Source organism: Mustela nigripes, chromosome 12 (assembly GCF_022355385.1).
Source record: "Mustela nigripes isolate SB6536 chromosome 12, MUSNIG.SB6536, whole genome shotgun sequence".
In the NCBI taxonomy this organism is placed as follows: domain Eukaryota; kingdom Metazoa; phylum Chordata; class Mammalia; order Carnivora; family Mustelidae; genus Mustela; species Mustela nigripes.
In genome coordinates, this window is record NC_081568.1 from 131550109 (window position 1) to 131694287 (window position 144179).

General features: G+C 37.2%; 2 protein-coding genes across 2 annotated transcripts; both read left to right on the plus strand.

The window, feature by feature from the left end:
• The first annotated feature begins 12315 nt into the window (after positions 1-12315).
• On the plus strand, positions 12316-17669 carry TSLP (thymic stromal lymphopoietin). The gene is given in 6 exon segments (XM_059416392.1): positions 12316-12381; positions 13133-13217; positions 13220-13365; positions 14312-14356; positions 15001-15135; positions 16999-17669. Coding segments are annotated over 6 exon segments (594 nt in total). The 3' UTR covers positions 17116-17669.
• A 9106-nt stretch (positions 17670-26775) lies between these two features.
• Positions 26776-72064, plus strand: WDR36 (WD repeat domain 36). The gene is made up of 23 exons (XM_059418350.1): positions 26776-27080; positions 29014-29041; positions 31027-31127; positions 32593-32710; positions 34943-35075; positions 36531-36585; positions 37962-38094; positions 38410-38585; positions 39007-39127; positions 39619-39684; positions 42506-42592; positions 43737-43882; positions 49572-49686; positions 50154-50319; positions 50549-50657; positions 52799-52878; positions 59672-59779; positions 61414-61511; positions 61881-62026; positions 65190-65309; positions 65492-65573; positions 66985-67172; positions 68331-72064. The coding sequence occupies exons 1-23, from the start codon at positions 26919-26921 to the stop codon at positions 68478-68480; spliced, it is 2688 nt and encodes an 895-aa protein (XP_059274333.1). The 5' UTR covers positions 26776-26918; the 3' UTR covers positions 68481-72064.
• The last annotated feature ends 72115 nt before the right edge of the window (positions 72065-144179 follow it).

The window sequence follows — 144179 nt, forward strand, 5'->3', positions numbered from 1 at the left end:
CAAATCCAGAAATGATGAATAAAAGAATTAGTAGAGAGAACACTAGTTAATATAACATATTCCATATGTTTAATAAGATAGAGAAAAGACTGAACTTGTCAAATACAAGCATGAAAGATATTTTAGAAATCCCAAATAAAATTTCCAAAAATGCAAATACAAATCTGAAATTAAAAATACAGTGGATGACATTAACAACATATTGAACTCAGCAGGAGAAAAAAAATTACTTGACGTATCATGCTTAGCGAAATAAGTCAAGCAGAGAAACACAACTATCATATGATCTCCCTGATATGAGGAAGTGGTGATGCAACATGGGGGCTTAAGTGGATAGGAGAAGAATAAATGAAACAAGATGGGATTGGGAGGGAGACAAACCATAAGTGACTCTTAATCTCACAATACAAACTGAGGGTTGCTGGGGGGAGGGGGTTTGGGAGAAGGGGGTGGGATTATGGACATTGGGGAGGGTATGTGCTTTGGTGAGTGCTGTGAAGTGTGTAAACCTGGTGATTCACAGACTTGTACCCCTGGGGATAAAAATATATGTTTATAAAAAATAAAAAATTAATAAAAAATTTTTTTAAAAATTACTTGACGATATAACAACAGAGATAATTCAAAATGAAACACAAATAAAATATTGGAAAAAATGTTTAAGGAATCAGTGAGCCTCAGGACAACTTCAAGTGGCCCAATGTATATGTAATTGGTGTTAGCAAAGAGTGGGAGTGAGAAAAAATATTTGAAGAAATAATGGCCAATTTCCAAATTTGATGAAAACTATCACAGATGCAAATCCAACAAATCCTAAACACAGGAAACATGACGAAAACTATAGTTTGGCACATTATAATCAAATAGCTTACCACCAATGACAAAAATTTTATTTTTTGATGCTATTATAAATCAGATATGCTTTCTTAATTTCTCTTTCATTGTTAGTGTATGTTGGGCACAGCAAAGATGGCGCTGGCCTGCCTTCTCTTCCGGCTAGAAAAGGCGCCACCGTGGCAGTATTGGCGCCAACGTGGCGGTTTCGGTTCCGCATATCTCTGATATTTCCTCCTCTCGCCCAACACACCCTACCCAGTTACTGACTACGTAACCAAACCCCATAGGCTCTCTCCCCGCTGACCTCATTTCCCATCCCCTACCCAATATAAGCTGCAACCCCGCTCAATAAAGTGAGATCCTGCTTCGACAGATCCCCCGAGCCTGGTGTCGTCCGTTGGTCCGTCCGGGTTCGCGACACTCGCCATCCCGCTCAGCCCCGGGAAGGGGCCTCCGGCTGGTCCGGTCGCCTCCACCCCTCCGAGGGAACTCCAACAAGTGTACAGAACTGTACATTATTTTTACATATTAATTTTTTGCACATTAATTTTATATCCTGCAACTTTGCTAAATTTATTAGTTCTAACGGTTTGTTTGGTTTTTTTTTTTTTTGATAGAGTCTTTTGGATTTTATATATAACATCATGTCATCTGTAAATAGGACAATTTTACTTCTGCCTTTCTAATTTGGATGCCTTTTTTTTCTTTCTCTTGCCTAACTGAGCTGGATAGGAACTCCAGTACTAATTTGAATATATGTGGTGAGAGTGGTCATCCGTGCCTCATTCTCCTGACCTCAGAGGAAAAACTTTCAATTTTCAACACTGAATACATTAGCTGTGGACTTCTCATATATGGCCTTTATTATGTTGAGTTACTTTCGCTCTATGCCCATTTTTTGAGAGTTTTTATAATGAAAGGATATTAAATTTTGTTGAATGCTCTTTCTGGATCTATTGAGATGATCATATGATTTTCACTCTTCATTTTGTTAATGAAGACATTATCAAAATTACATTGATTGATTTGAGATGATGAACCAAACTTGCATCCCTGGAATAAATTCCACTTGATTATGGTTCACAATCCTTTTAATGTAACTGATGAACTCAGTTTGTTAATATTTTATTGAAGATTTTTACATCCATGTTCATCAGGGATACTGGCCTGTAGTTTTCCTTTTTGTTGTCTCTTTGGTGTTGGTATCGGGGTAATGCTAGCCTTAATAAAATGAGCTTGGAAAGTAGTCCCTTCTTTTCTATTGTTTGGAAGACTTGGAGAAAGACTGGTATTATTTATTCTTTAAAAGTTTGGTTGAATTCACCAGTGAAGCCATCTGATCTTTGTTAGAAGGTTGTTAATTACTGATTCAATCTCCTTACTAGTAATTGGTCTGTTCAGATTTCTATTTCCTCATGACTCAGTCTTGGTAGGTTGTATATTTCTCGGAATTCATCTATTTCTTTTAAGTGGTCAAATTTGTCAGTGTCTAATTGTTCGTGGTAGTTTCTTATGATCCTTTGTATTTGTATGAAGTCAATTGTAATGTCCACTGTCTCGTTTAGAATTTTATTTATTTGGGTCTTCTTTTTTTCTTGGCCAGTCTGACTAAAGATCTATTTTGTTTATATTTTCAATAAACCAACCCTAAGTTTTATTGATCTTATCTATTTTTTTTAATAACTACTTATTTCCACTTTGATGTTTGTGATGTCCTTTCTCCTGCTAACTTTGTACTTAGTTTGTTCTTTTTCTCATTCTGTAATGTACATAGTAATATTTTTTTTAATTTTTTATTTTTATAAACATATATTTTTATCCCCAGGGGTACAAGTCTGTGAATCACCAGGTTTACACACTTCACAGCACTCACCAAAGCACATACCCTCCCCAATGTCCATAATCCCACCCCCTTCTCCCAACCCCCTCCCCCAGCAACCCTCAGTTTGTTTTGTGAGATTAAGAGTCACTTATGGTTTGTCTCCCTCCCAATCCCATCTTGTTTCATTGATTCTTCTCCTACCCACTTAAGCCCCCATGTTGCATCACCACTTCCTCATATCAAGGAGATCATATGATAGTTGTCTTTCTCTGCTTGACTTATTTCGCTAAGCATGATACGCTCTAGTTCCATCCATGTTGTCGCAAATGGCAAGATTTCATTTCTTTTGATGGCTGCATAGTATTCCATTGTGTATATATACCACATCTTCTTGATCCATTCATCTGTTGATGGACATCTAGGTTCTTTCCATAGTTTGGCTATTGTGGACATTGCTGCTATAAACATTCGGGTGCACGTGCCCCTTTGGATCACTACGTTTGTATCTTTAGGGTAAATACCCAATAGTGCAATTGCTGGGTCATAGGGCAGTTCTATTTTCAACATTTTGAGGAACCTCCATGCTGTTTTCCAGAGTGGCTGCACCAGCTTGCATTCCCACCAACAGTGTAGGAGGGTTCCCCTTTCTCCGCATCCTCGCCAGCATCTGTCATTTCCTGACTTGTTGATTTTAGCCATTCTGACTGGTGTGAGGTGATATCGCATTGTGGTTTTGATTTGTATTTCCCTGATGCCGAGTGATATGGAGCACTTTTTCAGGTGTCTGTTGGCCATCTGGATGTCTTCTTTGCAGAAATGTCTGTTCATGTCCTCTGCCCATTTCTTGATTGGATTATTTGTTCTTTGGGTGTTGAGTTTGCTAAGTTCTTTATAGATTCTGGACACTAGTCCTTTATCTGATATGTTGTTTGCAAATATCTTCTCCCATTCTGTCAGTTGTCTTTTGATTTTGTTAACTGTTTCCTTTGCTGTGCAAAAGCTTTTGATCTTGACAGCAGATTTACTTTTAAAGATAATGCAAACTATTAGAAATTAGAGGAAATCTTCAAAATAATGAAAGGGAAAACTTTAAAGAAAGTCCTTTACTAAAGAGGGAACTATGAATATACAACATAACGAAGGACATAGGAAATAATAACTACATGGGTGAATATATAAGGTAAGTTTTTCTTATTTTAAAAACTCTTTTAAAGAGGGATGCCTAGGTGGCTCAGTCAGTTAAGTGGCTACCTTCAGCTCAGGTCATGATTGGATCAAATCCCACATTCAGTTCCTTGCTAAGCAGGGAGACTGCTTCTCCCTCTGCCTCTGTCTGCCACTCTGCTGGCTTGTGCTCTCTCCCTCTCTGACAAATAAATAAATAAAATCTTTAAAAAAAATAACTCTTTGAAAGATAATTGCTTTTTAAACATATGTTTAGGGGCACCTGGGTGGCTCAGTCATTAAGCATCTGCCTTCGGCTCAGGTCATAATCCTGGGGGCCTGGGATTGAGCCCCACATTGGGCTCCCTGCTCTGCAGGAAGCCTGCTTTTCCCTCTCCCGTTCTCCCTGCTTGTGTTCCCTCTCTCACTGTCTCTGTCAAGTAAATCAATAAAATCTTAAAAAAAAAAAAAAGAAAACCTTGTGATTTAAAAAATAATAATTTTAAAAACATATGATTAATGTGAAATTTTAAAAGAATATGTAGAATTAAAAATATGAGCAATTGGGTAAAAGTCAAGAGGGAGGGAATAGAAATATACTTTAATAACATGCCAACACTACACATGAAATGGCATATTACTTGAAGCTACACTGTGATAATCTAAAGATATGTGTTATAAATTCTAAAGCCACACACACGAAAGAATAAAGGCCAATAAGCAAATAAGGCAATAAAATTGAGTAAAAAACTTAGATTAATTCAAAAGAAAGCAGAAAAAAAGAAAAAGGAAACAAGGAAAATTTTAAAATAATAATGTAATTACATACATATTATTGTATATATACATATCATTTTCACTGCAGGAATTTTTTTTCTGCAACTTGTATGTTATGTATGTATGTTATGTAATGAATGGTAGTGTCCCCATAAATTCAAAAGTTGAAGCCTTAATCCACAATGTGAAGATAACTGGAGATGGAGCATGTGAGAGATAAGCAGGTCCTGAGTGTGGAGCTCTCACGATGGCATTAGTGGCCTAATCCTAATTAGGGTCCTAATAAGCATCCTAGGTAGAGACATGAAAGGGATGATCTCTCTCTCCACCACAGGAGAAGAGACTTGTGTGAACGCCAGGAAGAAAGCTCTAACCAAAAACCGAAGCAGCCAGCATCTTAGTCAGTGACTCCCCAGCTTTTAGAATTGTGAGAAATAAACGTTAACAACAGTTTAAGTCATCTGGTTTATAATATTCTGTTACAGCAGCCCAAGCAGAGGAAAACTCACTTAGCCTCACTCTGCAACTGAAAAATAATGACTCACGAGATTGTTACTCCAAGCCTTTTGGAAAAGGAGATAAAAATGCCCGTGGCTGTTCCTTACGTAATTGCTCTGGAACAGGGTTTCTCAGGTGCATGTGATACTGAGACACCTAGTGGTGGGCAGTTTATCTAAAGATGAAAGGAGACTCGCAAGCTCAGTGTTTTACATTTTAACTTATAAAATGCACAGTTGGGCCTCTCCCCAAAGGGCTTTTGATACATTAACTTCCCTTTACATCACCCCTGTGAAGAATAAAGAGAAAACAGAGGGGGTGCCTGGGTGGCTCAGATGGTTAAGCATCTGTCTCTGCTCAGGTCATGATCTCAGGGTACTGGGGGCTCCCTGCTCAGTGGGGAGTCTGCTTCTCCCTTTCCCTCAGTCCCCTCCCTTCCCTTCCCCTTACCTCCACCCTTCCCCACTCCCTCTCTTTCTCTAATGAATAAACAAAATCTTTAAGAAGAGAAAGAGAGAGAGAAACAAGAATGTGTAAGCAAAGACAAGACCATGTGCCCTCATCTCCTGATTCCTGTTACTAGTTGACTACTCATTAACCCACTACATTTAAATTTTAATTATTAATAATTAAATAATAGTGTGGTAATAATTTTAATTAACTCTCATGTTTTTAAAAAATAATTTATTTACAAAATAAAATATCACAAGACATTATCTGAATCTTTGAATTTACTTCTGTGCAACTAATCAATGGTTGCTTTATAAACATTAACCAGAACTGAATTACAAGAAGATGTAATGAGACCATGTTCTAGGTCCTAAACAGAATGTGGATATAAGCACCATATCTAAATTCAAATTCACAGGTCCGAAATTATCAAAATTATTCAAAAACTATTGTCCTCTAAAAAAAATCCCTCAAAAAATTAAGTCACCAATAGAAAGGCTCTGGTTTTGTAAAAATTCAAGTATACATGGGTAAAGTAATTCAGCTCATTGTATCAGAGAAGTTTGGGGGTTTAGAGGGAAAGCAAGTATTCTTCATTTAATTAAATTACAGTGAAGTTATACATTGGCACACTCTTCTAACAGGAATAACACTAACACTGTAATTCTATAAATCTCTTCTTTCAAACAGGTGAGAGAAGCCTATATTCTCTGAAATATAGAGTTACTAAGATTCATTCCCGGCTTTGTATAATAAAAGAGTATGGAATACTTACTGTAGATCTCTGTTTTTAAATTCCATCACTTCTTTTCAAATGCATTTTTGAAATGAAGTCTGTAAACTTTTTGTATAAAAGGCCAGATAACAAATATTTTAAGCTTTGCAGCCCAGTTGGTTTCTGTCTCAATTATGCAACTCTGTCTTTGCCGCAGAAAAGGAGCCAGAGACAAGGCTGTGAAAAAAAAAGGGCATGTCTGTATCCCAATAAGTTTGAGTCACAAAAACTGGCAAGTGAACACGATTCAGCCTACAGGCTGTAGTTTGCTGACCCCCTGCTCTAAGTTCCCAATATCTGTTCTAGGTGGTAGCCCCACTTAGGGACAAACCCCAGATCAAGCTCTTGGACCCCATATTTCTTTGCTGTCCACTTATCCTCCTCAACCTTCCACAGTCTTCTCCTTCTTTCTATATCTTCCCCTCTTCACCCCCACCCTGAATCTGGAATTCTCAAGCAGCCCTTTCTCAGAAATTCTGACTGGCTCTACGGGAAGAAAGTAAACCTTAATGAGGCAGTACCATAAAACGGTTATTAAAGACTTACTACAATTAGGAGAGGAAATACTTAGGGTGATTGTTCAAACCAGTTACGTTATTGATAACAGTGGGATTCATGATAGGGGAAATACTTGGAGGCCCTCAGACATACCAGATGAGAAATAAGCTAGTGGCTACCACCTGACTCACATAACATCACTTTTCTTGAAAGCGTATCATATGTAAACAATGAGGGCTCAGCTACGAAATAAGTTACACAACAGAGTCAAGTAAGTGTGTGTACAGCTTACTTACAAATCTCAGCTGACAACGTTTACTAGGAAGAGATGTCATTTGAAAAAAAAAAAAAAAAGGAAAATTACAGAATTTCTAATAACTCACCTTTCACACTTAAAGTAAGAGTAGGGAAACTTATTTCTAAAAATTAAATTTAATTATACAAGAACCATATTTCCTGTGTAAAAGTTATAGAACTAGTATGATGCCACAAGGCAGACACAAAAGGCGATGAAGCTGATTACTTCAAGTGATAACACGCTGGTGACCCCTGTAGGTAACTCTATCAGTCAGGGAGTCTAAAGGAAACCAATGGCACATTCAAACTTGGCAACTGTAGAAGAATTTAACAAAACTATTTATGAAGGGTATAAGTAGGAAAATCAACAATAATCACATAATTTACTGTTTAAATTGTGTCACCTTTAAGGGTAAAAAGAAGCCTTATTAATAAATTACGCCAGGACAATGGGTATAGACTAGGTCTGGCCCAGCCAAACTGCAACACTCAGAATAGAGCTGTACCCTTAGGCTAACAAGAAGAAGGGGCCATTATCACCCTTAGACCTAAAAACACAAAGAAAGGGAATTTTACCAAAACCTGAAAGGAAGCAATATGAAAAGATCCACCAGTAGGAGCCAGGGCCCTCAGGAGAAGAAAACATTCAGTTTAAGAGAAGCCAACCTGGGGGCGCCTGGGTGGCTCAGTGGGTTAAAGCCTCTGCCTTCAGCTCAGATCCCAGGACCCTGGGATCAAGCCCCACATCAGGCTCTCTGATCCGCAGGGAGCCTGCTTCCTCCTCTCTCTCTCTCTGCCTGCCTCTCTGCCTACTTGTGATCTCTGTCAAATAAATAAATAAAATCTTTAAAAAAAAAGAGAGAGAGAAGCCAGCCTGGAGGGAGTGGGTGAATTAAAATCCCAAATTCACTGTTCTCCTGCTCCCTGATTGCTTGCCAAAATCTCCCATTGGCTGAATCCAACCAGAGGCTGGAGGTCAAGGGAGCCTATTGATGCCATTCTTATGGGCCAGCTTCCCTTGAGTATAAAGCAGGTTAGGGAAGGGTGGAGAGTATATCTGCAGGTACTCAGTATAGTAAATATCTTTGCAAAGGTATTAAAATTGAAGCTATCCTTCACCTCTGACCTCCTTTCCAACTCTTTTGACACATTCTAAGAAAGCTCAGCTGTTACTATTTTCTGAATGATCTTCTTCCTGTTCATTGCCTATTAGATTGTAGAAGAATAAAGTAAGCAAGATATTTTACCTCCAAATGGCTGAGGGTAAAACTGTTTCTTTACACATGAAGGAGTGCAGGCCTTAGGTTTTCATCTATTTGGGCTCTTTTACTCCCTAATTTAAAAATATGTGAGAACATTTCTCAGCCATAGGCTGATTATGTAGGTATCTTCAACCATGGAATAAAATAAAATAAAATATATTTATTTATTTATTTATTTATTTATTTATTTATTTTTGCATTTGTCATTAAGAAACTCCCTCACTCCACTTTCTGGTCTAGAAACGTCCCCAAAGGATCTTAGAGGAAGTATGGAGTTTGGTAAAAATACAATCAGTGGTTCAAACCAGCAACAAGGCCACTTGAGTACAAAAGCGAATACAAAATTAATGGGCAAAATGGACATGTACCACAGTCATCACAAACCATACACTGACCACTTCACGTTACACAAACAGTACACCTGACTATGACCAATGAAGGGAGAATATAAGGAAAGAAATAAAGTTTGCTTCTGCAAAGTGTGGCCCATCCTTTCTGCATAAGTGAGAACCAAGAGGTGGAGTGATTATATGACCAGCATCCTGAAAAATCTATTGTAATCACTTTTCTTCCAGGCCTAGCTACTGGAGAAAGTGCATTTTCATACTTCCTAAAATATTAACAAGCAAATGTTGGTATCATCCACTTTTCTTACTCTATAGTAGAAGATATCTCCCCTTTCATCAGTAACCCATGTGACATCCTTCCCATTTTTTAAGTATTCTTTAAAAAAGTAGAAAATTTTAATGAAAAAATAGCACCTCTTTTTCACTTACAACTTGGATCTATATCTTCAAACAGACTGAAATTTGCATGAGGACTAGGCTACCTTAAATATTCAGGATAGTTAAAAGAAGAGAAGGAAAGTAAATTTTAAAGGAGGTAGGGAAAGAATGAGTAAGAGAATGAAAAAGAAAGAAAACCATTATTAAAAACAATAACAAAAATGCTAAAAAAAAAAAAAAAGAAAAGAAAAGAAAGGAATGAAAGATCTTTCTAGTGAAGGTAAGAGAAAAGAGCCGTGTTGTAGGTCATTTTCTGGCCCAGTTCATGCATGAGAGTATTGCCTAAGCTTTCTGAGTAACCAGAGTGCTACAAATGATATCGCTTCTGTTTCCTACTATCAGAAAGACACCGTTCTTAACCTAACCTAGTATTTCCATAACTACACATATAGATGCTGTTCACACCTTCAGCATTTGATTTGAACAAATGGAAAGAGAAAAAAAATGGAAATCTATTCAGTCCACCAGGAATTTTCAGAGATTCCCTTATAGGAGTGGTAGCCCCAGGCAAGCCATAGGTGGATTCTAGTAGGAGGGCAGCAAAAAGCTACCAGGATTTTAAAGAAAAGAAAAAGAAAAGCTCTCTCTAGAGAAATTCTTTCATATGAAATAATTTGCTTCCTAACAACGATCTTCAAAGGTTAACATCTTTTAATTTATTGAGGATTTATTGACTATTACTACATGCAGTACATAAGACTGTCCAATGGTGGTTATTATGACAACCACAGGCATAAGAAAAATCGGCTTCCTTAGCAAGCTGGTAGAACCCTCCCCATTCTCTCCTTTGCAGTGGTTGCTTGGAAAATCAGAACCACTTCTGAGCTTGTCCTAATCCCCCAGTTTTATTTTTTTACTTTTGTTTTTATTATTTTTATATATTTTTATTTTTATTATTTTTGTTTTTATTTTTATTATTTTATTTTTTTAAAAAAATTAAAGTATAGCTGACTCACAATGTTACATTAGTTTCAGGTATATAACATAGTGATTTGACAAGTCTATTCCTTATGCTATGCTCACCACAAACGTACCTACCATCTAGCACCATACAATGCTAATTCAATACCATTGACTATATCCCCTGTATTGTACCTTTTATTCTCATTATTTATTCATCCATAACTGTATGCCTGTATCTCCTACTCTTCTTCACCTTTAATTCTCTAGTTCTTAATAATGTTTTTCTATGGGTTTTTATACCTGATTCACACTTCCTTTAATTCCTTGGTTTCTTTCTTTGGCTTTATCTTGACTGTTTCTTACCTTCTGGTACCAATATGGTACCAGATACTGGTAACAATTACCAGTACTGCAAGTCACTTCAAATGTTTTTGGAAAAAGTAAATTGATGTTGAACAAATCAATTATCATGAAACATTTCTTGCTTCTAAAGATCTCATAGTCTAATAAAAAGATAAAGTTGAAAAATATTATTGAAATATTACACCATGAATGGAGATCATAAAAGAAAAGCCCAAAATAAGTATGTCTTAAAGGGGAATGACACCACATCCAGTAGGACAACACTTTTCTAGCGAAAGGAGTACTGAATGACGGGAGAATATCAACACCTGAGGGTGTGAGGCTGGGAAGAAGAAAGCTTAGGGCACATTTAGAGCATATTAAAGTCAGATACTATTTAGCAGAAACCTAAGAGAATGAAGGAGATAAGGCTGGAAAGACAGCTGGGAGCCAAGTGATTGTATATGTCAAGGCAACTGGGAGTCTATCAAGCCGAAAAATGATATGATCAAAGTGATCTCAGAGGTCACATGGTTACAAATAAGGAAATTAGGGGCCCTGGGGATAAGTGTTTAGCAGTATGTTTAACAGGTAGAGATGACTTCCAGGATGCGAGAGGAGGAGGCACCCTGTCTGCATAATCTCTACCAAGACCCACACAGACGCAAAGTTGTAAAAGAAGAAGCAAAAGAAGGGAGGGAACTTCGTCACACCCTAGAAAACGCAAGCTGAACCTCTCAGAGGGCTGCAGTCTTCTGTCCCTACTCCCATAGGCATATCCGAACCCAGTGAAGAAATCTGTCTGGAGCTCCCGCTTGCTGACAAGAAACACCTCTGATGTCACAGCAGATGAATCAAGCTTTGGCAGCATCCTACAACACCCTGAAAAGTTGATGATGGGGAGAGGGACAGCGAGATTTCTTTCCCAAAGTATGCTGCCATGACAAAAAACAAAAACAAAAAAAACCCTAAACTTTAAGGATTCCAGAAAAGCCCATTTGGAAGTCATCGGTGAATCAGCGCCTTCCTGTGACTCGGGTTAGCGCCACAGTTTTTAATCCCCAGGCTTTAACAAGACAACTGGGTCCAGCTGTACTGGTCCAGCTGTTGGAACCTTTTATGAAAAAAAAGTTCACTTCTGGCCCGAGTCCCAACCCCACCCCCACCGCCTGAGTCTGCGCTTTTCCCGCCTCCCTCGCCACCCCCTGCAGTTGTTCCCAGGCACCGCGTGGCCTGTGACCTTTGCTAGGACTCACGTGGGGCGCTCTGCTTCAGCGGCTTCGGTGATGATTCCTAGGAACTTCCCAAGGACGAGGACTCTGCAGGCTCTGACACGCAAGGGGTGGGGGTGAGGGGAGGAAGAGGGGAGCTGGTTGTCTGGAGAGCCCCGAGCGGCGCGGGCCAAGCTCGGGCGGAGCGGGGTTCATCCCCCAGAAGCCCAGTCAGTGTCGGCCTTCCGTCCATTCAACTCCTGTCGCGGTTGCCACAGCCCAGAAGGCAGCTTAGACATCATCACTGACTCTCTCCCTGACTCACTTCGCTGCGCTTCAACACCCTTTTCTGGATGAACAAGGGTTTGCAAGCCACAAATCCGCGCAGGCCACCTCGTTGTTCCTCCTGTCCCTACAACCCGCGCGGGCGCTCAGGCCCGTGGCAACCGAAGTAGTGGAGACTGTGCAGCGTGGGGCTAAGCGCCTGGGACGCACGGGCGCACGAGTCCTGCGCGCCTCCGGAAGCGCCGCGCGCTGGACAGCAGCCTCCCAGGGCGCGCACCGTGGCGCACCACGCGGCGCAACGCGGCTCCGCTTCTTGTGTGGCGCCCTCGCCCTTACGCCGGCCTTTAGAGCTGAGAAAAAGGATTGGCGTTAGGCTTTGTGGTTTTCAGTTTCTTGACACCTATAAAACATGCTAGAGAAGACCGCAGCCCCTGAGGTCCCCCAATCAGCCAAGAGTAAGCGCTTCTTTCCTGAAGTGCTTTGAAAAGTGAGTGCTTTGAGGGCGAACCCCATCAGATCTTGTTCCATTCATTTCAGCTTCGTTATCACCCCCATGCCTGAGGTTCTGGTCACTCACTGTTGCATTTTAATGCCTTCGCTCGGATGTGCAGCCCAAGCCTGAGGCTGTATCCACTTTCCAAAGCATCCCATTAAGTAAGCACGTGTGTTTTCTCAGTTGCCACAGAGGGAAAGAACTAGTTGAAAGTGGCCAAAAGAAATGCTCAGGGTGTACGGCATGTGTAAGCATCAGTACTTAGTCCTTAGAGTGGTTGCCCTTTGGGGGTATTTATTTTCCCATCAGAAGGGGGCTTAGCCATGGAAATGGCTCCTTAGGAGAAAGATACAGGTATCTGTTTCTTAAAGCACTTCCAGGTACACATCAAGGGTTTAGGGCAAACATAAAAGGAAGAAGGTGAGGGAAATTCCTGATGATTTTACCAATGTGAAAACTCCATAGATTTGGCTAGTTCTAGTTTTTCTTTCATGTAATCAATTCAGAATTCTATAAAGGAAGAGAATGACATCAAGGAAAATCATTGGCCTAGAAGAAAAGAGCCCGTAGGCGTTTAGGTGTTATATATGTGGAGCCAGAAAGCTCTGGAGCATCAGGGAGACTCCAACTTCAGGCAACAGCATGGGTGAATATGGGCTTCATGTGCACTGGGAACGAGAGGCAAAGAGTGGTGTCTGGGCACATAACTCTAAGGCAGGCCTTGCAGATATAGAGCCGATTTACTGTGGATGGAAAGAGTTTAGTGAGACACCAGGGTGGAAATGGGTGTCCAAGTACATTGCCTGATGCTTTATTATTGGTCTTTCAGTTTTTTTCAGGAAGATCTTCATCTTGCAACTAGTAGGGCTGGTGCTATCCTACAATTTCACTGACTGTGACTTTGAAAAGATTAGAAAGAAATATCAGGAAGTCATTTATCAAGCCCTGGAGAAATATATGAATGGGGTAAGTGAAGAAACATTTTTTTAAAAAACAAATGTGTTTTCATCAAAGAATAGTCATACCCATATACAAGCTACAGTTTAATTTTTAAGGAAAGAAAAATAATTTGGAAAAAATCATGGCCCAGCATTTTGTCAAAAATTTTTATAAGTGATATTTAAATATATTGGCTTCTCAAACAACTACCTAAAAATTGGCACACATTAAGTGTGCAGATACTGATAAGGAGCACACATATCTATCAAGGTGTCTATTCTCTGTCAAAGTCCTGCTCCATCAGTGCAATAGAAAGACAGTGGGAAAGAGCTTGAGAGAGAAAGGAGAGTAAAAAAGAGAGAATTCTTGTGAACTAAGGCCTAACTAGAGATAATAGTCCTGGGAAAGGTGCATTTCGGTTCTTTCTAATGTGCTAGAAGCCTTAGAATGCCATTATGGGATAAGGTGCTCTTCACAGTTTTAATATATAGTAGTAATCATTTTCCTGATTATTCTAATTTCTGGCTAGAGCATGCATGTGTGAAATGCATGAATGGCTACAAGGCAGATGAGGGCATTCAAAAAGATGGTATTGTTGCTCACTTGTGTAGTCCTATATGCAAGTGTGCCCAGTTTGATTGTGGTGGGAGGATCTCTCTTTAGGACCAGGATTCTTTGATATCTAGTTTCAAACAGTAGCAGGCACTATCTGAACTCAGAGGGTTTCACTACCTTGTCAATGACAAGGACAGGTGCATAGGAAACAAGTGCCTAAGTGGTAACTGCTTTCAGAGCATCCTTAACACCTGGGAGCAGGCAGCGGGGACCGCGGGGGGGGGGGGGGGGGTTATTTTTAGAGAACGGGCGGGGGGGGGGGGGGGCGGGGGGGGGGGGGGGGGGGGGGTGGCGCTTATGATTTCCCCTTTGAACTAACTCTTTACCCTTCTTGTCATTTTTTTTTTCTTTCTTCCAGATCAAAAGCACCGAATTTAACAATCCCATCTACTGTGAAGACCCGGTGAGTGAGTGGTCAGTACTGCTGACTTTCTCCAGAGAGACACCAGGCATTCTCCGGAGAGGGTGTCCTCGCTGTGCGTAGAACCGCAGGCGGTGGCAAGGCTCCCAGGCGTCGCAGACCACGTAGGGAGGCGGGGCTGCCGGAAACCCCTGGGCGGGTGCCCAGCTTGGGATACTATTTCTGTTCCAATTTAGGGCAAGGAAGTCTCTCCCCGGAGCGAGCGGGATTCCGGGAGAGTCCCCCCAACCCCACCTCCCCACCCCGCGCCCCTGGGAGGAAAGGCAAATCGGGAACCCGGACCAGGCAATCACGTCAGAGCCCCTCCCGAGGTGCACAGCCTCGGTTCTGGGCGCCGCCTCTTGGCAGTCGCCTGGGCCGGGAGACCCAGGCGGAGCGAGAACCTCAAAACGCCCTCTTCCTCCTCCCTCCATGGGTTCTTTCTCCCTCTCTTCCACCGAGACCCCTTCCTCCCGCTCGAAACGAGTTTGTTGTGGCTCCCGCTCCCCATCCTGCATCTCCCCCGCCGCATCTTCCATTCATTTCTTACCGACTGTGGGGTTTTTTTTTTTTTTTTCTGTTTGTTTGTTTGTTTGTTTTTCCTGGTGTTTTTGTCTTTACTCGTAAATCTTGCTGCCCGTGAGCAGCCGGATTGCCTTACTAAAATCGAGCGCATTACCTTCTATCCCACCCACGGCTGCACGTCTCTCGCCAAGGAAATCTTTGCGATAGGAACTAATGCTACGCTCACTCTCCAGTGCCCAGGCTACTCCGGAATGCAAGTAAGCCAATACATTGGACTTTCGCTTTAGAATTAACCTTAGTTAAAGTGGGCCTTGGTTGCAGAAGTCGTTAGGATTTTTATTCGGGACCTATCTTTCCAAGAGCAAAAGAGCCGGGTAAAAGCTGTAGATTTAGCCCCACGTTCACGCGGGGACCCCAAACCCATCTACTTCTAAGGTTCTGGTTGGGAAGAATTGTAGTTCTAACTTTAGGCAGTATTCCGTCCTGCCTGCCCGTGCATGAGAGGGTGATTATCCACCCAAGGACCCAACCTAGACCTCACAATCCGGATGCATGGGCTCCTAAGGAGATTATCACTTAATAATGTGTGCTTCTCTCTTAAAATGTTAAATTATACCTTTAATTTCTACCCACGTTTGCTTAATTGTTTGTATGGCTGTCTCCTTACATAATGGATTTTTGTATATGCAGTTATATGCATTTGGATGGATGTGTAACTTTAAATAGAAACAGTAGTACAGAGTTAGGGGCAGGAAATCTGGAGAAGCTCTTGCCTGATTTTGAATCCTAGCCCCAAAACTTCTAACTTAACTTCTAGGCTCAGTGTGAGTTTCATCTGCAAAATGAGGGTCTTATTAGCAAATTCCATATAGAGTGTTTATGAGAAATAAATCAGTCAATAGATGTTGAAGTACTTAGAGTAATGCCTGGCACAGGACAAATCTTCAGTAAATACTTATTTCAGCAGGCAAGTAAAATAGGGCATTTTTCTCCTTGATGACAAATTTAAAAAAGAGAAAAGAGAGACAAGTGCGAGTATGTGTGACTACTGCCTGCCTATTAACTGGTGACCTTTCTCAGTCTGCACGCTAAGTGTGTAGCTGCCTTGTCACTACTTTAGAGTTTGAAGATTAAGCCATATGGTCCATCCAGACTGGGCATGAGTTAAACACTCAATACCAGACAGCCATGTGAAAAACCTGTTTGGCTCTATACTTTCTATCAAACAGACTGGCACATCTACAGATGGCCATAACTATATTTATCCATATGAAGAACATAGAAGACAATCTAGATCAAGTTCTGGACAGCTTGTGAAAAAGGGAAAGTCTGACTAATTTATTTCAGCCCCCTCCCAAGCCTAAAAGGAGAGCCTAAGTCTAATAATATTTATGATTCAACAGATTTTAGATTATAAGATTTTTGCTTAGTAACCTGATAAATTTGCTTGATCTCAATACTGTGTGTCTAGAAGGCCCAGTCTGCCACTACCCAAGAGTAATTCAGGTGAAGGAACACACAGGAAGATTATCACAATCTTTTTTTTTTTTTAAAGTTAAACTCCTCTTTAGTCTGTGCACATGTAGGTAGTAGGTGGTGGGAGGGACAGAAAGGAGGAGAACTTTGGATCCAAATAATAGGTCTACTGGATTATATCCATAAAGAGGCGTACACTGTGTTCTTGAGGTACTTATGGCCTTGTCAGAGAGATCATGAAACCATCAACCGAATTATTTATTTAGTCATTCAATAAATATTCAACATTTCCTACGTAAAAGACATTGTGCTCAACACTACAGGGAATACGCATGATGCAATAATAAAAACAGCACGTAAGTGTGAGCCAAGTTAAATGAAACAACCCTCCGAAGCACCAGAAGAGTTTCCAAAAGAAAAGTCTGAGCAGAGGCCTTGTAACGGAGGTGGTGCTTGGCCTTGAACCAAGAGTAGGCGGGTGGAGAGATGGGAGGGCATTCCTCTGGAGAAAGCCCACAGGAGAAGCCAGTTAGTAGGTGTTTTGGCAACACACTTGAGACATGGATTTGCGTAAAGAAAACCCTGCCATTCGATGGTTGTTAAAGATAGTGACAGTCCTGACCATTGATTCTCTTATTCCACAGACATATAATACCCAGGCAAAGAAGAAAAGAAAGAAAAGAGAAGTCACAACGTATAAATGCCGGGAACAAGTTGCATACTTAATGGGACTGTGGCGTCGTTTCAGTCGCATTTCTTAGAAACAAAATACACCTTCCTTAAGGCTGTATTTCATAGCAACAAAATAAATCATCATTATTAGGTAGATGTAATGTTAACTCTAACTGTGACATTTAGAAGACCACTGATAGTTATTTTTTAATTATGGTAGGGTTTCTTAACTTATTTTTGTAAGCTGTTGTTTGATGTGGGCAGGGGAAATACTGTCCCTCAAATGGAGAGGGATGTAGCAGAGATGCCTGAGCCACTGGCTGTGTGAGGTGATTTTTGGCTGCACCTACATAAGCCTTACTTCCAGGGAAGTATCTAAACACAACGTAGAAAGGGAAAGGAGAAAGTTAAGGCAAGAGAAGCTTGAACTCAACAGCATGGAAACATCTGTTTAAAAGGCAAGAATTTCTTCTACATGTACTGATAATTCTTATGTTCTCATACCAAAAACATACAAAAGAAGAAAATAAAAGCAAAAAGAGGTGCACAAAAAGTTGTACATCTAATGAAGCAATTTGAAAGAATTTCCAAGCAAAATTTGTAGAAGTATTGTAAATCAAGTTTTAAAAATTATCTGACAAGTTTTATATATATACATATATATATATATATATATATATATGCAAGTAGTTTCTGAAGAAGTGTCTTTGCTAAAGCTAAAATATATATATTTTAACATTTATGGAATATATTTTTTATTTATTTGTAAGCACTTTTAAAAATATACATATTGCTTTGTAATTGACACTATATATTTCTTAATAAAAAATTCTCAAATTATCTTCTTATGAATGGTCTTTTTGGTATAGTTAGTAGACAGTTTCACACACAACTTTCTGAGGGGTATCACTTTTTTCAGGTCTTTTTTGAGGTCTAGTCTTAATTTCTATTAATTTACAATGTTTTTTACTGAAGTATAATTAACATGTAACATTATATTAGTTTCAGGTATTCAACATAGTGATTCAGTATTCGTATATATTGCAAAGTGATTGTCACACCCTGATTAGTATCTGTCATGAAACTAATTTTTTTGTGATGAAAACTTTTAAGATCTACTTTTCTTCAGTCCATTATCTCCCCTCATCCTTGAAGTCTACTGGCTACAACCCTCCTGCTTTGTGCCTTAGCCCTGCCTATGGAGAGAACATTTGGGGAAAGGTGGTTTCAAAATGCATTCCAATTATCTTTCTCCTAAGTTGTGCCTCTAGTCCTCCCTTCCTTACCCTATTTAACTTCCCCCACATCTGGAGGAGACAATAGAGTCTAAAGTAAACAATGCCAAATCCATTCTCCTATTCTGGAATGCCTGCTGCCAACTAGAGTAGCAGGTTAACCTCTCACTCATCTTCCTGTGGGAGGCGCCACCCTAGCCATAGAGCCCAGGCCAAAATGGAAAAGATAGCAGTATGTTGTTTTTTACCTTGAGTGGAAAATTTCCCCTGACCACTGCTCTGAGGGCTGGTGCTCACAGAAGAAGAGAGGTTCAAGGTTCCTAAATCCATCTTACCTGCCAACAGGTAAGAGGAAGCTTACATTATGTATCTAAAAAACATTTATGGAGCACCTAGTGTGTGCCACGCCTTCAGCCAAGTACCAGGAATACAAAAGTAAAACACAGATTTTACCCGAGAAACTCAGAGTGTTGCTGAATAGGCAGTTTCCTTTACCCTGAGGGAATTTTCTTTGTCCTCTTTCCAACAAACAAAGTCTTCTTTAAAAACCTCAGGACCCTAAATGTCATCATAAGAGAAACTCCTTTGGGTCTAGCATAGGCTAGTATTCATTCATTTCCTATGCAAAAGGTGGGAAAAGTGATGACAGTTTAAGCCTATTAGCTCCATTTTACTAGCGGTGAGCTGATGAGATTATACTAAACTGTGAAAAGAAATATTTTCACATTTTTTTTCTCAAGGTGTTTTCCAATTTCCCTGTAAGCAGAGAGGAATGAAGAACTGAAGACAGAAGAGGCAGCTCAAAGTCATCTGACTGAATGCAGTTTGAGTTTCCTGTTTTATCTTTAAAATTTTGTATAATTTATGTATTTTATTTTTCTGTATACCCCATAGGTGTTTTAATACAAATACTTGCTGTCAATAAAAGTAATGTGCAAGAAGATGCACCATATTAATCAAGTAAGAACTTTGCCAAGTGTAAAGAAAATGTGGATTATATATGTCTACTTTTTGAAATGCACTGAGGTTTTCAGGGTGAATTCGTATATAGTCCATTCTATAAATGTTCCATGGTCTGTGGAAAGAAAGTTGCAAGATCTGGTTTAAGCGTATATATCTACTGAAGTTCCTTTGTTGATTAGGCTATTGGTATCATCTATATCCTCATCTCGTGAGATGGAAACAAAAAAGCACGCAGCAGCAATTGCAGTTGGAAGTTACCTTATGATCATCTTTCAGATGAAGCCGGGAATGGCAGAGAAATAAGATAGAAAGGACCTGAGGTTTTCAGTGCACAAATGAATGGGTGGACCGACCAAACTTGAAGTCCATCCTAATTTCCCACTGTGTGAGTGGGATGAGTAAAGGTTTGGTTTTGAGTTTGTGTGTATTGTTACCTATTGCTGAAAGAGGCAATTTATCTGAATGCCAAAAAGAGAGGCTTTAATTGAAGGAATAATTGGAAGTGCGGTTGGGTGTGAGGGTAGTAAGCAAGATGAAGCCAGGTCTTAATATCACGGGGAACAAAGCCTAAGTTGGGACCTGGGATGGAAGGGGCAGTACTGGAGAAGTTGGCATATAAAAAAAATGCCACTCTTTAGCATATTTCATATTGCTTCCTCTAAACAAGTCTCTTCTTGACTTGGGAGATTATAGCTGAGCTGCTACTTCTCTAGAGTGTGCTCCCGGATGCCCTATTTTTATGACCCTCCCCTTCTATTTTCCCCTTCCCCTTTCCATGCTTCTTATGGAAAAAGAGATGGTAAGGGATTTCAGATTGTGTTGAGGATGAATTTAGACTGTGTTTGGAGCAGATATCTTACATATGAAAATTTGTGGAATAATTTGGGGTAAATAGATCACTTGGATGTGGAATTTGAAGTAGTGAAATCTTATGAGTATGGCTCATATTTTGCCCTGGTACAATGCCTAACACACAGTGGATTCTCAGTAAATACGCTGAGTAAATGAACAAATGCATTAAATTGAAATTAAAAGTTAAATATCTGTTTCCCAAGAAGAAACTGTTCCTTAAAGGCTAGCATGAGTCAAAAATGAAATCAGCAGCAGCAGTTGGATAAGCTATCTGGTGTCTGCCACCTGCTTTCTCCCCAACATTATTTCTATAGGTATCTAAAAGGCAAAGAATTAGCATATTCTAAAATGAATCAATGTTGTTGTAGTCTGCCACTCTTCTCTACAGCCTTCCTTTAAAAAAAAAAAAAGATTTTATTTACTTATTAGACAGACAGAAATCACAAGTAGGCAGAGAAGCAGACAGGTGGAGGGCAGGTGGCGGGTGGTTGTGGGGGGGGCGGGGGTGGTGGCAGTGGGGATGGGGGGAGGAGGAAGGGGGCTCCCCACTGAGCAGAGATCCTGATGCAGGGCTGGATCTCAGGACTGTGAGATCATGACCTGAGCCGAAGGTAGAGGCTTAACCCACTGAGCCACCCCCTTTGGCTCAACCGACTGAGCCACCCTGGTACCCCAACAGGTTATTTTTTTAACAACCCTCCTCTACTTACTCCCTCCCCCACAAAATGCAAAAGAAAGCATTCAAACATTAAACATCTACTAAACCTTTATTTTATGTCATCCCTTGGCACATAAGCTGAGAACATGAATAACTTGAAAATCTTAAAATCCTACCAAAGGATATTTATCATTTATGAAACTTGTTCCCTTACTTCCTGTAACACAGTCTTAATACTTCTATAAAGAAAAACATCCTACAATTTTTTTTAAAAAATATTTTATTTATTTATTTGATAGAGAGAGAGATCACAAGTAGGCAGAGAGACAGGCAGAGAGAGAGGGAAGCAGGCTCTCTGCTCAACAGAGAGCCCAATGCAGGACTCAATCCTGAGTCCCTGAGATCATGACCTGAGCTGAAGGCAGAGGCTTAACCCATTGAGCCACCCAGGCACCCTACACTTTTTCTTTAAATCATTTTTATATGCTAACTTTCACATTTATCCAGAATTCATATAGGTTCTCACCAGGTTTTGGTGAGATAATAACCATTAGCTTCCATTGGCTTGTGATATCAAGAGTTGTCCATCATGTTACAACTGGCAATGGCAAATCAGCTCCAGGTTTGTCCACATACCTTCTCATTCCAGGATCCAGGATAACAAAGCAGCCCTAGCTGCGATATGTCTTCCTCTTGTGGCAGAGAAGAAGAGCGAATGACTTGGCAGAAACATGCAAAGCCCGGGCAAGAGGCAGCGATATAAATCTTGCTGTAGGGAGGTAGCATAAACATTGGGAATCCTGTGACAATACACACAGCTCATTACTCTGGGAGGGAATATGACTGATATAGAAAAGAAGAAACATTTCACACTTTTAGCATTTTATATACAGGGTTTTTTTGTGTGTGAAGCAAATGTTTTTTAAGTACCTCTTTTGTTCCAGGCACTGTTCTGGGCGCTTGTTATGTATCAATGAACAAAAGGAAAAGAAAAAAAAATCTCCATTTTCATCGAACTTACCCACTAAAATATTAAAATAAAATAAAATAAATGTATTAGATAAGCTAATAATATAGTAAGGAGCTCTCTTTCCTTTTGAATTTGAATAAATACTTGCAAGTAATTAGCATCTTAATCACTGTCAAGGCACACCCCAAACATGGCCAGAAATGTGCACTACTATTGAGAAATCTGGGGTAAAAATAAAAGTTCAAGTAAGTACAATATGTCAAGAACCAGATAACAAGCTATCATTCTGTAAGCATCTGCTCTTTAATTACCCCAAACCCCAAGTGTTCAAGACTCTTCTGTGCCAAATACTATAAATCAAGATTTTCTTGATCAAGAATGTACTAGTCAGATGTTCAAGTTAGGTGACATGTTATTCTCATCTATAAAATAAAATGTAACATTTTAGAACTTGGAGAAACTTAAGAGATTATCTACTTAGGCCACTGTTCATTAGATATAATTGGTTAAGACCTTGTCACCATTGTCAGGTACAAATATGGTCATGTGCATTTTTACTTTTTAAATGTCACTTGATCCAAATCTTATTAGGATGTCAAGATTTTTTTTAATAAATAAAAACCATATAGAAACAGAACAATAAGGATAAGCGATTATTTTGTAGGTTGAACTTTGGTCCTTGGTTCTTAGATCGCCACTGTTTTAGTTTATTTTTACATGCTCAGAGTCTATTCCCCAAACCTACATCTTTGGAGGGCATCAGGTTCCAGAGACATGGAGCTACACTATCAGCCATCTCCAGCATTGCAAGGTACTTCTAAGTTCTAATCATATGCCTAGATTCCTCTTCCTGTTATGATTAATTCCTCATTAGAGCCCTCACTCTGTTTTTGACAGCAGACCTCAGAGAGTACTATTTCAATTCAGGTCTCCTGATAACATTTAAATTTTATCTTTATTTACCCAGGGGGCACCTGTACCCATCCAAGTTACTCAAGTCATAGTTGTACTCACCAGAGTCTATAAGGGCTCCTCTTTTCTGAGTTTGAATGTCCCACTGCAGCTTTCACCCAGGGCAATCAAACATACCGACCTCCCTGCTCTATGCCTGATCAAGTCCACTCAGGTTATTTGTTATCACAATAATGAAAAACTGCTCCAAGAATACTCATTGCTGTCTTTGTAGGAAGCCAAACCACGAGCACCAGTTAAAGAGGAAACTCGGGCCTTGAGAAGTTAAGTGATGTGGGTCAAATGGTAGAAAAGGACAACACCTAGTTCAGTATTCTATTGCATTACACAGCCTTTCTCTTGTGATTCAGATGTCCATCTTCTTATAGCTACATCTATGTTTCTAAAGATCTCCTCTATAGGGGTGCCTGGATGGCTCAGTGGGTTAAGCCTCTGCCTTTGGCTCAGGTCATGATCTCAGAGTCCTGGGGGCTCTCTGCTCAGCGGGGAGCCTACTTAACCCTCTCTCTCTGCCTGCCTCTCTGCCTACTTGTGATCTCTATCTATCAAATAAATAAATAAATCTTAAAAAAATAAAAAGATCTCTAGAGCTTATAGAACAAGGCAAAGTCAGTTCATAGAGTTCTCCCTGGCTTCCCTTGTAAAGAATCACTACCATATTGGGGTACCTGGGGTGGCTCAGTGGGTTAAAGACTCTGCCTTCAGCTCAGGTCATGATCCCAGGGTCCTGGGATTGAGCTCTGCATCGGGCTCTCTGCTTGGCAGGGAGCCTGCTTCCTCCTCCCTCTCTGCCTGCCTCTCTGCCTAATTGTGATCTGTCTGTCAAATAAATAAATAAAATATTAAAAAAAAAAAAAGAATCACTACCATATCAACACCATTAGCAAACACTTGAGCCACACTGTTATGCTGGTGCAACACATATCTATATTAAGCACACCTACATTAAATTGATTATTAGTGCCAGGGAATGAAAACTAACATTGCAAGTGAAATTTGGAGTTATGAATAATTTTGCTTTAGTAGGTAATGATGCTTGCTGGTACTATGAGTCAGAACTCAACACCACATTGGCAAAATAAAGTAATATACTGTTCTTAACCGGTGGGTAGGAAAAGAACACCTACTGCAAAAGCAGTTTTCAGTTTTCCATAAGTAGTACTCATTTTAACATTCTTTTAGGGATGCATGGCCAGCTCGGTCAGTTAGGTATCCAGCTTTTGATTTTGGCTCAAGTCATGATCTCAGGGTTGTGAGAGCAAGCATTGCGTCAGGCTCCAAGCTCAGGGCAGAGTCTGCTTAAAATTCTCCTCTCCCTCTGTCCCTCCCCCCAACTCATGCTCCCTTCTCTCTCTCAAATAAATAAATACATATATAAAATAAAATCTTTAAAATATATATAACATTTTTTACTAGAAAAACAGAAATCGTATTCAACTCTTACTCTATTTCTGCAAGTTACATTGAGCTCTATAGGTCCTCTCTGTGTTGCTAATGCTAATGAAACCTCAGAATCTAGCCTTAAAATAAAATAATACAGTATGTTTTTTATATTATCAAAGAAAGCTTAGACAAAGATGAAGGAGCTCTCTCACCCCAGCAGTCATAGAGGAGGAGAAATCATTCTTTGTCATTAATAATCTGATTTGATAAAACATCATATTGTAAATTCTTACAAGAATAATCTGGTTTTCCTATGAAATATTTGAACTTAGGACTCCTTGAGTATCCTCCCAAAGTGGCTGTTGACTGCCTGCAGAGCAAGTGACCAGAAAGGAGCAAATCAAAACCTTCGAAGTCTTTTCCGACCTAGCCGGGTTACACAAATTAGCCCTATTTAGTGTGAGAGGGAATTGACTACAGGAGGTAAGAATTACTGAGGGCCATCCTGGAGGCTGGTGATCACAATACGTGAAGTCACCAACAAAAAAGGTCTTTATCATGTGAACTACTCAGAAACAGTCATATTTAACCCTTTTAAAAAAGTTAGAAATGACAACATGGCACAGCTGTATATTTAATTAACCTGAATATTGTGAATCCCTAGTGTGTTGAATTAAATTGAAAATGATCATTTGTCAATGATCTACTATATCCACATTTTCTTTTATTCTAACTTGTGACTCGTATCCTTAGAGGCAAAAAGACTAAGAGCTTGTTCTTTATCTCCCATCACACATTCACACACTTTGCTGGCAGCTGAATAGCAAGCAACTTAGGGAGGAAAACTCAGTTTCCACCTGGTGGAAAGAATGGAACTTGGGCCAACTGTTAAACTGGAAAACTCACAATCAGCCCTAACCATCCCCCCTTTAAAAGATCACAGCACAATAGCTAGCATGTACATCTACTGCTAATACACTGCTGGATTTTCCATGATGGTTCTAATTTTTAAAACTGAGTATCTGAGTATCAGACAGGCCCAAATTCAAATTGCTGCACTGCCATTAATTAAGTGGACCCTCAACAAGTTAGGTAACAGGTAATCTCAGGTAATTTCAGGTTCCTTATCTAATGTGAATCCAGACGCGTTTTATGGCCCAAGGTTTGGTCTTGAAAGTGTGTTTGCTGGATGCATATTTCTCCTCTCCTCCAGCTTCAGCTCCCCTTCTCATACTTTTTTAGCCTTTGTGCTAGTCTGGATTTGGGCACTAAGTAATCTCAGAACTTTGTACAAACCACTTAACCCGGAATGAAACAGTTTCCTTATTTGTAAAACAGTAATAATAATTTTTGCCCTCAACACCTCACAGCCTTGATTTGAGGATTAAATAATAATTATAATTGATTAAATTATAGTTAGTTTATATTAAATTAAAATTTAATATATTATTAAGTTATTAAAATTGTAAAATCATGGGTGTCAAAGGCTTTGTGAACTGTAAAGTCCTAATTGAAGAAACTTCAATTTTCCTACCAAACTGTTAATTTATGCATAAGTCTTAGTTCTGGATTATAAAAGCAACATCTGCATTACACACAACTTATAAATGTCTATCTAGTAATTAAAATCACTTGTACGCATTTGCAGGACTCAAAGTAAAAAAAAAACATTAAAATTACAATTTTTCACTCTAAGCAAACTCAGTAAAAAACAAAGAAAAAACCTTCGTATTATGGAATATTTCAATTTTATACAGAAGCATAAGGATAATATTATGAACTCTCAAATACGCATTCCCCCAGATTAAACAATTAGCAATCCTGTTTCATCTAAACGCTGCGCCTCATCCCCAATTATTTATTTATTTCTTTATTAAAAAGATTTATTTATGTATTTGATGAGAGAGAGAGAGAGACCATGCAGAGCAGGGTGAGGGACCAAGGGAAAGGGTTAAGCAGACCTCCCACCCCCCCACGCCCGCGAAACGCCCTTTAAGGCAGTGGCTGGATCCCAGTGCCCTGAGATCAGGACTTGTGCCAAAACCAAGAGCCCTGGGCTTTAGCTACTGGGACACCCAGGCGCTCACATCCCCAATTATTTTAAAAAGCAATTCTCCAGATAGAGCGCTACACTTCACTTTTACAGATATATAAAAGATTAAGAATCTTTAAAAGCAAATCACAATACTACTATGACCTATAAAAATTAACAATAATTTGTAATATCAAATACCCAGTGTTCAAATTTTCTCCATTTATAATCACGCGTTTAACTTGATTCCATCTGTGTTAAGACTACATTTAGGGACTCCCGGGAGGCTCAAGCAACTTAGGGAGGCTCTGCCTTCGGCCCAGGTTATGATCTCAGGGTCCTGGGATGCAGCCCCGCATCCGGCTCTCTGCTCAGCAAGGAGCCTGCTCTGTCCTCTCTGCCTGCTTCTCTGCCTACTTCTGATCTCCATCTGTAAAAAAAAAAAAAAAAAAAAAAAAAAAAAGACTACATTTAGCCTCCCTCACCGTTCTGGGTATAGGGCTTCCCGTGTCCCTCCCCTCCCGCAAGGTCCCGCTGAAAACTGATTCCAGTTTATTCCAGCCTCAGCAGCGCTGGGCACTTTAACAAGAGCACTTGGAGACTGCGGTCCGCGGAACCCAAGTCGCGCCTTCCCTGAGAGCTCCGGAGGGAGTTCTTTTTCAATTGCACTAGAGCAGTCTCCGCTAACGCCCTCGGCAGCGGGTACCGGAAGCGCGCTTGTAAGTATGTAGCGCCGGCAAAGTACCGGGCCACGAGAAGCCGTGAAGGTCCTGGTCAGCGCTTTTCCATCGGGACTGGAGTGTAGAGGAACCCGGTCCTTAGTAACGATGGAGCGGGCCTCCGAAGGTCGCACCAGCAGTGCGCTGTTCGCCGGGTTCCGGGCTTTGGGGCTTTTTAGCACTGACATTCCACACGTGGTGCGGTTCAGTGCGCTGAAGCGCCGATTCTACGTGACGACCTGCGTGGGCAAGAGCTTCCACACCTACGACGTGAGTGACTTCTTCCTTCGCCCGCTTCCCAGGAATCCCCCTTCCGAGCCCCCAGCCCTTTCCTGGGAGCAATCCCGCCTTCCTCCCCAGGCCCATCCCAGGGCTTCCCTTTTCTCCCCGTCTCTTCCTTAACCCTTACCTGTCCGGTTTCCCCGCCGCTTCACATCCACGTGCTGCTGCTTCCTTTTGCCCTTGCAGTCCGCGTGGGGCGACTTTCGGAGGCCGCTCGCTAGGGGCAAAGACCAGAAAGCGTTTATTTCAGTTCTGTGGCAGCCTGTTCACTAAATATCTGTTGAAGTTCTCTTGAAGATGTAAATGTGGTTAAGACAAGTCCTAGCCCCCTGAATTCTTAACAAGAAAGGCGTGTAGGTTTCATTGTGCGATTTCTGACCCAGCCTGGATTAGAAAATTAGATTAAAATGCATTGGAAGAACTAGAGGGGTGAGATTAATTGTGATTTGGGAGACGGTCCCCATTTGGTAGCAAACTAGTTTCCTTAAAACTTCCCCGGAGCATCTGTTTCTACCAACATTGAGGGTTTGGCACCGTGCCTCTTCCATCTCAACCTTGCAGCAATTCCTTTCCCTACGAGATAGGTATGGTTTTTTTCGGAGCACCCTTCCGTAAACTAGAAAACAGTTTCTGAAGTTTAAGTTCTTTGCCCAGGTGTTCCTGCCTGTTAGTTGATGGGTTTTCTCCTTTAATTTCTCATCATTGTCATGGTCTTTGGTTGCTGTTTACGTTTCTCCTTTATCTCCAAATCAAGGTATGCTCTGTGAAAGCAAGGACCTTTTCTCGATGTTGAGAATAATAATAATGATTGATTGCTTTTTCAGGAAACCGAACCGTAAAGTTGTATTCTTTGAAGGATTGTGGAAAGCAAATGGGTTATTAGCAAGGATAGGTAGTTGTAGCTGGTTGAGTTAGTGGAAGAGGAAAGTGAAGATCATGCCCGAGGTGGACATGGTGGTGGTGATGGTCGCTAACACTTACTGAGCATTAATTATGACTGGCTCCATTCTATTATATACAAATTTTGCACATTGAATACTCATAATAATCCCATAAAGCAGGTACCAATTTTAATTCTTACTTTGTAGATGAATTTGAGGCAGTGGGTAAGTAGGGTAACCTTGTCACGGTTATACCGCTGGGTCAACTAACTACACCCTGCAAGCCAATCCTGCCCACCATTTGTTTTTGTTTACTCAAAGCATTTTTATTAGTACTCAAAGCATCAGTTACTCAAAGCATTTTTACAGATATATTTGTGTTTATTCTAATAAAACAACCTCCAAGGAAATTTTGCACAATAGTAGGATTCAATATAATTGAATTTTGGCATGGAATGGAAACCTGTGTCTACTTCAACTTAAGAAATAGGATATTTAATTTGATCTCCAAGGGCCTTTTCAGTCTTAGGATTCTTGCATCTCTACAATTTGAATTTCCACTTATACCCCTCTCGGCTCTGTGCTTCAGAGTTGGGTGGCTTTGACATTTTTAAATCATTGGGGGAAAAAATCAAAAGAATGATAATATGCCATGGCATATGAAAATTACATGAAAATCAAATTTCTGTATCCATAAATAAAATTTATTGGAATAGAGTCATACACATTTGTTAATATATGTGTTTATTATATGTTTCCATGTTTTCTTAGCAGTTCAGCAAAGACTACATAGCCTACAAAGCCTGAAAATATTTACTGTATGACTCTTTACAGAAAACATTTGTCTACCCCTTCCATCACTACTCCTGATGAAATAGTTGAAAATATAAGCTTTCCTAATAATGAAAAATGAGGATCAGTAAGTGTCTTTTTAAGGAAAGATAATATAGCAAACTTATGTGTGAGATTATATTCTAATTTTTAGGTGTTAAATGTTCATTAACAAAAGCAATTACAATCTATTTTTTTTTTTTAAACAGGTTCAGAAACTTAGTCTGGTTGCAGTAAGTAAGTGTAAACTTTATGCTGAATTTATGCATTTTAGTATCTTTTAAAAATCTTAAAAATTTTAACATTAAGACTTACAGAGTATATAAGAAATCCGGTGTGTAGTTCTGATAAACTTAAATCGTAAAAAAAAAAAAAGTCCAGGATAGGATCGTATGCTGCATTTTATTGTTGTGTCTTGAGTCTTTTTAAATTTGTGTTTCTCAGCATTGACGCTTTTGAAGAGTTTAGTCTAGTTCTTTTTTAGAATGTCCTTCAGTTGGATTTTTTCTAATGTTTCCTCGTGATTAGATTCAGGTTATATCCCCTATGGGGAGAAAAACAAAGAAATAATGCAGAATTCTCAGTGAATCGTATTAGCAGGTGCATGCCGTTGGTTAGTCCTGGCAGTGAACTTTGATCATTTTATTAAGGTGACATTTATCAGGAGGCTCCATTTTGAAGTTTTACCTGTTATAATTAATAAGTATCTTGTGGTAAGATCCACTGAGACTATGTCAATGTACTATTACTTTTCAGAGTTTTACCCACTGTTTTTATCATTTAGTAATGATTCTTGCCTGAACCAATTATTAGCATGATGACTACCAAATAGTGATTTTTTTTATTCCATCATTCTTTCTACTGTAAGGAAGAGTTTTACCTTTTCGTCCATTTTGATATTTTTTTCTAATGGTAACTGTTTAACAGAATAAAGGACTTGCCAGGATTGAGAGAGCCTAGTTTTACCATCAAATATGGTCATTGTAACAGAAACAGAGGACTTTATTAGTCTCATTAAAAAAAAATTTTAGGGGGCACCTGAGTGGCTCAGTGGATTAAAGCCTCTGCCTTTGGCTCAGGTCTTGATCCTAGGGTCCTGGGATTGAGCCCTGCATCTGGCTCTCTGCTCAGCAGGGAGCCAACTTCCTTTCCTGCCTCTCTGCCTGCCTCTCTGCTTACTTGTAATCTCTGTCTGTCAAATAAATAAAATTAAAAAAAAATTATTTAGGAGATTATAGAATGCAAAAGAAGGCACTATAATGTAAGTCAAATTCAAAGTGAATGATAAACCTATAAAAATAATATTTGGGCAGTGAAATCTTAAAGTGGAATATGTAGCATGAAAAATACTTAAAACAGGTCTCTGTCTTCTAACTCTCCTGCCCCCCCAAAACAGGGAATAAAAAGAAAATGCCAGTGTGACCATGATAGAGAAGAGTGAAGGAATCATATCATATGAGAAATTGGTAGAGATGATGGGCATATTTACCTTGTAGACTGAATAGATACCGTATTTTTCATTTTAAGGGTGAGAATGTAGATTATCAGATGGGTTTTTTCCCTGAGGTTTTTTCAAAGGGTAGAGTTAAATAGGGTCCTTGGTTCTATTAACTTTAAAAATTTTGCTAGAGTTGTTAGTGAGCTTGATATTCATTGAGCTATTTACATGAGGAGTAGGTAACTATCTGCCAGTTTTTTATATTGAGGATTTTATCCAGATAATTTCAAAAAGCTCTTATTTTGGGGTGCCTGGGTAGTTCAGTGGGTTAAACCTCTGCCTTTGGCTCAGGTTATGATCTCAGGGTCCTGGAATTGAGCCCTGCCTCAGGCTGTCTGCTCAGCAGGGAGACTGCTTACCCCTCTCTCTCTGTCTGTCTCTGCCTACTTGTGATCTCTCTCTGTCAAATAAACAAATAAAATCTTAGAAAAAAAAAAAAAGCTCTTCATTTCTACAGGATTATGTTTTTATGTCTGTAAATACCAGATGTTAGTTCTCTTAGGGAAGGTAAAGGTGATTTCATAGTTTTAGTCTGATAGTATTAGATGTATAAAGTAACGTTGATGTCAAATTTATACTGATTCTCAGTTTTTATTTATATATATACACACATATCTACATATTTTTAAATTCTAGCCGTGAAAAATGTTCCATGTATATTGAGGTTTCTATTTGTGCCAAGATCTTAAAATTTCATACTTATTTTCTATTTCCTTTTACCTAGGTAACTCTCTTCCACAGGATATCTGCTGTATGGCAGCTGATGGGAGGCTAGTCTTTGCTGCCTATGGGAATGTTTTCTCTGCATTTGCCCGTAATAAAGAGGTTTGTATCACTGAACTATGTTAATTTGTCTTTGTGGTCAATAGTTGATTGATTGTCATGAAAGTGGAGGGAACTTTATCGTTGCCATTCTTCAGCTGGGACACTCTGGACATGGTGTTTTTTTAATCGTAAACCTTTATGTAGTTTTCTGAAGGAGGAGAAATTGATTTCTCTGAATTCTCAAAATTAGTTAAAACTGGTACTTTAGTTCAGTTTCTTTGTCATGGATGAATATCAGAAATATTTGGGCAACTTCTTCAAAATTTTCTTGTTCAGTTGGCCCCCATCTACTTTGTATATTGGGTTGGGGAAGGATTTTTTTTAAATGCCTTTGAAAATTCTTTCCTGGGAGATTCCTATTTATACCACTGCTTTATGTGAATTGACTTTTTCACTGTGAACAACTCAGTCCATGACTTCTTTTCTTAAGAAGCAAGTGCTTGTTTTCTAGTTTTCTAAGAGAAAACTAGATTCTCTTCTACACTGCTAAGGAAAGGTATTTCTTTGTCCTAATCTATTAGTTCCTTTCTAAGTTTGTTGTAGAACAGCTGATTTGGGAGATGACTTAGCTCTCATGGTCCAGAATGAATGGGAAAGTGGCAGTGGGCCTGCCTAGATAGCCAGGTTATTGAATCACTGTGCTTGTAAAGGCCTGACTTGGACTGACAATTGTTCGCAGAGTCCTGCACCATCACTGTCTATGGCAGAAGAAGGCACTTTACCTGTGAAGTTCTTTAAGGGTACTTGTTTGGATTTTTAGAGAATCCAGGAAAATATCCTTATTGGGTTTTTGTTGTTGTTGTTGTTTGTGTGTTTTTTCAAAATACTTCAGTTTGTAGTTTTCCTGGAAGATACATATATATATAGGGAGAAAGTAAGGGTAGCAAGGCATCAGAAACTTAACTGTAGGAATCTAGGGTCAAGAGGGTAAAGAGAAGAAATAGTGTTTCTGGAGCTTGGTGAGAACTGAAACCATGGGGAGGTCTGTAGTTTTTGAGGGATGTAGCTATTATAAGGATAATGGTCTCTATCAAAACTAAAAGCTATGAGGAGCAAATGCTCTATCTCCCCCATCTCATCTGGAAACCAGCTGGTGATGGCGTCTGTAGAGGGCAGCCTTCTAGAACATAACCACTTTTTTTAGGATGCATAGAGTTGTGCTGGTTGGACTGGGTGAGGGACCCAGTTGTGTGTATGTATCCTCCCTAAGGTCCATTGTAAGGCTGAGTCTCAGAGGTCTCATTTTCTGGGTTTCTAGTCCATGCTTCCTTATTATTGGACTGGTTGGCAGAGCAGGTGGAAATGCCTGATTCTTTGCTGTTTGTTATTTTAACCTTGGTTAATCAAAAGTTGTACTTCTTTTCTCAACATCAGCATCTTTATGATTAGCATGATTTTAGTTAATATGAATAATACATGGTAAATGAATAATAATATAAAATTCTTTTGCACTTTGACATTGTAGGTAGTACACACCTTTAAGGGTCATAAGGCAGAAATCCATCTTTTGCAACCCTTTGGGGATCACATTATTTCTGTTGATACTGACAGCATTCTTATTATTTGGCACATATATTCGGAAGGTAAGAATCAACCAATTTATTGCATTATTTTGGGGGGGTAGATATGTGTAGCTAATATAATTAAATAATTTAATTATTTAATAAATAATTTATTATTTATAATAAATTAATATAATTTAATTTACTATTAAATTTACTAATATAATTTAATAATTAAAAATGTATAAAAACACAACTTCTAGGTCAGGTTTCACATGTAATCAGAAAAAATTTTAGACCCTTTAATATGTATGAGGAAAAAGGTTTAAGTAAAATATGGATAAGCAATTTTAGTCAGCTAGCTGAGCTATTTACAATCTGTTAAATGTGTTTCTCTCTGCTAATAATATTTTACATTGCAGTTCTCCAAGTTCAGTGATAAGCTAAATTTTCTTTATGGAGTGAATTTTGGTATATGTTCTTGGTTTGTATTTTCAACCTTCAGTAAAGGAAATTAGAGTAGTCAACTAAGAACCTGTAATCTGAAGGAAAGTATCCATCCTGTTTCTAAGAATGTAAGTCAGTGTCCTTTAACTGTGATACTCTTATACAGTGGTACTGAGCTGTGTCTCTAGGACTGTCTTAATCTTCAAAGGTTGGGAATTTATACCCAGAATATGCCCCCTCAATAAAAGACTATGGATCTCCCATGAATTCAAGCTCTTATGTGGTTTATCTTTAATCTGTTTACATTTTTTAGCCTACATTTTCTCTTGATTAACTCATTGTTCTATGAGTTATGTTTGTTTTTAGTAAAAATTGCCCTCCTGGAAGTTAATCTATGTTCTTGTTCAAATTAGACCTTTGTTCTGTCTTTGCCCAAGTAAAGGGAGCAGAATTCCTGAAATAGTCATTATGCAGATGGGTGTTAAAAGACTTTAATAAAGTTAGGGAATCTGATTTTTTTTTTTTTTAAAGATTTTATTTATTTATTTGACAGAGAGAGATCACAAGTAGACAGAGAGGCAGGCAGAGAGAGAGAGAGGGAAGCAGGCTCCCCGCAGAGCAGAGAGCCCGATGCGGGACTAGATCCCAGGACCCTGAGATCATGACCTGAGCCGAAGGCAGTGGCTTAACCCACTGAGCCACCCAGGCGCCCAGGGAATCTGATTTTTATAGTCCAGCAGGCTTTCTGTTGTTGCTGGTGCCAGCTTTTTATTGTTGTTACAACAACACATTGAACCTGTCTTTAGGGAGCTGTTTATGTTGTTTAATAAGTAAAATTACTGGTTGCAAATAGAGACAAAGCTCTTTTAAAGTAGGATTTAAGGTTTATATGATTTTCACCTTTTTAAACTGGGTACAGTATATCTCTAGATATACAGAATATACAGTATATCTCCAGGAATGTGTAGCAGTGTGCCACATAGTATGTGAGACTAAAAATTAAGTGAAATTTACCTTGTTTGATATTCAAATTTTGGAGAAAATTTAGTGAAAAATTGTTTACAGGATGCCTGTGTGGCTCAGTGGGTTAAGCATCTGCCTTTGCCTCAAGTCATGATTCCAGGGACCCCGGATTGAGTCCCACTTTGGGCCCCTTCCTCAGCAGGGAGCCTGCTTCTCCCTCTGCCTGCTGCTTCCCGTTTGTGCGTGCTTTCTTTCTCTGACAAATAAATAAAATCTTAAATAAAAAAAAAGAAAAAAATTATTTTCATTATGCATGAACTATGAAGTAGAAAACAAAATTTGCACATAAGAATTTTAGATAAAGGTAAGATTTCAAAAAATGGCTGGGTTTCCTATTCTCTACTCTGCAGGGCTGTAGTTCTTTTTCTTTCCTCTGTTAGAGGTTCTGTGGAAATGTGTGAGAAGCCCTATTTTAGTTTTACCAAGATTTGCCTCTTTTTTACATCTTTGAGTGGTCAGTCATTCATTCTAGAGCTCAGTACAAGCACTTCACTTGGAATATTCATTTTGCCTCTTGGTCAAATTATAAAAATAGTAAGGCTGATTCCTAGAGTCACTTTTCTTTAATAATTAATTTTTTATTCCTGTAATCTAGCAATGAGTGAAATTTTTAATAGTATTGATATTAGAACTCTTAGAAAATTTCTGGCAGTTTAAATTATATTTACAAGTTGCCCCTCATCACATTTGTTTAATTTTTCAAGAAATGGGCATAGGTTAGTATATAAATCTTTGGTTTATATTAGGACATAAATTTTTGATTTGGTAGACTTACTTTAAGGGCTAAATAATATGGGTATATAAAAAATAATTACATATTATTTATAACTTTGACTTTTGCAGAAGAATACCTGCAGTTGACTTTTGATAAATCGGTGTTTAAAATTTCTGCAATTTTGCATCCAAGTACCTACTTGAATAAAATACTTCTCGGCAGTGAACAAGGAAGCCTACAGTTGTGGAATGTAAAATCCAAGTAAGCACTTCATTTAGAATATAACATAGGTGGTTCCCATCTTATCCTTACCTACTGTTCCTAATGCATACTAAGTCTTGCAGTTCTCCCTGCCTTTATATGTTTATTTGGAGGGCTTTCAATATCTGTCTTTGGGGTTGTTCCTCATGGCATGACATGCAAAAGAGCCTGGCACGTGGTCTTGGGATATGGTAGGCAGCTTTATAAATACCCATTTGATGGATATTTATGGCCATCACCGTAATCTATTGTAAAGAATCCATATAGCTATAGAGAAGACTATAGCAAAGTAACATAAGAAAGTAATTATGATGGACAGCATCTAGTTTTCAATAAACTGAAAAGGTAGGAGAAGGCAAAGTAAATCAGTGTTAATTTAGTGCTAGTGTTTAGGAATCATTTTCAGGGTAGAAGTACTTTTATTAGCAACCACAAACTTGATGGACATCTATAATCTTACTAATATAGCTGAAAGGCAAGACAAATGTTAGTTGAACATTTATCTGGAGAAGAAAGTGGCAGCTCAGTCATCTTTATATGGCATTAAAGAGACAAAAATATTTGAACATCCAAATTGTCCTTTTAAAGCCCTTGTAAATTTGAAAAGGAAAATAAGATTATTATTTTTTTTTTTTTTTGGAAAATAAGATTATTAAAGTTTCATCCTAGTTCTCAGTTTTAAATCAGCATTTTCATTCAATTTAACAGATATCATTGACTATTCACTCTGCTTATCTTAGGGATAATGACTAAGAGGTATTTTCTCTGCCCCTAAGCTTATCTATTGAGGCTCTTCATGTGATGTTTACACTATTGTACATTAGTATCCCTTGGATAATCATTGAGTAAATTAATCTGTGCCCACTTAATGAATTTACTATGTGATTTAATATTTTATTGAGTATCATTATAAAAATTTCAGAATCTGTTTCCTCAAGGACTTACCATTTGTGGCTTGATTTCAAAATTTAGAGCAGCATCACTTTTGATTTAATCGTTTTTGACATTAGTATCATAGTAACATTCCCTTCTGTAATATTTTTTAGAGATCTGCCTGCATTCTGTGATGGTTTTTTTATTACAGTTTATAATATAAAATGGTTTTTAGTCATGTGTTTTTCTTTTCTGTTAAAGAGTTGGCATAGTATAGTAATTACTAGCAGCATCAGGCATGGGATCTGGAATTGGTCTGTCTGGGCTCTGAATTATTAGCCATATAACCTTAGCTTAATTGTTCCACATAATTAAGTTTCTTGGTTCCTATATCTGAAAAATGGTGATAATATCTACCTCATGGGATTATTTTGAGTATTAAATAAGTTAATATATGTACTTAAAATAGTGTGGGGCAAAGTAACAACTTAAATGTCTTCTGTTACTATTTCACTTTTTAATATGTAGTTGATTTTGTTTTCCTAAAAAAGTAAAACCTTTCAACTATTTTTCTTCTTGTAGTAAACTACTATATACATTTCAGGGATGGAAAATTGGAGTAACAGCTCTTCAACAGGTTAGTATTTTTCTCTTAAGTCAAAGAAGAAATGAAGTTAGTAGTGTAATCTTTCAATTTCAGGGGTCAACCATATTTTTAGGCTTGAGGACGACAATAATATATAGGACTAATTTATTTTTATAAATATTACCCTACAAAAGAGTGCTTTGGAAATATAATGAAAAATAAATAATGCCTTTCCCTATGAACATTTGTAGAAATCTTTTTGCCTGAAATTATGCTCCGAGCTTATATGGGATTATGTTTACCAATCATTTGCAAGCATGTAGTCCAGTGCCTTGTACAGAGTGGAAATGATGAAGATGAGTTAGTTGTTCAGTAAAGGAGATTTGTAGGTCATACAGAGAAATTTGTCGGAATTTTGAGAGTTGTAGCTTGGAACAATTGGGACCCAAATCCTGATATTTCATCAGCTAGATTCTTCCATAAATATCTGCTTTTGTTTTTATGAGTTTGCAGAACATGTATGAATGAATGAATATATGTTTGCAGAGAATCTTTTGCATATATTGGACACATGAACTTCCAGTGTATCCTTGTCCTTTTAAATATTTATTGCTTATACGTGCCCAGTTTATATTTATTCTTTCATTCTCTCTCACTACCATCAACTTTGCTATGCTTTTGCCTACCCATAAGACCGCAAAGGTATCTGACATTAGATCCCCTGAGGACAAGGAATCATACTTGTTTTAGTTTCCCTAGGGTCTTATACATAATAGTCGCTTGATGAAAATTTAATCAAATGGTTAGCCTGATTCCATTCTGTAATGGTATGGGAGACTGATCTTCTTTGCTAAAATAAAGAAACTTATTGTGGAGCCTATATCTAAGACTGCTGTATAAAATGAAGAGTATATTTCTAGATTATTAGAGCTGAAACAGACTAATTGTAAAACTTTTTTGCCTTTTAGCCTGTTTTATAGGCTCTTCCTGTTTTCCTTGGATAGATACGTAATTCATCATTTTCTTTATACTTGACCTTTTGTGTTGCCATGCATATGGCAAGCCTTTATATATTGTTTTCTACGAGTTGTCTCTATTTTCTGTTTCTGTCCTGTCCGTGATCTGTAGTGATTTCATATATCAGATTCCTTCTCTTTCATGGCCATTTTCTTACCGTGTCAGCTGTGTTTTAGAGTGAGGAGGTTGATGGTGGCTACCACATGTGAAGCAGGGAAGTAACTTGAAAACATCATTCCTAAATACTTATACATGAAATAACAAAGCATGCTGGAATGGTAATACTGTTTTTTTGCTATCCTCAGGAAGATATTCCATTTTTTTGATAACACATAAGTAATGATGCGTAACATCAGGATTATTAAAGTTATTTTGATTAAGAATAAAAAGCTGAATAATTTAATTTTCAGGCACCAGCTGTGGATGTTGTTGCTGTTGGTCTTATGTCAGGTCAGGTTATCATTCACAACATTAAATTTGATGAAACATTAATGAAATTTCATCAAGACTGGGGACCTATTACTTCGATTTCATTTCGCACAGGTAACTTTTAACTTACTTATCAATAAGTATTAAGAAAATTTAAAATGCATTACTTTGAAGTCCATAGAAACTTTCCAAATGGATCTTTGCTTACAATTTAATGTATTTAATAGAAATGACTGAAATACTGCATTACAAATAGCCAGTGGATTATGAATAGATTATTGGAGGATAGTCTTTTTCTAACTTTATCTTTATGGGTTAGAAGGGTAGAGAGAAGAATTGTTAAGTTTGGTAGTTTTATGGTGCATGTTTTGTGTCTTTTTAAGATTTTTGGTGCATGTTTTTCTTAATATATTTTATTTTTGATAACAGATGGTCATCCAATAATGGCAGCTGGAAGCCCGTGTGGCCATATTGGACTCTGGGATCTAGAAGACAAAAAATTAATCAATCAAATGAGAAATGCACATTCTACAGCAATTGCCGGGCTGACATTTCTCCATAGAGAGCCACTTCTTGTCACAAATGGTGCTGATAATGCTCTGAGGGTATTATGATTATCATTGTTACCATTTTCCTGGCTTCTATCATTGGGGTTATTACAAGCAGAGAGCCTGATGCGGGACTTGATCTCAGGACCCTGGGGTCATGACCTGAGCCGAAGGTGGAGGCCTAACCCGCTGAGTCATCCAGATGCCCCTAATCATGTTTTAATGTCTGATTCTGGAACCTAGAAGATGAGAGGAAAATGGGATAAGGTAATGGTATAGATGAAGCAAAGAGCACAGCAGGTTACATGATTGCAGTGAAGGGAGAAAGTTAATAGTTTCTCTTTCCCCAGGCCCCTCTCCAGGGTCAGCAGCTGGCAAGCACCACCTGGTGCCAATTGATATATGTAGAAGATGGTCTCACTGCTTTCAGATTACCTAACACATTGCAAAAGAACCTTATGTTTTTATTTCTTTGCAGATATGGATATTTGATGGTCCCACAGGTGAAGGTCGGCTTTTGAGATTCAGAATGGGACATAGTGCTCCTCTTACCAAAATCAGATATTATGGACAAAACGGACAGCAAATTCTTAGTGCAAGTGAGTTTCCGTTTTGTGCTTTTAGTTTATTCAAGCAAGTATTGAAAGCAGGGTGCTTAATATTTATTAACCTAATTTTTATTAGGTTTGGTATTTACAAATTTTGAATTCAGATACCCCTTAGAGTGATTTGGAAATCTGGGGAAATGAGATTCTTTTTGAATATTTCAGGTAAACATTGTAGATGATATTATCTGCATTTGGAGTGTTATTTTATTTATTGATTCTCAGAGATGGTCAGATTCTGAAACTGCAGCCCTTGACTAGTCTAATAATATGCTGAAAATTATTCATACTTTATTTTGTTCTTTGTTCTTACTAATTGACATTCTATGCACAGGTGAATATGGTAGTTGCAATCCAGCTCTCCTTTTAAAGTATTCCAAATTACAATTTTAAGGTTTTAAGAATCTAATTTTATAAGATCTGTCATTCAAATGATCCATTATTGTGATGAAGTTTAACTAAGTATTTTCTGTCTATATCAACAGGTCAAGATGGAACTCTTCAATCATTTTCCACAATACATGAAAAATTTAACAAGAGTTTAGGACACGGTAGGTCATTTGCAAGGTGAAAATAAAGCTACTGGTCACAAAAGAAATATTTCAAGATACTGTAAGACAACCAGAGGAAGTTTTGTTGATAAATTTCCTTTTTTCATAACTGAAATTAAAAAACCATTGTACAGAAGAGTATAGTAAGATTCTTAAGATCAGTGTTGCTATGGAAGTGATTGAGGTGTTGCTATAAAGTTATTGAAAATAATTAGACATCTTGGGTGGTAAAAACATACTGCTGGCACCCAGAAGACACTGATGATCTCACTGGATCCATATGTAGAGTGCAGGATTTTAAACATGGAAGGGACCTTAGAGGAAGTAGCAAAGTAACCAGTGTCCCATCTTTTTGGAAAAAGGGCTTGTATTATTCTCTGTCCCTTCCCATCATGTCCAGCATTTGAGAGATTTTATATATTAAACAAAAATGTTTTTCAGTTTTATTTATAATTAGTCTTTTTAAGCTGCTGTCCTAGTTGTTATGCATATATATATACTTCAGATGAGTTTTAGGATTTTTTTTTTTTAATTTATTTATTTGAAAGGGAGACCTATAGAGAATATGAGGGAGAAGGAGAAGCAGGCTCCCCACTGAATAGGAGGCCTGAAGTGGGGCTTGATCCCAGGACCCTAGGATCATGATGCCAGCCAAAAGGGGACACTTAACTGACTGAGCCACCCGGGCATGCCTTTTTGGATCATTGTTTAATCAGCATCCAAAGTGATAACTGAAATGCACAGAAGAGATTGATATTTGTAAGATAATCTTCACATCTAGGGATATGATATATCCTCATTAAGTTGTATTTCAGTGAAGTTTTTTTTAGTTTTCCTCCTACTGTTCCTACATATTTGAGATTATTCAGTGGCATTTTATGTATTTTAATATAATTTGCTAATAATTTATTTTTTTGCTAGTATTATGGGTGTGATCTTTGTTCATTGTATTTCTACCCTGTAATTTTTAATATTTAATAATTAGCATATAAGAATACATAACATTGTAATTACAACATAATTACAATGATATTAGATATTACTGCACCATAGGAACTCAATTGTGGTTTTTTGTTTTTTGTTTTTTTTATTATTTAATTTTTTTTCAGTGTTCCAAATTTCATTGTTTATGCACCACACCCAGTGCTCCATGCAATATGTGCCCTCCATAATACCCACCACCAAGCTCACCCCACCCCCTCCAAAATCCTCAGTTTGTTTCTCAGAGTCCACAGTCTCTCATGGTTTGTCTCCCCCTCCGATTTCCCCCAGCTCACTTCTCCTCTCCATTTCCCAAATGTCTTCTGTGTTATTCCTTATGCTTCACAAGTAAGTGAAACCATATGATAATTGACTCTCTCTGCTTGACTTCTTTCATTCAACATAATCTTTTCCAGTCCTGGCCATATTGATAGGAAAGTTGGGTATTTATCCTTTCTGATGGAGGCATAATACTCCATAGTGTATATGGACCACATCTTCCTTATCCATTCATCCATTGAAGGGCATCTTGATTCTTTCACAGTTCAGCGACTGTGGCCGTTGCTGCTGTGAACATTGTGGTACAGATGGCCCTTCTTTTCACTACATCTGTATCTTTGGGGTAGATACCCAGTAGTGCAATTGGAGGGTTATAGGGTAGCTCTATTTTTAATTTCTTAAGGACTCTCCACACTGTTTTCCAAAGTGGCTGCACCAATTTGCATTCCCACCAACGGTCTAAGAGGGTTCCCCTTTCTCCACATCCTCTCTAGCACTTATTGTTTGCTGTGTTGTTGATTTTGGCCATTCAGACTGATGTAAGGTGGTATCTCAATATGGTTTTGATTTGAATCTCCCTGGTGGCTTATGATGATGAACATTTTTTCATGTGTCTATTAGCCATTTGTATGTCTTCTTTGGAGAAGTGTCTGTTCATGTCTTCTGCCCATTTTTTGATATGAGTATCTGTTCTTTGGTGTTGAGTTTGAGGAGTTCTTTATAGATCTCTGATAGCAGCCCTTTGTCTATAGTGTCATTTGCGAGTATCTTCTCCCATTCCGTGGGTTGCCTCTTTGTTTTGTTGACTGTTTCCTTTGCTGTGCAGAAGCTTTTGATCTTGATGAAGTCCCAAAAGTTCATATTTGCTTTTGTTTCTTTTACCTTTGGAGAAATGTCTTGAAAGAAGTTGCTGTGGCCAATGTTGAAGAGGTTACTGCCTATGCTCTACTTTAGGATTTTGATAGATTCCTGCCTCACATTGACGTCTTTTATTCATTTCGAGTTTATTTTTGTATATGGTGAAAGAGAATCGCTGAGTTTCATTCTTCTACACATAGCTGTCCAATTTCCCATCACCATTTATTAAAGAGACTGTCTTTTTTCCACTGTATATTTTCTCCTGCTTTGTTGAAGATTATTTGACAACAGAATTGAGGGTCCATATCTGGACTCTGTGCTCTATTCCACTGGTCTATGTGTCTGTTTTTGTGCCAGTCATTGTTTTTTTTTTTTTTAATTGTTTCTATATGTGGTCCAATGAAATGATTATTACTTCAAATAATTATTTGATTGTTTTTCTTGATTAACATGAGTGTATGACTGTCATCTGTAAAAAATTATTATTTTTACTTTCACTTTTCAATTACTTATGTTTTTATGTAATTATATAGATTGAATTTCATAAATGATTAAATAATAGTGGTAATAACATCTTTATATGGCTTCTGACTTAAATAGGAGTATCTTGAACTCCTATTTATGTGACAAGGAATAGCTTTTCTGTTACATACTTATTTCATTAAGAAGGTCTTAGCTATATTCTCCTCTCCCTCAACCCTAGGATTAATAAATAAAAAAAGAGTCAAACGTAAAGGACTTCAGAATGCCATATCAGTAAGACTTCCACCCATCACAAAATTTGCAGCTGGTAAGTAACTTAATACCCTGTTTTGAGAGAAGTTCTACTTTATTTTTTATTTTTCCTACTATCTGTTTTTAAATTTTCTTCATTTTAAGAAATGTTTTTGCAAATATTAATAAACATTTGGAAGTAATGCCAAGTGTATGCACATCTAATGTGAAGACTAAAAAAGGGTCACCTATAATTTGAAATCGTTACCTTTTAATTTCAAGTTTTGTTCTTCTCTGTAAGACTTATTAATAAATAGTGTTTGGTATTTCATTTTGTAACACTTCTTAATCTGTTATATGCCTGGTATAATGAGAGTCACTAATGTTAAAAAGGTAAGAATGGAGAACATCCAGCTCTAATTTAATCAAAATCAGAATACATTGAGGTCTTATTATGCTACATCATTTGAGTGGTGTTGATTCAAAGAAGTGATTCTAAGAAAAATGTAGATAGGTGATGGGATTGTTCAGTGAAAGTTATCATAGAAATAAGGCACCATTTCCATTTCGAAGTTATTGTATCAACCAGATAATGGTTTCTTTTTTCTGTAAATTTACTTTTGACCACCTCCTATTTTTTGCTTAGAGCTGAGTGATCTTCCTAAAACATCTGAATCATGTCACTCACCTGCTTAAAAACCTTTCAGAGGCCCTTATTATTTATAGGATGCAGTCTCCTCTCCATAACGTGGCTTTCATGATTCTTTGTGATATGTGGCCCCAGTTGCCTTGCCTGCTTCCCATCCTTCTCAGGGAAATACTTGCTATGTTTCATTTTGTTCATGTTACTCTTGAACCTGTTTGTGTCCCTGTTTCCTGCTCCCCCATTAATTGCTATTTGTTTTACTGCTTCTTTCTGGGAGCCAGTTATTTCTGTCCTCAAATCTCTTAGTAAACTTCCTGAGTGCTTTTATTAGACACTATATTCTTTATTATAGTTTCTTTTATACTTGATCTTAGCCGAAAGGCCGAGAAGTGATATAGTTTCTTCTAATCAGAATCCCTTGTTAGATTAGAAGCTCAGTGCTATCCAGAATTACCTGTAAACCATCATGTGTCTAGAGGTTAATAAAAATATGAATATTATATACTTAATAAATAAAAGGCGAATGATGAGGGAATAAAATGTAATTTGATTTATTATTTTTATTATGTTTTAGAGGAAGCTCGTGAAAGTGACTGGGATAGTATCATTGCTTGCCATCAAGGTAAATTATCTTGTTCAACCTGGAATTATCAGAGATCTACAATAGGTGCTTACTTTCTCAAGCCAAAAGAGCTGAAGAAAGATGACATAACTGCAACTGTAAGTGAGCGTGAGTTTTTTATAAGAGCATTTTCTCCTATAAAACTGTCTGTGGTAATCTTATTATACTCAGGTTTATTAATGATAATACTGGTTGAAAGAAAATATTTAACATTTTGAAATTATTCCCTAATAATGTTAAGTTTTACAATGGTAGAGATTTATTTTAGGTTTAAGTTAAGCTTTTCTTAATCAGATATAGTATATTATTTTAGTTTTCTAATTGATATAGGATTACTCAGAATACCCTTTGAAGATGAATTCCGCATTTATCAATGAACTTTCTTACCTTAATTATGTTGAATGTATAGTACTATATTCAGGGAATGTGAATCTTAAGGTTTCTTTTTTTTTTTTTTCTTAAAGATTTTATTTATTTATTTGACAGACAGAGATCACAAGTAGGCAGAGAGGCAGGCGGGGGGAGGGTAAGCAGGCTCCCTGCTGAGCAGAGAGCCAGATGTGGGGCTCTATCCCAGGACTCTGGGATCATGACCTGAGCTGAAGGCAGAGGCTTTAACCCACTGAGCCACCCAGGCACCCCAACTTTCTTTCTTTCTTTCTTTCTTTCTTTCTTTCTTTCTTGATTTCTTTCATTACAGGGATAAGATTTAGTTAACTCTTTAGTTAACTCTTTAATAAACAAGTTATTTAAATATTTTATTTTCTTTCTTACGTTTGTCTCTTGAGAAGTGCCTTATAAATTCTGACTTCAATTCTAAGTCTTTCTTAAATGCAGCTTTTAAATGCTAGTGTTTACTTAAAACTTTACTTATGTTAAGAAATTTTGTTTTTGTTTGCTTTAGTTTACATGTAAGTCTACTTTGTTGGGTTCAGATTTAAGATGTAAAGTAGCAGTGTCAAATTTGGTTTGCAGAATTGTTGCTCCTGCTTTTTTAGTAAAATGCGAAAGATTTATGCGATCTGAAGAGAAACCAGAGTATAACTCCTGCTTTTTTAAAAACAGTTTTACTGATATAATTCACATACTATGAAATTCTCTCATTTAAAGTGTACACTTCAGTGATTTTTAGTATATTCATAGGATTGTGCAGTCATTACTAAAATTCAGTCAGTCCAATTTTAGAACATTCTTATCACCTTAGAAAGAAACTCCATTCTGGGGGCACCTGGGTGGCTAGTGGGTTAAAGCCTCTGTTTTGGGTTCAGGTCATGATCCCAGGGTCCTGGAATGGAGCCCGCGTAGGGCTCTCTGCTCGGCAGGTCGCCTGCTTCCTCCTCTCTCTCTGCCTCCCTCTCAGCCTACTTGTGATCTCTGTCTGTCAAATAAATAAATAAAATCTTAAAAAAAAAAAGAAAGAAAGAAACTCCATTCTGTCACATCCCCCTCTCCCATCTCCTTAACTTAGGTGACTGCAATGTGCTTTTTATTTCTATAGATTTTTCTATTCTGGGCATTTAATTTAAATGGAATCATATAATATATGGTCTTTCTGATTGGCTTCTCCTTCACTTAGCATAATGTTTTCACAATTTATTCATGTTGTAGCATGTTTAATACTTTGCTGCTTTTATTGCTTAATAATATTCCATTTTGTGTATAAACCACATTTTATTTAGCCATTGATCATTTGATGGGTTTTTGTTGTTTTTCTTGGCTGTTATAAACAATGCGAACATTGCGTAAGTTTTTATGTGAACACATGTTTTTGTTTCTCTGCATTTAAACCTAGGACTAGAATTGTTAAGTCATAATGCAGCTCTGTGTTTAACATTTGTGAGGAACTGCTAACCTGTTTTCCAAAGTGACTATATCTTTTTACATTTCCACTAGCAGTGTATAAGGTTTCTAATTTCTGTCTGTCCTAGCCAACACTTGTGATTGTCTGCCTTTTTGATTATTGCCATCCTAGTTGGTATGAAATAGTATCTCATTGTGATTTAAATTTGTGTTTCCCTCGTGATTTAACAATGGTTGAGGATCTTTCATGTGCTCATGATATGTCTTCTTTGGAGAAATATCTGTTCAAGACTCTGCCCATTTAAGGGGTTATTTTTCTTTTTATATTGAATTGTAAAGGCTCTTGATGTATTCTGGATGCATGTCCCTTATCAGATATGTGATTTGCAATGTTTTTCCCCCCATTCTGTGGGCTGCCATTTCATTTTATTACTGATAACGTTTTCATTGGAAGAGTTTTTAATTTTGATTTAGTCCAGCCTGTCTTTTTTTTCTTAATTGACTGTGGTTTTTGAGAAATCGCTGCCTTACTGAGGGCCATGAAGATTTACCCCTGTGATTTGATCTAAGAGTTTCATAAATTTAGCTCTTAATTTAAATTGGTGATCCTTTCTGGGTTAATTTTTATGTATGGTGTAATGTAGGGGTCCGGATTTATTCTTTTGCATTTGGATATCTAGTCGTCAGAGCATCATATTCAAAAGGCTGTATTCTTTGCCCGATTGCATAATCTTCTCATGTTCACCAAAAATAAATTTGACAAGGATGTAAGGGTTTATTTCTGGATTTCTCCATTCTCGTCTAATGTTTTATATGTCTGTTGTTAATCAGTACCATACTGTCTTGACTAAGGTGTCTTTGTATTAAATTTTGAAATCAAAGATTGAATCCTCCAAGTTTGTTCTTCTTTTTTCAAGATTGTTTTGGTTGCCAAAACAGTCTTGAAATGCAAGGAAATGGTCTCTTGCGTTTCCAGGTGAATTTTAGGATCTGTTTGTCAATTTCTGCAATGAAAGCAGCTAGGATTTTGATACAGGTTTTGTTGATTCCGTAGATCAATTTGAGGAGCATTACCATGTGATGTTTTTCCATTAATTTAGAGCTTTAATTTCTGTCAGCAATATTTTGTAGTTGTCAGTGTACAAGTCTCATACTTCTTTGGTTAAGTTTTTCCTGGTATCTTACTCTTCTTAATGCTAATATAAATGGAGTTCATTCCTTAATTTTGTTTTGTTCATTCCTAGTACATTGAAATCTTGCTGAACTTAATTAGATTTAATGGTTATTTAGTTAATTAGATTTAGTAGAGCACCTCTATTGCTCACTTATTAAAAATGTAATTCCACATTTGATCCTATTTGGACATAGTTTTTTGTAAGTGTGTATGCTCTATTCTCCACAGTACAAAGTCCAGTTTTAAGTACTTATACTATTTTCAGAATTGTAGATATTTTATCTTAAGCTTCTTAAGTTTACCTACACAGTTTTGAGTAGCTGTGTACTAGTAGTGGTAATGATAATTACAGCTAACATTTTTTTGTGTGCTTACTTTCTCCTAGGCTCTGTGCCTAATATGTATTATTTTATATTATCTTTGCAATAATCCTATGATATTGTCTGTCATTAGCCTTTTTTTATAGACAATAAAATTGAGGCTTAGTGTAATAATGATGAACATGCCTAAGGTCAGCAAAGCTAGTAAATGAAAGAGCTGGAATTTGAACCTACAACCACTCATTCTAGGACCTATGTTAACAACTCATAGCTTACAGTGATCACTCATGTGACATCTAGTATATGTATATACAATGATACTTAACTGGTGCTGAGTCATTTGTTTGGCAAACACAAAGCTACTTGGAACAAAACCAGTAACCAATAAGTAACAAACAAAAGTATTTATCAGAGGTCTGTACTTAAAGTAGTTTGTTACCCAAGGTAATTCTCTCAGCTTATTCATTTTTTATAATTGCTTTGTTTGATAATAGATCATAACTAAATTAGAAGAGGAGCCAGAAACAGGCCCATTAACAGTAGTAAATAATATTAAAATAAATGCAAATTCTAGGGGCGTTTATTACTTGAAGGATATAGCCAAGTATTTCTATTAGTTTCTGAGAGCATAACTATATAACATAGCATAAATATTTATTTATGGTTATTCAAAATAGGTAAGATTGTATATGTGTTCTACTTAGGAAAATAGGTTATTTTTTAAGATTGGTCCATATTTTGGGGCACCTGGGTGGCTCAGTTGGTTGAATGACTGCGTTCGGCTCAGGTTATGATCCCGGAGTCCCGGGATTGAGTCCTGTGTCAGGCTCCCTGCTTGGCAGGGAATCTGCTTCTCCTGCTGACCTCTCTCCTCTCATACTCTCTCTCTCTTATACTTTCTCTCTCTCTCTCAAATAAATAAAATCTTTTTTAAAAAAAAGAGTTCATAATTTCCTACCTAAAATGTTTTTTAAGGAATGCACTATAATTACCTAGAGAAATATATATGTAATGGAACATACTTCTGAGAATGCTATATAAATTTTTCTTGACTTGGTTATCAGCTACATGCTTCTTTGCACAGTTAATAGCCTCTATTAAATATTTTCTTATAGGTATTAAAAGTCATCTCTCTCTTTAGGCATAAATTCACCAAGTTTTTCAGTTATCTTTTCAATTATCATTTTATCAATGATATCTGATTGACACACAGTGGCACTCAGGGATTTCTCTGGCTATCTAGTACATATCCAGTCTCACTTTTTTTTTTTTCATTTAAGATTTTATTTATTTATTTGACCGAGATACAAGCAGCGAGAGAGGCAGGCAGAGAGAGAGGTAGGGAAGCAGGCTCCCTGCTGAGCAGAGAGACCAACACGGGGCTCGATCCCATGACCCTGGGATCATGACCTGAGCCGAAGGCAGAGGCTTTAACCCACTGACCCACCCAGGTGCCCTTCCAGTACTTTTTAACACAGGAAAAAAAGATACTTTGTTAATAAAATACTGACATTTTAATATTATTTTTAAAGATTTTATTTATTTATTTGACAGAGAGCGACACAGCGAGCGAGGGAACACAAGCTGGGGAGTGGGAAAGGGAGAAGCAGGCTTCCTGCTGAGCAGGGAGCCCAATTCGGGGCTTGATCCCAGGACCCTGGGATCATGACCCGAGCTGAAGGCAGTTGCCCAACCAACGAGCCACCCAGGCACCCCTGTGACATTTTAATATTAAAATATGAGTTATTTTACAGAAACTACTTACAAACTAAATGTTTTCTATGGAATATCTTATGTAGTCCCTTCCTAGTAGGTATAATCAAGACATTTTGGGCTTTTTCTTTGGACAAGCTAACTAATGATATGTTTTCAGTTTTATATCCGCTGTATATGCAGTTATTTAAGTAAGGTAACATAAAGAAATTAAGCAGTAGAATACTTTGACTTTAGCACTGTTATGAATAAATTAAAAATGGAAGGCCAACAGAAATCTAGTTCTCGTGGGGCGCCTGGGTGGCTCAGCGGGTGAAGCCGCTGCCTTCAGATCAGGTCATGAACTCGGTGTCTTGGGATCGAGCCCCGCATCAGGCTCTCTGCTTAGCAGGGAGCCTGCTTCCTCCTCTCTCTCTGCCTGCCTCTCTGCCTGCTTGTGATCTCTCTCAATAAATCTCTCTCAAATAAATAAAATCTTATAAAAAAAATATATAGTTCTCCTAAGTTCGTACATTTCAATTGAGTTAACTTTGGTTATGTTTTATTTTCTTGGATAATATTTCTTTATACTTCTTCAAGAATGGGAATAGAATCAAGCAGATATTTCCTATGTGTCCAAGTGTAATTACATTGTGTTTAAGAAAATTAATGAGGCAATTCATTTAGCATGCTTCTTTTTTTAAAGAGATAATTAATAGGTAAAAAGATATTTGTAAAGGAAGAAGTACAGTAAAAATTTTATTTTCTGTATTGTTTGTTTAAATTTTTTTTCTTTCTAAGGCAGTAGATATAACTTCTTGTGGAAACTTTGCTGTAATTGGTCTCTCATCAGGAGCTGTAGATGTATATAACATGCAGTCTGGTATACATCGAGGAAGTTTTGGTGAGGATCAAGGTATTGAATTTATTTCCTTTTTCTTATTTAAAAAATAATAATAATAATAATAATGTAGAAAGATACAAGGATAAATTCTTGAGTGCCAGGCCATTTGCTAAAGTTGTAGGTGGGTTATTGCCAACCCTATCTGGCAGTTACTGCCATTACACCTACTATAAACACCATGTTGAAATACTTAAAGAGAATGAAATCATTGATAGAATAGGGGAAAGTGAATATTATACAAATTAAAATTTTTGTTTTTTTCCCCTTGCATTAAACAGAAAATCTTCATCTTTGTAGCATCATCCTGATGGGTTTGTTTTAGCTAGAGCAATATAATAATCTCCCTTTTCCCTGGAATCCAGCTTAATTTAAAGATTTTAAGGGAATTTAGATATTTAAATGATGGAATTACTTTGTGTAGTGTTCAGGGAGGCAATGCCAATTCTTATTTCTTTTTTCTTTTAACATGTGCTTTAAAGCTCATAAAGGATCTGTCAGAGGTGTTGCAGTGGATGGATTAAACCAGTTGACGATTACAACTGGTAGTGAAGGATTACTCAAGTTCTGGAACTTTAAAAACAAAATTTTAATCCATTCTATGAGCCTTGATTCATCTCCAAATATGATGCTGCTACATAGAGACAGGTAAAGTTTTTCCTTTAATGATTATGGATTTTCTTCTTGATGATTTTAGTAAAAGTCTTAATATGAGTACCTAATTAACCAAGTGAGAAAATTAGACATTTAATGTAAAAGGACAGAATTCTGCTTGTTCCTCATGGGTATACTAGATTATTAGCAAAATAAAAATGACTGAGATTTTAGTTAAAGGTTTGTTGGTTTTTTATTAAAACTTGTGTATTTATCTTACTAGTGGCATTCTGGGACTTGCTTTGGATGACTTTTCCATTAGTGTTCTGGACATTGAAACTAGGAAGATTGTCAGAGAGTTTTCTGGACACCAAGGCCAAATAAATGACCTGGTAAAATGAACTTTTGATGTTTAAATAGAAATTGGTTAAATTCTGTTTCTTTTTAGGGTAAAAATAACTATTATCTTTTAGTAGCATTAAATTTATCATTTGAGATACTCAAGATAAATAATTTGGAAACTAATTTCCAAAGAATAGATTTTTAAAGAAAATTTAGAAGATATTTCTCAAGGAGTTAATCCCATCAGGGAGGATGGGGAAAGTATAAATCCTAGAGTTCATCTTTTTCTCTTAAACTCTAAATAAGGCTAAAGTATACTTTGGAGAATGAATGGCCTATTGAAACCTAAGTATATCATTTTTAACTTAATATTAAACTAGGCCGAGAGAACTCATTTCTGATTTTCTGCATGTGTAACAAATAGTAGGAACCTGAAGTATATGGTATCTGGTTTATTCTAGTTCAGTGTTATTTCTTGATGATTTTAGTAAAAATCTTAATATGAGTACATAATTTACCAAGTGAGAAAATTAGTTTGTATTTCTTAGCTCTGAAATAGTTTAATCAGTAAAAATGTATTTGAGCTTACTATTACATTCTCATAATAGGATATGTGATATGATGTGTAATTTGGTATTATGTTCTTATAGTGGATATGTGATATGATATAATGGGATATGATAATTTGAAAAGTGTATACTGAGGACTATATTAAATATATATTGCTCTTTTTCATCAATTACAGACCCCTTAATTTACTTGAAAACAGGAAAAAACTAAAACAATATCTGAACTATTCACTGGCAATTCCAACAGCTACGTTTATTTATTCGTTCTCACACCAGAAGTCAGAATTTGTAATGGTTACCTGTTTCCTTAAAATAGGGGGAAAATGTCAGGAAATTGTGTTGTTCTGCAGATAGGAGATTGGCAGAACTACCCATTGACAGAATTTGTTGTGATAGCATCTATAGAAATGAGGGCAGGAGTGGAGTAATTTTGATGAAATCTTTGAATGCATTTTTGAAAGCAGTCAGTGTCAGCTTGGTCTTTGTGTTTCTTTCCTTTGCAGACGTTACTTTGACCTTGTGTGTCTGGATTATCTCCAATTTAGTAATAAGCTACTCCTGTTCAATTAAATCTATGAGGATTTATGATGTAACTTTGCCTTTGAGAGTCATTTTTCTCCCTCCTTTGTTAATGTGCACTATTCTGTAAATTGGGTTCATGGTACCTTAAGATTGAGTTTCCACTATATCATTGCAACCAAGTGAACAGATTGGAGTCTGCTCATCCCATTATCAGCTGTTAATATGGATGGTTATAATCCCTGTGGTGTGTTTAGAATCCTAGATAAATAATCTACCATTATAAAAATTAAAGTTTTTTGTTTTGGGGTCTTCTTTCACATACGAGCTGATCTAAGCCCCATATGTGCTACAGGAAAATGAGAGCTGTTTTTCATATTTTTATATTGTCATATTATTATATCATATCATAAATATTATTTATATTTATATCAAGAGAACAAATATAGCTACTTTAAGGTAGCATAAGTAGTTTATTATTTAAATTTATTTTGAAATTCTGATTACTCTAGTTTTTAAATTATATTTTAGAAATTAGACATCATTTTAAAAGTTTTTTAACTGAAGCTACAAGTAAAAGTAGAAGTTATTCTTTAGTGACTTTAATATTTAAAGAGAATTTATATTCTTCAAAATCATTTTGGATTCTTAGAAAGTCAGTCTAATATATAGACTCTTTAGTGGAACTTCTGTTTCATAGAACTTTATAAATGAAATTAGGCTAACAAAATATTTCTAATTAAATGTCCTCAGAATAGCATTTTTATGCTAAAAATGTTTTGTAGTCAGTTTGTTAACTGTCTCCTAAGTATGAAAGATTATGGAGTAATCTTTTCCTCTGGAAAATTGGATGATACTGTTAACTTTTAAAGCTATTTGTAATTCGTATAAAACTTTAACTCTTACCTATATCCAGACAGTGATATATAAGAAATAGTACCTTCTTTTTTATAAAATAAGGTGGTCTAAATTTTACTCATGAAAACTATTTTTCATGAAGCCTGCATCTTACTTTCATTTCTTACATTCTTTAAGCTGTTAAATACACAGACATTAAGCATTTACACATTATATATGTATTTTTTTTTCTTTTTAATTTGAAGACTTTCAGTCCTGATGGTCGTTGGTTAATAAGTGCTTCAATGGATTGTTCTGTTAGAACTTGGGACCTTCCATCTGGGTGGTGAGTTTATTTTTAAATCCCTAACCTCTGTCAGAAGATTTCTCAGTCATTGTCTTTACTTGTAACTTTTACCTATAGTTAATGGTTGTGTCCCTTTTGAATGAGAATGTATTTGGGGATTTTTCTGACCTTACTATATTTTGTTCTTGGAGGATTTTTGATCTTTTAAACAGCAGGAAGTAGTGCTATAAAAGATAGTAGTAAGGAAAATGCAATCTCTCCTGCAAAATTGAGATATAGAAGTAAGTTGCATAAACTTTAAGAAAGCTCATTTGACCTTTTTGATACTCCAAAATAGAGATTGACTTTAGAACTGCAAACTCTGTTGAGTGTGTTTTTGTCATTGTTTATATTGAATTTAGTTTAAAAGGCTGAAAACCCTAACTTTAATTTGTGTATATTGTTTATTTTCTGTCTCTAATATAATTCTCGAAAGAAGATGGTTTAGATACCTTAAAGTAATGAAAAAGTGTTTCTTAAAGATTTGGGTAAAACCCAGCAATGTTCAGAAATCTGTTTCATAGTCAAACTTGTTACAAAAACAGCATTTAAAGAGAAAAATTTCCTACTTCTGATAAATAATTTGAACAGTGGAGACCTACAGAGAGCGAGCAAGGGAGCTAACTTTATTGTTGAAAATTTTATAGGAATAGACACAGTTTAAAATCATATCAATTAACAGAATTTCCTAGGTGAGTGTGAAAGTAGTGATGGAACAGTGACGTGTTCATTTTGACAGGAACATACCATAAAGAAAGGTGGGGAAAGTGAGAAGGAAGATGGTACTTTTTAAGCCTCTGAAATACTCCTAAATAAAGCTCTGTCCAATTGTACTTCCTCTTTTCTCAGGAATTGATAAGTTCATTCCTGAAAGCAATTTGACCTTTAGAAAGGAAAAACCCTGATGTACTCATTTCCCTTTAAGTTTCATACAGGAATGAGGCACAGCTGTCTATCCAGTATACATACAAGATTTGGAATATGCACAGCAACAGTGTCTAATGGGTCCAGCTCTAATAACTAGGGACCCTTGTCAACACGTGTGTCTCTTTTTTCACTTAAAATATAGTAAAACAAAATCTAATTAGTTGGTTGTGTCTTCTGGCTTTAATTAGTTCACATAAAGTTGGTATTTCCTAAATTTTTTAAAAAACCTTTTTTTTTGAAGGCTACCTGAGGAATTATGGTAGTCTGTTGTTCCTTGAACTTTCACTGTCTTGTAAAAATGAATATTATAATTGAATTTCTTTAAAGTAGGAAAGTTGTACAAGTAACAGAGTTGGCATAATGCCTTTTTTACTTACCTTTTTAGTTTCAGTTCACAGTAGGTGGAAGAGATGGGTTATTGTTCACTCGTACTAAATTGGCAAAATATTTTTTTAAAGTGGTAAAAGTTTATCTTTGGAATGGAAGAATTAGGATCTGCAAGTAGCATTCAAAGCCACCAGTATTTGATTCAACCTTGGCCTTTTTGCTGAATTTCTTACTTCAGTAAAAAACTGAGTAGATTTATTTATTTATTTATTTTTATTTTTTTTAAAGATTATATTTATTTATTTGACAGACAGAGATCACAAGTAGGCAGAGAGGCAGGCAGAGAGAGAGGAGGAAGCAGGCTCCCTGCTGAGCAGAGAGCCCGATGTGGGACTCGATCCCAGGACCCTGAGATCATGACCTGAGCCGAAGGCAGCGGCTTAACCCACTGAGCCACCCAGGCGCCCAAAACTGAGTAGATTTAAATCTGACAGGTTTTCCATTCTCTGATATTTTATTTTTAGATGAGCACTGAGACAATATTTAAGTGAATACAGAGGGACATTGGGAGACACACAAGCAAGAAATGGGTCACATAGGGATTGTTAAAAGAAAATTAATAATTTATACACCAATTGATTGAACCAAAATATATTTTAAAAAAGAAAAACATAGGTGCTTATTTGGTTCAGCTATGAGCTTGGAAAGCAGTATCACAACTGATGCTGCCTCATTGCAACTAAGCTAACACTTGGCAGGAGTGCCAGGTACTTTATATGCTTTTATTTTTGTCTTCCCTAATATCCTAATAGCTGTAGGTATTAGTACTGTTATTAGTCCCATTTTACAAATGAGGAAATGGAGACTCAGAGATACCATTTACCCAAGGTGGCATAATTTTTAAGTGAAATTTTGCTCTGATAAGCATAGGAGAAAGAAACAGATGTCCCAATAGTTGCAGTAATCAGCTTTTCTTGGTTGTGTCATGTTCTAAGGGTGAATTGATTTTGTTGATGTAGAAGTTAATAAGGAAGTGAAGATCAGTATTTTGTCATATGGCCATAGGGAACTGTTGGGTTTTTTGATTCCCCTTTTTTTCTAAATTTATTTATTTATTCAACAGAGAAAAACACAGCTAGAGAAGGAACACAGCAGAGGGAGTGGGAGAGGGAGAAGTGGAGCAGGGAGCCTGATGTGGGGCTTGATCCCAGGACCCTGGGATCATGACCTGAGCCAAAGGCAGACGCTTAACAACTGAGCCACCTAGGCGCCCCAGATTCCCCCTCTTTTCAAAAAACACAGTTACCAGGGTAGTCTTTGGATATTCCTAGTTCTTTCTTCAGTAAGCAGTTTCATCATTTTTATAACATGTTAAATATTTAAAGAGTGAATTTACTTATTATATGGTCTGAAAAGTCAGACTATCTTTGAGCAAACCTTTGAGTGTGGCAACATATGGGTATATCCATCTGTTGTAGTACCTATCTAAAACAAATTGCATAGATTCTGAACAGTTTCCTGAAAGTGTTTGAAATGCTAAAAATATTCTTGTGTTTGTAAGATTCTCTGAGAAGCAGAATTGAAATTTTTATCTCTGAAATTATCTGCCATCCCCTACCATTACCACCTCTTATTTCTGGTTGTCTTTAATATATTAGAAGTTCGGATTGAACCCCTTTGGGATAAGAAAATTATAAAAGTAAATACTTTAATAAAATTTTGCATTTTGTTATTCCTTGCCCTCTGACCTCTGCTTTCTGTGGACCATTACATGAAAATAGTTGGAATAGAACATTGTTTTGGACTTTCTCACTGAGGCAAAACCATCTCTCATTCTATTCATTAAAGATACCTTTGTAAAGTAATTCTCTCATTTTGAAGATTGAACTATCTAGACACTGTCTACGTTTGTTTAAAATATAGTCGGAAATTACTTAGGGGTATGTGGTGAGGCAGTCAGTTCAGCATCTGACTCTTGGTTTTGGCTCAGGTCATGATCTCAGCATCGTGAGATTGAGCTCCGAAGTGGGTTCTGTGCTCAGTGCAGAGTCTGCTTAAGACTCTTTCACCTTGTTTCTCTCCCACCCTACACTTATAGGTGTGTGCTGTCTTGCTCTCTCTCTCTCTAAAAATAAATCTTTAATCACAACTATCATATGTTCTCTCAGATATGAGGAATTTGAGAGATAGGGCGGGGAGTCATGGGGGCAGGGAGGGAAAAAATGAAACAAGATGGGATCAGGAGGGGGACAAACCATAAGAGATTCTTAATCTCATGAAGGAAACTGAGAGTTTCTGGGAGAGGGTGGCTGGGTTATGGACATTGGGGAGGGTATGTGCTATGGTGGGTGCCATGAAGTGTGTAAGACTGATGATTCACAGATCTGTACCCCTGGGGCAAATAATACATTATATGTTAATAAAAAAATAAATCTTTAAAAAGAAAAGAAATTACTTAATATTACCTGTATATGCAGATCTCTGTGCTTGAAAATCAGATCCATTAGAATGGGAATTTTATTAATGTTCTCTCAAAAAAATACAATTTAGCCAGGACTTTTCATTTTGTGGGATAAGCAGAAGGCTAGATGGTAGTTAGGTCTGGGATTAAGCCTTTATTAAGCCATAAACAATTTATGAATTAATGTGGCAGTGTAAAATACACTGTATGTGTGGAAACCACCTTTCTCTGTTTGATGCTTTTACATAATCCACCGACACACAACAACTGTGGAAATTAAGTTTTACAAAGAATTTGACAAAATAATTACAGTATCAAGTAAAATAAATTTGTTTAAGCATTAGATTCTCTTTTTAACAGATTCTAAATGTATTAGGATATTTCAGCCCTCACATAACTTTTAATGAATATCAAACAAGACACAAATGGTGAAATCTGAAATTGTTGTATTTAGGTTCCGTTTTCATCTATATACACTAAGATGATGTTTCTGCTCTGGGTTATTGGGATTAAGTGAATTAACATAATTTAACTGTCTCTGCATATAAGTGTTTAGCAAATATTTCCTTTCTTCCCACATCACCTTAATCCCTTAGGGAAGCCATTCCTCTGAACCTCCAAAGTAGGTTTGAACAGAAATCAGACAGGTTATTACTCATCTTTTTCCCCAAACTAAGAATTAAACAGTAGTCATTGTCCCAAGCACACGTCACTGGGGATCTTCAGTGCTCCTTATATTAGTCTTGTTTTCTTATTTTGCATTCATTATTTAAAGGTTACATTTTAAATCACTCTGAACAAATTGAGAAAGAGATTTTATCATGAACAAGTCAATGTTGCCACAGAACAGTCTTCATTTACATTTGAGCTGCTTAGAGTTGTGTTCCATGAATCACCAATGTAAGCATCCTCTGGGTCTGTATATACTATTGAGTTGTTTATTGTATCTTTACTTTCAGTTTTGCTGAATTTACAGTGATTAAGAGTTCAGACTGCTTGTGGCTTGGTTGCTTTCCACCTTGAACGGGTTTTTAAATCTTCTGGACCTCATTTTTTTTTTTTTTAAAGATTTTATTTATTTATTTGAGAGAGAGACAGTGAGAGAGAGCATGAGCGAGGAGAAGGTCAGAGAGCGAAGCAGACTCCCCATGGAGCTGGGAGCCTGATGTGGGACTCGATCCCGGAACTCCGGGATCATGACCTGAGCCGAAGGCAGTCTGGACCTCATTTTTTTTTTATCTTGTAGTAAGGACAATATCTGCCTCAGAGGGTTGTGAAGATTAAATTAAGTAGACTCAAGTGCTTAGGGTACTTCCTATCATGAAGAACTAAAAAGTGTTAACTGCTGTTACATTTTTTTTCTTGAAATAATTTATTTTATTTAATGTGGAATTTTTTTGAGGGGGAAGGAGAGATTGAGAGAAAGAGAACAGGGGGAGGGGCAGAAGGAGAGGGAGAGAGAGAATCTTAAGCAGGCTCCACACCCAGCATGGAACCTGACATGCAACTCCATCTCATGACCCTGAGATCATGACCTGAGCCAAAATCAAGAGGTGCTTAACCAACTGAGTCACGCAGGTGCTCCTTAATGTGGATTTTAAACTTCAGTTGTTTTGCTGTGCTTTCCCATGGATAATGTATTGGCTTCAGTGAATAATGTAGTTTGCTGTTACTAAAACCCATATGCTTATCTTAAAGTATACAAAGTACTCACATTCAGCCTGTGTAAGAAGCCTCCTCTGCAAGATTCCAGTGGGTTAGACCTTTCTTTTTTTGTTTTTTTTAAAGATTTGTATTTATTTATTTGAGAGACAGAGATCACAAGTAGGCAGAGAGGCAGGCAGAGAGAGAGAGGGAAGCAGGCTCCCCACCGAGCAGAGAGCCTGACATGGGGCTCGATCCCAGAATCCTGGGATCACGACCCGAGCCGAAGGCAGAGGCTTTAACCCACTGAACCGTCCAGGTGCCCCAGGTTAGATCTTTCTTTTTGCTATTTAAATCTACCTTGTTTCATTTCCTGCCACTACCATTCTAGTTCAGATCTTTATTGCTAGGTTAGATGACTGCTACCATAATCTCACTATACTTCCCGTTCACATATATTCAACATTCTGATGGCAGATTTTCTTGTGAAAGTGAAAATTGCACCACTATCTGCTCAAAAGCCTTTAGTGACTTTTCCACTGATTAAAAGATAAAAACAAACTCAAGTGTTTGGTATTTAAGGTGCTATTTGCAGCCTTATGCTTATGTACCTATTATGTACCAAATCACTTCTTGCTTATACTTCCTCTTATTTTACCTTCACAGTTCCCTCAGCCAGGAAGTACTTTCTCTACTAGCAACATCCTCTGAGATCCTGTTCATTTGTAAGGCTTATCTCAATCATTTCATTCTCTTGAGAATCCTCTTTTGTGTCTCCTACCTGGGTGTGATCACTCCTCCTCATTCCTGCCCAACTTTTTAACTCCTCCAAGCGTTTCAAAGTTGTGAGACTGGTTTCCATAAGCTGTTTTATAGTTATGCTCTACAGACTGAATTTTCATGTTTCGCATATAGTAGGTTACCTATTTGGAAAATAGGTAGAAGTGCTCAAAAGTTTTTTCCATTATTTTCTTTCTCTTTTTTACAGCCATTTTATTTTATTCCTTCCCTTTCTTGCCTAAGCCTTTTTAAAATTTCACTGGAATAACAAAAATACAGGATAGTACTGGTAATCAGATTTATTTTAAATATGTTACATCTTCAGAATTTGTCCCCAAGTCAGTCAGCCAAAATGGTGTCCCAGAAAAATAGAGCATTTCCTCTAGTATTTTCCCTATTGCTAAAACTCTATCTTCAGTTAATTGGTATATTTAATGTTCTCCGTCTTTCTTATTAAGAGAGATTATTTTTACATACTAATTTACTTGACAAAGCTCTATTAGTGATAGCTTTCTGTTATTGGTTAGTGAAAATCAAAAATGAGTATTTTCTTTGACTCTCATCCCTTGTTCTTTTAGCAAAGATATATTTTGTGAGTTATGTCCTTTTTTGGTAGAGCTTAAATACTTCATAACTTTGTAATTCATTTTATAGCCTTATAGACAGCTTTTTGTTGGACTCCGCTCCTCTCAACATTACTATGTCTCCTACTGGTGACTTTCTGGCCACTTCCCACGTGGATCACCTTGGAATTTATCTTTGGTAAGTTATTTCTTACATTTCTATTGTGGGTAAGGAGGAGGAGGAGGATATTGTCAGAAAATCATAGTTGCTAACATTGCCATTTAGCTTTTCTTTTTTTAACTTATAAAATAGAAATTTCACATAGTTAGAGTTAATTCACCATAAATTTGTGACTGATTCAACATCTGCTTGGTAATTTAGATATCTGCTCAAGTGTGAAATTCTAAACCACATGACTGATTTTTATCAATCGCATTTGTCTTTTTTTTTTTTTAAGGTTTATTTATTTTAGAGAGAGAGAGAAAATGCAAGTTGGGGGAGGGATAGAGAGAGAATTCTCAAGCCAACTCCCCAGTAAGTGCAGAGCTAGATGCAGAGCTTTATTCTGGGACCCCAAGATTATGACTTGAGTCAAAATCGAGAGCTGACCCGTTAACCAACTAAGCCACCCAAGTGCCCCTATCATATTCAGCTTTTATTTGCAGAAAGGTTAAGTGAATTTTGAAATACTAGGGAAGGGGAGTCCCCATTTAGACACTGGCCTTCCTGTCACAGCTCGAGGACCACTTTATAACTTTGGCCAACATTTCAACTCAGCTTACCTTATCTTCAGAATAAGCCATAAGTATGATCAAAATCCTATCTAGGATTCATTCTAGTTATATAATTCTACATAACCATGGAAAGATAATAATGGTGGTGATGATAAACATGTAAGAGTTCAAAATAAATGTCCATCGTCTTGATCTAGAAAAATTTTACCTATTTTCTGAGTTCTCATGTTTAATTCCTTTAGCTCTTCTTATTAAAGAAGAGAAGGAAATTAATCCTTAAAAATTTTATAATTAAAAATTTTATAATTAGATTTTTAGGATATGAAAATAAATATATGACATATATTTAGAAATTGGACTCTGGCCACCTTAATATGCAAAGTAGAGTATTTCCTGGCATTTAAGAAGCTTGAACAATCAAGACAAGAGAAGAGTATCTGTGGGATGTCAGCAGGAGTATAATATATTAATATATATATAAATGTAACTCAGAACCTGACATTCCCAATTATTATTTTACATTCCAGATTATAATGTATGTGAAAGAGAATCTGATTACCCCTCTTTGGGAGCAGTATCTACATCTTGAGTCATCCAAGGCCATGCTACAGGGTCAAGTAGCAGAAACATAACTACTTTAGAAGACCATTCTAGAGAAGGGAAAGTCCATAACTTCAGCAACCCAAAGAATCTAATCAGCATATTCTCTCTGACTTAACTGTCTGACTCCATCTTTCCCTCAGTTATGATTTCTCTAAATGGAGATTGCCATTTGTCAAAATGATATAAATATATGGAGGTTATGTTATCTTATAAAAGTATTATCCACTACTGATCTCTCAAATATTTTTTGTATTACATTAAAAATAAAGACTCCATTAATAAATAATATTTATGCACAACTTTCTTATGATGACATCTATGACATGAATCAAGGCATTTTCAAATTAATATTGACTTTTAGATTTTTTTTAACTTTTGTGATTGGAATCTGAAGCCAAGTATAAGATAGTAGTGATTATTACCAGTAATTGAAGTTTCTTTGAAAAAATCTGTTTTTATAAGTTTTAAAATATTGTTTGTATGTTTATTTCTCAGGTCCAATATTTCCCTGTATTCAGTTGTTTCACTACGGCCGCTTCCCACAGATTATGTTCCTTCAGTAGTGATGCTTCCTGGTACTTGTCAAACTCAAGGTAATCACAAAACAGTAGTTTTGAAGTGTAATATCATAAACCTAACTTGAGGGAAGGTAGAGTTTAATGCATTCAATTAAAGTATTTTTCTAAGTATTAGGAAATATTTTGAATGACTTCATTAATTAATGCAAAAATATAATTGATGTGGTATTGATAAGAAATTAAATAGTATACCAGTGGGTCTGGTGATGGGAGTTGTAGATAATATGAGAAAATGAGGAAATAAAGTCAATAGAGTTTATAAGGCTCTGCTCAGTGGACATGTTATGAAATACTAATGGATTTGGAAGAAAGTAAGTTCCTTTTTATATGATAAAAATCTCGTTCTGCATTAATTTCTTTTACCTGAAAATTTTTTGTTTTAAGATGTGGAATTATTGGAAGAAACCATAGAACCAAGTGATGAAATGATAGAGTATGATTCCCCAGAACAGCTGAATGAGCAGTTAGTGACTCTATCACTCCTCCCTGAATCACGGTGGAAGAACCTTCTTAATCTTGATGTTATTAAGGTAATGCTGTAGTACACTTAATACTGGTCCCTAAAGACACATTTGAGAAACATTTTCTTTAGTAGAGATAGCTTCCTCTACTTGGAGGGTTTCAGAAGCAACAGTTAAAGCCTAAGGTAGTAGAAAATATCATTTAGTTGAAGACTGTGTGGTCCAGTGTGATTATAGGATTCTTTCTCTATAGTAATTGACTTTGAGGGCACTGAGCAAAAGTATAGCCTGCAACTGCAGAATCATTAAAAATTAGATGTTTTAAATCTAACCTAATAAACTTTTTTGTACTTACAAAAATGAGGGAAAAAAGTTGCTGCCATGATGTGTGATATTTCTATTGCTAGGTGTTTGGGGACCAGAAGACTTTTCTCTGGTCTTTAATTAAACTTTAGTTACCCTTTACCATTCCATACCTTACTCTGTCAACGCCAAGAAAATTTTTATAGCTTGCTGTGTTGAGTCCAGGCATATAACTTAATATGAACTTATCACTAGATTATGTCCCAAGGGCAACAGCAGTGGGAAAAAACCTAGCTCCTTTGTCTTTGAGGTATTTATAGTTTTACATGAAAAAAAGGATAATTATGGCATAATTAGTGTTTTTCAAAGTATATTTTATGATCCCCATTTGTGAGTAGCAAAAGTAATTGAAAAGAATAAACTAGAATAGAAAACTTTTAAGCTTATCCTCTGATAGTAACGGGAAGTATTGTTTTATGAAACTTGATTGGATAGATACATATTCATATTCACTAGAGGTTATGTATGTGTTAAATCACATGCTAGGCTGGGCATAAATGTAAAGAATTGACATAGATAACTATGACAAGATTTGTTTTGTAGCTGATTACTTAGCACCAGAAAAGGTATGTATGTCTCGATTAAGGAAAAAGTTTTCACGTGTTAATTTTCCTCTCAGAAGTTAAATATGCTTCTTTTTACTTGCTCACTTTTTGAGAGATTGGATGTTAGCTTTAAAATATGTTGTGTAGGAGCATAGTTGTATAATCTCTCCATCATGTTGTCCAGTGTGTCAGCTATAAAGGCAATACTTTATGCGATAGCTTTAAAAGCAATGCATTGAAAAGTCCAAGTAGATCAGTGTGTAATGGAGCAATCAAAATAATGCCCAATTAATTGAGATTAGGTTTTGGACCACTCTGTTCCTTGCTTAGATACAGTTTTGTTCTGCATAAAAACTTATTTAGAAACCTGAGTGAATGATCTTTATGGAAGAAATACGTTAACATCTCCAGTATTTTTATTTCTTACTGAATGGTAGAAGTTAGAATTTCTGTATTTGTCCTGTGGGTAACTTTTCTCCTTTTGGTTTTCCTTGTGAGATTAGACCATTTCCAGAGCCCTGTGGACCTGCAAAGGCCTTCTGTTCTTTTATTATTTTTATTATTAACATATAATGTGTTATTTGCCTCAGGGATATAGGTCTGTGAATCATCGGGCTTACACAATTCACAGCATTCACCATAGCACATATCTCCCCAGTGTCCATAACCTAGCCACCCTCTCCCTACCCCTTCTCCCCCTGGCAGCCCTCAGTTTCTTTCCTGAGATTATGAGTCTCTTAATGGTTTGTCTCCCTCCTGCTCTCATCTTGTTTCACTTTTTCCTTCCCTACCCCTCACAACACCCCGCCCTGCCTCTCAAATTCCTCATATCAGAGAGATCTTATGATAATTGTCTTTCTCTGATTGACTTATTTCACTCAGTATAATACCCTCTAATTCCATCCACATCATTGCAAATGGCAAGATTTCATTTCTTTTGATGGTTGCATAATATTCCATTGTGCGTATGTGTGTATATCTATCTGTCCATCTATCTGTATATTGCACATCTTTATTATCCATTCATTTGTTGATGGACATTCGTTCATCTGTTGATGGATCTGAGTTCTTTCCATAGTTTGGCTATTGTAGACAGAAAACAGTATGAACGTTCCTCAAAAAGTTGAAAATAGAGCTACCCTACAACCCAGCAATCGCAGTACTGAGTATTTACCCTAAAGATATAAATGTAGTGATCCGAAGGGGCACGTGCACCGAATGTTTATAAAAGCCTTCTGTTTATATCTACAACTCAGTGACTCTGTCCCTTCTAACTCAAGAACAGTGAGTTAGAAGTGTAACTGTGACTCATTCTGCAGTCTCCACCACCCCCAAGAAGGGCCATGCTTACCCTGCAGTTGGCAGTACCTTGTCCTGCTTTCATGTAGTAACTTTCTTTTATGCTGTGGCTTCACAAAGCCATGAGTATCCTTGGTTTTCTTTCAAAAAACGAATCTTGTATGATAGCTCCAAAGAATGGAAGAGGAATAGTGTAAGGTAAAATTGTGAGTCTCCTAATAAAGGCAGTTTACCATAGAAAGGCTCTTTCATCAGATACTCCTGAGGTGGTGAGTGACGTGTAGCATATGGTCACCAAAACTAAATTCTGTCAGTGGGAATTCCAGTGGAGGTTTTCCTGATAGAATTTTACTAAACTTAAAATTTTACTAACACTTAACATTTTTATAATTTTATGATTTTTATAATTTTATTATATAATATATATTATAAATTATAAAATTTGTAATTTTATAAATGAGCAGTAGTGTTCTTTTGCTTTTTAAAAACAAAAAGTACGAAGGAAAAATCAATAGAAATTCCAACGAACTAGAAGAATCAGGGCTATTCTTCATAAGAAGATTTCACTGAATTATTTCTAATGGCAAAGTCTACCTCTAGCTCCAAATTTCTTTTGGAGAAAAAAAAAATGTAAGAAACTGTTGAGCATTTACGTAAGTTTTGTTTTCTAGTCCATTTTGTGAAAAAGATTGTAGAAGTTCAAAATTGCTTGTTACTTCTTTACGTAAATATTCATGTAAATCATGTTTGAGGAAAATGAGAGTTCTGAGAGCTTCTCCTGAACCTTGTCATTTTTCTTCTGCCTTATCAGCAAGGGTACTAGAGGTCTGCCTTGAGAACCCTAGTTTAAAGATATCTGTGATATTCATCAGTTGACATTTTATTTTGGCATTCAAATTTGAGAAAGTTTCATTCCTTCTTTTTACTTTTTGCACTTTGTTTTAAAATTGACTTGGAATTAAGTATTAGAAACTGTTGGCAAGGACTTATTAGTCTTTTTCGCTTTCTCATTTTCTCTTAATCAGAAAAAGAATAAACCAAAGGAACCACCCAGAGTACCCAAATCAGCACCATTTTTTATTCCAACGGTTCCTGGCCTTGTACCCAGATATGCTGCACCTGAACAAAATAATGATCCCCATCAGGTAAAAACCAAATTGGAGGATTCTAAGTATATAGGGTGTGTTTTGTGTTCTGCATTTGTAATTCTTTATCAAGACCTAGTATTAAGATACACAGTAAATTAATGACAGCTTTTAATTATAAGCTATAATTTTTTTTGTTACACTTGTATTCTTGCAATAATGTATATTTGTTTTTGTTTAAGTCGAAAGTGGTAAATCTTGGAATTTTGGCTCAAAAATCAGATTTCTGCTTGAAACTTGAAGAAGGACTAGTAAATAATAAATGTAAGTTAAGTTATAAAATCTTTTACCAAATATCATCAATATACTTTATATGAAGAGAAATTGAATGATATATTAGCAGATTTTTCAGTAGCTCAAAGAAAATAGTAAAATCTTTAAAGGATTGAAATTTTGATTTTAATGTGAAATAATTTTAGCTTTTGTACTGTTATGTTAAACGAGTAACACTAAACTTGGATGAGTGTCAATATTATAATTACCTTTTGAGAACATTTCACACTTTCTATATGGAAAATTAGTTATTTCCCCACCCCCATCTCTTTCTTTGTTTTTACTTACAAATACAGTTTATAATACAGCAGAGACTTGTCTTAGGTGATTTTTAGATATTCCCAAGTTATCCCAGTAAGGCAGTTTTAAAATGTATTTATTGTTAATACATTTAAATTTTGAAAGCTACAACCTGTAGCTAATAATGATAAATAATAAGAACTATAAGCAATTATCAGAATCACAGTCACTCTCTTGTTTGATTTCTCCTCTTATTTTTGGGATCCAAATGCTTTTGTTTTCATACCAGCATCACTCGAGTCCACCTTGGCAAAAGTCAAATAATGGTGCTGATGGGCCATTGTAGATGACTAAAGAATAGCAAGATCGTAAAGAAGTAACTTGTTATATTTCTGGAGAGGCAAAGAAGAAAAGCACTATTATTTAGTGTAGACTGAAGGACAGAAAATAAAATTTGTTAGAGTTTTATCGTTGGTGTTACTTCTTTTCTAAAAGCTAAAAGCATAATCATTGCCATTATAATATCAAATACCTATTACAGAATAGTTGTAAGTGTATAGAATGTGTATTCTTATGATGCATATAAATCAGAAATGCTTATTTCTAGAGAAAAGGAGTAAATTTGGGGTATGTAAGAATAAGGTGGAATTGTTCCCCCTCTTAGATATTTCTGTATTGTTAGTATTTCTTAATAATCATCTGGTACTTTAAAAAATTTTATAACAATAAAAGGAAAGAAAAATAAATTCCCCCACCTCATCCTATTCTCCATGCAACTACTCTAATAATTTGGTATGTACTTATAGCCTTCTCATATTTGTATTTGTTCTGATTGTTGTGTGACCATCTGATTGATGTAAGACCATCTTGAAGTGTCTGTTACTAGGCATTAATTAGATTTTCTTTAACAGCTTGAGCAGCAGGAAAAGAAAACTTAAATGCAAAAATTTTAGTGCTTTAAGTCCTTCTTATTGTATTGCTCTAATCATTTGTACTGATTGTTACTTAATTTGGAGTTCATTTTACTTCTTAAGGAAAAAATAAAGCCATAGAAAGAATGTCCTGTGTAATTTAAATGTATGTTGCTTGGGTATGAAATGAAACTATAGTTTCCTAAGTGAAGTGATTGTAGGTAATAACTGGATTCTTCTTAAAAATGCAGATGAAGCTGCTCTTAACCTTCTGAAAGAATTAGGCCCATCAGGAATTGAAACAGAGCTGCGAAGCCTGTCTCCTGATTGTGGTGGATCTGTAGAAGTTATGCAGAGCTTCTTAAAAATGATCGGGATGATGTTGGACAGGAAGCGTGATTTTGAGTTAGCCCAGGCATATCTTGCACTGTTTCTAAAGGTAAGTCTAATGAAACATGGTACTTCTCAGCTTGCCTTCCCTTAGGGTAATGTTCTCTGATAGAATTTTCTGCAGCGATGGCAGGGTTCTCTATCCACTTTGTCCAGTGTGGCAGCCACTTCATACATTTGACTCCTGAGCACTGAAAAATGTGGCTAATGTGACTTAGAAACTAGATTTCTTATTTTATAGAAATTTAATTAATTTCAATGTAAATGGCCATCTTCACCTAGTGGTTATTGTATTGGATAGCTAAATAGCACAGCTTTGTAGTTTTTTCTTTTACTTAGCACAATTTGACTCATCCCCCTGACTTTTCTGTGTTACCCATTTGATTCGGTATACTGAACTATTAACTTTTTTAAGTCATTGTATTTTGGCAGTTTTTCTATGATCATGAAGAGAAAATTAGATTTCATGTTTATTTTTTGTTTTTGTTTTTTTCTGCTGGTGGAATCAAAATACTTCTATCCTGGCTGAAGGGGTTTCAGGTGATTTGTCGAGAACAGTTGTTTTTATGACTAATATAATGGGAGAACTCATGTTCATTTCAGTGGTATATTATATTGAAGGAAGTAGATGATGTTGACTTTTAGTATTAAAAAATACTTCCTCTATCCCATGAATATATAAAATGAGTTTTCACTTATCTTATTTAAATTTATTTTAGAAGTAGATATTTAGATGGTAGCATATAGGATGAAAAAAATAGAAATGCTACATATTTTTTCTATATCCTTTCCCAAATGAACTGCAGTTCCTGTGTATAAATTTATTTTAATCCTTAGATGTTAAAGTAGAGAGCCATCAATCATTCATTACTAATAGGTTCCAGTGAAAGGAGAAACCTACAGAAGCACAGAAATAGGGAGTTAGTGTTAGAACTGGGACCTTGTTTCTAGACTTGTATCAAGGGATTCATTAGGTGGAGGAGAGTGATGATAACTTTCAGTTCTACTAAGGGAGAGACAGACAGTACCATAAAGGAACTCACAATAAAGTTTGATAGAGGAGAGGGAAAAGGGAACTAGTAATAAGCCAGCATCTAAGGAAGTAATATTCATAGTAGTATCTTATGATGTTCCTTGGTAAGAAGGTTGAATCTAGAAAAAACAAAATTTTAACTTTCTTAAATATTATAATATTTTTTTATTTCAGTTACACCTTAAAATGCTTCCTTCAGAGCCAGTACTTCTAGAAGAAATGACGAAGTTGTCATCACAGGTGGAAGAAAACTGGATCCATTTACAGTCACTCTTCAATCAAAGCATGTGTATTTTGAATTACATAAAAAGTGCTTTGTTATAAAGATAAATTTAAGTGACTAAGACTTTTATATTAAATGGGTTCAGTTTAACTCATACCTTGTTTTCCAAGTTTCACTGTGAAAAGAAAATAAATGCCAGCACTACTAACTAGTAGTCATTCTTCACTTTAAATCCTAAATATTTTCTTGAAATAAAATTATACTTGCCTTTTGTTTTAAAGATTTATAGAATCTACTCAAATGACTTATTTTCTGAGTCACTTCACATCAGTTACTTGTATATGACTGAAATGTTGTCATCAGCTCCTATTTTTTGAATACCTGTAATGTAAGAGATGTTAGGTGTTTCTTGTAAAATATTGCTGAATTGAAGACAAAACTGATATGTGATACAGTTATAAGAGGGCCTTCATGATATGAAATAAAAAGGTATGTTTCCTTCCTTGGTGGCCTCTGATGAAAACATGGTCATTGAGCATTGACTCAGACTTTAGTGCACCCCTCTTATAATGCGGAAGAGGAATTAGCTAAGGTCATTTTGGGATCTCAGTGACAGATAAGGTTTATAACACCACCCTGGTGTTCTCTCCACTGGAGCCTTTCTAAAGGAACTTGCTATTTTATAAGGAAGGTGAATTGCTGTAGGAGACAGCTGAATGGCCTAGGATAGGGGAGGGAAATTCTAAATTCCATTGAAGATACCCTTCAGAGTGTATCTTCCTTACTGATGCCTTTTTATTTGGAAGAAACTACTGCCTGTATACTTTTCTCTCCTAACCATTGTGGAACCAGAAAGCTCTGGCGGTTTCTCTTAGTGTTTTCATGATTTGAGACTTGAGCAAATATGAATTAAAAATAAACAATTCCTCTACCTGGAAAAGTGTTGGGAGGTCATCATGGAAGCTGCTTTGCCTCCTGTGTATGTCCCCTTTCCTTGCTACTAAAAAAAGGCTTTCAAGGATATAGCTAAGGTCACAAATGAGTGAATAAACTTCCAGTCTTTGTACCTGTTAACTGAAGCCCCCTCAATATGAGAGGTTGATAGAGAGAGGACTTTGTGGTGGGATTATGCTATCACAAATGCAAACAGTTTCCTAAATAGGAGCAGAAAAAAGCAAGGGACAATTGCTACTTACGTGTTAGGTCTTTAAGATACAATGCAATATGACTGCTTTGGTGTTCTCTTTGCTCTGTTCTTGTAGAGGTGAGAGAAACCATACTGCTACAGGCAATTTATATAATAATTGGAAGCCAAATTGATAATGGATGTGGTAATATTTTTAAAGTTTAATCTACATTATAAAAAGTAATTCTAAGAACAGACCTCTAAAAACAATTTTTAGTTTATACGTTCAAAAGTAATGTTATTCATAAAATGTAACTGATTGTATATGGATGCCAATATCATTTTCATTAGAATTAAGCTTTTACTGCATAATCTCCAGAAAAAACAGTCCTTACAAGGAGTTGATCATTGATAACTTTAAGGTGCCTGGGTGGCTTAGTTGGTTGGGCAACTGTCTTCAGCTTGGGTCATGATCCCGGAGACCCGTGTCGGAGTCCCACATTGGGCTCCCTGCTCAGTGGGGAGTCTGCTTCTCCCTCTGGCCCTCCCACGTCTCATGCTCTCTCTCTCTTACATTCTTTCTCTCTCACATTCTTTCTCAAATAAATAATCTTTTTTTAAAGAAAGTGTATAACCTTAACTATTGACTGAAATGTTAATGCCTTAAGTCTAACTTTAAAAATTATATTCCTCTCTGCCCCAAATACTAAATTCTAAAGATATGGCAAAATTTTAGTATATACTCATGTACCATGTGAATGTTAATAAATAACTAAACAAAATAATAAGAACTCTAAACTGATCATTGTATTGCTTTTACAAATCTTGAACTGAATTTACCTCTTTTAAATGAGAATATAGGACTTGAATGTATTGTTTCTGTTGGAGGTATCTTTGTATAGTAGTAGCATCATTTTGGCAGGTAGTCTTCCAGAACCTCTCCTTTATGTTTACATCAAGGAAAGAAGGAAGAAAGAAAGAAATACAAAGAATAATTTTGAGTGTATATTTTTTCTTAAAATGTATCATTATCTTTCTTTTTTTTTTTTTTTTTAAGATTTTATTTATTTCTTAGACAGAGAGAGACACAGCGAGAGAGGGAACATAAGCCAGGAGAGTGGGAGAGGGAGAGGCAGGCCTCCCACTGAGTGGGATGCCCAGTGTGGGGCTTGATCCCAGGTCCCTGGGATCATGACCTGAACTGAAGGCAGACGCTTAACCATCTGAGCCAGCCAGGCACCCCAAAATGTATCATTTTCTGCATACTGCTTTTTCTTTACATTTGAAATTACAAATTTATTATTTGTAATTTGACTACATCAGAAATAAATATTTTTGGCAGTCACCTTCAATGCTAATATCCTCCCTATAAGTACCAATTGTTAACTTTCACCTAGACCTTTGTCTATGCATGTATATACATGGCGTATATAAACATAGAAAATAAAATGTATAGTTTTAATTTTTACATATATGCATATCATTCCACAACTTTTCTATTTGGCTTATTTCAGTATAATCACACCTAATCTCTGTACTTTTGTAAAAAAAAAAAAAAAAAATCATTCCATAATCTATTTATCCTAAAATGGACACTTAAGAGAGTTTCCTTCCCCACTCCCTAATTACAAATAATGCTAAAGAACATCATCCTGTGTGACTATCTGCATAAAAGGATTTCTCTGTAGTACAAACTTAGGTTTTGAATTCTGGACCAGAGTTAGGCAGTTTTAAAAAGATACTTCAGTTGGCTTCCAAAATGGCTATTACCAACTTACAGTTTCTCAGCAATGAATGAATACCGGTTCCCCATATCATTAAGGACATTTGATACTAGATTTTTAAAATTTTTTAATGAATAAAATATTTTTTTGTTTTAATTAAAAACTCTGGCACTAGTAATAATTGGCATCTTTTCATATGTTTATTTTAGATCTTTTTTTTATATTTTTGAATTGCTTTTTCCCAGTATGGCTCATTTTTCTGTTGAATGATTTGTCTTTATTAATTTTTGTTAGTTTTTCATATAGTACAGGTATTAGTCTTTTATATCTGTTACCAGTGTTTACTCAGTCACTTGTATTTGACATACATGGTATCTCTTCTTAATAAATGTTTTATATTTCTATATATTCAAATTGATAAATTTTTATGACTTATTCCAAAATATGAAGTATTCTAAGACATTTATTATGTATGCGTCCAGCGAGATCTTCATCAAGAATTGATTTTTGTGGGGCTACTGGCTGGCTCAGTAGGTGAAATACTCTGGCTTCGGCTCAGGTCACGATCCCAGCCACATCGGGCTCTCAGCTCAGCAGGCAGCCTGCTTCCTCCTCTCTCTCTGCCTGCTTGTGATCTCTGTCAAATAAATAAAATCTTTAAAGAATAAAAAGAATTGATTTTTGTGAAGAGTAAGGTCTAGAGCTACTTTTATTTAGAAGTTCGGAAGCCATTTATTGAAGTCTACTCTTCTCACTGTTTTGAAATGCTGTTTTATTATGTGCTAAATTCTTTAATTGAGGTATTTGATATCCCTAATAAATAATATTCATTTGATTCTAGTTTTGTGGTGTTTGGATCAGGTTTGGTAGAGGTAACACCATCCTAATGTTTTTCCCAAAAATTTCTTGACTGTTGGTGAACATATCTTGAAGTTATGTTTTTGGTTGTGCTAAATTCACAGGATTTGGAGAAATTTACAATGGTATTTCTCTTTAAGAACAAGCTAGGTCTTCATTACGCTAAAGCTTTTGTAGGCTTGGTTTCATAAGATATCTTTATATCATCATACATTTTTTGCAATTTATTTCTGGACATTTCGTTTTTGTTGCTATAGTAAAATATACCTTTTTTCTAATGTATTTTATAATTGGTCATTGCTGTCACAGTAAAAGCAATTTGATTTTTATATGCTAATCTGTTAATGCAGTCGAACTCTTAAAAGTTTGTTGACATATCCTTACCTAAAAAATCCAAAAGAAGTCCATCTTTGGCAGTTGGTGAGTCTTTTATTTCCTATACAATATTCATGTTTTATTTGATTGTTTTTAGGATTGGTTTAGCTATGGTCTGGCCCAGAAGGTTGAATACTAGCGATGTGTAACAAATATTTGCTTTGTTACACATTTTAGTGAAAATGCTTTTAATGTTCCACCGTTAAGGATAATATATGCTCTGAATTTCTGGTAGATATCCTTTGTTAAATTCTATTTTATTAATTTTCTACTTAAAAAATTAGTAAGTATAAAATTTTATCAAGTGATTTTTCAGCATATATTGGAGGATCAGGATGTGCTTTAATGGGTATAATTTGAATTTTGTTCAAAGATTTCTAACATTAAGTTATTTTTTTATTTTTTTTTTAAAGATTTTGTTTATTTATTTATTTGACAGACAGAGATCACAAGTAGGCAGAGAAGCAGGCCGAGAGAGAGGAGGAAGCAGGCTCCCTGCTGAGCAGAGAGCCCGATGTGGGGCTCCATCCCAGGACTCTGGGATCATGACCTGAGCCGAAGGCAGAGGCTTTAACCCACTGAGCCACCAAGGCGCCCCACATTAAGTTATTTTTATTCTTGGGATAGAACTGTTTATAAGTAAGATGAAACTGATGCATTTTTTTTTCTGTTTCATAGAGTTATTGATCCTTGTGTTTTGTTTTTTGGGTATTTTTTTTGTTTGGTTGGTTTTTTTTTTTTAATCTTTACACCCATCGGTCTCAAACTTATGACCCTGAGATCAAGTCACATGCTCTACTGACTGAGCCAGGCAGGTGCCCCTATCCTTGATATATTTTTAAAACTTGTTTAATCAGGGATGGCTGGGTGGCTCAGTCAGTTAAGCATTTGTCTTCAGCTCAGGTCATGATCCTGGGGTCCTGGGATCAAGTGCTGCATTGGGCGCCTTGCTTAGCGAAGAGCCTGCTTTTTCCTCTGCCTGCTGCTTCCCCTACTTATGCTCTCTCTCTCACACACACACACAAATAAATAAAATCTTAAAAAAAAAAAAACAAATACTTGCTTAACCAAAGGGGAAAAAAAGTCTTTATTGAGATTTTTCCTATTTAGTTTTCTTCTGTGGTTACTAAACTAATTCGTCTCTCCTCAAGCCAGTATTGGTAAATTATATTTTCCTTACAAATCATGACTTTAATCTTGATTTTGAAATTTATTAGTGTAAGCTATATAAGGGTTATGCTTTTTTTATTAACATATAATGTATTATTTGCCCCAGGGGTACAGGTCTGTGAATTGTCAGGCTTACACACTCACAGCACTCACCATATCACATACCCTGCCCGATGTCCATAGCGCAACCACCCTCTCCACAGGGTTATGCCTTTTTATTCATTGTTTGGTTGCAAGTGACAGAGATCCAACTCATACATAGGACTCTACAAAGTCCAGGGATAATACTGGCTTTACCTACTCCCAGATCCACGGATTTCTTAAGAACTGCCAGTCTCTAGAGCTCTGTTTTGTTGTCATTATTGTCTAACTGTATAGTCAAGATCTCTACTCATCCCCCTGATTCATCAGATACTTACTGTGCTAGAATTTTATTTGTGCTAGGAATTTAAGTGATCAAAACTTGAGGTAAATCAGCTCTGAATTTACATGTTTTCCCCTTAAACTAATTAGAAAGTGATTATATAAATCCTGATACATGAGCCCATTTAAACTTTGAACCATAGTCCAGGGGTGACTGTATAGTGACATAGTTAGGCTAGGGGAGAGGTCTGTGAAAGCTCATACAGGTTTCCATGACTGGGTGAGTTCTGTACAGTCTGGAAGTTTCCATCTGCTTTCTGAGGGGAAATAAGGCACAGAGTTGAGAGTAGGGTGCCAACTGGCTGGCTATAGAGTCACTGTGGCAGAGTGAGCTGTGACCCCGAGCAGAGTATAGCAGCACCATCCTAGCTGAGGGCACACTTGGAAGGCTGGCTGAGATTGAGGGCACAGGCTAAGTAGGGTAAGGATGGTGGGAGGAGGGAAGTGAGGGGAGGATCTGGCAACATAGATGGCTTTCCCTCTACCCACATGTCACCTTGGGCTGAAGTACTGAGAGGAAACAAAATTTGAACTTAAAATTTCACTATTCAGAAAAGCCTAAAATAATGTGGAAGAGATAGAGACTTGTTATTTGGTAATTTTGTACCTTCCACCCCTTCTCCAAGTCCAGTAGTATGAAGGCTTATGGATGATAATTTAATGTTATGTAAAGAATTCTGTGGGATTTTTTCAGTGTCTGTACTGTATGCTGAATTTCCCAGTTCCAATTATCCAACTGAATTCTACTAAATGCCTGTGAAGTGATACACTCAATGCTCAATACTTAGTTTTCATCTCCATTTTTAAAAAAGATTTATTTGGCAGCAAGATATGTAGATAACAACGATATAATGTTCACTGGGGAAAAAATAAGTAGCATAAATACTAGACAAATAATTTTTAGGAATATCATTTATTTGCCTTAGGGCCAGAAATGGGTATTTCAAATTAGGGTTGTTTTGTTTGGTTAGTTGTTTTTTGTTTTGTTTTGCTACCATTTAAGTTTTTTCCATTATCTCTGACTCAATTCCAGTATTTACAACTCATTTATTTTGGCTCTTTGTCTCCATCTGAACTTTACAAATCTGACATCTTGTCTTAGAATTTTGGCCCAAGTTTCCTCACTCCTGGTCACACCCTGCTCTCCAGCGTAAATATTGTGCAAGCCCACTGGGCGAATGAGTGGCAGGCGAGTGGTTGCCCAGCCTGAATTTCCTTAAAACCCCAATCTGAGGGTTTTGAAGGGGGGAGGGGAGAGGTCGGGGTATCAGGTGGTGGGTATTATAGAGGGAGCACGGATTACATGGAGCACTGGGTGTGGTACAAAAACAATGAATACTGTTATGCTGAAAATAACTTTAAAAAAAAAAGTTAGCCAATGTACATTACAAAGGGAGAAGTGATTACTAGCAGTAGCATTTTTATTATGCAAAAAACTTTATTTTAAAAATCAATAAAATAATTTCAGTACTTGTTAAAAAAAAAAGTATATTTTACCAAAAGGTGACGGCTTCCCTATCCAGAACAATGTTGCACTCCTGCCTTCATTAATTTATTCCTTCTGTCTCATCAGATACTTAGCACATACTCTAGCTCAGGTGCTATCTTATGCTCTTGAAATGCTTAAAACAAAACACACAAGGACCCTGGTCCTTAATTTTAGCTCATTTGTTTACATTATTTTGCAAGTCCTTTTGCCTCTGCTCTCTTTTAGAGCAAAGATGAAAGAGAAACTGTTTCTACGCCATCAACCTGCAAAACGGGTTGCCAGGAGTTCCTGTTTCAAAGTGAGGAGCGTGCGTGTGTGTGCTTCCGTGTGTGCGCGTGCGTGCATGCGTGCGCTTGCGCATGTGCACAACGAGGGCGCATGCGGACCGAAGCTCTCAGGTGCTTCGGCACGTCCCTGTATGCTTGCATGGCGGGGAGGAAGTACCCTATGACAGGACGCCAGCATTCTTTTTGATGCCGTTCTCGTTTTAAAGTTTTTGTAACTTCGCAAAACAATGGATATGAAGAGATAAAATAATTAGGGAGGGAAAAAACCCACCTTTTTTCTTGGAAGACATTGCCTCTTTATTGTGGAGGAAATTGTTTGGTACTAGTTGGCCAGAATCAAGGAAACGAAGAGTAGGACTCAGCCGGTCATGGATCCAAGAGCAGTTCCCCAATGGGCTGAATGCCAGTGTTCTCTCTTGGCAAACTGGACACAGTCTGACCCGATGGGAATGTGGAGGCAGGGGACAGAATGAGTTGCTCATGTCTATTGCTACAAGAACAAGGAGATGAGGTAGGTAAGGTAAAGGGCACTGGGCACTGCACAAGCCAGGACTATAAGGAGTGAGGAAGTAGATGTATGTGTTTCTCTCTCAAACATCTCACTCCCTCTCCTCACTGTTTCATCCAGTAATTCTGTGTGGAGTTCAGCGAGATGTTGGAGATACCATTGCAAATGAGACGAGGTTCTTGACCCCCAACTCCCGGAGATGAGCCATGGAGGAGGAAAGGCTGCACAGCATCTGCCTTTCTGGAGTTAGGGGAGGCTGCATGGAGAAGAGGACAACTGCCATGGATCTTGAAAGAAAGGTGAGTGGTAGGCGGGTGGTGGTGCAGAGAGAGACAAAATTCAGAGACCAAGGGGAAATGAAAAAGGCAGTGGAAAATCAGGGGTGACTAAATGCATGCTAGTTATTACCTTTGGGGATGTGTGGAAGCTTGGCCCTTGAACTTTTTCTGCGTTCTATCCTGTGTTTTATTTATAATTAGACAAAACAGGATAAAATGTTAACAACTGTTGATTCTGAGTTTTGTTATACATAGATTTCAGTACTCTTGGTAGTTTCTTTTTTTACTCTATTTATTCTCTTCATTTAATTTTTCAAATAAAATTTACAAATATCTTACCATCCTTCCATCCATCCATGCGTACATACTGTTACGTACATATATCCTATGTATCTGGCAAGAATTTCACTTCCTTCTGGAAAGTTACCCCTGGAAGCTACAGTTGTATTTGCTGCCTGAACAAAGTTTGACCTTTCCACAAACCTCCAGGTACCACTTGACCTGATCACACTTACTGGGATGTGGGTCCCTTGCATTGGCTTTTTGAGGGGAGCAGATAGTCTCCAGGTCCTATCTTCTCTTCTCACATGGCTGACGTGAGCTGGAGTAGGAGACCCGTGGAAATGGCACTGACTCATCTCGTGCTCGGCTTAGCCTGGAGCTCCTCCAGGAAGTCGTGGGAAGGGCAGCACTTGGCAGAAGAAATCCTCACCTGAATGGTTTGGGGTTTCCCAGAAAGCATGAGGAATACCGGGGTGGAGAGTTTCACTTTCCTTCAGCAATAAACAGAAATAATCTACTTGATTCCAGATGAACTAAATGTCAAAGAGAGACATATTCCCAATTAGCTTATCTCTTTACCCTTTACCAGAGCTCAAAGAAGGAAATTACCCATTCCCCTTCCTGCTGGGAAATGACAATCACTTAACAAATATACCACACCTTGTATGCCTGAAACCAATTTCAGCCTTAAAAAAATACTAATTTGTAAGAAAAATTATTCTTTTTTTTTTTTTTTTGGAAACAAAAGTTCTTTTTTTTGTTTTGTTTTGTTTTTTAAATAGTTCTTATGTAGCAAAACCCCGAGACAAATAGCACTGTCTGGAGGCACTTAGGATAAATTTAAGTCATACAGGAAAATACCCGTTTTTTTCTTCATCTTCCAAGTGGCTGGTTTCCTCCTCTTTTGCCAATATGGCAGTTACATTCTTGTGGCTCTGCCTTTGCTTGTGCCCTCCGATGAACTTCCAAATCTGCTACAAAGTCCATTTCAATGTTGGGCAAACAACAGGTGTTCAATAAATATCCAATTCTGTGGTTTTCATAGAGTGGGCCAGTGTTCCCTGAGGGTTCCCGAAATCCTTTCAGAGGAATAGCAAAGTATTATGAAAAAACATTTCATAATAATACTAAAATTATTTGACTCTTTTTGATCTCAGTATTTCAAATACAGAAAATATCAGTAGATATAATGTGTATAACCAAAACTTGGTGAAGTCCTCAGTAATTTTTAAGAGTGAAGGAGTGCTGACACCAAAAATATTGAGAATTACTGCCCTAATTGATTGGTAAACAAAACACATAACTTCACCAAAAGGTGCTACTATGTAGTATAATGTATGCAATACCCAATGCCCATCTCTGAGAATGCCTCAAAACCTGATGTTCCAAATATGGAATATGAGTTATTACTACTCTCAGATCCTCTCAGAAGGCCAGTGGGGCCAGAGCAACTCTCAGGTTTTGGGATCCTATTCAACTGCAGGTTAGTTGGGATCAGTGATCTGTTGAGTTCATTTAGTGCTAGGTAGATGGCTAACTTTGGGCTAAGACAATGAAATGATAAATCAAGAACATTTAAATTGGTAATATAATGAAATGTATCACTGTGGGTGTTTAGAATCAGTTTCACCTATTTTCAGCAGAAGATTAATTAATTTATTTTTTTAAAGATTCTATTTATTTATTTGACAGAGAGATCACAAGTAGATGGAGAGGCAGGCAGAAAAAGAGAGAGAGAAGGAAGTAGGCTCCCTGCTGAGCAGAGAGCCCGATGCGGGACTCGATTCCAGGACCCTGAGATCATGACCTGAGCCGAAGGCAGCAGCCTAACCCACTGAGCCACCCAGGCGCCCAGAAGATAAATTTATTAAAGAACATTAGGAATCTTTCCAAATTTTTTATGGCTTTTGTGGCTGAGAATAATGTCCATCATCCCAAAGCACTTGTGTGGCCAACACTGGCCCTGGATGCTGGGTGTCCCTGGTGCCTCTGAAGGCGGGGGTTCTTGGCTGTCACCTCACTGGAACAGATTACATACAGCACCTCCTCCATAGCAAAGACTTAAAATTCATATTGTCACGAGGGCACATCCAGTTGGGAACAATCTAAGGCTCACACCCATACCCAAGTCACAAAGGAAGCTGAGAGAGAAAGTTTCTCAGTTCTATGTTAAGGTTGCAGGGATTTTAAGTGGAAAATCCTCCAAGCATAGAAAGAGTGTATACAAGGTATTTGGTGTCAATAGTTGGTCTTCCCATAGTTTTCTGCTTGGCTGCTCAACACATACCCTTATTCCACATGTTAAATTCCCAGCAAAAATAACAGTAGCAATAATAATACAATATTTACCTCCATACGCATAAAAGCACACTTACCCTCTTCCCTGAAAGGAGAAACAATTTATCAGTTAAAAACAATTTCAGGATTAAGTAACAGAAAATCACAGTTAACCATGATTTTAACAAATGGGGGGGGCCTTATCTTTTTTATACATCAAGAATTATTCAGTAATACTATAAAGGATGTAGTGTTTATTCCCTGCTTTCTTTATTTCATTTTTATGAAATTTTATAAAAATTATGAAATGAAAGAAAGTTCCTCATGTCTTAGTTTGTGGTCTCAAGATGGCTACCAACAACTGTAGACATCAGACCTCATCAAAACTTCCCAAACAGGAAAAGCTGGAGAGAGGCAAAATTATTATTTCATATGAAGCTTTGTTCTTTTAATTGGAAAAACTTCCAACTACCAGCCAAGGACCTGGCTCACATTGCTACCAGTTGGCTAGTCACTGATAAAGAGGAAAGATTAACTTAGACCGGACATGGTTTAGCCCCTAAGGCTGTGGAAAGAAAGCAATGGATACTATCTAAACATGAAACTGGGATGCTGTTAGAAGGAAAGAAATGGCAGGCATTGCTGTTACACTAGCAGCGGACATTGTCTTTTGGTTCATAATACCAAAAAAACCCTCTTCTTAAACTATTGATTATTTTTTTAAAAATTTTATTTATTTAACAAAGAGAGAGAGATCACAATTAGGCAGAGAAAGAAGGGGAAGCAGGCTCCCTGCTGAGCAGAGAGCCTGGATCCAGGATCCTGGAATCATGACCTGAGCTGAAGGCAGAGGCTTAAGACACCCAGGTGCCCAACTATGTTAAGGAATTAAAATTGTCCAAATAGTCCAATTTTTTTCTGCCTTATGAGCCTGGTTCACTATCTCTGAGTAGCTCTGAGTGATGAACACAACACTTTTTGAATTGGCTCTTAGAAAAGAATCTGGAAAATAGGTTTAAAGCCATAGATGACATTTGTGGCAAAAATCTATGAATGTGACCCTGCTGTCCTACATAAATTTGCCTTCTTTTTTTTAAAGTAGGCTTCATGCCTAGCATGGAGCCCAATGCTAGGCTAGAAGTCATTACTCTGAGATGAAGACCTGAGCTGAGATCAAAAGTCAGATGCTTAACTAACTGAGCCACCCAGTTTCCCCTATAAACTTGCTTTTTTAATAGCCTCTTAAATTGCAGGCTTTCTCCATTTTAAGGGCTGGTACCACATGGTCTCATTGCTCTCGCCTACCGTGTTCCCCTCAGGTCCTCATTCAACTGACTAAGTCATTATGAGCATAGTAGTTAATTGGATAATTGGAGCTTTTAAAAGCTTTATTAAGGTATAATTGCATACATGTAATATCTGTATCTCTCTCTCTCTCTCTCTATCTATCTATATATCTTGATGAGTTTGGACACCTGCCTTAATACCCATGATAGCATTGCCACAACCATGGCTGGGCAGAGTGCCCTCTGTTGATTCCTGGAGCACCCTGCTAATTCAGAATGAGGAAATAAAGTCACTCAGATGTAGTCTAGGATGTGTGGGCAAAGTGCTGATGAGTCCTTTTCAATACTTTATCTGTCAGTAGCAACACCCTGTGAAGTTAAGGATTCAAAGAATGTTTCAATCAACAGATGGAAAGCACAGCAGTAAGCCCTAATATTAGAAGAAATGTGTTAGGGAAGGCTAGAATATTTTCAAGGGTTTTATATTGAATTAAAAACTATCTCAAGTTATCATCTACATGAAAATATCTACATTCAGAAAAAAGAACAGTTACTTTTAAAACTAAAGGCATATGTATAAATTTTACTTTACATTAAGAAGGGACAGAAAAGGAAATGCCATATTTGAAGGAGAGAAGATATGTTACCTCACTTTCTGGGAATAATTAATGTTGCTTTTTTTTTTTTAAGACTTTATTTATTTACTTATTTATTTATTTGGCAGACAGAGATCACAAGTAAGCAGAGAGGCAGGCAGAGAACAAAGAAGGGAAGCAGGCTCCCTGCCGAACAGAGAGCCCGATGTGGGGCTCGATCCCAGGACCCTGGAACCATGACCTGAACCAAAGGCAGAGGCTTTAACCCACTGAGCCACCCAGGTGCCCCATAATGTTGCATTTTTAAGTGAATCATGAAGAAATCAAATGTAAATAACAGAGAATGTAGAGTACTTTGTTTTTTCTCATTAAACTTATAGCAACTTAAAAATATATCTCTTCCTTCTCCCTTCTTCAAAAATAATAACCACCAAACTCCTTAAAAACCCGTATTGTTTGGCACCTTTTCAGTGACCAGAAAGTTATTGGCTGTGGAAAACTGAATCACCAGTAGGAATCCTGTAAGATGTCTGTACTCCCGACTTTTCTCAAGCCAAAGGTTTGTACTATACAGGAATTAGTGGAATGAGTGGCTTTAAACTATTTCATACCTTATCTCCTTAACTATAATCTCTTTGACCATTTATAAGGTGTATCTAAAGTGATGAAGTGAACGGATATCAGGAAAACAGGAAGACTATGGAGAAAAAGACAGGAATTTGAGAGGTTCTCCTCTCACTGCTCTGGCTGCATACCCTCACCTCTCGGGTCTGAGTGTATCTGTAATCCCTGGCTCTGTCTTGTCCACATTCCAGTCTCTTGGTTGCCAGTGGATTGAGTACTGCCCCATTCTGCCATGCAAGTCCAGAATACAACACAATACTGGGCGTATTCCTTTGCATTCCACAATACAACCACACTCAGCCCATTCCTTTCCTGAATACATGGTAATCTTTAGGCACTTAACACTGCTTACTTGAAATTTTCCAATGTGGCTTTCCTATTCCCATGTTCTTGATGCCCTCTCTGTCAATATCCAAGTATAAAGGAGAAAACATTGCTTCTAGATTAAGCCTCACCTGACAGCAGTACTGATGGAAGCTTTGGAATCTTTTCAGCTTTGAAGTGTTGGTTTTAAAAATGCAGTGTTCACCGGAGCTCTTGGAAAATGCCATATCCACAACAAAGCCCTTTTTTTATCACCCATGTGGGATTGCATGTCTCTTGGGCACCTCCCTGTGCTGTATGTCTGAGGGGGTTTGTTTGACCCCCATTCTTAGATGGTGTTCTGCTGAAGTAACCTCATGGTTAAGAATCAGTCTGTGTCTGGGGGTCATAGGTTTGAAATAATTTGGCAACTTTTTTGGAAACTTCTTTTTTACACTTCATAATATACGTGTTTGTTTTCATGTAAAATAATGCACAGCTTTTCAGTTGATGTGTGCCAGGACCCACTGGTAATTCAGTAAATGGTCTCCAGGTATGTGTTGAGATCTGGAGTGCTCCTAGGCAGGTTGTCGCCAGCTTTAAGTGGACCTGTCACTATACCTGAGTGCATGCACATATATCAGCACTTTCTGTTTGCCACTGTGTGACAGACATTAAAAAACACTTCACAGTTGGTTCCTTGCACATGTCTTATCTCCTGTTGTCTTGCATGTGAGAAGCATGTCCCTGCCATGTCACTTGGGGACAGACAAAGCTGGGCTGTTACTCATTTATAGTATTGATGTGTATGATGGCTTGAATACCTCCTCAGTAGGTATCTGCTCCAGCCAGTTGAATTGAATGAAAAAGAGAGGAAAGTGAATCACCAAATCAAATCAGACCCCTCATTGCAAAGCTGCAAGGATCCTGGTGTTAGGCTCACTCCAGAAGCAATGCCTTCTCCTTCACCTCATTTTCTTCTTTTCTTTAGATGGGCCTCCGTACTCAACTTTGACATCAATATTTATTTAAATGAATATAAGCCCAGAAGAAATTATGAAAGTAAAAGGGAAAAAACATGTTATCCCAAGAAGCAAGGAAGAGAAGCAAGCATCCTGTCTAGCATCCCATCCTGCCATAGCCCCCATGGATCTGGAATTCAGAGCTCTGAGCACAGTGGTGCTACCTGGCTGGTACATGTGCCTCAGGAACTTGGAGCATTGCCACACTGAGGTAGAATTAAATCTCATATCAGTCGTTGGCAGCATTGGCCAATTAGTGCTGGTGCCTCTGAGTGAATGCTATGAGGTCCTAGTCTGGAATATATGCAAACAAGAACCAACCATTGCTTATGGAATGAATCACTGGTCTAGATTAAAGAAGTGCAGCTGGAGGGCTGCTGTCTAGAACAGGAAACAAACAAGTAAAGTAATGTTGTCTTCCCGCACTAGCTTTGCAGTCTCTCTCTTGCAACCTCTTACCAGTGAAGTCTGACAAGACACTGAAGAGAATCCCAGTCTTCCCACCCCCAGGGAAGTAGCACACAGTTTCCCTGTGGTAATCAGGAGAAATGACCCAGATATTAGAGCATCTTCTTCCTCTCCTTTTGTCTATTTGTTCAGTGGCACAAGGAACCTAAAAGATAAGTAGAGTCTCAACTTCCAAGTCCATGGAAACTTGATTTGTTCTCTGGTGAAGGTATTATTTCTCCTTTAGGAACCAAGACTTGCAAAAAAGAATAGTTCAAACTAGAGAAGGGAAGCAGGAACTCTGAGAAAGAATTATTTAATGTGATAGATTAGCCACACCCCCTTCTACCACTTAATTTTCAGATTAAGACATTCTGGTTATGGGAGAAACAGCACCATTTATTGGCTGTTTAATCAAAACATATACTACCTTCCATAAGATAATACTCATCCTTTCAGCATGTTGTTTCTTAACTAGCATCATAATTGAGACTTCAGTAAGCTGTTCCACCAGACTATCAAGTCTGTTTCAGGGTCCTTTTTTTTTCTATAGGGTTTTTTTGGGGGGGGGGTGTTTTTGTTTTTTGTTTGTTTTTTGTTTTGTAGTTTCAGGGTCATGTACGACCAGTGAATTCCATAAGCATAAGCCCATTAATATACTTTGTCATAACATGAGTTTCTTGATTCACAGTGATATTGTGGTGAATACCATGAATGATGAATGGTGAATACCATGGTGGTGAATAAGGCACTCCGTAAGTTTACACGTGGTAATGCTGACAGAAGTATTAAAGGCAAGGAACACAAATGCATATCCAGAATATGAGTCTATCCTTCAGAAAACAAAATGCTGTCCCCCCTGTGATAAAAGAGGTCCAGTGGCTCTGGTCCACATTCCAGTCTCTTGGTTGCCAGTGGATTGAGTACTGCCCCATTCTGCCATGCAAGTCCAGAATACAACACAATACTGGGCGTATTCCTTTGCATTCCACAATACAACCACACTCAGCCCATTCCTTTCCTGAATACATGGTAATCTTTAGGCACTTAACACTGCTTACTTGAAATTTTCCAATGTGGCTTTCCTTGATTTGATTTGACAATCAATCTGTCATCAATCAGGTTGTCTACCTGGCATATGGAAGCTCAGCAGTAGTCTTTGCTGTGTGCAAGCAAAGCACTCAGCAGTAACAGTAGATCAGCCTGGGTATTTTTTTAAGCCTATGTATTGCCTCTATCCCTGCTACCGTGACCCTTTTGCACAGGGGCACTTAAAGAAGCACCAGTGTGACTGAGGAGAGAGGCTGACTGACATCCACAGAAGGTGTCTTCTTGTCCATTTGGTTAGTGAAAGCTTCCTGCCATGGATGCTTTTTAGTGATACTCACGAGTCCTTGATTAATGACACAGATACTTCCATCTTTATCCATTCTGAGAATCATTGCTCTTGAGTTGTGAAACTAATCAAAATTCATGTATGTCTTCTAGATAAAATGCCCAGCATACTCATTAGCCAAAATAGATTAAGCCCCAGGGGAGTTTCTGCCTTGGTGTAGATGCAATAGCCCATGAACATTTCTTTAGCTATTTAATTCATCCAGATGCATACATAATGTGCATGGCTTTGATATCAGAGTGGAGGGTCATCACATTCAGAGACCTCAAGCTCTTACATGTAAAAAGCTAATACAGGAGCTGGTAGATAATTCAGACTAGGAATCTATCATTTTAACAGTGTCTCAAGTCTGCTAACATGTCCCATTTTCTCTTCTGACAGTCACCTAATACATTTCTCTGCCCTTGCTGTAGCACCAAGGACACACTAGGTAAGCAACCCCACCTCTCTCCACTCCAACCCTATGCTTCTCCCCTTCCATACTTCAAAAGGGCCACCTATCAATGCTGCCATTCAATCAAGAGTCATAAAGTTCTAAAGTTAAAGGGAAAGGAAAGAAATTCTAAGTAATTAAGAATCATCCAAATGATTGGCTTTCTTTCCTAATGCTTATAAAGATTTTGTCATTTTCTATGGTAATTAGGATACCACAGAAGTAAATAGCCTGATAGAATGGTGGAATAGCTTACTGAAGACTCAGTTATGTATCTGAGAAAGTGTTTTCTTCAAAACGAAATCAAAGTCATTTTTCTGCATATGTGTTGGGCATGCAGATATCTGAGAGATAATCTCATCTCAGGATTTTTACCTGTTGACATCCCTTGACTATCCCAAATAAATCGTCTTACTTAATTTTCCTTTTACCTTCAAGAAGTGAAGTCATTTGAGGAAGTTTGGCGAAGCATACTCTTTAGTTGATGGTAGATAGTCTTTTTGTCTCCAAAGCCTATTTTTCTTAAAGAAACTGGCACAGTCTCATTAATATTGAACAGGAGTATTTTTGTACATCCCATAAATTCTGGGGTATCCTGGCTGGGATTAATTAGTTACTGGAAAGCTCCTTTTCTCTGCCTTGGGGATTGATCTGTACCTGTACAAATAAATATAAGGTGACCTATTAATTTTTTCTTATCAACTGGAGAATCTTCTCACTGATCTAGTACCTTGATAGGAATAGCTGTGAAAAGTTCACATCCAATTGCCCTCTAGACCTGTTTGGGAAGTATATGTCTTTCACTCAACATAATGTCTTGAGATTCATCCATGTTTTTGTGTATATCACACAATTTTTCATTGCTATTTAGTATTCCTTTATATGAATCTACTACAATTTATTTCTCTGTTTATAGACATTTTGGTTGTTTCTAGTTTTGGATTGTTTAAATTTCCTTTTTATTTTTTTAGATGTTATTTATTTAGACAGAGAGATGCAATGAGAAAAGGAACACAGGCAGGGGAAATGGGAGAGGGAGAAGCAGGCCTCTTGCCGAGCAGGGAGCCTGATGTGGGGCTTGATTCTAAGAATCTTGAGATCATGACCTGAGCCAAAGGCAGGCGGTTAACAACTGAGCCACCCAGGTGCCCCTTAAATTTCCTTTTTAAAGAGATTCAGATTCTTGGGGCTTCTGAGTAGCCCAGTTAGTTAATTGTCTGCCTTTGGCTCAAGTCATGATCTCAGGGGTCTAGGATCTCACCCCACATTGGGCTCCCTTCCCAGTGGGGAGTTTACTTCTCCCTCTGCCCCTCTACTTGCTTGTTCTCTCTCTATTTCTCTGTCTCTCTCTTAAATAAGCAAAATCTTTTTAAAAAGGTTCAGATTCTTTAACTGAAGTGGACTTCATGTAAAATTGTGAATGGAGAGCATATATTTTGCAAAGAGGATGTTTAACAACCTCCTTAACAAAGATTCATTTCTTTTCTGAACAAAAAATAGGATTGGGTTCGTTTTGGACCAAAGAGGATTTCAAACAGCCTCCCGGAAAAGTCAACTGTAAGCTTTAAGGGACATGGAATTCTTTTTCAAGAGAACATGTGGCATCTCTCTCTCTCTTTTAAGATTTATTTATTTGTTTGACAGAGAGATAGAGAACACAAGTAGGCAGAGTGGCAGGCAGAGGGAGAGGGAGAAATAGACTCCATGCTGAGCAGGGAGCCCAATGCTGGACTCGATCCCAGGACCCTGGGATCATGACCTGAGCCAAAGGCAGCCACTTAATGATTGAGCCACCCAGGCGTCCTTACTGAAGGATCTTAAATGATACTCATTCTGATCGATTTGGGATAATTTAGATGAAATTCAGAGGCAAAAGAAGGGACCAAATCAGTATACTCCAGATGTTATTTTTACACTATTCTTTTAAGAAACTGCTCCATTAGCTGCCTTAGTACAGAGACATGCTAGGCTCTCTGATTAAATTCTCTACTTTATTGTACAAAAACTTCAACTTCCTTACCCTAATATGCTGAAATTGCTTCCTGTACTTAATTCTTGGGTTCAGCCATTTGTTCATTTAACACATGTTTGAGTACTGCTTCTGAGTTTTGATAGAGGTTAGGGTTGAATAAAATGTACTTTTTTTGACATTATATAAATTTATTGAGGCCACTTGTGAGGGCACAGTATAAAATTATTTCATGTTATTGCTTGGTATACACTTAAGATAATAAACATATAGATAGCAGTCATTACATTTAGTATGGCAAAAACCTAACTTGTCTTTTCTTCAGACTGGAAGGTCACTCCATGTACACCCAAGGGTAGGATAATCAGATATGCTGAGCTGTGGATACAGTGACCTAACATTGATCTTGATGAAATCCCAGTAATTCATTTTTGCCCTTACTTCCCTTGCCTTTGGTTATGTTTCTAGGAAGAAGTTCCTGTGGCTGTGGTTGAAGAGGTTGCTGCCTGTGTTCTCCTCAAGGATTTGGATGGATTCTCTGTTCTGTTTCATTGATCTATGTATCTGTTTTTAGTGCCAGTACCATACTGTTTTGATGATAACAGCTTTGTAGTAGAGCTAAGAAGTCTGGAATTGTGATGCCACCAACTTTGGTTTTCTTTTTCAACAATCCTCTGCCTATTCAGGGTCTTTTCTGCTTCCATTAAATTTTAGGATTATTTGTTCCATTTCTTTGAGAAAAGTTGGTGGTATTTTGATAGGGCTTGCATTAAATGTGTAGATTGCTCTACACATTTTCTAATGTCTGAATTTAAACATTTAGTAATGCTAAATGCTCTAGACATTTTCGCAATATTTGTTCTTCTAATCCACAAGCGTGGAATGTTTTTTCATTTCTTTGTGTTTTCCTCAATGTTTTTCATGAATATTCTATACTTTTCTGAGTACAGATTCTTTGCCTCTTTGGTTAGGTTTATTCCTAGGTATTTTATGGTTTTGGGTGCAATTGTAAATGGGATCAACTCCTTAATTTCTCTTTCTTTTGTCTTGTTTTTGGTGTATAGAGATGCAACTGATTTTTGTGCATCGATTTTATATCCTGACACTTTACTGAATTCCTGTATGAGTTCTAGCAGTTTTGGAGTGGAGTCTTTGGGTTTTCCACATAAAGTATCATATCATCTGCATATTCTTTGCTGGTTTGGATGCCTTTAATTTCTTTTTGTTCTCTGATTGCTGAGGCTGGGACTTCTAGTACCATGTTGAATAGCAATGGTGATAGTGGACAGCCCTGCTGTGTTCCTGAGCTTTCCCCATTGAGAATGATATTCACTGTGAGTTTTTCATAGATGGCTTGTACGCTGTTGAGGTATGTACCCTCTATAGCTACACTGTGAAGAGTTTTGATCAAGAAAGCCTGTTGTTTCTTTGTCAAGAAAGTATGTTGTACTTTTTCTGCATCTATTGAGAGTATCACATGGTTCTTGTTCTTTCTTTTACTAATGTATTTTAACACATTGATTGGTTTGCAGATACTTAACTGTTATTCCTTATCAGGATACCACAAATCCTAAAAGACAGGATTCTTTCAATAAAAAGTTGAAGAAAACACCCTGGCCTGGAATGTGGCCAATTGAAGGCAGCTGTCACTAAGTGGGCAACTTAACTACCACAAACACTACTTAAACTAACCCATATTCGGCAGCATCTGTTATGGACTGAATGTTTGTGTCCCCCTGAATTCATATGTTAAAATCACAGCCCCCAGTGTGATGGTATTAGGAAGTGGAGTCTTTGGGAGATAATTGGGATAAGTGGATCCCTTATGATGACATCAATGTCCTTATTAGAAAGACATGAAAGCTTGCTTCCCCTTTCTCTGCTCTCTGCCAGGTGAGGATGAAAGATAACAGCCATTTGCAAAATACAAAGAGGTCCTTCACCAAATACCAGATCTACTGCTGCCTAGGTCTTGAACTTCCTCCACTTGCGAACTATGAGAAATAAATGTCTGTTGTTTAAGCCACCCAGTCTATGGTATTCTCTTATAGCAGCCTGAATCAACAAAGACAGCGTGTGTATCGTGATTGATTTTGGACAGAAATCTTTACCTTTTAGATAAGTATGTTGCAAAATGTGCCTTCAGATTGTTAAATTGATTGACCTGTTTTATGGAGTTATTTACTGACTGGACCATAGCATGTGTTTATGTAGGTGTTAGGCTCTGCGGTTATGGTCCATGTGAATACTAAGAAGTATCTAATATAAATTATGGCTTTATTGTCAATCATTAATAATTAGATCTTCTAACAAAAATTGACCAGAAAGTTCCTGTTTCTTTTTGAAACTACACTGTGTTTCTCTGCCATAAACATAGAACAGAGCTTTTGTCTACCTCTTAGCCATGGCCAGAGGCCATGGAGCTATTCCTCTAAAAATGTATCTAGTTATTTTGACTAAAGATATGTGGAACTGGGACATAAAACCATTTTATACCATTTTGTAATGGAACTTGTTCTGTCAACTGCCTATTCCTAGTAACTCAGAGAATCACAATTATTTTTAGGAAAAAGATTCTGAGGGAGCAGTAATAGCCTGGTATCTATTTAAAGATGAAATAGTTTGGCTCTTTGATTGTTTCTTTTTATAGTATCAGGAATTGATATCAGGAATATAATCAGAAATTGTGTTATGATTCAAAATGTGAAGAAAGTCCTAATTCTTTGCAATTTATTAAATTATAATAGTTCAATAATATGATATTTTGTCTGATATCTTTTTGTACCTTTCATAGAATACTCAGTTGCAAAAGTTGGACTATTATAGTGTGTATAAAATTGGTATGGATTTACAAGAAAATACCTAAAGAGATTCAATGATGCCCTTTGGAAAATAGGAGAATGACTGGATAATGGAATATGTCTAGAAGCCAACTTAAGATATATATATAGATATTAATATATAGCCTGTGTGCTTGGCTTGGGTTAAAATTGTTTTATATACTTATTTTACTGGAGTGCATCAAGCTAAATTCAAAGCTTGACATTTCCCTTTTCCTATGTAAGACTGTAGAAAGGAACATTGTCAAAGTGAAAGATGCCAGGTGTATGTGAGTTTTCCTCGTATTGGCAGTTGGTAAGTTACACTGTGGCCGCAGGCATTTGTCCCTAGTACAGCTTGCCTGGTAGTCTACTTACAGGCAACCACTGCATCAAGGTAATTCCCTGTGTGACATCAGGAATTGAGAGTAAGGATATTTCAAAATGTTGGAACTGTTTTCATATACCTCAGGCAATGAGTTTTATGTTTGTATCCCTTTATAGTTTCTCCTTTTATCATTCTTTTCCAATAAGCCACATTACTAATGCTTATAGTGAGTCACTGATGGTAATGGCATTTATAATCCCCTTCATAGTTTTGCATTTGCAAGGCTCCCCATCACCTAACTGTAGGTTCTATGTCCCTTTTCCCTGCCTCCATCCCTTCTCCTCTTTGCACCCTCTTTCTTCCTTCCTTCCTTCTTCCCTTCTTTCCTTCTCTTTTTTCCCCTCTCTCCCTGCCACTCTCTCATTTTCCTCTCTTCTTCTCTTTTGACCTCCTTGCTGCTGCTTCTACGTGGTTTATTTTAGAGATTTCTTAAGGTTGTTTAATGGGATACATAAGTGCAGCAAAATAGAACTTAGGCAAATAGGCGAAAAGGAAACATAAAAGTCTCAGGTGGAGATACAGCATGAAACTAGAAATACTGCATACCACAGAGTCTTCTTTGTCCAAGATGAGCCACAGACTTGGTTCTAAACCTTCTGGAATTTCATGTGAAAGGAGAAATTGATCAGTCACGGCATTGTCCAACTCTGGGACATGATGCTGGTTTGAACAAAATGGATGCTATTAGTAAAGAAAAAAAGGTCACTGGGTAGAAAGCTAGAAGTTTCTACCATATGCTACCCCCTTGGCTTTGTAACATTCCTGTACACCCTTCCTCCTGTAAATTGAATACCTTCCCAGCCCCTTCCCAAGTTAATTAGCCATGCAGTATGTGATGTTTCTTTAGAAATACAGTTCCCTCTAAAACTTATTAGGACTTTCAGTCTCTTCCAGTTAATTCTGTTTGTGAACACCCACTGCCAAAGATTTTATGAGTTATAATGCTAAGGCCTGAAATATCGGTTCCTAGTGACAGATCTTTGTTTTCTATGTATCTTCCCTTCCTTTCTCCATTCTTCCCTTTCCTTCCTTACTCTCCTCTTCTCTTTTCTTTCTTTCTTTCTCTCTCTTTCTCTTTCTTTCTTTCTCTTATTTATTTATTTGACAGAGAGAGAGAGACACAGTGAAATAGCACAAGCAGGGGGAGTAGCAGAGGGAGTTTTCCTCTCCTTTTAACTTAATTGCCATTAGCAATGTGAAATAAATTTGGAGGCAAAGAAATGCCTTTTGTCCCTTTTTAAAGGAGCAGGTTTACTTCCTTTGTCTAGCAGAGAACATAAACAAAACTGAGAATCCAGTACCAGCCGCTGGTAAGACGGCTGCTTCAACTCTGGTAGAAAAGTAGTACTTGTTCCTCTCACAACTGGAAGACTCACATCATAGGCTTCTCAGACAACTTAAGACTGCAGGCTGCAGGCAGAGACCTGCTCTCTTAGCTGGCCCCTACTAAACAGTTCTTGTCTGAATTAATCTTTTTCAGGTAGGACTTTGCAAAAATCATCTATAAATAACACACACATTTTGCATTTTCCTATCACCTCCTCTGATACTGGAGCTGCAGTAAACTCAAAGTCTGTGCATGAGATCAAATGTTTAATCACCACATAAGAAAGATCATCACATTTCCAGATTGAAATAGGAGGGACCTAGTTATCTTTCTCTCTACTTTCTTTACTTGGAAAACTCACATTTTTTGTTTCTTCTGTGTGCAAGATTCCACCTCTAGGTCCTGCACTTTGCATCAGTGAAGAATGCATATGAAAGTAACAGAAAACGTAATAAAATGGCCTAATCAGATCGGTGTTTGTATTAGTAGGCTCAGACTGTCATAGCAAAATTACCATAGACTGAGTGACTTAAACAACAGAAATTTTTTTTTCTCATAGTTCTAGAGGCTGGAAAGTCTGAGATTAAGGTGCTGGTTGATGAGGTTTCCCTGAAGAGTTCTCTTCCTGGCTTGTTGATGGCTGCCTTCTCGCTATGTCTTCACATAGAGGCTAGGGAGATATCTTTCTCTCTCTTTGTAAGTTCAATTAAACATTTGATTTGATGCACAGAGAAAGATCTCTCTTTCTCCCCTAAAGTCGCTAATCCTATCTGGTTAGGGCCCCACCCTTATTACCTCATTTAGTCTTAATTATCTCTTAAAAGCCCCATTCCCAAATACTGTCCCACTGGGAATTAGGGCTTCAACAACATGTGGATTTGGTCCATAGTTAGGGGTCACCCCCCTTTTATTTTCCTATAAAATTCTAGAGGAAAGGATTTAAGGACTGGTATCATAGATCCATGATGTCACCACTGCCTTAGCCTCCATCTGTTTCCCTACCTTAGCTTGTGACTTCTGTTCCAATGGTCACAAGATGCATACTTCACATCTGCTTACCTCACTGGCAGATGGATGAAAAAGGGTTGTATGTTTATTATAAAGCAAGAGTTTTACTTATATCCCATTGCTGGGAATTGTAAGAGACCCCTAACTGAGGGGTGGAGTAGTAATACACATTGAGTTTTGTGGCTTGGGATAATTTTGAATGAAACAAAATTGGAATTCTGTTAGTGAGGAAGAAGTGGCAAATGGATGTGGAGAAGGCAACTCTCCATGTTTGTTATGGTGCCCCTCCAGACAGGCTGATAATAACACCCAAAACATAATCCATTTAAAAAAATTCAGGAGGGGCTCCTATTATATAACATATTCTGTATATGTAGCTTTTGATGTATTGATTTAATCCACAGAAATACTGTATTGTTTTTTCTGTAAATAACCTTATAAACATTTTTGTGTATAGTTTGATCTACCACCAACTTTCAGATTTAGGCCTAGCATTGGATTTTTAGTTCCTAGTACTAATCTCTGCTTAAAAGAACCAAGACTGCCTGAAGGGTGGATGAATATATGTGCTTGGAGCCAAAAAAACAAAATGTCTTCCCACAAGTAAATCGTGATTATCTTCTGAGAGGAGGCATTCTTACTCTGCATTACTTCTCTGTGGTAGAGTCCCCTCCTGATCCAAGGACTGAGCTGCAATATCAAACTTTGCCATTAGGTGGCAACACCATCTAACACTTGAAGATTCCTGACCAGAAAGCCCGCATTTGAGGCACTGTTTAAGGTCATTGTGTCTATATAGATCTCTCATTTTCTCTTCAAGACTCCAGTAGAATTGGGTTAACTTTCTGAGTGAGACGATAGCCTGTTGATGCAATGAGCTAAACTAAACACAGGGACAAATGCAACACCCCTCTAGGTAGGGAAGTTTTAACAAGAGATCTCAATATACAGTGCTTTGCTTCTCCCAAAGTAACCAAACGGGGGCCTAAAAAGTTGGTAGAAGTTGTAGAGTGAAGGGTGCTTAAAGGTATATTTTGGAGATTTCCTCCTGGAATGCCAAAGAATACATCTGTAGCAGCCCACCCAACCTACACACAGACTCTACATGAATAATTGTATCTGTGCTAGAAAAGTGACGTTGAGTTGCTTCATAAGTTTTTCAGGGGAAGGGATGTGTGTGTGCGTGCTTGTGTGTTTCTGTTCATTTTGGAAAGGAGGAGAAAGGAGAAGTCAGAACTTTTGAAGCTTCTTATCCTTTACTCTGAAAATACTTGATTAAAAATTGGCCATTACATTGTTGGAAAAATAGAAAACATAGAACTTTGATTTTGTAAATGTAATTCACATGTATGTAGAACCTACTGTAAGCTAGATGCTTCACACACAGCCTGTTTATAAATCCAGATTTATTATTCACATTCTATAGGTAAGGAATCAATAGCTCCTGAACTTAAATGACTTGGAACACTGTATTCTGAACTTATCAGCCCTGCCACTGTCCAACTAAGTAGGGTGACTGTGGGAAAGTTGCTCAATTTGTTAGAGACTTCAGTTTTCTATAAATGAAAGCCTATGAAATTGCTATTTTTATAAATAAAAAAGATCAGAGATTGACAATTTAATGAGACTGTTGGATCAGTATTGTTATTTTCCATAATTATAATTTGGTAACTGACATGATCTCCATGGTAAAAATTCAGCCATGATCAATAGTGATAAAGCTGCAGGATCAGAGGCTACATACTGTTTACGTAGATGATCCCACCCAACCAGAAGAAAAATAAGAGGATTTTCTCTTGTTTCTGTGTGCTAGGTCAGAGTCTTTAAACTTGTATACCAAAAGCAAGGAGACAGTGTATCTTAGAATAGTGTACTAAAGTCTGGACATGTGAAAAATTTAAAGTATAAGGGCAGAGAACCCAGGGGAATTGATCTGAATTTTATTTTCCTCTTGCCATGTATCCCAATTACAATACAATTTCTAGGAGTGGCTGTCTCAGGGCAAGCCCACAGATCTCTTTGTTATAATCAGGACAGGAAGCCTGATGCTTTCGGATTCTGTAATTATCTCTCCATCAACATTTTCCCTGGGGATTGGCTTCAGTATTTGGAAAACTGTCTTGAAGGAAATGGAGTTGTTCTGATTTAAAAGTCATGGTTTCTACTGGAACTTGTATGGTCCCTAGTTTCAGAGTTTTGGGCCAAGAATCAAGGGGAAGAATCAAGTGGGACTTCTAGCCCCCAGAGCTGTGAGAAAATCAAATTCTGTTGTTTAAGCCACTCATTATGTGGTACTTTGTTGGAGTAGCCTGAGCAGACTAATATAACAATGAACTCACATCAGGAGAGAAAACATGAGAACCCAGACTGAGGTAGCAGCTTTGGGTTTAGAGAAAGAGATAGACAAATGAAGAATAGAAAATAGGACTTAGTGATCTATTGCATTTGAGGAGTAAGAGAGGAGGAGGAGTCTAGGCCAACCCAAAGATTTTTAACATTGGTACTTGGATAGATACCGATTTCATTAGAAGAACTGGTGAGCTTGTGAGTGTGTGTGCATATACACATGTGTATGTGTGTATTAGTTAGCATAAGGCTAAGAAGCTAAAAGAGAAGACAGTAATCATTCTGGTGTTTACAAAGATGTACCTTTATTTGTCTCTCATATATTAGTACGAGTTCTGCATTCCTGGTTGGTGGGCACCTCTGCTTGTCAATGACCCAGGTTCCTAGGTTGTTTCTTTTTACTTTATTTTATTTTTTATTTTTTTTATTAACATACAATGTATTATTTGCCCCATGCATACAGGTCTGTGAATCATCAGGCTTACACATTTCACAGCACTCACCTTAGTACATACCCTCCCCAATGTCCATAACCCAACCACCGTATCCCTACCCTCCTCACCCCCAGCAACCCTTAGTTTGTTTCATGAGATTAAGAGTCTCTTATGGTTTGTCTCCTTCCTGATCCCTCAAAGCCTTGTCATCATATACGTGGTTGAGGTGGGGTTGCCACAGGTTCCATCTGTTGCAAAGGGAAGAGAAAACGAAATACGGAGGAAACAGATCTGGACATCATAAGTCTCAGAGCTGAAAGTGGCATACATTACATCTGTTCACATTGTTTGAATGTTGTCACAACTAACTTCAAGAAAAGCTAGGAGATTTTCTATGTCTGGGAAGCTCTGTGCCAAGCTAAAATTCTGTACCTATTAGAAGAAAAGGTAATGGATTTTGGTGGACATTGAATAATCTCTGCTATAGTAAGAATGTGAAGTGGCTAAAGATGTGTATTTAGGAGCCACTGAACCATGAGATTGGAGGAGATCTATAGGCAGTGCGAGCAGATGAGAAAATAATGCACCGAAGGAAACACGAGAATTTGGACAAGGAACCTATAAAGGAGATAAAGAAGAATTGGACACATCCTTATCTTTTTAGGGAGATATTTATCATTCATTTGGCCTACCTAGCATCTAAGCCCTCTTCATGTGTTTGAGGAATTTCTGACCTCATGAATTTTGGTAGGAGGAGAACCACCTCCAAATACAGATGCGTCCTGTCAGTCTCTAAGTTGCAAGCTAACGAGATAGAGCATGGGAACCTCGGGAATCCTGTGGCAGCAGTGGTGGATGCAGTGGGTTGGAGTGTCCAGGGCAGCACCGCAGTGGTGCTAGGAGAGTGTCCACATCCAGTGCTGGTGATGTTCCCAGTACAAGCTGACGTGCTTGGTGCTTGTGGCAGTCGTAGTAGCAGTGTGTCTCAAGGGCGTTACTTCTGCTGGATTATTTGAAGTATTGCTCCTGTCTGTGTAGTCTGTGAGCCGCTTTCTCTCTCTCTCTTTTTTTTAATATATTTTATTTATTTACTTGACAGAGAGATCACAAATAGGCAGAGAAGCAGGCAGAGAGAGAGGACGGAAAGCAGGCTGCCTACTGAGCAGAGAGCCCTGGGATCATGACCCGAGCCGAAAGCAGAGGCTTTAACCCACTGAGCCACCCAGGCGCCCCCGCTTTCTCTTTTTGAGATGCCTTAGATCAATGCAATATCATTACAATAAATTCCCCCCTTTTTCTACTTTAAAAAAAAAAAAAAAAGAATCTCTCTTTTTTTTTTACTCTTTCTTCAAATGCAAATTTGTGGCTTGTCCTTTCATTTTTCAGAAGTCTAGTGAGTATGTTTCAGAATATTATCTAAGAAGGAAAGCATTTTCCCTAGAAAATTTTGAGAATCCAAATGTGTCTAAAATAATATGCATGGGCATAATGTAGATCATGAGTTGTATGCTGAAGTTGGTTACCAAAACCCTTGCCATGTTCAGGCAGGCAAACCCACAAATCATTATGATTTTAAAAATGTTCTAGGTTTTGTTTTTAGTAATAGAGGCTGGAGGTTATTTTATTTTATTTTATTTATTTTTTTTAAAGATTTTATTTATTTATTTGACAGAGAGAAATCACAAGTAGATGAAGATGCAGGCAGAGAGAGAGAGGGAAGCAGACTCCCTGCTGAGCAGAGAGCCCGATGCGGGCCTCGATCCCAGGACCCTGAGATCATGACCTGAGCCGAAGGCAGCGGCTTAACCCACTGAGCCACCCAGGCGCCCTGGAGGTTATTTTAGATTGCACGAACATTGATTTAGATCGCAAGAGAACCTGGGCATGTACTTTCAGCAGTGGTTAATTAATGGGAAGTGTAGAAGAAATGCTAAGCTGCAATTTATCTAATGATGCAAATTTCAGATATGATTTAAAAATTTAGTTTCCCAGTCAGTTGATGGTTTCATAAGTTAACCTATTCCCTTGAGAGTAATTATATATTTAATAATCACAGATTTAGTATTTCTTTACCTATCTCTGGGCTTAGCTATTAGGATTAAATTCTTTCCGATTTAAAGGACACATTTAAATACTGAAGATAGCTGATTATTCCATCAAAATCAGAACTCTTACAGTTCGATTGTGGTATCATGATTACTTTTTAAAAACTTATTCTTTATGTTCCCCACTCTTAACCTTCTTCTAACTCTTTTTTCTACCTTTTTTCTCTTCTTTTCTACTCTTTTTTCTCTTCTTTTCCCAAGAACTTTTAAAATGGGCATTGACTTCTCTATTTCTCATTCTCATCATTAGTCCTTTGTAAATTATCCAACCATCCTCTTCTTTTTTCACTTGAAGAAACAATGATTTGGGGGTTTCGTGAATATGCTTATTTATTCAACAAGGCAGTCTTAGCTGTGAAGATAGAGACCCTTGATATGTTTGGGTTTTGAATGAATGAAAGACTGAATGAAGCAATAAACCATAGGACATGGATGAGGTCCAACAAGGGAGTATTGAAAAAGAAAATTTACTTTCAGCTGTTGCTACCCTATGTCTGTGAATTTCTGGGCTGAAATTTACCCAATCACTGTTTCTCTTAAATGAAATTGAGAATACTACTTTTAGGACATAATGCTTAAGAATGGAGCTGGGCTTATGCCCCAGGGAACTTAGTTCATACCCATTATCATAATTTAATCTGTTCCCTGTCCTATCAATGAGGTAGGGGTGGGACTTCAGTCCACAGAACAATCTTGGGGAGAGTTCTTGCTGCACACTTGCCACATAGCTTTTGATACTTTCCACCTCCATCCCACCCTACCCCTGTAGTTTTGTTTTCTAAGACTTGAAGTGGAGTGAAACCACGTGGCAGCCTTCATGGATGGCACCTAGAACATTATCCCTGTTTTGTCTCTTCGGTGCATACTTCAGTTCTCTTTGCCTGAATATTTCTGTGTCTTGAGGCTTTACTGAAAACTTGTTTCTTATCCTTGATTCTCCCTAAAAATCCATTGGCTTCCCAGTTATTTCTTTTTTCTTTTTTTTTTTTAAAGGTTTTCCTGGCTTCCCAGTTATTTCTAATGTTATTTTTATTATATAAAGATAGTTTGGTTTTTGAAAATAGGAACAGTCTCCCAGGAATTTGTTTCTATCCTGCTAAAGACCTAATTAAGTTTATGTAGTAAATTTGCTGGTGAGAATGAATGCTTAGACTCTATAACTTACTAATACAGCAAGCAAAAGAAAAAAAATCTTATAATAATGGAAACCTCTTAAAACTGGTAGATAACTTGGGAGATAAGTTGATATCAACAGAGATATCAACAGGGACTTTAAGCCTTCCTCTTGCCTCAGTGCCAGAATCTTGAGGCATCCTGGGTTTTTTGCTCTCGATGATACTGCTGGTGATATTCAGGATTGTAATTCAGTGTTATTGAAATAGCATACAGTATAATTATTTTTCATAAGAATTAGGGGGAGAAAGATAAAGAGAAAGAAGGAAAAGATGAAGAAAAGGGAGAGAAGCTGAGAAGAGGAAAAGTACTGAGAAGGAAAGGAGATCTGGGAGAAAGATGCAGGAGTAGGGGGCAGACAGGGAGAGCAAGAAGGAAAAATGTTGGAAAGATGAGTACTATATTTTTAAAGAATTCCAGATGCAGAGTTATCTTCTCCTTAGCCTAGGCTGTCTTACACTATCTCTGACACTGAAAGAACTGGCCTCTCTTATGATAAAATCTCAGCTTGCTTTTTTGGCTTTAAGCAAATGAGGGAAAATTGGCATAATATTTTAGGGTCTTTGTTGTTCCTCATAGGAAAGCCTGCTTTGCAGGCTTGTTGGGGTCCAAACAGTTTACTTCAGGTAAAAGTACTTTTATGTCTGGATTTTGGTTGTATGGTGTGTGAGAACAGGTTTGGGTAATATATCTGATTAATTGGGATGATCTGCCTTATTCAGACAAGAAAAGCTGTGTCTCCCAAAAGTTAGATTATTGTTTTGAAAGTAGTTTTTTGAGAAATATCTTAAACTTACTAGGAATCAGGGTATAGGGCTTATACTTTCAAACCTAGGGCTTAGTAACTTTTAGTAACTTGGTTTTAGGCAATTCACCAAACCCACCTGGCTCAATTGAGCATCTATATCATGATCAAGTTGAGTTAGTTCTCTTCACTATGAACATTACACAGTTGAATGATTTCAGACATTTCTTGAAATTCCCTACATGTCTAGTTTGAGGAGACATAGGACATAGGTCATGTAGATATGAACACAGCAGCCTTCCAGCATCCTAGAATGTACAGTGATGAAGACACGGTTGCCAGAAGGCGATTTAAATCCCAGCACTGTCAGTTAAACTTAGGCAACCTTAATCCTTATTCCAACATTAATCTTTGTGTATTAAGAGAAAGAAATGATTATATAACTAATCCTAGTTCAGGATCAATCATCAAAATTTCAGAGTAACGTGGCTTTCCTGAGACCTGTGTTTAGCTTGGTAAAGAGTGCATACCCCCCTCCCCAGCTGCTTTCTTCCTGTTCCCTATGACACAGACACTCCACCTCCCCTGCTGCAGGGTTGCCACTGCCTTCACCAAAGCCATCATTTATTTTGTTAGTGTGAAATTCAGGAGACTTTCTGTCCTTGTCTGATTTTTTTGTGGCATCTGCCACAGTCTGATTTCTTAAAAATACTCTCTTGATTTCTGAAACACGACTCTTTCCAGGTCATCCTCCAACTTCTCTGGTCATTCCTTCCCTCTGAGTCTCTGTCTCTTTTCTATAAATTTCCCCACTAAATGGTGTGCTTTTGGTTTTTTTCCTAGAAATTCTCATCACTCTCTGTACTGTCCTTAGAAGATGTCACTTGACCTAAGACTCCAAAAACTACATCTCCTAACGAATCCTGTGTTTAGGGGCACTTGGGTGGCTTAGAGGGTTAAGCCTCTGCCTTCAGCTCAGGTCTTGATCTCAGGATCCTGCGGTCGAGCCCTGCATCAAGCAGGGATCTCTGCTCAGCAGGGAGCCTGCTTCCCCCTCTCTCTCTGCCTGCTGCTCTGCCTACTTGTGATCTCTCTCTTTCTGTTAAATAAATAATAAATAAAATCTTAAAAAAAAAAACCCCACTTGTTAAAAAAAAAAGAATCCTGTGTTTATCTATTTTTTTCTTTTTCTTTTTCTTTTTCTTTTTAAATAACCTTTGTGTTGGGGGCTGACTTTCAATAGATTGCAAGTAAGGAAGCTGCTCTGCTACCAACAAAACCCTGACCTTCTTTGTTTTTTTTAATGTTTATCTCTTTTTCATGGAATTTCTCACAAACTGTATTTATTATTTAAATTTTTAAAAATTTTATCAAGGTTATATATGTATGTAACTTAAACAGTTGTACAAGCTTTTTATGAAAAATAATATCCTACTGTCCAAACTCAACTACTTTCAACTCTGGTGGTGTCCTCACATAGTTCTAACTGCATAGCTCCAAATGATGAGCTTTTACTGCTTATACTGATATTTCCTAATTCTTCAGTCTTTCTGTGGAAAATAAGAATTTAATGTTTTTCTCCCACTTCCTCCACAGACTACCAAGTACACACACACACACACACACACACACACACACACACGCATAGTTCTTCCACAGTCCTTCTGATACAGTTATATCACAATGGTACTGTATGGCTCATAGTTGACCAATATAATATACTATGATTACATTTCTTACATAACTTTTTTAAAAAAGATTTTTAAATTTATTTTGAGAGAGAGAATGCACTAGCGAGAGCACAAGCAGGGGGACGGATCAGAAGGAGAGGAAGACGCAGACTCCCTACTGAGCAGGGAGCCTGACGCAGCACTCCATCCCAGGACCTGGGATCATGACCTGTACGGAAGGCAGATGCTTAATCAACTGAGCCTCCCAGGCATCCCTCTTCTCTTGTAAAACATTTTGGTTCCCTTAGAGAAGATAGTAAATGTCTTTTCTTCTAGTTTCCCTTAGTTTTCTATGTAGCTATCAGTAAATCATCTGCACACTCTTTAACTTGAAAATTTCTGGGGCTCCTGGGTGGCTCGGTTGGTTAAGCACCTGACTCTTGATTTTGGCTTAGGTCAAGATCTCAGAGGCTCATGAGATTGAGCCTTGTGTGGATCTCTATGCTGGGTGTGGAGCTGTTTAAGATTTTCTCCCTCTCCCTCTGTCCCCTACGCCCCCTCCCCAACATGCATGCTCTCTAACTCTAAAAAATTTTTTAAAAATTCTGTCAAGAATTCAAACTTAATAGATATTTCCCTGGTTTTAATCTTCTTTTATTTCACTCTCTTGGAGCCCACTATTCTCTTGCCAAATTTTGAAGTGATGTCTCTCTAAACCTGTAGCTCAGCTCTCATTCTAGGTTCACTCTCATCCTGTGGATTCCTTTTGCCTCTCATTGTATTGAATTCTCCGTTTTATGTATCCCATGTTTCTTCCTTCCTTAGTTTATTGTCTTTCAATGGAATATCTCTTTTGAAGCTTCCTAAGAAAGGGTCAGTATGGAGACACATATGTGAGGACTTTGAAAGTCTGAAAACATCTTTATTCCATTTTGATATTGTTGTGTTGCTTCATTTAGTTGATGTAGTTGATAATGTTTTTCAAGTATTCTATATTTTTGTTGATGCTTTCTTCTTGCCTGTAAATTATTGAGAGGAGGGCATTAAAGTCTAACTGTTTGAGTATGTCTGTTTCCCTTTTCAGTTCCATCTGTTTTTGTTTTTTGTATTTACGATCTCTGTTATTAGGTATATACGTTTAGGATCATTATGGTCTCTTGATAAATTGGTCCATTTTAATTGTTCTTTAATTCTTCAGTGTTTAATCTGCTTTCAACCTTATCCAGTGCAATTTTCATTTCAGGTATTTTAGTATTTACTTCTGGTAGTTTGGTTAGGGACATTTTTATGTCTTCCATTTCTTTTTTTTATGGCACCACACTTACTGATAAATATATTACAGAGAGAAAGTTGCATAGGTTATATAAATGAATAGTTTAAAGAATAATAGTAAAACAAACACCCATGTCCTCATCACCCAACTTCAGAAATAGAACATCATAATTCCTTTATGTGTCTCAACCGTATAATATTCCCTTGCTTTCATTAGAGGTTTTCACATGCATGTGTATTCCTAAATGATACATTGACTTTTCCTTATTTAGCCTTTTATATAAATAGAATCATATAGTGGTCCTTTGTGATATAATTTTTATTTTGTGTTAGATACTGGTTTCAAAGATACATCCGTGTTGGGACACCTGGGGACACAGTAAGTTAAGTGCCTGACTCTTGGTTTTGGCTCAAGTCATGATCTTATGGTACTGAGGTCGAGTCCCATGTCAGGCTCCATGCTCAGCTTGGAATCTGCTTAAGATTCTCTCTCCCTCCCTCTCTGCCTCTCCTGATCATGCTCTCTCTCTCTCAAATAAATAAATAAATAAATATTTTTAAAAGCAAAGATACATCCATGTTGACATATGCAACGCCTATATTTTTACTCTTCTCTAGTTCATAATTTAAATATAACCAATTTATCCATTTTATTTTTTTATTATGTTAGTCACCATACAGTACATCATTACTTTTTGATGTAGTGTTCCATGATTTATTGTTTGTGTATAACACCCAGTGTGCCATGCAATCTGTGCCCTCCTTAATACCCAAACCAGGCTTACCCATCCCCCATCCCCTCCTTTCTAAAGCCCTCAGCTTACTTCCTGGAGTCCATAGTCTCTCATTATTTACCTCCCACCCTGATTTCCCCCCTTCATTTTCCCTTCCTTCTCCTAATGTTCTTCATGCTATTCTTTATGTTCCACAAATAAGTGAAACCATATGATAATTGACTTTCTCTGCTTGACTTATTTCACTCAGCATAATCCCCTTTAGTCCCATCCATGTTAATGCAAAAGTTGGGTATTCATCCTTTCTGATGGCCAAGTAATATTCCATTGTATATATGCGCCACATCTTTATCAATTCTTCTTTTGAAGGGCATCCTGGCTCTTTCCACAGTTTGGCTATTGTGGCCATTGCTGCTGTGAACATTGGGGTACAGATGGCCCTTTGACTACATCTGTATCTTTGGGGTAAATACCCAGTAGTGCAATTTCTGGGTCGTAGCTCTATTTTTAATTTTTTGAGGAATCTCCACACTGTTTTCCAAAGTGGCTGCACCAACTTGCATTCCCACCAACAGTGTAAGAGGGTTCCCCTTTCTCCACAACTTCTCCAACACTTGTTTCTTGCCTTGTCAAATTTTGCCATTCTAACTGGGGTAAGGTGGTATCTCAATGTGGTTTTGATTTGGATTTCCCTGATGGCTAATGATGATGAACACTTTTTCACATGTCTGTTAGCCATTTGCATGTCTTCTTTGGAGAAGTTTCTGTTCATGTCTTCTGCCCATTTTTTGACTTGTTTGTTTTTTGGGTGTTGAGTTTAAGTTCTTTATAGATCTTGGATATCAGCCCTTTGTAGTGTCATTTGCAAATATCTTCTCCCATTTTGAGGGTTGCATCTTTGTTTTGTTGACTGTTTCCTTCGCTGTGCAGAAGCTTTTTTAGCTTGATGAAGTCCCAAAAGTTCATTTTTGCTTTTGTTTCCTTTGCCTTTGGAGACATGTCTTGAAAGAAGTTGTTGTGGCTGATGTTGAAGAGGTTACCGCCTATATTCTCCTCTGGAATTTTGATGGATTCCTGTCTCACGGTGAGGTCTTTCATACATTTTGAGTTTATTTTTGTGTATGGTGTAAGGGAATGGTTTTCATTCTTTTGTATATATACACATCTGTATTGTTAGGGTCCGTGATCAAAGGAATGAGACTGATACAAAGTGAAGGTCAAACAAAACTTTATTTTGCGCCAAGCATCAAGAATCAAACTGACCGGTCAGGGCTATCTCTTACGAAAAGGTGAGGACGATGATCCCGACAAGGTCACTCCCAAGAAGGCTGCTCTGGACGAGGCTGCTCTAGATGAGGCTGCTCCATGATCGGAGCCGCTCCCAAACAGAGGCCACTCCCAAGATGAGGCCGCTGCTCCATGAGGTTGCTCCCCAGACAGGGCTGCTCCCAAGAAGAGGCCATTCTGGACAAGACTGCTTCCCAGACGAGGCTGCTCCCGACGACAAAGAGGCAACGATGACAGCGACGATGACAAGGAGGACAACCCGGATGACACAGACTCTGCTCCCCATGATACCATTCTGACAAGGCTGCCACCCAGAGGAAGCCACCGCTGCGGACAAGGCCGCTCGTGGCTCGGGGTGGCGAGGCATTTTGGGGCAAGGCTGCTGGCGGCTAGGGGCCGTTTGCATCTCAGGGCCACTGGCGTCTCGGGACTGCTGGCATCCAGGGGCTGCAGGCGTCAGGACCGCTGACCGCTGGGCCGCTGCTGTCTCGGCACCACTGACATCTAGGGGCTGCAGGCGTGGGGACCGCTGACCACTGGACTGCTGGACCACTGGTATCTCGGGACCGCTGACCGCTGGGGCGCTGGACCACTGGAGTCTCAGGGCCGCAGGCATCAAGGGACCGCTGACAGCTGGACCGCTGGTGTCTGGGCAGCTCGGGGCTGCTGGAAGCTGCACACGGCTGAAGGCTGCATGTGGCTCGGGGCTGCCAGAGGTGGGGCCTCCGGCGGCTTGAAGCTGCAGGCCACTGGAGGCAGGATTGCCGGAGGTGGGGCCTCAGGCGGCTGGAGGCTGCAGAGGCGGGGACCGCCAGAGGCTGGAGACTGCCGGCGCAGGGACCACGGTGGTGGGACCGCTCGCGGAGGTTATAGCTCTTACAAGAGCGGTTACAGCTCCTCCACTCCGCCGACTCTTCGCTCACGTCACTGACTCTTCTTCTGCTCCTGTCACAGCTCTCCTCTCCGCTGGCCTCACAGCAACCTTTATGCAGTTGGTTGAGCCCCACCCCTATACAGGTGGCCAACCGGATCTCAATTCACCCTAGTGGATATACACATGCTACACCGATTGGACATTTCCACCTGGCCTGCCCCACCCCTACATCCAGGGTCCGCAAGCAAGTTCCTCTGGGAGGGGCAGGCCCTTACAGTATATCTATGAGAGCAGAGGACCATCAGTCGAGAAATGTTTAATACAACATATTCCATAGTAACTTTTTATTTTTTTAAAGATTTTTATTTATCTATTTGACACAGAGAGAGAGATCACAAGTAGGCAGAGAGGTAGGCAGAGAGAGAGGAGGAAGCAGGCTCCCTGGTTAGCAGAGAGCCCGATGCAGGGCTTGATCCCAGGACCCTGGGATCATGACCTGAGCCAAAGGCAGAGGATTTAACCCACTGAACCACACCCAGGCACCCTCCATAGTAACTTTTTAACTTGAAATTTTTCATACATATACTTTTTTTCTTTCCTTTATATATATATATATAGATAGATATAAGCTTCAATGTAGTCCTCTTTTCCCTATTCAATACTATCTTTATATATAAACCAATTTTAATTTCCCTGTATCTCTGGGAAGTAGAGTTCTCTAACAAAGAGAACAAAATACCCCCAGGAAGAGCTGAAATACCCTTACTTGTCCACATCAAGAGATTATAGCTACCTTCCTATCATCACCTCATCCCCTTTTATTTTGGGGTTTTTTGGTTTTGGGTTTTTTTTTTTTTTTTTGGTCAGTCTTTTTGTTTGTTTGTTTTTATTTTTGTACTTTATAAATCTTACTCTGGGGTCTCATTTTGCCTGGTTTTTGTTTGTTTGTATGTTTTTGTTTTTGTTTTGGTGGTGACTTGTAATTGCTCCAAACCTTCCCAGGGTGCACCTTGCCTGGATTGTGGCCAACAGTTTTGGCTGTACATCCCCTCAACCACAACTCAACAGATTGACTAGGAGGAGGAACTCCTAACAAAGAAAGACCCAGAGACATTGACCTCTCCTGTAGATCTAATAGGTAATAGATCTAAGCAAGATGTTAGAAATAGATTTCAGGGTAGCAGTTATGAAGACAGTAGTCAGGCTGGAGAAAACTATTAAGGGAAGAAATGAGAGTGGATCTGGCAGAACTTAAAAATGCTATCAGTGAGATACAATCTAATCTAGATACTCTACAGTTAAGGTAAATGAAGTAAAAGAACGAATTAGTGATCTTGAAGACAAATTGATAGAAAAGAAGGAGCAGGAGGAGGCCTGGAACAAACAGCTTAAAATCCAGGAAAACAGAATTAGAGAGATAAATGATGCCATGAAACATTCCAATGTAAGCTATATCCAGTCATTTTAATGACTGAATATTTTAGGCTTTTTGCTATTGTGGAGATACTTCACTTAGAACTGCTGTATCCCTTGGATGAGAGTTAATGAAACAGGGTATGTACTTGTCCAGATGTACAGTGTAATGACAGTTGATGTTCCCATTGACAGGCATGATTGGTGCCTCATTTTCCCAACCTTTTCATTGCCATTCTTAACTGTCTGCCCAGCTGTGTGGTGTAAAAATGTGTTTCATTGTGAGTTTAATTTGCACTTAATTAATAACTGGGCATTTTTAAAATCTTCATTGGACATCCATATTTCACCGCCTATGAAATACCTGTTTATGGGTTTGGTTTTGGGTTTTTTTTTTCTTTTTTTTTTCTTTTTTTTTTGCCATCTTTTAACATCTATTTGTGTCACTTTATGTCTTTTCCTGATGTCTTTTTTTAGGTTTTTATTTTAATTCCAGTTAATATACAGTATAATAATAATTTCAGGTGTACAATTATAGTGATTCAACACTTCCATATGGTGCTCATCACAACAAGTACACTCCTTAAAGCCCACCTATTTTCCCCACCCACCGCTCCTCTAGTAACATCCATTTGTTCTTTATAATTAAGAATCTGTTCTTAGTCCCCCACCCTCTCTTTTTTCCCTTTGCTCGTTTGTTCTGTTTCTTAAATTCCACATAGGACTGAAATCATATGGTACTTGTCTTTTTCTGACTTATTTCACTTAGCATTATTCTCTCTAACTCCATCTGTGTTGCTGAAAATGGTAAGATTTCATTCTTTTTATGGTTGAATAGTATTCCATTGTTATATTTTACCACATCTTCTTTATCCATTCATCTGTCATGGACACTTGGGTTTCTCCCATAACTTGGCTCTTATAAATAAAGTTGCTGTAAACATTGCTGTAAACATTGTATCCCTTTGAATTAATGTTTTTATATCCTTTGGGTAAATACCCAGTAGCGCTATTGCTGGATTATAGGATAGTTTTATATGTTCTTTTAAGATTTTATTTATTTATTTGTCAGAGAGATAGAGAGTGCACATGTGCATGCAAGCACACGATCAGGGAGGGGCAGAGGGAGAAGCTTGCTCCCTGCTGAGGAAGGAGCTCGGTGTGGGACTTGATCCCAGAACCCTGGGATCATGACCAAAACTGAAGGCAGACACTGAATGACTGAGCCACCCAGGTGTCCCAGGGATAGTTCTATTTTTAACTTTTGAGGAACCTCCATACTGTTTTCCAGAGTGACTGCAACAGTTTGTATTCCCACCAGTAGTGCAAGAGGGTTCCTTTTTCTCCACATGCTCAGCAATATTTCTTGTGTTTTTGATTTTAGCCATTCTGGTAGGTGTGAAGAAATATCTCATTGTTGATTTGATTTGCATTTCCCTTTATATCTTCCATTTCTTAATCATCATGTTCATGTTTTCTTATATCTTCTGAATAAATACATATATTTATAAACATATATATATTCCCTATATATATATTTTATATCCGCATGTTATGCATATTATATATAATCCCTATATATTATCTATCTATCTATATAGATATACGCACACACGTACACCATATATATATATATATATATATATATGCATATGCTGTTTTAATATACTTTCCTCCTAATACTATCATATTTAGCATTTCTGTGCCTGTTTCTATTACCTAAGCTTATTTTTTGTTATGGGATGTATTTCCCTCCCTCTTTCATGCCTGACTTTTTTTAGATAAGATGCTAGACATTTTAGGGGAGGTTGGTGGGAGGATGGGGTAACTGGGTAAAAGGTATTAAGGAGGGCATGTGATATGATGAGCACTGGATGTTATATGCAGCTGATGAATTACTGATGAACTCTACCTCTGAAACTACTGTATGTTGGCTAATTGAATTTAAATTTTAAAAAGATGCTAGACATTTTCAATTTTACATTGTTTGTTGATGGCTTTTCAAAAACTTACTTTTTTAAAAGATTTTATTTATTTGAGAGAGAGGGAGATACTGAGAGAGAGCATGAGCAGAGGGGAGAGGGAGAAGCAGGCTCCCTGCTGAGCAGGGAGCCCAATGTGGGGCTCAATCTTAGGACCCTGGGATTGTGGCCTGAGCTGAAGGCAGACACTTAACTGACTAAGCCATCCAGGAACGCCTCAAAAAATTATTTCTTTAAATATTTTTGAAGTTTGTTCTGGGACAGTTAAGTTACTTACAATGTGTAAGCTTCTTTCAGTACTTGCTTTAGAGCTTTATTAGACTGGGCCTAGAGTAGGATTAGTCTAGGACTAATTTAGCCTCACTAATAAAGCAATATATTTTTGATGACTTCACCTAGTGATCCATGTAATAGGACGTTATCCCATTCTGACTGGTGAGAACAAGCACTATTACAGCCCCTTTTTACCAATAGAAATTGTTTTGCTTACTCTATTCCAGTGGTTCTTTCCCCAGACTTGGGGAGTTTGATGACATATATGCCTAGAGATAAATTTAGCCAAAGACATAAGTGAACTCCTCTAGAGAACTTAGAAATCTCTATGAAACTCATTACTCTCCAGTCTCCACCACCCCCACCCCCCACCCTTCGCCCCACCTCCCTGCCCACCCCACACAAATTCTGGCTACCTTAACCTTTGAATTTCCAACCCTATCTCACCCACTGGGCAAGATTACTGAGGTCTCTTTGAAGTCCCCCTCTCTGAATGACACACTGGAGATGCTCTCTAGCATAAGACTCCTTACTTTTTACTATGCAGGTTTATTTTTCAGAATCTTCTTAAACGCCATGTAAAGTATGCACTGTTTGCTTATAATTCAGGTGAGGCTTCTGGTAAACTTCCTTAAGGTTACAGCTCATGAAACATTTATATGTATTTTCATCCTAAATGAATAAATTACTATGCCCCCAAAATCAATAAAATATATAATTTTTATTCCTGAATTCCCTAAAAGGCTATCAGTCCATGTAAATAGGTCCCAGCCTTCACACTGATATAATTTTGCAGTATTTTATTTCCTTTTGTATATAGCTTGATACAACAGTGGTAAATTCTGATTTTTCAGGTATATAAGCATAACGATCTTTGTCAATGAGAATGTAAACTCTTACTGGAAATTCCCATGCAGTTTTTAGGTACTTAGTTCTAATGGCCATTGTCTCAGCTTTGAGCAAGTTTGAGATTCTGTCTCAAAGAGTTCCCAACCCCATATGAAAGTGTCATTACATTCCCAGTTTTAATGTGCTTCAGTTATGAATATGGCAGACTTTTCATTCAGGGAAGATGACATGACCTCGGGCAAAATGATTTATCTAGCATAAGCCAGCTAGCCTCATGGCATTCATGGGTAAGTAGGGGATCTGCAAGTATAATAAGTGCTTCTGATATTATCCTCTTTTCTAAAACTGCAAGTTTCTCCAGAATCAAAGTAGCATTAGAATCTATAAAGGTCACAATTTTTCATGGACCAAGATACAGCTACTAAATGCTTACTCTAGGAACACAGTGCCATTATTAACACACAGCAGTCATCCAAGTATGTTAGGCAGATATCTCCATTTTGTGTTATTGATGTAAGAAGGGGGGGAATGTCAATCGTGTGGGACTTAACCAGCAAGAACATCCAACTTTTCTAAGTATTTTCTCAGGTGGGCTCATGTATCATAGGGGCTTTTCCATCCATGTTCTGAGATGTATGTTGTTAGATCCAGTGCTGGAAATGGAAACATTCTGCATATTTTTGTGACAGCTCAGAAAATGTATTGTTACATTTTTATTATGGTATGGATCACTAATAATAAAGGGTATAGTAATAGCCCTAGGTGAAAACTCATAGTTTTGTGTATTTTTATTGTCTTTTTAAAAAAGATTTATTTATTTTTTTTTAAAAGGAAGAGAGAAAGAGAGAGAGAACGTGAGCAGAATAGGCAGAGTGAGAGGGAAAGAGAATCTCAAGTAGACTCCACCCGGAGCACAGAGCTCATCTTGAGGCTTGATCCCACGATCCCGAGATCATGACCCATGCTGAAACCAAGAGTCAAGGCACTCAACTGACTGTGCCCCTAGTTTTCTGTACTTTTAAAACATTGAATAAGCTTTAGATATTCAGATGGTTCAAAAATCAAAACAATACAAGATGATTTTTCCCCTCCCAGCCCCCATTCACTTTAATACTTCCGTCTTTCCTCCATCTTACTAGTTTCTTGTATTATCTTTCCAGTGTTTTTTTTTTTTAAATGAAAACACAAGCAAAATAAATATTTATATTTTTATATCCCTCTTTAAAAAATATTTTACTTATTTATTTGACAGAAACACAGTGAGAGAGGGAACACAAGCAGGGGGAGTGGGAGAGGGAGAAGCAGGCTTCCCACTGAGCAGGGAGCCTGATGCTAGGTTCAATTCCAGAACCCAGGTACCCCATATATCCCTCTATTTAATATAAATGTTAGCATAATATGTTGATTCCTATGAATTTTGCTTTTTTAAGCCTACTAACAGAGGCTTGAGATCTTTTCACCTGCTTATTAATATACTATTGAGTAGTACTTCTTTATATGAATGTATCATAGTTTCTTTAACCAGTTCCCTTCTGATGGATACTTGGGTTACTCCCATTAGTTTGTTATTTTAACAGTGCTGTAATGAAGAACCTTATACATACTTTCTTTGATATATGTACTATTTTAGCTGCAGGAGTAATTCCTTGACATATAGCTTAAGTCAAGGGGTAAATGCATTTGTAATCTATTTTTTTTTTAAGATTTTATTCATTTATTTGACAGACAGAGACCACAAGTAGGCAGAGAGGCAGGCAGAGAGAGAGGAAGGGAAGCAGGTTTCCTGCCCAGCAGAGAGCCCGATGTGGGGCTCAATCCTAGGACCCTGGGATCATGACCTGAGCTACTGAAGGCAGAGGCTTTAACCCACTGAGCCACCCAGGTGCCCCAATGCATTTATAATCTTAACAAGTATGGTCAGATTTCTTTTTTTTTCTTTTTAATTTTACTTTATTTTTTCAGTGTTCCAAGACTCCTTGTTTATGCACCACATCAAGGGGTCCATAGGTTGTACTCCTAAGAATAGAGTAACTTGCCCATAGCTTTGCCACCAGATGTATTGCCAAATTTGGGTAATGTAATAAATGAGAAATTATGTAATAATTTAGTTAATAAATGAGAAATTATATTTTAGTGTGATTTCAATGTATGTTTCTCCATTTATAAATCAGGTTAAGCAACTTGATATGTATAATAATTATTTATTTTTTCTGTGAACTCTCTATTGTTGCCTTTAACTTATTTTCTACAAATTTCTTTCCCATTTCCCATGTGTATTTAAGAATTATCTATTATCTGGGCACCTGGGTGGCTGAGTCATTAGTCATCTGCCTTCAGCTCAGGTCATGATCCTAGGGTTATTGGGCTCCCTGGGGAAGCCTGCTTTTAAAATTAGTTGTTCTTTTATGACTTTCAAATGTTGAGTCCTTGAAAGACCTTTCCAAGTCCAAGGTTATAAAGGAATTCTTCCATATACTTTTATTTTTATGTTTTACATTTATATATTTGGCTCATTTGGAATTTATTCAGGTGTTTAGTTAAGTGTATAATTTTATCCTTTTCTCTAGGGCTCCCAATTACCCAAATATCATGTATTAAAAAGTCTGACTTTTTTGGCTTTTTGATATCCAGGTTTTAAGACATATTAAATCTAAGTGTTGGGGCACCTGGGTGGCTCAGTGGGTTAGGCCTCTGCCTTCAGCTCGGGTCATGGTCCCAGGGTCCTGGGATCGAGCCCCGCATTGGGCTCTCTGCTCAGCAGGGAGCCTGCTTCCTTCTCTCTCTCTCTGCCTGCCTCTCTGCCTGCTTGTGGTCTCTGTCAAATAAATAAATAAAATCTTTAAAAAAACAAAAACAAAAAAATAAATCTAAGTGTCAATTTAGTGCTACTTTCAGACATTTTATTCTGTTCTTTCAACAGAGTAGAATGTGGGAAGTAGAAAGAGATCACCACAAATATACCTGAAACTAAGTTAAATGTAGTTCTTGTTAAAGAAGATAGAAATATGTTTTTAGGACACAGTCTTTCTGAACAAAACAAAGAACCAACCGACCAAACAAACAAAAAAACCAGCCTTACAGTGGGGAAACACAAAGGGTACAGATTGGCCAACTTTCAGAGTGGGGATAGGGACCAGGATTGTGTTTGATTGATTACAGCTTGTTTAAACCAGTTTTGTGGTTACTTATTTACAGCTCAGAATATGGGCAAGAAAGAGTCAAATTTAGAATATAGGAACTTTTCTTCTCTATTCCATTTCCTGTCTACCTATTCATTTCCTATGCTAATTCCGGCCTATCGTTTTATATAACCAGAAGGCCTATTCATGAACATTGTATTAGGGAGACAGTTTCATACTCATATGAGCCTTATGTCTGGTTTCTATATAAACCTTGGTGAGTTTATTTTCACAATTCCATTTTGACTTTTAATTTCCCCCAATTGGTTCTGAGTGACATGGGCAGAAGAGGTATTGTTTAATCTTTAGGGTTTTGCAAGTTTCGTAAAATATATGCCTTGATTCTGTTAATAAGCAAGGATGTTATGAACCTAGGAATAAGTCCTATAAACATTCATGCTGCCAATTATTGTTAGTCTTCACACATAAATATGTATTTATCCATTCTGAAAAGATAAATACAACCATTAAGGTATTTTAATGGAATCAGTACTTCTCAGTTGAAAAAAAAAAATCAAGCTAAATGTCAAAAGAATTCTCTCTAAGGTGGAATATAAGTTGCCTGTATCTTTCAACTTTGTAGTCCTGACAGATTGAACAGGGAGTTCTGACAGTGTTGAGCAACCTGGGGACCTTTGGAATAATCTTAGAGTTATGATATTTTGGGTTTGCAAAGTTACTCATTACTTATCCATCTGGGTTTCATCTTTATAAATTTCACTGCCATAATCTCTTCTTTTCTTCCATGTGGGTTTACTAAAACTTTAAATTTTTATTTTTATTTTTTATAAAGATTTTATTTATTTATTTGAGAGGAAGAGAGAGAGAGGGAAGATAGAGGGGGAGGGAGAGGGACAAGCAGAATCTGTGCTGAGCATGGAACCCAACATAGGGCATGATCTCACCACCCTGAGATCATGACCTTAGCCAAAACCAGGAATGAGACAGATGTTTAACCAACTGAGCCACTCAGACACCCCTAACCTTTAAATATTTAAATTAAATTTTACTTTATCTTTTACTGTTGTTTCAGTGGGATTATGATTGAAAGTGAAGATAAGTGCACATATTCAGATGTCTTCTTCAACTAGAAACCTAGTTGTAAGTCTTATTCTAGTCTTCTAACTCTTTGACTAATTTGAATATCACCTGAGAGAATACTTATAGTCAGAGCTCTACCCATGGTAAACCATCACAGGTTTTTTTCTAGATTATTATTTTAAGTAATTTGTATATTGTGAAATACAGACATAACTGAAAGGAGGGACTCTTTTAAGGCAATATTGTTAGAGAATTTTCCATCATATCGAGCTGTGCTCTAATAGATTAGTTTGGATCCAACAGGAGGTGCAAGTTTTTCTATTTGGTTCTCATTATCTATTTTAACCCACTTATTCTCAATATAAGCAACTTGCTTAGCTTTGAAATAAGATTAAATCTTAACCAGAAATAAACACAGAACATGGCAACAGAGAAAATTGCTGTCATTTTATGTCAGGGAAAATAAATCTCATTTCATGATGATATATGGCATACTACAACAATTCTCAGCACACTCACTGCCTGTTTTTTTCCAGACCAAAAAAAAAGTAAACTTTCCATTCCAGGAACTACTTTATACTCAGAAAAAAATGTTTGTGAAATGATTAGTTTTTCCTTTCCTCAAAATCACTGAACTATTTACTTTCTATATGAAAGTCCTATGTCTGTTCATAACAATGGACTGTACATTGGTCTCATTCAACACAGAAAACCCAAAAGAACCAAATTAATCATAACTGGAGCATTATTACATACTTTTGCATTTACATTTATAGACACATAGAAGAAAGTCCCATTTGACTTTAAAGAAAAAGAACTGACCATATTTCAAATTTACCACTCAATCCAAAAATTATACGGTGAGTGATGCTAGAAGAGTGGATATTTCAGCTGACAGAAAAATTGAAAAATCTTAATGTTGACTCTTTTTTTTTTTTTAAGGAGATTTTGTTTATTTATTTGACAGAGAGAGAGACATCAGGGTAGGCAGAGAGGCAGGCAGAGAGGAAAGCAGGCTCCCTGCTGAGCAGAGAGCACGATGTGGGGCTCGATTCCAGGACCCTGAGCTGAAGGCATTGGCTTAACCCACTGAGTCAACCAGGTGCGCCTTAATGTTGACTCTTGATAAAACTAAAATAACACTTTTTCCATCCCTTTGTCTTTTTCTTCCTTTTTTTTTTTAAGATTTTTAAAAATTTATTTATTTGACAGAGAAAAATCACAAGTAGCCGGAGAGGCAGGCAGAGAGAGAGAGAGGGAAGCAGGCTCCCCACTGAGCAGAGAGCCCGATGCGGGACTCAATCCCAGGACCCTGAGATCATGACCTGAGCCAAAGGCAGCGGCTTAACCCACTGAGCCATCCAGGCACCCCTTTTTCTTCCTTCTTATTTTCCCCTTCCTGACTCCTTTGAAGGAGTAATAAATAAGATACAGTAAAAAAAAATTAAGAGTACGGAGGTACACAGTAAAAGTAAGTCTATGCCCATGACCAACCTCTTTCTGTTACCAGAAGCAACCACTGTAGCATGGCTAATTTATTGTGAATCATTTCAACTATGTTCTATTGTTTACCAGTATATATATGCAAATACTAAATTTTTAATTTTCCTCAAATGTTTGAACATCATAGATACTTTTTGATATTTATTTTTCACCTAATTATATACACAGGAGAGCCCATTTTTAGGAATATTCGCAGTATTTAACAGCTGTGACTACTGTTGTATGACTGTACCAGCATTTAACATATACCCCATTGATGAAAGTTTAGGTGGTTTTCACTTTTATGTTACTACAAACAATATGATAATGTATATTCTGATACATGATTCTTTGTACATATGTAGTGTGTATTTATAGAATAAATTCCCAAATATGTACTGACTGGGACATAAAGTATACATACTTAATATTTTGTTAGATATTTCCAATTTGCCAGTATATGGTCCCATTGGCAATGTATGGATACTCTGGTTTCCCCCCCCCCCACACAATTCATGTGTTATCAAATCTTAAAGTATTTTTCCAACCTGATTGAAAATTCAAATCTCATTTAGTTTTATTTTGTATTTTTCTTATTATAAATAATTTTCAGTATCTTTTCACATGTTGTTTGAGTTTTATTATGAGTCTTCTCACAATCTTTGGTCATTTTTTTTTTTGATAATTGAGTCATACAAGTGTATTATATTAACGGCATTAGTTCTTGTCATCTTTTGTGTTGCAGAAACTTTTTCCTAATTTTAATTTGTCATTTGAAGTTGTTTATACAAAACTTTTTATTTTGGGGAATAAAAATACATCTTATTTTCATTGCTTCTGGGTTTTTGATTGCTGAGAGGGAGAGAGTAAGAGAAAATTTAAAATGTTTTTCATATTTTCTTTTGGTGTCCGCATCTGCCTTATCTTCCATTAAAAAGAATGCTTTCCTCAGGATGTATTTTGATGTAGAGTGACACATGCATCCAGCCATCACAATGTCTATAATTTACTTTGAAAATGCGTTAGCATTTATATTGTAGTATTATGTGTGTTACTTACATTGAGCTATAATGCAAGCCAACTAGCATTGTATCAGAAAGTCCTTACTCCTACGAAGCAACTATAAGCTCTTCTATTAAGACCCATCTCCAGTAAGCCTATTGTTCTAATCAGCATAATGAATATCATAATTTTTTTTAAGTTTTCTGCTGAAAATTGTTACCTGTTTATTAATTTGATGAAAATGAGAAATAGAATATCACTGGTGAAATTAAAGGTATTTATGATATATGGATAGATCAAAAGGTTTTAGAAACACTCAAGCCATGTATGAACAGGGTTTAAGAATCCATTGAAGTTCTAACCTGGACCCTTGGGATAGAGCATGAGCCTTTTTTTTTTTTTTTTATGGTTTTACTTATTTGATAGAGATCATGAGCCAGGAGAGAGGTATAGAGGGAGCAGACTCCTCGCTGAGCAAGAAGCCCAATGTGGGACTGGATCCCAGGACCCTGGGATCATGACCTGAGCTGAAGGCAGATGCTTAACTGACTGAGCCACACAGAGGTGTCCTGGAGCTTGAGTCTTGAATCTCTAAGTAGTTCTGAATCCAGCCATTAGTTTAAAAGTTTGGTTGGTTGTATGATGTTGATTATACTTTCTCAGGAATGCTCTGGTTTGGCTTATGTGAATCTTCTGTGGTTAAAGCATCTTGGACATTTATTTAACATATGTGATGTGTATGTGTATATGTGTGTAAGCTTGCTTTCATTCTGATTAAAGGAATATCTAACTGCGTTCATCTTCTCAAAGCTTATCAGTGGCTACTATTGTTTACTGAAACTTAGCTTCACATACCTTAATTACCTAGGTCAGCTTACAACAACTTAACTCATTTCTGATGGTCATTCTTACGTTGCACTCTTATCTCTTAAATAATCCATATTTCTTCATTGGAAATTGCACATCTATCACATACTAAATGTCAAATAAACATTTTAGTCTATTTCTGGATTCTTCTCTTATTCATTCAACCTATGCTAACATCAAACTTTTAATTAATTAAAACTTATTTTTCAGGATTTCCTTGACTTGTTTTTCATATGAATTAAGCAATTTTTCTCTCCCTACCCCCACCATATGAAAAAAAAAATCCATCCTTTTTTTTTTTTTTTTTAAGATTTTACTTATTTATTTGACAGAGAAAGATCACAAGTAGGCAGAGAGGCAAGCGGGGTGGGAGGGGGAAGCAGGCTCCCCTGCAGAGCAGAGAGCCTGATGTGGGGCTCCATCCCAGGATCCTGAGATCATGACCCGAGCTGAAGGCAGAGGCTTAACCCACTGAGCCACCCAGATGCCCCCAAATCCATCAATCTTTATTTAATCTTTCAATCTGTCTGGCACTTACATAATTCTTACTGGGTACCAGACACTGTAGTGAACATGTTAAATTTACAAGCTAATTTAAGAAGACACCTTTATATTTTTTACTTTTCTTAATCAGGAACAAGTATGTCTTTCCATTTATTAAAGTTTCATTTATTTTTTTTCAGCAGGCTTTATAGTTTTCTTCCTATAGATTTTATACAGCTTTAATTTATTTCTAAATTTTAACTAGAATTTTTCCCCATTCATTATATTTTATAATGGACTGTTGCTTGTATATGAAAATGCTAGTGGTTTTCAGTATTAGATTTGTAGCGACCCAGAGTATTAGATTCCCTTATTTCCATTTCTAAAAATACAACTTCATTATCAACAAATAATATATTTCCTTTTCCTTTCCATTTCTTATATCTTGCCTTTCTTGTATCTGGCCAGCACTTCCAGAACTATATCAAATGTTCTCTCAATGGATAGTCTCACTGCATGATTTTAGGTTGACCCCTAGTCAAAAAGAAGACTATTAGATATTTGGAGGTCTTTTTACTACAGTCTGTAGAACCCAGTTGCATGGTTTGATTTGGTTTTGTTTTATTTTTAAGATTGTAACTTCAGTACCTAGTTTAGTTCCTGGTACTTAACAAATGCTTATCAATTAGTTATTGTATGTATTAGTGAATAAGTGAATGCATAGCAGTGTTATCTGAGGAAAGTATGTATTGTTTTTTCCTTAAACTTCCCGGATGTACTTTTCTCATTAAGCTTCTTTCTTTTGTGTCATATTTTTTATCCTCAGTATCCTTTTGTTTTCCTAACATTTATGTTTTTCATGCTGTCTAGAATCCTAACTGCCTATTTTCCAATGTCTTCTGGGATCTGATCCCACTTTACCTATCCAAACCTAATTCTTCTGTTTCCCCATATTTCCTTCTTTTTATCCATAGGTTAGTCTCTACCATTTCATATGAACACACTAGGCTTGTTACCATCGTCTGGGTCCCCTTTCTGACTTCCTAATACTTTTCACATTGCTTTTGGTCTATCCAAATTCTACCCATTCTTCATACTCTAGATGAAGGGCTATCTCTCCCATAAACATTCCCAGCTCTTCTAGCCTGTATTCTCATCCATGTTTGAAAACATCTACAATATTTATGTTCAATAATAGATTCCTTAATAGATAATTTTATACTGTTTTGTGTTGCTGACCATAATTTGTGAGTGTTCATCTTACCATCCAGAACAAATTATAATCTTATTAAGGATAGTAGCCATGCTTGAGATGTCCAATATACTCCATAGCATATCACACAATGCTTAGCACAGGGGAAACTGAGGGTTGCAAATTGATGGCTATAAATAAAGCCCATAAACAGGATTTATTTTGCCTGAAAATAGCTCTTTTAAAATTAAACATTAATGCTTTAAGCTATGCATGTTTTCTTCTGCTTATCACGGACTTCTTCATCCTACTGTACTTAGGCTGGATTTATACATTTATGTTACCTGTCTAGTCTGGTAGACAAATCTGTTTGTGATATTACAGGGTTTCAGTATGGGTTAGCTGTTTCCTGTTCAAGAGGTAAGATGAAATGATAACCAGATGAACATGAAACATGGCTAATTTCAATTTCCAATCAGGAAATTAATTCCTTTAGGGAATAGTAATGTTCTGGCTTTGTTGCTTAAGCGTCAGTACAAAAGGGTTTCTGTATTTATAACTGAGTGACTAGAAGAGTTAGCACTTACCCATATGCAAGGGAGACTGAGAGACTGAATATTTTGACTGGACACATTGATGCTTTGAACAAAGATAGGATTATTCAATTAAGAAAGGGGAAATGAATATTGGTTAGCTAATGGCAGTCAGCCATAATATATAACCTTTTAGAAGTTAAAGTTGTTTTAAAAATTTACCGGATTTAGTTTTATATTTTCAGAATCATTAAAATTTGCCTGGCTAAGTACCTGTAGAGTAACTTTTACGTTTAGAGAATGTGTTTAAGAATGGACCCTAGACGGTCAGCACCAATGCAAGGATGTCCACTCTTACCACTGCTATTTAACATCGTACTGAAAGTCCTAGCCACAGGAATCAGACAACAAAAAGAAATAAAAGGCATCTAAATTAGCAAGGAAGAAGTCAAACTTTCACTATTTCCAGATGACATATTACTCTATATAGAAAACCCAAAATACTCCAAAAAAATTGCTAAAACTGGCACAAGAATTCGTAAAGTTGCAGGATACAAAGTCAATACATAGAAATCAGTTGCATTTCTGTACACCAATAATGAAGTGAGAAATCAAGGAATCAATCCCATTTAAAATTGCACCCAGGTGTGCCTGGGTGGCTCAGTGGGTTAAAGCCCCTGCCTTCAGCTCAGGTCATGATCCCAGGGTCCTGGGATCGAGCCCCGCATGGGGCTCTCTGCTCAGTGGGGAGCCTGTTTCCCTCTCTCTCTCTACCTGCTTGTGATCTCTGTCAAATAAATAAATAAAATCTTTAAAAAAAATTGCACCCAAACCCACAAGATACCTAGAAATAAACCTGGCCAAAGAGGTAAAAGATAAAACACTGATGATAGAAATTGACGGACACAGAGAAATGGGAAAACACCCCATGCTTGTGGATTGGAAGAACAGATATTGTTAAAACAATCCTAAAATTTGTGCAGAACCACAAAAGACTCTGAATAGCCAAAGTAATCTTGAGGAGAAAAAGCAAAGCTGGAGGTATCACAATCCCGGACTTCAAGTTACTTACAAAGCTGTAGTGATCAAGACAATATAGTACTGACACAAAAATAGATACATAGATAGAAAACCTAGAAATGAACCTATATCTATGTGGTCAACTAACCTTTGACAAAGCAATAAAGAGTATCCAATGGAAAAAAGATAGTCTCTTCAACAAATGGTCTTGGGAAAACTGGACAGCAAGATGCAGAAGAATGAAACTGGATCATTTTCTTATACCATACAGAAAAATAAATTCAAAATGGGGGAAAGACCTAAATGTGAGACAGGAAACCATTAAAATCCTGAAGGAGAGGAGAATGCAGATAGCTCCCTCTTTGACCCTGGCCACAGCAACTTCTTGCTAGACACATCTTCCTGAGGCAGGGAAACAAAAGCAAAAATAAACTTTTGTGACTTCATCAGGATAAAAAGCTTCTGCATGGTAAAGCAAACAGTCACCAAAACTAAAAGGCAACCTATGGAATGGGAGAAGGCATTTGAAAATGATTTATAAGATAAAGGGCTAGTATGCAAATCTAATAAAGAACTTATCAGACTCAACACCCCGAAACCCAAAAATCTAGTCAAGAAATGTGCAGAAGACATGAACTGACATTTCTCCAAAGAAGATAGGCAAATGGGCAACTGATACATGAAAAAATGCTCAACATCACTCATCAGCAGGGAAATACAAATCAAATCCACAATGAGTTACCACCTCACAAGGGTCTGAATAGCTGAAATTAACAACTCAGAAAATAACAAGTGTTGGTGAGGATGTGAAGAAAAGGGAGCGGAGCCCTCTTACACGATTGATAGGAATGCAAACTGGTATTGCCACTGTGGAAAATAGTATGGAGCCTCCTCAGAAAATTAAAAATAGAACTGTTCTATGACCTAGGATTTGCAGTACTAAGTATTTATACAAAGAATATAAACATAGTGATTCAAAGGGGCACATGTACCCCAGAGTTTATAGCAGCAATGTCCACAATAGCGAAAATATGGAAAGAGCCCAAATGTCTATTGACAAATGAATGGTTAAAGAAGATGTGGTGTGTGTGTGTGTGTGTGTTTTGGAATATTACTTAGCTATCAAAAGAATGAAATCTTGCCATTAGCAATGATGTGGATGGAACTAGAGTGTATTATTATGCTAAGTGAGGTAAGTCAGTCAGAGAAAGACAAATACCATACAGTTTCACTGGAATTAAAGAAACAAAAGAGATGAAGGGGAAAGGAATGAAAAATAAAATAAGATGAAAACAGAGAGGGAGGCAAACCATAAGAGACTCTTAACTCTAGGAAACAAACTGAGGGTTGTTGGAGGGATGGTGGGTTTAGGGATGAGAAAATTAGGTGATGAGCATTAAGGAGGACACTTGACCTAATGAGCCCTGGAAATCATATACTACTGATGAATCTCCAAATTTTATCCTTGAAACTAATAATACAGTATATGTTAACTAAATTGAATTTAAATTAAAAATTTTAAAATAAAATAAAACAAAACATATATAGTGAAAATGTGAAAACATCATAAAGAAGTTGTTTATATTCCTGGATGTGAGTTGTTTTATATATATGCTGTCTCCATTCTATAGCTTGTTTTTTTAATAGTATTTTGTTAGATTAAGAAGCTGTATTGTCATATAGTCCAATATATCCATTTTTTTTTGTCTTTGTGTCCCACTGTAAGATACTTGCTTCCTTGACAGCCTTAAAGATGGTCACTATGTTTTTTTCTTAAACCTTTGTTTTGTTGCCTTTTACTTGTAAATGTAAAATCTAACTGAAATTTATTTTTGTGTATGGTGTGAGGTACAGTCAAGATAGATCTCTTTTTTTATTTTATTTTTTTTTAAAGATTTTATTTATTTATTTGCCAGAGAGAAATTACAAGTACACTGAGAGGCAGGCAGAGAGAGAGAGAGAGAGAAGGAAGCAGGCTCCCTGCTGAGCAGAGAGCCCGATGCGGGCCTCGATCCCAGGACCCTGAGATCATGACCTGAGCCGAAGGCAGCGGCTTAACCCACTGAGCCACCCAGGCGCCCCAGATCTCTTTTTTTAAATATGGCTATCCAGTTGACTATTATATACTGAAAGACTGCAGTGTTATTTTTGCCAGAAATTAAGTATGGTTTGGAGGGTACCTGGGGGGCGTAGTCCTTTGAGCAGCGGAGTCTTGGTTTCCCCTCAGGTCATGACCTTAGAGTCTTGAGATTGAGCTCTGCTTCAGGCTCTGTGCTGAATATGGAATCTGCTTGAGACTCCCTCTCCCTCTCTCTCTGCCCCTCCTCCCACACCCTCTTAAATAAATAAATAAATCTTTAAAAAGGCCAAATCAAGTATGGGTTCTTTCCGCCACTCTGTATTATATTCTACTGCTCAGTTTGTTTATCTTTTTGTAGCTACCACATTGTTTTAAGTAATATACCTTTTGATACATATTGATCTTTCTTGGTAATTTCTCCACCTTCTTATTTTCTTTTTAAAGATTTTATTCATTTATTTATTTCAGAGAGAGAGAGAATGAGCAGGGGGAGGAGCATAGGGAAAGGGCAGATTCTGTGCTGCGTAGAATCCTATGTGGGGCTTGATCCCATAACCTCAATTCATGACCTGAGCTGAAATCAAGAGTTGGGTGTTTAACTGACATAGCCACACAGGCACCCCTCCACCTTGAGTCTTTAAAATAGCTTTGACTATTTCTAGTTCTTTGTATTTTTTAAAAGATTTTATTTATTTGACAGACAGAGATCAGGCAGAGACGCAGGCAGAGAGGGGAGGAAGCAGGTTCCCCACCGAGCAGAGAGCCTGATGCGGGGCTCAATCCCAGGACTCTGGGATCATGACCTGAGCTGAAGACAGAGTTTTTAACCCACTGAGCCACCCAGGTGCCCCTAGTTCTTTGTATTTTTGTATGGATTTTGAAATCAGCTTAATATCTTATAAAAACCAAAAATGAAAAAGATAACCGTTGAGTTTTTGATAGGGATTGAACTGAACCTATAGGTTAATTTGAGGAAAATATGTATTGATGTCTTTTCAGTATGGAGTTTTCCTATTCATATGCATGGCTTATCATTTCATTTTATATATTTATTGTTTAATTTCTTTTAATAGTGTTTTGTAGTTTTGTATAGAAATCTCACCCATTCTATCTTAAATCTATTCTTGGGTAGTTGGTGAGTTTTGATAATATTGTAAATGATGCTATTATTCTCTTTTGTTGTTGTTACTTATATATAGAAGTATAATTAAATTTTGTGCATTCATCTTGTATCCAGGACCGTTCTATATTCACTTATTCTATTGTGATAAAGGTTAAATGAGATAGTGCCTGTAAGTCATATAGCATCATGCCTAAGAAGAACAAGTACTTAATACATTTCAGTGTATTATGAGAAGAAATTTCTTAATAGATTAGGTGCTGATTATTAAGCTTTCTTCTAACTCTGAGCCTCTATTATTACATCATTTATGGATAAGGCTATACTTCTTGTAAATTATACTTTCCCTGTAGTATACATCACAACTCACAACTAAGGACATAACTAAGTTATGAGTGGAGAGAGGTCACTGATGAGTTGTCATCATAGCCTTACTCAAAAGAAGCATTGTGGTGTTCTAGATAAAAGAATAAAGTTTGACTCTTACCAATAAGCAGTATAGGTAGCTAATATTAATTACACTGCAATTGATATAAATGGTATTATAACAAAGTTTATTATTATTAACCATAAATTAATTGTTTGACCTTAGTGAAATTATGCTTTTAAATTCTCGGTTCTTTTAGCTATAAAATTATACCCCTCAAATATTTGGGATGAAGATAATTTATGTATTCATCATGACAGCATCTGGCACAAAGTAGGTATTCCACAAATTCTGTTACTATTGTTTATTCCAAAGTATAAAGCTTTACAGAAAAGATATATGTATATTTTAGAGTAAAGTTGGAAATAAAACACTTACATATTTCTATTTATAAAGGCCATTTCCTAATAGGCCCCAAGTTACATTATTTCATGTTATAATTTTTATAATATTCTTTTATAACTAGTATGACTATATGAAGAAAAATCTTGGAGATTAGTTAATTTGTAGAAATTGATTATAAGGCTATATAATTTAATCAAGGAATTCTAATATGGTGTCATAAACCAAAAGTATGAAATAGTTTGCCAGTATTTCAACTTGAATACAATTATGACATAAGTAATCTATTTGTTACAAGGCAAAGAAAAAGCATCACAGTTTATACATTCATTAATTTGATACTAATGGAAAAGTTAATTATAATTCTAATCCTTTTGGGGGGTTGCATTTGGTATAATGTAATAAAAATGAATTAAAACATTAAAATGTGCATGTCCATTAAGATATAAAAGTATAATTACTGATTTTCTGTTTATTAGCTCTTATCTTTTAGCCTCAAACCTACTCTTCTCTACTCTTCTCTGTGATCCTGGGGCTGCAGCTTTGCGAGCTGCATTTCTTCTTTGCCATCTGTCTCCCTGCCAAATCAGGGCACAAGAGGCAGAAGGCAAAACTAGAGGCAGGAAAGGGAACTTGCTCCTTCCAGTTTTGCTTCCTGCTCATGTCAGTGTTAGAGCAGCAATAGTTTTTTCATCCTGGCAGCTTATTTCCCAGCCTGTAGACCTAGCCTCATTTGTTTCACAAGTATTGGCACCAGCTTGTGGCTGCCCCTTTTCTTGGATTTCTGAGTCCCAGCCGTGCAGATCTCTCCTGAGCTCTTGGGCCACCAGCACCAGCTAGTCAGTTGTAATAACCTCAGTCTTTCTCTTTGTTCTTCCAGCCCTGAAGGTAGGAATTGCTTTCTGTAATTCCTTTATCTTCTACTTTAGTGGTTCCTTTTACCTTTCAGTCATCCAATAACTCTTTAACCAGTTCCTTAAATTAAATTAACACTGTTAAAAGAACTGTGTGGATTCTGTTTCCACAACTAGGCCCTGACTGATATATTCAGTATGTGAATAAGACAAGGAAAAGGTGTACAAGTTTTTTTTAACTTTTTTTTTTAAGATTTTATTTTAAAAAAAGACAGAGATCACAAGTAGGCAGAGAGCAGGCAGAGAGAGAGGAGGAAGCAGCCTCCCTGCCAAGCAGAGAGCCTGATGCGGGGCTGTATCCCAGGACCCTGGGATCATGACCTGAGCTGAAGGCAGAGGCCTTAACCCACCGAGCCACCCAGGTACCCCGGAAAAGGTGTACAAATTTTATAAGTGTATTAATGTAGGTGGGAGTAAAATATCCAAAATAGAAGAATAAAAAGCTGAATTGCAATCCTAATTTTTTGGGAGTAGGAGAGAAATTTAAATTATTTTAAATAATGTGTGCATAATAAAAAATTAAAGTATAAAATGACTAATTTTTTAAAATGTTTTCCATTAAAAGTTTTGGTAACATTCTCTTGATTATTGATACTGATTATGCCTCACCTTACAGAATCTGTTTTTTATTTCACGGTGGGTTTTACAAGACCCCAAACTGTCCCTTGAAGTGGCTACCCCTGGAGATTCCCCATTCACTTTATCTCTGTGGTTATACTCTCCCAAGGCTGGTCCACTATAAACTTGTTAGATTAACCTAAGGGGTCTAATTTTAATTGCTTTTTCTCCTAATAAGTTATTTTTATTTTATGAGGCTCAGAAGTTCCAGACAAAGAGGAATTAGAAGTACACAAAATCATTGACATTCTGTGAAGAGAATTTGTTCAAATAGATGCCTCTGCATTCAAGTACAATTTGTTACAGCATTCTGCTAAAGAAAGAACAAGACTCGATGTTTCCACCTACCCATTAATCCAAATAACATCTTCCTTTGTGAAATATCCATTCTGTCTATTAACGATGTGATCTTTCCACAGTGATATTAATAGGACCAATTGCTTTTTTGTTATTGGAACCATCCTCCAGAAATTTGAACCATAATTAAGTTTCGATGGAAGTGTTACCAGAAGACCTTATATTTGTACATGGAACATTTATATTTTCCGTCTCGATTTCATCTGAATCTTTGCATTGGAGATTTTATATAGTATGTCAAGTTTAAGCCCAATTAAATTTAAGGCTAGGTAAAGTAACATATTTAATATCCACAGTGTCCAGGATTCTGGTTTCTGATGGATTATAGATTATTATTGAGTCAAGCAAAGCACATAGTGGAGGGATGATTAATTAAAGCATACATCTTGCCCTCAAAGATAGAAGTACTACAAATAGCCATAATACAAAGTAAAAAGACTGACAAAGAGAAATATATTTGCTTTAAAATAGTGCTACGGGAAGGCTTTCTGTTAGTATGGCGTTCGGCTTTAATCTTGGAAAACTGACGTGGAGGTGAATGAAGCACATTCCAGGCAGGATGACTAGCATCCAAGTAAAGGCAAGAGATGAGATTGGGAAGTATGAACATTTTAGAAGGGACCAGAGAGAAAATATATTGGCAGGGACAGTTAAAGAAAGAGAATAGAGAAAGTGAAATTAAAAAGTAATTTCACAAAATTTTTTGCTCAAGCCTTGTGGATTAGTGCTTAGCTGGTATGGTTTAACTTTGGCATATAACCCTAAGATAATCATAACTATTGCCATAGCTGTTAACCACAACAGTAACCCCAATCACAATCACATCCACACCCATTTCCACCAGGTCTTTGGGAAATCACATAGATTTGTGGCTCTCAATTCTATAGAATCAGATGCCTCATTCACTATTGTTTAATTACATTTAGAGGTAAGAAGACATAAAAATACATACTTTTGAAAACTCAATATAGTGACCCAGCTCCATTAAAAAATGGAAAAAATTTCATAAAACAATATATATTTCAATATAAAAATATTGAATATGACTATAACAGAGAACATAATGAAGAAGCCAAATATTTGCATGTTACCATAATGACTACGTTTGGACATAAGAGAAGTTGATCTAACACTTTAAATATAGGAACACAAGGAAATCATAGAACAGAGGTACAGGGGACATAAAAACCTAGAATTAGAATAGGTGATAATAGACAAGACTTACATGTATACAATAAAAATGAACTCACTTCAGCTGATGTGGGGATAACATATCAGACATTTACAGGCAGTTACCTTCAGTCTCTGACACTAGAAGCCCAGGAATAGAAAGAAACAGAAACACCAAGAGCCACCAAAGACTTGTGGCAGACTCTGGGGAAAGCAAAAAGAGTAATCGGTAACTCCCAAAGAAATCGTTTTAATATTCAGTGTTATAATCTCGATTTACCCTGTGCTACAATTAGAAATTATATAGGAGATATTAATATGAAAAATTTAAAAATCCTTTTATTAATAAATTCAGTAAGATTCCTACATGTCCTATGTCTTTGCTTATTTAAAAATATTCAACTCTAAGTCTGTTAAGGAGAGTGTTGATCTCTTTTGTTGCATATTTGCATGTGAACTAAGAATAAGAATACAGGCCAATGGTGGTGTATTATATTGGCAACTGAAAACAACAAACAGCATTGCTTTCACTAAAATGATATACTGAAATGATGATCAGCATTCTAGCTGCATTCTTGAAAAATACTAAAACCATGAGAAAACACTTTGTGATTATGCTTTAAAGTTTTTTAAATTAATTAATTAATTAGAGAGAGAGAGAGAGTGAGCGCACACACAAGTAAGCAGAGCAGCAGGCAGAGGGAGAGGGAAGCAGGCTCTCTGCTTATCAGGGAGCCTGATGTGGGACTCGATCCCAGGACCCTGGGATCATGACCTGAGACGTGAAAGCAGCTGCTTAACCGACCAAGCCACCCAGGTGCCCCTGCTTTAAAGATTTTAGATGTGTTTATATGTCAAATATTTTAAGCTCAGCTAACTATAAATTGGTCTTTCAGTTGCATAATTATCTTGTGAGGTATTGGAAAATTGGATTCAAGCAAGGCAGCTCTTGAGTGTCAGTGACCCTTACTTGCAGAAGCCCTAACATTTCTTACCCTGTCCATTAAATGCAATTACCACTTCCCAGTCACTGCAGTGACCCAAAGTGGCCCCACAGATCTATGAAATTCGTTCCAGGATGTGGTATAACTTTCACTGAAAATCACTGTTGTAGATGTTAAATATCAGCTTGCCAGGGTCAGACTCAAAGAATGAAAACTTTCAGCGATGATTTGAAAGATGGCCAAATGGTTTTTAAAGTTCAGTGCTCACTGAATTGCAAGAAGTAAGGCAGTCAGGAGGGAATAAATTAAAAACTGAAATTCAAAGATGAAATTGTAGCCTCATATAATACAACACATCCTGTTTTTTAAAGTTTGTATCTAATTGCTGCACTCAGAGGCTTTTGTAAGAAATTTTGTGCATATATTTCATAAGCATCTTTCTGTGTTGGCATTTTACCAAGGAATTGTTTTTTTAAAAAACTGTATTATGGTAATTCACGGGTCTTTTTTTCCTATAAAATTCAAGGTCTCAATATATTCTAGTAAAACTATTACGTATTTGAATCACAAGTGAATGTACTTTAAAATTGTAACAGTAAATATATCAGAACAAGTTCAGAAAAAAATTTTAAAGTGATTAAATTTGGTGGAGGAAAGGAGCATTAGAAATTGTCAACTCTTGGGGCGCCTGGGTGGCTCAGTGGGTTAAGCCGCTGCCTTCGGCTCATGTCATGATCTCAGGATCCTGGAATCAAGCCCCGCATCGGGCTCTCTGCTCAGCAGGGAGCCTGCTTCCTCCTCTCTCTGTCTGCCTTTCTGCCTGATTGTGATCTCTCTCTATCAATAAATAAATAAAATCTTAAAAAAAAAAAAGAAATTGTCAACTCTTTTGAGAGATAAAGGAGCAGTGGATGACCTAAGTGATGAAGTCACAACCCTGGGAGTCTCTCAGAACCTCTGTTAGTCAAGCAGGTCATTTCAGCAGCAGATGTAATTTGTCCACACTCTCATCCTGCAACTGTGGTTATTTTAACTACAACTGCATAGTGTTTTAAAGGACCTGTGATTTTTTCTTAAGATTTTATTTATTTATTTGACAGACAGAGATCACAAGTAGGCAGAGAAGCAGGCAGAGAGAGAGGAGGAAGCAGGCTCACCGCTGAGCAGAGAGCCTGATGCAGGGCTCGATCCCAGGACCCTGGGATCATGACCTGAGCCAAAGGCAGAGGCTTTAACCCACTGAGCCACCCAGGCACCCCGGACCTGTTCTTATACACTCATATGTAAATGAGAAAAATGATTAATTGTGGAATATTTTTGCTCAGACATTTCCTTAATTAATAATATTTAATGAAGAAAAAGGAAGAAACAATATTTAATGAAGGTATCATCAATGATCTAAAAAAGAAGTTAGGTTTTCTTTTTTTGAAAATATTTTCTATTTATTAAGGTCATAGATGTCACAGGTTATTTTGATGGTATACTCGTTAATCTTTACTTTTAAACCAGGAAAATCTTTAGAAACAGAAAGAGTTGACCTTAAAGTATATACCAGAATGGAACCACCTGCCGTACTCATGAACTCCTAAAAGTCAGAAACCAGTCTTATTTAACCTACTTTGTGTATGTATGTAGCATCAACCAGAAGAGGAACTGGATTAGGGACACTGCATTCATTTCTATCATAGCAGTTATTTCCCTATGTTGTAATTGCCTGTTCCACTCCAGTGTTCCTAATAACTATTAGAAAATCAGCCTTTTTAAGTGATATATTAAAATATCTTCCGGTATTTTTTCAGTTTTATAATTATAACCGTTCTCACTATGTGTTTCTAGTTACTGTGGTGTTTAGTGCATACTAGTATATAGCTATTACATAATTGTGGCTGAGTAGTGATTCTATTTTTAAATTGTACCTTGTATATACTTCACTGTCTTTGTATTTACATTTGCCTAGTAATTATTTCTCTATCCACTTTTTAAAAAGATTTTATGTACTTATTTTTAGAGACAGAGTGCATGAACAGGAGGAGGGACAGAAGGAGAGAGAGAATCTCAAGCAGACTCTGTATGGGGGTAGGGAGGGTTCCAACTCACTACCCTGAGATTATCACCTGAGTGGAAACCAGGAGTCAGATGCTTAAACTACTGAGCCATCCAGGCACCTCTTACTGTACTAAAGCTCCTCCAGAGCTACCAAAGCTCCTCAGAGGCCAGAATCTGACCAGGAATCCCAGGGCTCAGATCCTTGCTTGAGGCTTTTCCACTGCTAGTTCTCAGACTCTGGTGGCCAAAGTAAGGAAACGTCCTCTACCCTGTCTTCTGGTTGCTAGTTTTGAATCATAATTCCTTCATAACCCAGGTAGGGCATAAGGCTTTGCATACACTCTTACAAACCTTCCCTCCCTGACAGCCATTATTTAGCTTAGAGGAAGCTATTGTTGGACCTGGAGCAGCTTGAACAGGCTGGTGTCATGGACATGCGTCGATATTATACCATCCTCTGAATGTAACCTGCTTGAAGGTGGTGACTGTTTGCATTGACCAGTACATTCTCAATATCCTGAATATTATAGAGAGCACAGTAGTAGCTCAGTAAATACTTAATAGATGAAATTATAAGAGGCCTTAACCATCTGAAAGCCTTCTTCCTAAAGTAGTAGATTAGACCTAGAACTTCATCCCCAAACTCTAATTCCCAAACCAATCATTTTCTCAGTCTTGGGAAAGCCATCTCTGACATGGCTATCCACTTAGAAGAGGAAAGGGGAATCCTTTCTTCATTCTTTTGGTTGTGAGTTTACAACAATAAAAAAAAATTAAGACTTTTAATTTCTTATGAAACAAGTGAATGAATAAACACTATGACAATGGAAGAATTTGTGTGTGTGTGCGTGCTCACGCACACGCGTGTGTGTGTGTGTATGTATATCTATTTGTGGGTCTGTGAGGATTAGGATGAAAAGAAAGATCAAGCTGATGGAAAGTTAATATGGCTACCCAGCTCCACAAAGAAGGAAATGTTGCTTAGCAACTAGAAGTTTCAGGAAGAAAAATTCTAAATTCTAGTGGGGAAAGTGCAGAAGGTAGGTAAATATATTTCTAAAATGAAGGCTTTTGAGATGATTTTTGTGGTGAATAATTTACTTTGAGAAATATGCTGCTCTTTTTCCTCTGCATGTATTGAAAATTTGTTCCTGTCTCAAAGCATAACTAATAAATGGCCAAACTGAATGGAGTGACCGAACTGGGGTCAGCTTGTTCATTACAAACAGAGAGGACCACGAACCAAAAGGGAAAATTATTTGCTACTTTACTGCTGATTTTTTTTTTAATTACCCCACCAATGCATGAATGTATTCTCATGGTAAAAAATCTTTTAAATTCAGGAGTATTGAGAGCAAACCCTGAAATGACTGCTCTGGTATGCTTCTCTTACTTTCTTTTCCCAATTGGTAACATTGTCAAGAGTCTGACAGGTATCCTTCTGTCCTTGCCCATGCATTTATGTATGTGTGTATATTTGATTTCTAATTTTTATACACAAAGGGAATCATTCTACTATTTGAACTTACATGTATTCATATTTGTTACATATGCATATATGTGTGCATATAAGTCATTATTTTTATGCGCCATACACACCTTTCTTATAGATGGGCCTTTCATTGTTTCCAGTTATACATTAATACAGACATTAAAGTTATGGATAGCCTTGAATATATCATTGGACACTTGAGAAAGTATTTTTTGAAAATGTATTTCTAGAAGCAGAATTGCTAGCCTATAGGGATTTAAGATTTAAAATATATTTCCTAGTTGCCTTCCCAAAAGACTTTAGAGACTTTTCTCTACTGCATATGAATGGGTCAGTTTCCCTATATCTTTCCTACACTTGACAGTTTAAGCCATCTGATAAGGGAAAAACCACACACACACACACACACACACACACACACAGAGCATGATTGCCAGCAAGACTGACTACCCTTTATGTTTACTTGATATTTTGTTTTCTTTTAGAAAATCGCCATCTGGCATCCTTTACTCATTTTAGTGTTGAGTTGTTTGCGTTTTACTAAATTATTTATAACTGTCTTTATACATTCTGGTTATTAATACCTTGTCTGCTAAATGTGTTACAGTAATTTATTTCCACCATGTGTATTTTATCTTTTTTTATAATCTCCCCTTTCCCCGCGGTATATAGAGTTTAAGGTTTTTTGAGAGAAATCTGTCATGTATACTTGATGATTTCTGGGTTGGGGGTCGCCCTTGAGAGGAGCTTTGCTATCCCAAAGCTTTTAAAGTATTCTGTATTTTCCTCTAACACATATATATTTTTGCTTAATGTTTAGTACTTTAAACTATCTGGAATTTATTTTAGTAGATAATATGAGGAATAAATAGTATCTTGCTTTACTTTTTTCATCTGATAGCTACTTTCCTACAAATTAGTAAATACACAATCTTTTCCCACTGCTTAAAAGGCCAACCTAATCATAAAGTTTTACATATGTATGAGTCTGCTTTTGTACCCTATTCAATTTTATTGACATATTTCCCTATTCTTAAACTCTCTTGCTTTAATTAGAATAGGGCTCATCACATGTATTCATATTTATTTAGATGTCCTGCTCATTGACAGTCTTTCAGATGTTTTTTTGCTCTGCTGGGGCATCTTTTCTTTCACATGAAAGAGGAGATTAGATAGATAAATAGAAGTATAATCTTTTGGATTTTATTTTCCAGGTACTTTATATTTTTGAGCAAGATCTATTTTTTTCACTGGATATCGCTTATAGAAAGAAATATGCTAGCTTTATCTCTTTTTCTCATATTGATAGTTATTTCTCTCTCCTATGCCTTCATTATACTCAGCATTGCTGTAAGAGCTATCCTTTTCGTGTGTCTTTAGCTAGAACGCTTCTCACATCTTGCCATAAGCTATGATATTTTCCGTAGATTTCATATAAGCACGCTTTATTAATTGGGGATATTTCCTTTTGGCTTCTGGTTGCTAATTTTTTGAATCATTAAAGAACACTGGATATAATCAAATGGATTTCTTCCTTAGTCTGCCAATACTGATCTATACATTTATTTTCTAATATTTAACCAGGTATTCTGGGAAACCGTTGTTAGAGTCTTCCTTAAAAGCATACATTTCAAGATGTTTCCTCTCCTATTTCTACCAAAGAATAGAGAAAAATGACTCTTTAACCATTGTGAATATGGTAATAGAGTAAGAAATGGTTAGGCTTACTGCCAATCACAGCTGCACCAGAAGAGGCTCGGCAGAGATCTGTCTACTTCACATAAAGTAGAGGAAAGAGGTCAAAATTAGTTCAGATACATGAAAAAAAGAAACAAAATCTCATAGGCAAAAGATTGAAACAATATCTGAATTTTGTATAATATGGTATTTGTTATGCAATAAGTGGTCAGTGGAGTAATATTTTATTTTCTGAATCTCTTAATGTACTGAAATTCCTGCGTCTTTATCTCTCTCACACACACATACATGCACACACACACACACACACTCTCTCTCTCACATCCAGGGAAGCAACTTTTCTCTGATTTTCACAAGTATCTAAGACAGAGATAACTTCTACTTGATTATGATGTATTCTTTAATTTTCTGGTGGGTTTAGAATGTTAATATTTACTTCAGGATTATGATATCCATGCTTATGAGAAGAGGTTGGATTATATTTCTCTTTTTTTGTATAATTTTGTCCTTTGTTGATAGTAGAGTATTGTTATTCCCATAAAATGATTTACCAACATTTTCATATTTTTTTCCTGCTCTGAAATAGTTTATTTTTAATGTAGAAAATTTCTGCTATTTAAAGTTTGATAATTTCTTCTATTAAATTACCTGGACCTGAAGTCCTTCAAAGAGTAAAATTTTTTAAAGATTTTATTTATTTATTTGACAGAGAGAGATCACAGTAGACAGAGAGGGAAGCAGGCTCCCTGCCAAGCAGAGAGCCCAATGCGGGACTCGATCCCAGGACCCGAGATCATGACCTGAGCTGAAGGCAGTGGCTTAACCCACTGAGCCACCCAGGTGCTCCACAGAGTAGATTTTAATTGCCTTGTTCATTTCTTCACTATTAACACTTCTATTCCTATTTTTATAATTCTTGGATTAATTATAGTAATATATATTTTAATATGAAGTGATACTCTTCACCTAGTTTTCTAAATTTGTGGCATAAGGTGCTCGCTTCGGCAGCACATATACTAAATTTGTGGCATAAGGATAGCCATGATATTTTGCTTTAATTCTTACCCTGTTTAATGTAATTTTATGTTCCTGTCCCACTGATAATGTTAGTTGCTGGTCTTTTCTAATTTTCTTTTCAATATAATTGCCAGATGTTCAATTTAATGGGATTTTCCAGGAATAAACTTGTGATTTCACTCATTGTACTTAATGTTTTCATTTAATTTAGTCAATTTCTACTTTTGTATTTATACTTTTCTTTAACTTTCTTCTTCTTCTTTTTTTTAAAATCTATTTTGTCAGTCTTTTCTGGTTTCTTAAGTTATATGTGGGACAGGGTGAGTAAATCAGATATTTGTTTTCTCGTTTTGTCTGAAAACCCAAAGGCCAAAAGCAAAATAAAAGGGGACAAGAAGCCCTATATATTTTTTGGGTTTTTTTTAAGATTTTTTAAAAATTCGGGCACCTGGGTGGCTCAGTGGGTTAAGCTGCTGCCTTTGGCTCAGGTCATGATCTCAGGGTCCTGGGATCGAGTACCGCATCGGGCTCTCTGCTCAGCAGGGAGCCTGCTTCCTCCTCTCTCTCTGCCTGCCTCTCTGCCTACTTGTGATCTCTCTCTGTCAAATAAATAAATAAAATCTTTAAAAAAATTCATTTATTGGACAAAGAAAGAGACAGTAAGAGAAGGAACACAAGCAAGGGGAGTGGGAGAGGGAGAAGCAAGCCTCCCACTGAGCAGGGAGGCTCAGGACCCTGGGACATGACCTGAGCCGAGGGCAGACACTTAATGACTGAGCCACCCAGGTGCCCTGTAGCCCTATATTTCTAAATGAAGGAATAGTTCATCTTTGTACAACTGACAAAATAACTAGCAGAAAAGCAGGGGTTTTTTTGTTGTTGTTGTTTACTTTTGTTTTTTTCCTGAAAAGCAGTTTTGTGATGCTTGGCCCTAAACCCAACTTGAAGGGATAAAAGGATTGAGGTTGGAGAGCCAGGGAAACAAAGACACTGTAAGGAATTATTGCCACTTGGCAATATTGTCCAGTTATACTTTCCCTCCATATTTAATGTGTGGGGTGAGTGGGCGGCACTGATGTTACTCCTGACCTCTGAACAAGTTAGAGGGAATTTAAGAGACCCTATTATAGAATTTTATATCCCTGTTTCCCTTTTGCCCTGGTGTTTGATGGGGCAAAGGAACAGTTTTTGGTCAGCATTTATAGAAAATGAAAAGCAAAAAGTATGTGACTAGAGCTGTCTTCCTGGGGAAGAGCAAAGAGAGGTACCTGCTTCCACTATTGCTGAAGAGAGGCATGTATTTTCCTAGATAGATTTGACTTATAAAATGGGAACTATTAGGATGAATGGACCAAAAAGAGGCTGGAAGAAACCTTAGATACTGAGTCTGAGGGCACAATCTTAAGTGGCCAGGCCAGAAACAGCTTTGCCCACATCAACAGAGCTACAGTTGGATGTTCCTGGTGAAGAAATCTCTACAAAAGCACAAAAATACCCCATGAGGCCAGCAGTGAAAATTCAGCAAGCCCAGAGAGTACTCTCACATCACAGTACCCTTTCCCTATCAAATCGGACCTTTATTCCCCATTACCTCTTTCTCCCATCTCTGACTCTGCCCAACTCCCACCCTGGCGGGTCCTAAAATCACAGCTAAAAGTGTGGGTTTGAGTGAAGGGGAGCTGAGAAAGCAAAGACAGAAGTTCCCACACACACCCTACCCTCTACTGCAGAATTTCAGCCTGAAATGAACTTGAGCTGGGGAGGAGAAAAGTAAAAGATTAACTAAAATCCCACTGTAGACTATTTCACTAAAATGGATGGTTCAATTATTTAAATAAAACTGTAATAGTTATTAGAAGTGACTGGAAGGTTTTTTGTTTTTTTGTTTTGTTTTGTTTTTACTGTTAAAAATTAATCAGGAAAGCTATGAATTTTTCTCAATATTTTATCGGAGTGGGGACGAATAAGATTGTAGAATGGATTTAAGAGGATAGTGAAAAAATAAATTTGTGGGGACGCCTGGGTGGCTCAGTTGGTTAAGCAGCTGCCTTTGGCTCAGGTCATGATCCCAGCGTCCTGGGCTCCTTGCTCAGCGGGGAGCCTGCTTCTCCCTCTGCCTCTGCCTGCCATTCTGTCTGCCTGTGCTCGCTCTCTCCCCCTCTCTCTCTCTGATAAATAAATAAAATCTTTAAAAAAAAATTTGTGTTATGTTTGTATTCTATCAATTTCTCATAGTTCAAAATACCAGTTACTTAGGGGCGCCTGAGTGGCTCAGTGGGTTAAGCCTATGCCTTCAGCTCAGGTCATGATCTCAGGGTCCTGGGATGGAGCCCTGCGTCAGGCTCTCTGCTCAGCCTACTTGTGATGGATCTCTCTCTCTCTTTCTCTCTGTCAAATAAATAAATAAATCTTAAAAAAAAAATACCAGTTACCTAATCTAAACTCATTTATTTTTCAGTCTTTGTTGTTTACTAATACATTCATTTAAAATTATGACTATTTCTGTGAGTACTGTTTTGACTACATAACACAGATTATTATAATTAGTGCTTTCATTTTTACTCATTATAAAGGGTTTAAATTATAACTGATTTCAATTTTATTTTTATCTGAAGGGCATTTAAAAATTTGCAAGTGCATGACTCTTTTTGCTATTTTTTTGTTAATTTCTTATTTCACTGAAATTTGAAAAGAAAACTTGTCCTGTATGATTTGTTTTTTTGAATAATGATAATTTTCTTTATGGCTCAGCACACAGATTTCCACCTGGGAGCTTAAATCCGGTATCGAAAGGAGCAGTTCCCATGCTCATAAACTCTTCCTTATAGAATTTTATGTTCTGACTTCCTTGATTCAGAAACCTCGGGATCCAAATTTGTGCCACTCCATGTTGGCTATGTCTTACAGCTCCTTCAGACTGTGGTCCCTTTCGTGGTATAGCAGCCCCAACACTTCCCTGATGTGTTGCATTATGTTGTGACTTGACCCTAAGTTATTGGGTCTGGAGACCAGGGAGAGATGGTAAGAGGATAGGTGCTGAGTGGTATGCTTACTGTCTCACAAGACAGTGACCTTGGTATCATCTCCAAGCAAGGGAGGTGTAAGAGCCTATATTAGGGAGAGGTGAGTGGGCCACTATAATGGGCCAAGTGGTCCAGGGAAGTCTGAGGCTTCTGGTTTCCGGTTTCTCCAATGCATCAACTGGATGATGGTTCCATATCAAGACTCAGAGTCCACTAGTTTTGATAAAGGGCCTGACCTTGACATAGCAAACTTTCCAGGATTGAGAATTATCTTTCTCTGCAACTAGTAATCTTTATAATTAAGTCCTGTACCTGATTCACCACTCTTTCTGTGTCTTGTTGCAGCAGGTGAGGTTCTTTTCAAAAGCTGCCACAGAGACCCTCTGGTCTTTCCCACTTTGCCTTTAATTGGTGATAAATCATCGGTGGCTTTTTATATTCTTTCTCCAGTGCTTGGTTGCACTCAGCAAAATCCGTCTGATTACATTGTCCTTGTAATTATGACTTTTCTCAAACCCATTGAAGATATGAGACATGGCACCCATCAGTGCTTTTCCTTCTACTATGATCCCATCTCAATTCAACACTAGTGAAATTTTAATAGTAATACTATGCAGTAGCTAGTCTCCTAACATGACCCCAATTCCATGGCATCCTATATATATGTGTCACACATCCTATTTCCTCTCCCCTTAAATCTGGCTTATGCTTGTGATTACTCTGATCAATTGACTATGGAATGAGTGATGCCTTTTGCCTAGGCTTTAACTGACCTAGCAGTTTCCACATCCTCTCTCTTGGAACACTTGTTCTTGGGATGTTCCCTCTTGGAATCCAGCTGCCATGCTCTGAAAAGCCCACTTGTTTTTTGATCACCAGTCCTGGGTGATCTTGCAGTTTAAGCCTGTGAATGAAGCTTCCAACAATGTGAATGAGCTCAATTAAGCTCCTTGATGACTGCAACCCCAGTTGACCTCACTGAAGCTGGAGACTGCCCAACTGAGCCCACAGAATCATGAGAAATAATGAAATAGTTATTTTAAACCACTAAGCTTTGGAATTATTTGTTATGCAACAATAGGTAATCAGAATATGTTGCCACAGTATGCCAGGAGCTACTATACTACATTCAGTACTAATAATGGGATCTTCATTGTTAAGCAACTGGTGAGTCATTTGACTACCAAAATTCAATCTTTAAAGTCTGCATCCTTGGACTACTTAGCACCAACAATGTGAAATCAGGTCCTGTTAGAAACATTTGCTGAGATAGAGAAGACAGAGATAAGCAGGTCCAAAATGAATTGGGGAACAATCAGGAATAATGTCTATGAGGGAATAAGGCAAGTACTGAGCAAAAGGAGAAGTTGAACTCTGATGAATTTGTCCCAGAGGTTTCAGCCAATCCTGCAGGGAGCCCTAAAGATGGGACCTTCAGAAGTGTCCTAAATTGAGGTAAAAACATGGGATGAGTAACTGGATGCAAGCTGCTTCTAGAGATGGAGCTAACTTTGAGTGAGACATCACAGCATTCACTTGACTGCTAATTTAAATATTTTATAATGTTATTCTATTTCTTTCTATCACTTTGTCTTTGTCTATCAAACTTTCTTCCTCCATTTCTTCCCCTGACTTTCTTGTTTGAAAAGTATAAAGACTTTCCATTTTTCTCATTTTTATCTTCATATTTTTTAACATGTATTAACCTTATAACTTGCTATCAATATCCATTAACTTTCTAGCTTGCTATCAATGTCTGAGTAATCAGAATATCTCTTCTTTGCTTGGAAAGGATGGGATTTGTAGTTTACTTTTGTATTTTCTGCTCTTAACCTCTCTCCTCTGGTGTTCCTCATGCTTCTAGACTGATGTATTATATAAAGGTACATTATTTTATTTGTACTAATAACTTTTAAAACTTAGTTTTTTGCTCATTTAGCATTCCTTCTTGTATTCTATGTCACTGTCTTGTACATTTAAAACATTTTATTGCAGTTCATTCTATTGTTGATTATTTCTGAGAGGATGAATGGCTGGTAAATCTTCTGAGTCCCTAAATAGTTGGAAATGTTTGTTGTTATGCTTCACTTGAAATGCTAGTTAACTTGTGCATAGCATATAAATTCAAAATCATCAATTTTTCTTTCTTTCTTTCTTTCTCTCTGTCTGTCTTTCTTTCTGTCTGTCTTTCTTTCTTTTGAGGGGGAGAGAGAGTGAGGGGTGGGGAAGGAGAGCATCTTACACAGGCTCCACACCCAGCATGGAGCCCACATGAACCTGAGGCAGGACTCGACCTCACAACCCTGAGGTCATGACCTGAGCTCAAGTCAAGAGTCAGATTCTTTACCAACCAAGCCATACAGGTGGCCCTGAAATCAGTTTTTCCTTTGAACTTTGAAGGATTGCTTCATTGTCTTCAAGCATTCACTGTTACTAATGAAAACTGTGATGAAATTCTGACTATTATTTCTTTGTGGGTAACTTGGTTATTCTTCCCAGAAATTTCAGTGTTCATAGAGCCAAGATATATCCCATGTAGGTCATTTTACCTTCACTTTTTCTAGAATTTCAAATAAATGGAAGCATACAATACATACTCTTCAGACTCTGACATCTTTCATTTGGCTTAATGTTTCTGAGACTTATTCATGTTTCTGTGTCTGTTAATAGCTTATTATTTTTATTGCTGAATAGTAAAGTTTAAATTTTTTCTTTTCTAGTTATTTCTTGCTATTTTACTGAAATATAATTTTATAGTGAATTTTGCATGACTTTGTGTTCACTGACTATAAACTCTTCAATTCTAACAATTTATAGATTCTTTTGGATTTTCAGCAAGTAATCATCTATAAATAATAACAGGTCATTTCCTTCTTTCCATATTTATTTCTTTTAGTTTTTTTTCTTTAAATCTTGCCATATTGCATTGATTAAGACCTATTACACAATACTAATAAAAGAAGAAGTGGTGGTAGAGAGTATGTATTCATCATTTCTGATTTCAGAGGGAAATTTTTTTACATTTCACCTCTAAACATGATTTTTGCTGCAGATTCTATGCCTAGTTTGTTAAGTGTCTTTTTGTTTTTTATAGTTAGTGGACTTGACTTTTATCATTTTTTTCTGTATCTTCTAAGATGGCCATATGCTTTTTCTTCCTCTGTCTGCTAATGTGGGTGAAATATATATGGTTGATTTTAGAATGTTAAACTAACCTTGAGTTCCTGGAATAATAAGACTAGGTCCTAATATAGTATAATTTAATGTATATTGCTTAGTTTGTAAATATTCAGTCCATGAGAGATATTGGTCTGAAAGTTTTTTTCCTTATAATGTCTTTCTTGTAAACCAACTGATCTGGAGTTCAAAAAGTAAGTTAAGAATTATTCTTTCTGGGGCACCTGGGTGGCTCAGTTGGTTAAGCATCTGCCTTTGGCTGGGGTCATGATCCCAGGGTCTGGAGACTGAGACCTGAATTGGGCTCCCTGCAAACCAGGGAATCTGCTTCTCCTCTCCCTTTACCCCTCCACGACCTCCTTGTGTGCGTGCTTGCTCTCTCTCAAACAAAATCTTAAAAAAAAAAAAAAAAAAAAAAAAAAAAGAATTGGGCACCTGAGTGGCTCAATTGGTTAGGCAACTGCCTTTGGCTTTGGTCATGGGGTCTTTTTGGATTGAGTCCAGCATTGGGCAACCTGCTCAGCAGGGAGTGTGCTTCTCCTTTGACCCTTATGCCCCCTCATGCTCTCTCAAATAAATAAAATCTTTATTTTCTTTAGTTTCTTTCTCAGTTTCTTTAATACATATAGAGCTGGCCAGATGTTCATATTTCCATATCCTCTGATGACTCTTGAAATATGTACCAAATATGATCATCTGTCCAGAAGTTCATCAATTTCATTGGTCTTTTTAAAGAGCTAAATTTGGGGTTTCTGAGTATTTCTATGATACATTTGTTTCCTACCTTATTAATTTCTCTTCCTATTCTCCCTTTTTAGTTTACTTCCCTTTATTGCATATAATTTCTTTTTCATTGTTTCTAATTTCTTGAGATGGATGCTAAGTTCATTGTTTTTCAAAGCCAGAAAGCATTAGGAAAGATGAACAAGGCAAGAGAAATGAGAATATCTAGCTGAAGAAAAGAGCTCTGCAGTTGTTTGGAAATCTGGGAAATTTAAAGATTCTTTAAAAATTTTAATTTGACAATTAAAAAAATTTTTTTTAATTTGAAAGAGGCAGCTGCGGGGGGTGGGGTAGGAAGCAAGCTCCCCACTGAGCAGATTAAATATAATATGCATCAGGGGTATACTACTATGTATATACACACATATATAATACAAATTCTCATAAATGTCCATTGTATTTGATATTTCTATAAGTTTCTTGAATCTGTAGTTTGATGTCTGTTACTAATTTTGAAAAATTTCAGTTATTACTGCCTCATACTTTTTTTCCCTTGTTCTCTCTTTATTCCTTCTCCTTCTGGAATTCCATTTAGGCATACATTAGACTGTATAAAATTGTCCCACAGGACTTGGATGCTGTATTCTAGGTTTCAATTTGGGTAATTTTCATTCACCTATCTATAAATTCACTATTTGTTTAACCAGTGATATATCCACTGATAATGCATGTTGAAGTTATTCTTCATTTGTATTACTGTGGGGGTTTTTGTTTCTTGAAATCCTGATTTTTTTCTCTTGGATCCCTTTTCTTGGCTGAAATTTCCCACTGATCTTAAAATTTTTCACCTCTTCCATTAGAATTTTTAACATAATAATCACAGTTATTTTTATATCTTGGTTAGATAACTCTATCATGCCCATCATATCTGCGTCTGGTTCAGTTTATAGTTTGTTTCTTAGAAGTAGGTTTATTTCTTGCTGCTTTATTTGCCTCATAATTTTGCATTAAAAGTTGTGTATCTTGTTTTGGACAGTGGAAACTGTGGTAAATAGATTTTATGTCTATAAATAGGTATGCCTTCCCTTCTACTAGGGATTTAGTGTGGGAGTTTGAGTTAATCCAGTGAGGATTTTGGTTGGATTTGCAGGTTGTTCATGTTATGCTTAACCTCACTGCACAACATGTTTTATATTTTTCTACCAATATCTTTCATTTAATGTGGGGGCTGGTTTTTCTCACCATTTTTCTCTCTGTCTATCCCCCACTCTGCCCTTAGCTTTAGGTCTTCCAGTTGCACTATGTCACAAAAAAGGTCTGTGTCTGTGCTCTTGAAGCATTCCACTGTTACTTGTTACTTGATGCTTGTTAGCTTGGTGGTGGGGAGCAGAGGGGACATCCTCTGTTGTTCTGATTAAATTTTAGTCTTAGGTAGGCCCTGTGTCTTGGGGATGTGTCCTTCTTAGAGCTCTAGGCTTTTCACCATTGTAGTTCCATGTTGAGGACATATTTCTGCCTCTCCCTTCAGGGAAGAGGGATTTTCCTGTTCCCTTTTTTGTGGATTTGTGCCAGTGCCTAAAGGTGACAGTGTTTGTTGCCTCCAGCCTCCTGTAGAATAAAGCTTTTTTTTTTTTTTTTTCATAGGGAAGATAAGGGAGAAGGTCATGGCTGGTTTTCTACCCTTTCCTAGTAGCTGGTGTTTTCTTCCTCTAGGCCTGTACCATGATACATGCTTTCTTAGAACTCTCACCCATTATTTTTTTTTTTTAAGATTTTATTTATTTACTTGTCAGAGAGAAAGACAGCATTTGCAGGGGAAACAGCAGACAGAGGGAGAAGCAGGCTCCCCGCTGAACATGGAGCCTGATGTAGGACTTGATCCTAGGACCCTGGAATCATGACCTGAGCTGAAGGTGGGCACTTAACTAACTGAGCTGCCCAGCTTCCCTCTCACCCATTTCTTTGAATGCACAGTAGAGGCTGTGGAAAAAAACCTGCTAGAAGGTGTGAGCTCCTCCTATATATGTTGCTCCCCGGGGTTCACATTCTTTTGTAAACCCACATTCAATATCCCCCGGTTTGTTAATTCTTCATAAATAATTTTTACTGGTTTGTGGCTATTTTTGCCACAGGTAAGCAACTGGCATCTTTCCTGTGGACACCTGTCTGTCCTAAAATTTTAGATTACTTGGTTGTTCTGTGACCTCAGTTCTGTGAAGGGGTAAGAACATCTTTATCTTGCATTTTGGTTTTTTGTTGTATTATAAGGATTGGAGCAGTG

What these genes read in the sequence shown, in the direction of transcription:
- WDR36 (XM_059418350.1), top strand. Translation starts at nt 26,919, where the DNA reads ATGGAGCGGGCCTCCGAAGGTCGCACCAGCAGTGCGCTGTTCGCCGGG. An exon ending in CATCACAAAATTTGCAGCTG is followed by an intron (nt 42,593 to 43,736) that starts GTAAGTAACTTA and finishes ATTATGTTTTAG; the next exon opens with AGGAAGCTCGTGAAAGTGAC. An exon ending in ATGCTGCTACATAGAGACAG is followed by an intron (nt 50,320 to 50,548) that starts GTAAAGTTTTTC and finishes TTATCTTACTAG; the next exon opens with TGGCATTCTGGGACTTGCTT.